The sequence below is a fragment of the Thamnophis sirtalis genome, unplaced genomic scaffold, assembly GCF_051295495.1.
Source record: "Thamnophis sirtalis isolate CommonGarterSnake01/CBP01778 unplaced genomic scaffold, rThaSir2_p1.2 scaffold_1, whole genome shotgun sequence".
NCBI lineage: Eukaryota > Metazoa > Chordata > Lepidosauria > Squamata > Natricidae > Thamnophis > Thamnophis sirtalis.
Genome location: NW_028261381.1, coordinates 116,689,748 through 116,816,585, shown reverse-complemented (window position 1 = coordinate 116,816,585; position 126,838 = coordinate 116,689,748). Strand labels below are relative to the sequence as shown.

At 36.7% G+C, this 126,838-nt stretch overlaps 4 protein-coding genes and 1 long non-coding RNA gene across 11 annotated transcripts in view; 3 read left to right on the top strand and 2 right to left on the bottom strand.

Annotated features, from left to right (window-relative positions):
• Window positions 1-8,047: 8,047 nt before the first annotated feature.
• On the bottom strand, window positions 8,048-14,322 carry LOC148049707 (uncharacterized). Of its 2 annotated transcripts, none has more exons than XR_015697704.1 (4): window positions 14,240-14,322; window positions 11,960-12,066; window positions 11,220-11,335; window positions 8,048-8,652 (listed from the first exon to the last, which is right to left on the bottom strand). It is a non-coding gene; the product is annotated as an uncharacterized LOC148049707 (long non-coding RNA). The 2 variants fall into 2 exon arrangements; XR_015697705.1 differs by having other exon boundaries at window positions 11,235-11,335.
• Window positions 14,323-14,332: 10 nt separating this feature from the next.
• On the top strand, window positions 14,333-27,297 carry ARHGAP11A (Rho GTPase activating protein 11A). Of its 4 annotated transcripts, none has more exons than XM_014066389.2 (12): window positions 14,333-14,553; window positions 17,001-17,068; window positions 17,567-17,663; window positions 17,899-18,152; window positions 18,732-18,892; window positions 18,975-19,121; window positions 19,246-19,320; window positions 20,243-20,410; window positions 21,475-21,610; window positions 22,415-22,520; window positions 23,437-23,563; window positions 24,717-27,297. In XM_014066389.2, the coding sequence occupies exons 1-12, from the start codon at window positions 14,428-14,430 to the stop codon at window positions 26,081-26,083; spliced, it is 2,832 nt and encodes a 943-aa protein (XP_013921864.2). In that variant the 5' UTR covers window positions 14,333-14,427; the 3' UTR covers window positions 26,084-27,297. The 4 variants fall into 4 exon arrangements, with proteins under 4 accessions (XP_013921864.2, XP_087579174.1, XP_087579178.1 ...); XM_087723048.1 differs by having other exon boundaries at window positions 14,333-14,565; XM_014067893.2 differs by lacking the exon at window positions 14,333-14,553 and adding an exon at window positions 14,811-14,833 and having other exon boundaries at window positions 24,717-27,296.
• Window positions 23,437-43,016, top strand: SCG5 (secretogranin V). Of its 2 annotated transcripts, none has more exons than XM_087723074.1 (6): window positions 23,437-23,563; window positions 30,560-30,799; window positions 35,648-35,797; window positions 36,719-36,831; window positions 41,325-41,378; window positions 42,362-43,016. In XM_087723074.1, exons 2-6 carry the CDS (start codon window positions 30,574-30,576, stop codon window positions 42,464-42,466), a joined length of 648 nt encoding a protein of 215 aa, XP_087579200.1. In that variant the 5' UTR covers window positions 23,437-23,563; window positions 30,560-30,573; the 3' UTR covers window positions 42,467-43,016. The 2 variants fall into 2 exon arrangements, with proteins under 2 accessions (XP_087579200.1, XP_087579194.1); XM_087723068.1 differs by lacking the exon at window positions 23,437-23,563 and adding an exon at window positions 29,007-29,238.
• Window positions 43,017-58,126: 15,110 nt separating this feature from the next.
• GREM1 (gremlin 1, DAN family BMP antagonist) lies at window positions 58,127-69,684 on the top strand. The gene is made up of 2 exons (XM_014053052.2): window positions 58,127-58,183; window positions 65,790-69,684. Exon 2 carries the CDS (start codon window positions 65,791-65,793, stop codon window positions 66,337-66,339), a length of 549 nt encoding a protein of 182 aa, XP_013908527.2. The 5' UTR covers window positions 58,127-58,183; window position 65,790; the 3' UTR covers window positions 66,340-69,684.
• A 22,262-nt stretch (window positions 69,685-91,946) lies between these two features.
• FMN1 (formin 1) overlaps window positions 91,947-126,838 on the bottom strand; it is a 130,108-nt gene continuing 95,216 nt past the window's right edge. For both annotated transcript variants that reach the window (XM_014063373.2, XM_014064124.2), the window contains 5 exons: window positions 112,395-112,487; window positions 103,982-104,033; window positions 102,689-102,838; window positions 94,075-94,159; window positions 91,947-92,985 (listed from right to left, as the gene is read on the bottom strand). In XM_014063373.2, the coding sequence (XP_013918848.2) occupies window positions 92,941-92,985; window positions 94,075-94,159; window positions 102,689-102,838; window positions 103,982-104,033; window positions 112,395-112,487 (425 nt within the window). In that variant the 3' untranslated portion in view covers window positions 91,947-92,940. The remainder of the gene's footprint in view (window positions 92,986-94,074; window positions 94,160-102,688; window positions 102,839-103,981; window positions 104,034-112,394; window positions 112,488-126,838) is intronic.

Here is a 126,838-nt window from a genome sequence, read left to right as displayed (position 1 = left end):
GATGCTTTCAAAGCCTGCTGCTGAGAGATCCTGATTAGGAAGTCTCTGAGATAAAAAATAGTTTAAAAAAAGGCAAACCCTTAACAAACAGGCTAAATTTGTTTTATTCAGTCTTAAAAGACAAGCATTTTTTATGAATTTGAGACAGCGTCTACAACTTTCTAGTAGTACTGTAATCTTTGGACACTTACTTCTTTTTTAAATACAAGGTTTAAATATCTACAAATATTTTGTTGATTTTTTAAAGAAAACTTATCAGTGTCTTTTATAGGATTTGCCCAAGTAATTTTTATGGCGACCATACAGAAGTGGTTTAAGTAATATCTTCTAATAAGGAAATTATTTATTTATCTTATAATAACTGAAATATAATGAGTTCTTTTATATTTATTTGCTTTTAGTTGGATTCTGTTAGGGTGAGTCAGATTTAAAATTTACACCACCAGAATTTACATTCTATTTCCCTTTCACAGTGATATCTTACATTCCCAAATCTGCACAGGTTAGTGCCAAATACACATCTTAATATAAGCAGTCCTTGTCTTACATCATCTTCTTTTACGAACCCCATAATTCCTTGCTGGGTGGAGTCTGGACAACTGAATGGAGCTAGCAGAATGTTTAATGGCCGGATGCCCTTCCTGATGCCGTTGCAGACTTTTGTTCAGCAGATATATTCTCATTGTGCACACAGAGAAAAATATCTGTCTCTTCCTAGAATTGTACTCATAGCTTGTGAGATGAGAGCTCCATCTCTAGGCTACTGCACCACTCCTAGTCCTTGTCTTACCACAACACCAAATTTCTGTTGCTAAGCAAGGCAGTTGTTAAGTGAGTTGTGCCTCTTTTTACAACCTTTTTTGCCACAGTTGTTAAGTGAATCACTTCAGTGAAGTGAATCATGTGGTTATGAAGCAGATTTAGCTTTTCCCACTAAGTTTTCTTGTGGGAAACTGGCTGTGAAGGTTACAGGTGGTAATCACATGACCTCAGGACAGTTGTTGGAAGAAAAAATCCAGGTCCAAGCTGGGAATAAAATGGATGCTGATTGGAAATAAAGTTGGTTTTTTGATGAACAGAATCACTAACAGCATGTGATCGGGGACAGCTGACAAAATGGAGTTGAGAATGGATGGATTTTCTACCTTTTGGGTCCCTATGGGGTCATGTAGGGGTCATGGCTTGCTCTATAGGCAAAAGGGAAAATGCAAATCCTAGGTGTTTCTCTGAGTTAATCTTGTCAACCTTTGACTTGTTCCTTATCTTTAATCAATGTATTTTTTTTTTCAGTAGGAAATTGTAATCAGCTATTGTTGGGGAATGATTTACTACTGTTTCCCAGTGGTCTTACTTTAGCTTACAAAATAATTTAGCTGACTTTAATAGTTTGTTTGTTTTTTGCAATAACATTCTGTATTAACCTTCCATTGTAATATACGTGTAAATTTTAGACTTTGAAGTCTAAGATATCTCAAGCGCAATAGGCTAGAAGAGCTAATCTATCTATATATTTTGGTCATTCCAATGTATCTACCATAACCCTCAAAAAGTTGGAAATTGGATTGCAATTGTCCAGGACTATCATTGGTAAGCCTGTTATGATGCCAACTTAAAACGTAGTAAAATTTGATTAATAACAATGATAAGATCTGAAAGGATTTTTCAAGATATAGTCTAAAGACATTTAGATATGCTTAGCAGCTTAGACTGGAGATAACAAAGTAGAATCTTTGCTGGGGATCTTTGTTTGTTTAAAAAGGAGATTTTATATCATTTCATCAATTTCCTAAAAAGCAGTTCATCAGATTTAAAAAAAAAACTTTGAAAGTCATTGTGAATGAGAGAAAATTTCTTTCTTGAGGGCTAAAGAAATGGAAAAAAATCTTTGTTCTGTGCATGAACTAATCACATGTACATGCCAGGTAAAGATGAAACAGAAAAAAGTATATGCATATATGTATCTATTTTCTGGGTTTATATCTTGCACCCTTAGAATGAGGACAGAATGTATATACTGTATGTGTGCCACATAATTGTTCTTCATATATAGTTTAAAAAAATTATAAACAACCATCCAATTAAAAGAATACTTATGAAAGCACAAAGGAGTTGGGGGTTCATTTTCTACAAGAGAAATTCTTGTAAGAATAATGTACCACACACATTAAAATTCACATCTCACCATTTTTCTTCTGCAGTGACTCATGCACTTAATGTTTTAACAATTTTCTGGTTGCTAGGGTACATGTAATCAGGGTGACATGTAAAGTTCCTGTTAAAAAGAATTTTAGGTTTTCAAATGAAAGGAACAAAGCTTCACATTTATTACCTTCATAAATACCTTCTCTTAGTGTTTAATTATGTAAAATAGCTTGACATTTTAAAAAAATGTTCAAGAAAAATCAGTTTTTAGATTGTGCAAACTCCATCTGATAACTTGTATACATTTTCTATTTTTGACATTGATCTTCCAGCATTTCTCATGTGTGATATGTACATTTGTTCCCCTGGTTTTCCAAAAATTGTGTTGGGGTGGGGATTTTGAGTATAGGGCATAAGAGGCTATTTCTTGCTTTCAAAATGTGGCTACCTCAATAGGTGATTGAGAGAAGGCCTAAATTAAACAATTTTCTATAAGAGAGAATCAAACAGGTATTCTTGGCCTCATACTGGATTGGTAAATTGAATCTAGTATGTAAATTGCAATGTTGAAAAAGCTAAAAAAGTTAGAATTTTCATATTGGCAGTTTTTTTCTACCTTCCAGTTCTCACAATATATTCTCTATATTCTATCTACCTCCATCAGACAATGGGCTAACAAGTGTACAGAACAAAGGCCTTCATACTGTATTAGTACATGGTTTCTGGATGCTTTACCTAGAAACATGCACACTGCTCTTTAAGGACATTTCACTGATACATAAAAATGTCTTGTTTTTAAGAGCTTATGGTCTTACAAAGACAAACAACCATCTTAAGTATGAGGGGAAAATCAGAAATGCATACTGAAATAATATTAGGCCAACAAATAAAGTTTACAAACCAACTGCAATCTTTCAGTTCCCATGGAACTTTTTATTAGGTAAGAATAAGCAGAGCGGAGGCAGAGTGTGCTTGAATTTAGATGGTATTTATGTCAAGTCCTTGTCCTAGATTGTATACTGGAGAAATATTCAAGCATTTCTCAGGGAAGTGAAGATAGGTTGTTTTCAAAGCTACATCAGATAACCTGGAAATGACAATGTTAGGAGAAATATGGTGGATGGCTCAATTATTTGTATGATTATCAGAGATGGACAAAGCTTCTTTCTTTCTCTTCCCTTCTCTTTTAGATAACGGGATAGGAAAAAACATAGAAATCACAGGAAAACAGAATCTGCAATTGATTGCAGAATGGCTGGGTTCACCCATTTGCTAAACACAATATAGTTTTCTGTTTGGGTTTTAAAAATGTCTGAATCAAGCCATGGTTTATGGCTTATAAACATGTATAAACAAATTCATTACAGTACTTTTGATAAAGTATTCATCATTGAAAACATTTAAATATTTCTATCAGAGATACTGTAGTTGCAATATCCAATTGGGATTAAAATATTGGAAGGGACCTTGAAGGTCTTCTAGTCCAACCCCCTGCTTAGGCAGGAAACCCTACATCACTGCAGACTAATGGATATCCAACATGTTCTTAAAAACGTCCAGTGTTGGACCATTCACAACTTCTGGAGGCAAGTTGTTCTACTGATTAATTGTTATAAGTAATTTCTCCTTAGTTCTAGGTTGCTTCTTTCCTTGATTAGTTTCCACCCATTGCTTCTTGTTCTACCCTCAGGTGCTTTGGAGAATAGTTTGACTCCCTCTTTTTTGTGGCAGCCCCTGAGATATCGGAACACTGCTATCATGTCACCCCCAGTCCTTCTTTTCATTAAACTAGACTATATCCAGTTCCTGCAACCGTTCTTCATATGTTTTAGCCTCCAGTCCCCTAATCATCTTTGTTGCTCTTCTCTGTACTCTTTCTAGAGTCTCAACATCTTTTTTACATTGTGGTGACCAAAACTGGATACAGTATTCCAAGTGTGGTCTTACCAAGGCCTTATAAAATGGTATTAACACTTAATGTGATCTTGATTCTATCCTTCTGTTTATGCAGCCTAGAACTGTGTTGGCTTTTTTGGCAGCTGCTGCACGCTGCTGGCTTATATTTAAGTGATTGTCCACTAGGACCCCAAAATCCCTCTCACAGTTATTACTATTGAGCCAGGTATCACTTATACTATACCTGTGCATTTGGTGGTTCTTGCCTAAATGTAGAACCTTGATTTTTCACATTGAATTTCATTTTGCTTGATAGTGCCGAATGTTCAAGTCTGTCAAGATTTTTCTGTATCTTAAGCCTATCTTCTGGAGTGTTGGCTATTTCTGCCAGCTTGGCGTCATCTGCAAATTTGATGAGTTCCTCATTTATCCCTTCATCCAAATCATTGATGAAGATGTTGAAGAGTACTGGGCCTAAAACAGAGCCTTGGGGTACTTCACTGCATACTACCCTCCATGTAGATGCAGTTCCATTGAGGACTACAGGTTAAGTGCAGTTGGTTAGCCAGTTACGGCAGTTACATCTGCTGGTGATGCTGTCTAACCCACATTTTTCTACTTTATCTAGTAGTAGGTTATGGTCTACTTTATCAAACGCCTTATTGAAGTCCAAGTAATTATATCGACAGTATTCCTCTGGTCCACTAATTTTGTCACTTTGTCGAAGAATGCAATAAGATTAGTCTGGCATGATCTGTTGTTGACAAACCCATGTTGGTTTTTCGTTATTACTTTGTTTGCTTCTAGGTGTTCGCTGATTCGTTGCTTTGATTATCTTGACTAACTAGTCTCCATATTCACCAATTCCATGATTCTGTTAGTCTTCTGTAAGATGAATTTGTAAGAATCCATCAGGTTAAAGATGGCAAGGCTAAAGGAATCTTGAAAAGATAATAACATTGTTGCTTTATGTAAGCAAATATTACTTAATTAATTTGTTAAATAGTAAATGGTTTATTGAGTTTTCAAATATCTTCTTTCTCTTAGGTGCTTAAAATATGGCTACCATTATTAGTGATAATGTAATCCTCTCATAGCACAATGTTACAAAATATATTTTGTATAAACTAGCAAGTTTAAAAGGATTAAAAATTAATTGCAGTTAAAAAAAAAACCATTCATGCATAGAACATATGTCAGCATATTCTGGGGAGACCAAGGATATGTATCAGTATTAGATATCTTTCAAGTCCATTAATCTGAGACTGTTTTAGCCCATAGAAAACAATAAATTCACACTGGAAGCTAAAGATTATTCAATTTAGCTAATAAGTCATAGCACAGAATGTTATTTTTAGTAAACTTAGATAAATATGTTTTGAAAACACAAGCAATTATGTGAAAACTATTTCCAGAAACAGTTATGTTATATAGATATTTTGTACAATCTAACTCAGCAGGAAAAAAATAAGTAAACTTTAGTTAGGTGTGATTTGGATTTACTTCTGAATTTGGGCTAAATATTTCTTCCTTTCCATACAATTATTTTGGTGCACATTTAGGATAAGGATGTTTATCTGGCACTGAATTCAATGGAATTGTGTGTGAATAAACATATAATAATAGTAATATTATAGATCTATGTACTCTGAGGTAGATATATTTATGATGTTATGTTTTATGTTATGTGTTGTTATATGTTATGTTACCGTTTCCATGAAAATAAGACCTATCCCCCAAATAAGCCCTATGTCAGCCCAGGAGGCCATCTTTCTCTTTGGATCTTCAGCGCTGCCACACTTAATGCATAGGCCTAATGTGGGAAACTGGGAGTGGGTAGAGCTAGATCATTTATCGTTCGTTCGTTTGTTGGTTTTGTATGCCGCCCACTCCTGAAGGACTCCGGGCGGCTCACAATAAAACAGGGGAGGGGATAAATAAGACAATACAAACAATATTAAAATGCACAACAGTCACAATTGAAGCAGGGCTGGATACTTCAACAGCCCCCAGCCTGCCGGAGCAGCCAGGACTTAGTAGCTTTGCGGAAGGCCGGGAGGGTAGTAAGGGTCCGGATCACCACAGGGAGCTCGTTCCAGAGGGCTGGAGCAGCAACAGAGAAGGCTCTCCCCGGGGGGTCACCAGCCGACATTGGCTGGCAGATGAAACCCAGAGAAGGCCGAGCCTGTGATAGCCAAAATAACATTTTTTTCTCTGGGAGTCAAGGATGTTCAGCCTGCACTTGAAGAGCCATGACTGGGAAACATTTCCAGTTGGGACGGTGTATTGATTGGACCATGTGATGGACTTGTGGGTGCAGGGGAAGGGACTTTGATTTTACTTTGGGTGGAGAAAATCTGGGGTGCTTTCAGATTTGGGTTTTCCCACATGTGCCAATATGACATTACTAATAAAATGGAACTTTGAGGAACTGTTGACCTTGGACTCTTATTTGGTTGGGGGTGTTACTTGGAACCCTGACACCCTAGCATGTTTTATGTGTGCGCCTAATATAAGTCTACCCCTGAAATAAGCCCTACTTAAGAGCCTGCGCAGCTGGCTGCCCGCCCATTCCATCTGGTTGTTTGTGGTGTCATGGGGTGAGTTGTGGGGCTGCCCTATGTATCCTGCATTGGCTTACCTCGGTCCCTGCAGCCGGGCCATCCATGCCCCAACACCTGCCTCGCAGTGGCAGCACCAATAGCCATATGCAGCAGGAACCTATGTGGCCACTGGCCCACTTCTGCTTGCTCATGGCCGCCATGGAGCAGGAGGCTGAGTGATGTGTTGGTGCCACGGCCACAAGGCAGATATCGGGGGTTGAATGGCATGGCTGCGGTGGCCCTGAGGTAAGCGGGTATGGTGCACATGGGGCAGGTCCATCCCCCACTTGCCTCATGGCCATGGCACCGGTGCATCGCTCAGCCTCCTAAAATAGAATTTTCTTACCCAGAGAAATAGATGTACTTGATACAACTTGTAATTGTTGTCCTGTGTGTTCAGCATTTCCCTTACTATGAGACTGAATGAAATGCTGCATCCTACTATCAGCAGAACAGAATGTTTCCCACTGGAGGAAGGCAGGAGGAAGAGGAGTGTATGTATGTCTTTCTCCCTACTGCTCTTTTTTTCCCTTGAAGCAGGCAGTGTGAGGTGTTGCAGGAGAAGGCAAGACTTTGCCCCAGCATAAGTTTTCACTGGTTTGCATTCCACTTATGGATGCAATTCTTTCATTCCTTTAGACTGGGTTAATAATATATTTGTGAGTCAAGGAGGGACAAATTGTACACCAGCTACAGATTGCATGTGTTTAATGTTTACTCTTATTGCAAGATGCATCACCAACTGGAAAAAAAGGGAGTAAAGAGCAGATGTATAAAAAAAAAATAGAACGAAACTCTGCCTTTCAGATGCCAGATTCTTGGATTGTATGACAAATGTTACAGTATCTTCTGACAGTGAACTTTGGTGTGCTTTTTATGGAAAGACCAGCATATCCCCACCTAGATTTCTTCAGCAGCACCATTAAATCAAATAGGATTTATGTTTCAAAAAGATATGGAGCTGGATAGACATTCCACATTATATCATGAACAAAGGAGTAATTTAGATATCAGGCTAATCATCTGCTCAGGGAAGGAATCTGGTTCAAGATCTAAACGGAAAAGCTCTATCCATACAATTTTTTGACCTAGCTATTGATTACCAGTATTGACAACGGATCAGTCTCTTTTTGTGAATATCCTTTTATCTAACTTTTTCTTAAGCATCTCCTATCACTTTAGGGAAGCTTATTAATAAATATAGAAGAGTCTGCATAAAGAAAGAAAACTAACAAGAAATGGACTTTATACTTTCTGCATTCAGAAGATCCTCAAAGTAATATTTAGCTGAAGCTTAGGTTCATCTTACCAACAGGAGGGAGGTTTCAATCAAGGCTACAATCTCAGCATGGTTATCAGGCAAAGTTTTATTGATACATATTGATACATTTACATTACACATACTGTACTGTAAATTCAAACAAATAAAGATTCCTTAAACAGAAACTGAAAGTACATGATCAAATATGTAGAACAGATACATTCCTGCACTATTTATGGGACACTCATTTAAACAAGGAAACCTGGTTTTGTTACATATTTTTAAAATATGATAAAAAATCAGTTGACTGAAAATCTAAATTATAAAGATATACAATGTATTTTCAGGTTGACCTTCTGATAAGTGATACTGTAAATGTACTCTTATGGCCCATTATGCCTGAATGGTTATGAAGTTACCCAACCTTCCACTGTTAAAGCAGTTATTTCATTCTCATGCCAATTAGCTATATTAATAATTGCTCAAACTGTGAGGGAACTGATGACAACATTTCAGGTTTATTATAACATCATGCAAAAAACAAGTGACTCACAGAAAATGCTGCATGAAGGTAGTCGGAATTCAATTAAGTGATTTATTACAGGTTATTTCCATATCAATCCAATTTTCAAATGTTTTTCTTTTCCGATTCTCTATCTTTTCCATTTGTTAGCTGTATGTTTGTTGCAGATGGTAGGAATTAGTTTAGGTTTACAAGCCTCTGACATGCCACAAATTCCAATTCTCACTCTAAAACAAAAAAACAAAAAAAATATTTTTTAATTTTTTAAAAAATGAGATTGAATTTACAGATAGTTCTTTTTTTAACATAATTGACAGAAATGTTTTTTTTTTCAGGTATTCTGTTTTCCGATCAAAAATAAGAAACAGCCAAGAGCTGGCAACTAGTTGTCCCCCAACTAGAAGGGAGACAGTCTACCTGAAATGTGTTGGGATCACAGGTGTTGCACCAACAGAACCTTTTTAAAAGACCTGTAGCATTTGCCTTTCAGTGGTTCATGGTTTCTGAACAGGAAACAAATTTTAGATGTAGTGGTTTCTTCAGCTTGCCATACTAATACAGAGACCTGCTTTCACTCTGTCAAGTAGCAGCAAAACCACCATCCTTGAAGAGGACATGCAACTGCAACCATCACATGACGCCTTGTGCATCTTCAAAGCCTTGTTTAGCTGAGCTCTTGCAAAAAACACAACTGAAAGTGAAAAAAAATTAAAGCCAAACAAAACAGAGTAGTAGTTTAGTTAAAATTATGATTGGCAAAGAGGTTAGGAGTGTTTCTGCACTGGATGTTTTAAGGAACTATAATCAAATTGAAGACACTGGGGTTTTCATAATGGCTCAGTGACTGATTGTGAGATTCTTGAGAAATGTCAAGATCAGCTTAGAAGGATTAACAAGAAGAATTACATGTATGCATATGCAACTACAGAAAATCTTGTGAAATTTATAGATCAGATCCTGAAGTCCTGTTCAATACAGAGGGACATTTATGAAAAATGATATGCAGGATTATGCTGTACATTTTACAAATTCACTTGCTTTAAATACTTGCTTTCTACAATAAGAATTTATTGTGAAAGTTGGCAGAATTAATCACTCTTAGAGGCTAATATATGAATTGTATGTTCTAAATTTTATTTTTATGACAGCTGAAGGGAACAGGGCAGGAACACACAAAATCAATGACACATTTTCAGGCAATTATTTCAGTTAGCTATAGTGTAGAGACATAACAGAAATATTTACTCTATTATCAGTCGGTCCATGACAGTATATATACAAATAATTCTTTGAACTCATAGTCTTAGAATAGCAGAGTTAGGGAGGCCACTGAGAATAAATATCTGTTCAATTTAGGAATGGAATTCAAATTAAATAATTCACAATGGGTAGCTGACCAGCCTCCATATGAACATATTTAGTAGATATGAAAATATTCAGTATAGCAAAGAGACACCTATCACAGCTTTGACTAAATGGTTCAACTAGTGAACTATTATTGTTAAAAGTTTTGTTCTACCATTTGGTCAGAATCTGCTCTCCTATTGCTGTTATTTTGTGTCTTCTACTTTGAGATGATAATAAAAAGATATAACTATTGTATCCCACTCCTGCAGCATTTTTCAAACTTGGCAACAAGATGTGTGCACTTGAACTCCCAGAATTTCTTAGCTAGAGTGTTGACTCTTGGCTACTACCTGCACAAGTTTTTGACAGGTTTTTTTGGCAAGACCTGCAGAACTGGTTTGGCATTGCCTCCTTCTTAGCACTGAGAATGACTGGCCCAAGATCCCCCAGCTGGCTTTGTACCTAACAGGAGACATAAAAAGGCTGGTTTCTAGCCTGATGCCTTAACCACTACACCAAACTGGCTCTCTAAAATTTCCTACCTATAAAAAAACAGAAAAAAGCAATGGCACATCAGGCCCTAAGAGTTCAAAGACAAACTGCATGATAAACCCAACCCATTGAAAGTTGTATAGCTTTCATTTTGATAATGATGATGATAGTTATTACAGTTAGTCAGCCAGAGGTTTAGACTGCATTGGGCATTTTTATCTGCCTATCAAGTCCTTCATAAGGACCTAAGATAGACTGTTTTTTATGGTGTTAAAGGTATCACTGAGCCATGGTGGCGCAGTGGTTATTCAGTATTGCAGGCTAAGTCTGCTGATTGCCAGAAGTTCAATCCAAATTGACGGTTGACTCAGCCTAACATCCTTCTGAGGTTGGTAAAATGAAGACCGAGATTGTTGGGGGCAATATGATGTGTCTGTAAATTGCTTAGAGGGGGCTGTAAAGCACTATGAAGCAGTATACAAGTCTTAAGTGCTATTGCTATCACTGCACGATGCAAACAGTTCTAAATAAAGCTGAAGTGATGTTTTGGGATTGCACCCAAGGAGTCTATTAGTTTTTGTGTTATCTTTGCTTTCTTTTGACACAGTCATTTGATTTATATTTGCAGATCTGATTTTTTCCAGGTCTTTTTCTACTATTGTATTGTCTCCAGGTATTTTTTGATCTGTATTATTGACAATTGTTAAATTTGAGGTCCCATATGGTTTGTCTGTTTGAATTCTAAAGACCCAGAGCCCTTTATTGTCTTCATTTTCTATTACTTTGTCTATTTTGTGGTGCTGCTAGTCCTTACTTGCAAAAAAAATGTGGACGTCATGTGTGCTTTGAGGAATATGAAAGCTATGCCAGATGTTCAATCACATTGGACAGTTCTCATCAGATGAATAATATCTCTCCCATAAAACACATAATGAGACGTTTACAGAAACCATACCAGATTGGTCATCACCTGGGTCAACAAGTATCATGTCAGGTTTTGGAGCTCTTGGACATGTAGTGACAAATAAGATACAGGACTCAGAACTGTTTGCTAGTAACCAGGGCCAGCAGCTGCAAGATTATGGGAATAAAAGTTATTAATCTGTTACAACTATATGAAGATTGTAAACAAAAAAATGAAAGCAAGATAGTACCATAGTAATCTAAAAACATCTGCAACATCACTTGAACAGTGCTATAATCCTTCCTTTCTTTTTCTTTTTCTTGTTTCTTTCTTCCTTTCCTTTCTTACAATCTATCAAACAACAGCATTTGCCTATCCTTAGGAAGGTTTCAATAGCTGGACAAAAAAGCCAAATCCATTATAAACATCTAGTTAACTGTGTGACCAATCATAATATTAAGCCTCCAAAGAGAATCTGTTCATCTTATAAGATCTTGGAGAGAGCTTGACAAAGATCTCATTGCTAAAGAAATTCTATCTATAGAAACTATGTAATAGGGCCTTCGATATACTTTTTGTCGTCTTGTTTTTATTATTTGATTTTTTAGAAAATAAGACACGTATATAAATACAGTTTTTCAAACAACCTTAAAAGCTACATGCTCTATTGGATTCTTCACCAGACTTTCTGTAGGAATTAACTTATGAATACATTATTTTAAATCTTGTTTTTATATTAAAAGTCTGAAAGTTTTCATCAGGAAAATATCTTGAAATTTTAATACGTGTACCTGGCGACTGAAGTAGAACAATGGTGTAACATAATTTCTTAACAATGTAATTTGAGCATTCCTTTGTTCTTATCATAATACACAGCTCACTCATCTTTCCACATCAGCTGAAAGAAAAGAATTCAAACTTCTTGGTTCTTTGATGAAGAGGGATTTAAATTAAAACCACTTTGAATAGAGATTTCAGAATAGGTAGAGATCACCAACAGAGAACTTAATTCAGAACTGATACCACAATAACTGAATTAAATTAAATTAAAAGAAGGCAAAGAATCTTTAGCAATTATCTGATTATTTCAACATCTATAGGTTTGTAAAATTAAAATATATTCTTCCAAGAAACTTACAAGTACAAGTAATGCTTGACTTAAACCATTCATTTAATAACTGTTTGAAATTACAATAGCATTGAAAAAAGTGTCTTATGACTGGTTTTCACATTTATGACCATTACAGCATTTCCTGGTCACAAAATCAAAATTCAGGTGCTTGGCAACAGGCATGTATTTATGACACTTGCACTGTCCTAGGTCATGTGGTCACCATTTGTAACCTTCCCAATGACGTCTGACAAGGAAAGACACAGGGGAAGCCAGATTTGCTTAATGATCACACAATTCACTTAACAACTACAGTGATTCACTTAAGAACTATAGCAAAAAAGTTTGTAAAATAAAGCAACCATCTCACTTAGCAGCATAAATTTGGGGCTCAATTGTAACAAGACTACTTGTAACAATCTACACACATAAATATATATTTAAAAAATAAAATAAATTTATATTGTGAAATACAATGTAACATAATAACAACCAAGATTGTGTATATTGTATTGTTGGTGACAGAAGGAACTTCCAGTGTCTCACACAAGAGCTCCCCCTTCTGTTATATATCTCATTTTACAATATTGTAAACAGAAATGATCTAAAATGCTGTTAGTGATGAAGCAATTTTAGATTATTGAAGAAATTTGAAATCAATCTTTCCTTCTTTTTCCACAGAAAGAAGGGGTTTTGGGTTTATTCAAAACTTTGCACTCATTCTAGTTTTATTTATTCTTTAAGGACAAGTTGTCTCAAGAAAGCTACTTGAACATACTAATATTTATTTATTGTATGGCTTGGCTGCCAAAAGTTGCTATTTCATTTTTTCACATAATTGTACTATTCAGGGTACACCACAAGCTGAGCAGGTTTTACCACAATTTATTAAAAATCATAATACTTCTACGCTATTGGCATATGAAATAAAATGTCAAGTATTGAATCTCTTGGCCTTTGATTGTAAATTCCATTAAATTAATGGAACTGCAAAATGATTAGCAGGATAATCAACATTTCGCTTTCCACGGCAAAAAAAAACCAAACACCTTATTGAATTACCTTGAGCCTTGATAAAATACTAAATGAAGTCATTGGTTTTCCTTCATAATAGTCCTAAATCTTATCCCTCAAAGGATACTCTATGATAAGCTTAGCATATTACGCCTAACCAGCTTTCCCAGTCTGCACACCAAGCTTTTAGGTTTGTTGTGTTGTGTGACCACAGCCAACCATGGCTTAGCTAACAAACCATGGTCTTTTGTTCTGTTTCATTAGATGAAATAGCACAGGTCTTAAAAGTTTTTGTTATGTTGCTCATAAAACTCAGGCACCCAGTTGGAATGGAGTTGAATTAACAGAATAACAGAGTTGGGAGGGACCTTGGAGGTCTTCTAGTCCAACCCCCTGCTTAGGCAGGAAATCCTACACCACTTCAAGACAAATGGTTATCCAATATCTTCTTAAAAACGTCCAGTGGTTGGAAAGAGCTCAGTCGTCGAATTTTAGAGAGAAACACCGAATAACTTTGCCAAGTAACTCCCCCCCCCCCAATATATGAACCACAAGAGCTGCACCTCAGAAAAAGCGAAACCAGCTTGAACCTGCTATTAAAACCTTTTTTTAACCATTGCTAAAGGGAGTCACGACGGGTTGCATCTGTCCATAGAGCCATCAGAAAGACTCGAATCGAAAGTCAAAACTTTCAAAAAGACAAATAGTCATTCTTCGGTTTAGTGCATCTACGTTTTATTTTTAAACGCGAGGACCGTTAGGTGCCTACAGCTATCGCCTGAACGTTTTGCTTATTTATTATTTCTCTTACACTTTCTAAATCACCTAATCCCACAGACTCGGGGGGAAAACGCGAAAGGCTCCACGGATAACTACATCGTTACCAGCACCTCCCCAATCCTTCTCACGAAATGACGGGCTTTCGACGCGACCTGCCTTTATTTACCTCGGTGACCGTTGAGGGCGCCCAAGGGGTCCTGAGAGTTCGAAGACAGAAGCCACCCAATCAGATAGCAGGGCTGGGCAGGCGCTCTGTTTGAGTACGTGATTGACGGCCTGCGCCCAGAGGACGGGCGGCTTGAGGAGATGACGGCCGAGTGGTGAGGAGAACAGCGGCGGTTCAGAAAGGCGGCTATGGATGGTCCCGGAAAAAGACTGGCCCAGCTGGCCGTGCAGCAGCAGCTCCGAGCCGCCTACGGGATCAAGTTGAAGAATCGCACCGGGAAGAGGAAAGCGTCCAGGTCGACGGTCGCGGGAGGGGTGAGTCGGAAGGTACTGGGGAAAAGGGGGGCGTTCCGCCATCAGGCGCCCTTTTGGACTTTCGTGAAGGCGCTGGCGAAGCCGTGGGAGTTGCGATGACCCGAGGCGTCAGCGTCTGATGGAAGTTAGGCAGCTGCCCTTCTTGCAGCTGGTTTGGGCTTCCCTTCCGCTCGAAGGTGCTTCCTCAGTTGTTCCCGAGGACCCAGACAAAAGGACTTGAGAAGACGGACTGTGTAAATACAGGAAGTCCTCAACTTACGACCACAATGGAGTCCAAAATGTATGTTGCTAAGGGAGAAATTTGTTAAGTGAATTTTGCCCCATTTGACGACTTTTCTTGCTCCATTTGTTAAGTGAATTACTGCAGTTACTAAATTAGTAACACCGTTGTTAAGTGAAACTGGCTTCCTCATTGAGTTTGCTTAACAGAAGGTAGCAAAAGGGGATCACATGATCCCTAAACTGCAAATGTCATAAATGTGAATCAGTTGTTATTCCGAATGTTATTCATGTGGCCAATGGTTATAAGTGTGAAAAATGATCATGTCACTTTTTTCAGTGCCATTGTAACTTCGAATGGTCACAAAGTCAACTGTTGTAAGTCAAGGACTACCTGTACAACTTTGGGTGGGAATACAGTAGCTATCTGCAAACAATAGTCATTTGCTATCATATATCTCTGTTAGCAAACAAGGTCTGCTATGGTGGCAAGGTAGACCTGAGGGCAGGACAAAAAGTAACGGGTGAAAGAATTTTAAAGAGAGATTCTGGAACTGAGGAGAAATTTCCTGACAGAACAATTAATCAGGACAGTTTAATTCCAGAAGTTGTGGGTGCTCCATCACTGGAGGTTTTCAAGAAGCGACTGGACAGCTATTTGTCAAAATGGAATAGGGTCTCCTTGAGGGTTGGACTAGAAGACCTTCAAGATTGACTTCCAATCCGATTCTGTGTTGTATGGATTAACCAATAAAAATAATGTGATTAATAAATGCTACTTTGATTTTGAAAATAGGAATATGGAAATGTCTATGGAGATTGTCCAGGTCATGATTGTCCCAAAGGTGCTTTTTCAAGAGGCAACCAGAAAGTCCAGTTGCCTCTTGAAAAAGCACCTTTGGAAATAAGGAAAAGTCTGTTGGTCTGTGTCATTACTATTTATAGAGCCATCAGACTCGAATCAAAAATCAAAGCTTTCAAAAATACAAATAGTCATTCTTCAGTTTAGTGTAACTACATTTTTACTATCATTACTGATTATATTTCTGATCTGATACTGATATTTAGCTCTCGAAACAATTTGATCTATTTAGAACTTAAGATGCGGGGAGTAAAACTACTTGCAGTTTTCTTTGCTTGAGCAATCTTTTCCTCTAACTCACTGATTCTATAAAATAATTTTATTAAAACTACCTGTGAAAGGATACAGTGTGAGATTGTAGGTTGCAATGATTTAGGATTTAACATGCATAAAAATCAAGTAATGACTTTATTATTTATTTGATTTATTTGCCACCTACAGTATCTCATTTCAAACTTACTTGGGGCAGCTTGCATCATTAAAAGCATTAAAACCATAAAACCATAAAAGATAAATATTTCTAAAAGGATAAAAATAGTCTTGCTAAGATACTTACCTATATGCTAATGGCTCAAAAGAAAACATCTTGATTTAATTACAAATGTACTTTGCTAGATTCCCCACCCCTCTCTCCAAATAAGCATAATTGAATTGATCCTGTTTTCTCTGCTGTGTAACTGTTTTAAATTCTAGATAATAAATTTATATTTTTGGTAGACTCTTAAAATAGAGAAAATTTAAAAGAAGCATTAAAAGATAGATATAATACATTGTGATTTTAATAGTAGAGAAAGAAGTTGATTGTTACATCTCCTTGGGATAAAGATACAATGCATATATATTGTATCTTAGAACTATAAGGGAAAGCAAACAGGCAAGTGGTTACTTATTCTTGCATGAGTAAGCAAGTATATCTATGCTTAAAAAGAGCACAATCTGATTAGATAAATGCTATTTATAGTTTATTATTCTGGTTAACATACCATTGGGTAACTTCAGCTGATGAAATAAGCTGTTATCCTAAACCTATATCACACAGATAGAATTCAAGAAGCTACTGCTACAATACAAATTATATAGAAGACTTTCATACGAAGTTTTTAGATGGTTGTTTTTTTTCAGTTTTAGGTATTTTGTACATGTTAATAAAGTGAGTAATTAAATTATTAACTTTGGAATGATTGTCTAGCGACTAATCTAGAATAAGGGACTTGTAAACTACAACTTATTTTTTTTTGTTTGCTAATATATCTACATTTAAAAAAGAGATAAATGGATTTATACCAAAAGCCTTTTTAGATTTTAGTTCATTTTGTTAGTGAAGCATATTTTTCTACATTATTAAATGATATGTTTTATTTTTCAGGGGAAAGTATTTGGAATATTTCTTCAAGAATTACCTCAAGTTGTATGTGAATATGGAAATATACCTTGGTAAGTTACAATTTGACTATAACTAGAGTCTTCACAAATATGGCAAATTTATGTTACATCATATATAAATTAGGTTTAAGTTTTGGTAAAAATATAACAGTCAATAATCAGCTCTGTAATGCAATAAGCAGAAGACATAAGGACTCTTTGTTTTAATGAGGTGACAATTTATTTGTTTCTAGCATTACAGTGCAATAATAGAAGGGTGAGAGAAAACAGTAGATATTCAGGGTAAAAGTAACCATATATTTTTATTTTTGCAAAGCTGCTAGTGGCAGAATAAAGGAAGCTGCCCTTCGTCCAGAATTAAACAGTGAATATTTTATATATCTCATCCTATTAACTATAATATTTACCAATCTGAATATAGTCAAATTAAGACCAAGACTGCAAAAGCTAAATTCAAGTGTTCTCTCTCTCTCTCTCCCTCCCTCCCTCCCTCCCCCTTCCTCCCCTCTCTCTTTCTCTCTCTGTCCCCCTTCCCCCCTGTCTCATCAGCTTTTTAGTTGAGGCTTGTCAATACTTGGAAGAACATATTCAAATAGAGGGACTGTTCAGAAAATCTGGATCAGTTGTTCGCTTAAAAACTTTAAAGGTACAGCACTTCCCCATTCTGTTTTATTTTTAACAATGTTGATATGTTGACACTGATGTGCTTAATATTGCTGCATCCTCTTTCCACAAATTTATACCAAAACCAAAATATGTTGTCTATGTGTAGGTACCTTGAATTACTCAGTAGATTTGAGCTTAATTCCAGATCTCCATTGCCATTTATCAAAGTATGCTGTTTTCTCCATTGATAATCTTTATTTTCTTACCATTCTTAGAATAAAGTGGATAAAGGTGAAAATTGCCTATCCAGTGCACTACCATGTGATGTTGCAGGACTTCTGAAGCAGTTCTTCAGAGAATTGCCTGAGCCAATCCTTCCATATAACCTGCAAGAAGCTCTTATTAAGGCCCAGAAGTTAGACAGCGAGGAGCGGAATTCTGCTACACTGCTCATCTCCTGTCTTGTAAATGAGGGAATAATTGAAACTCTCAGATATTTCTTCCAGTTTCTCAAAAAAGTGTCTCTGAGGTAATCTGCAGATTTCATGTATATTTTGGGTTTGATATGCCCTCTGTTATATGCCTGCAGTGGAACTGTAGAAGATATGAGGACCAGGTGGAGGTTTAGAGTATTTTCTGCTTTTGAATTGGAATATTTTTGATGCCTTAAACTAATCTAGTTGTATTATGTATATATGTATTTTAACATTTATTTTTAGTAAGCAATTTTGTTCAAAATACATCATATTCATAAGATATCACAGTTTAACTATTTCTAGGCAATTCAAAAGAAACATTAGGAAGAAAATTTCTTTTTCTTTTGGAGCATGTAGTTAGAAAGAAATCATAAATGACTCAGTCATGCTCTGATTATAATAATATTTCATTCTAAAATTTCTCGTTGAAACAATTTAAACTTTGAGATTTGCACCAGGGTGTATGTAGCTCCCCCAAGAGTTGTAAACCCTATCTGGGGAGATCTTATTTTCAGAGAAACAGGGTAGTTTGTAATTAAGAACTCTTCAGTATCAATGCTAATTTAGCATTTTGAACAATGAATATTAAACAAACATGAAATCTAAAACACTTCTATTTTTTTATCGCATAGATCTGCTGACAACAAGATGGATAGTTGTAATCTAGCACTAGTTTTTGCTCCAAATCTCTTGCAATCAAGTGAAATTGAAAAAATATCTGTACACACAGAGAAGAAAGTCCGCTTGCAGGCTGGAGTTGTGCAGACATTGATTGATCATGCAGAAAAAATAGGTAAAGTGATGATGATCAGTATTATAACATTAGAACATCATTTAGTCCTTTTTTAAAAAAAAATAATTATATCTTTTTTCAGGACAAATACCAAAGTTTATCCTGGAAAAAATACCATCCATACTTAGCACTGATGATTCTGCCTCTACACCTGTGCTCCATGATGATCAAGAAAGCGAAATTGAAACTCCTTCCGAATACTTGAGAAGGAGACGGCAGAGCATAGGAGGTAATAAGTAAATTGCTTCTGCAATTTTTTTTAAACTCAAGTTTTAAAGATGCAAATGTTTATCAAGGGCTAAATAGGAAAAGATATTAAACATTAAAATAGCTTGATGTATCTTCAATTTCAGATATTGTTAGTGGAGCTCTGAATAAACTTAAATCTAACAGAACACCCTCCACTACTCCTCAGAGAGACCAATGTGGTAGGTATCGTGCATTTGCATGAAGCCCTTCATGTCAGTAAGGCTTGAACATGTTAATATTACAGTACTGGAATAGTATATGGTAGATTACAGTGTAAGCAAGTCAGTAATACTTCTTTTTATCCTTACATATACTATTCCATTGAGCTGAGTTTTACACTTAAGACATGACCTGCTTATTTTGCTGCATTTTAAAGCTTAGTGCCATTTTGTACTTTGCCACCATAACAACTAAAAGGATATTTCAGCTGTTATTTCAGTTTGCATACATGCTCCAAAAGCATTTTACTTATATTGCTAACAAGAAATCCTTCTTTTGTCTTACATTGCATGGCTTTGTTCTAATATGTGGTGGTGGTGGGAATAAACATGGTAATTGTTGCAAACGGTATGGAAAGAAACAAAAATATTTTTTTTGACCATGCAGTGCTCAATCTTATGTATGTGATGTAGTGGTTAATGTGTTGGACTAGGACTAGGGAGATGCAGGTTCAAGTCACTTTTATCCATGGAAACTCATTCAAATGACATGACTCAGTCAATCTCGCTCAGTCCAACATATCACACAGGGTTGCTGTTGTGCAATTAAATGGAGATGTTCATGTAGGCCAACTTGAGCTCTTGGAAAAAGGGAATATAAACATGTAATTAAATAAACATTACAAAACATGGTAATAATATGTGCAAGGGGCTCCAGTTTTTCACAAGTTCCTTTTTTTTTTAGAGTGAGGACAAAATCCCCCCCCTCCAAAAAAATTTTTTTTTTCCAGTTTCTCCTTTTCATTGCTCTTCACATTGCTAATTGTAGGATGAAACAAATAATTTCTATTTGCAATTGTGGTGCACATACAATTAATAATCTATATTTTGTATGTTTTGCCATATTAAATATTTGACTGCACAAATATTTTTTTCTTTATAGTCTTTTCATCAATGACTCCAGTGATGGTTACTCCAAATTTTAAGCGTAAATATCCTGCTGATTCCTGTCAACGCTTATCTAGCAAGAAAAGGCGATCTGTTGGACATAGCATGGGTCCTGAAATGCTACCAAATACCCTTTTTAACATTAGCTTAACACCTGGATCAGGTAGAGTAAAAATATTCAACAATGTTCTCTGGGTGTTCAAATTCCTATCTTTGCACTCTTCCTTATTACAGACAACAATTCAGAAATATTGTGTACAAACAATACTACCATGACATTTTCTTTATTTCTTGCATTGCTTAATAGCATTTACATAGCTCTGAAAGTATTTCACATGCCGTAAGAGTAATTTAACAACTAAATGACAGTTTGATGTAGTATAACTGAGTAGACATTCACTAAACTACCTACAGCTAAAAATTCTGGGAAAGATTTCATTGTTAGAAAAGAAAAAAAATTCAAGTAATTTTGAAAGTCTTGAATTTTTGAAGACTAATTTGAATTCTTAATATGCTATTTCTAGCACAAATTCCTAAATGTGTTTGAAGAAGTCATCAATAATTGAATTGACCATGAAGATAATCATAGATGACATATTCCATAATATACTACAACCTTTCGGGACTGTTGGTGGGGTATAAATAAACAAATATAGTACTACCCCGGTGAAGATAATCATAGATGACATATTCCATAATATACTACAACCTTTCGGGACTGTTGGTGGGGTATAAATAAACAAATATAGTACTACCCCGGTGGTACAAAGAGAAAGGGGCTTAAATAGAACAGCTACAAGCGTTCTGAGCCATTGCCCAACTTTCTTTGCCACAGGAATGAATTGTAAGAATTTTTCAGGATTCTTTTTCTCTGCAATCCCCAGCCACATCCTGTCCATTTTTTAAACATGGTCTTTCTTTTATTCACACCATATTTGGTCCAGTTCTGTTTTTTTGTTGGAGGTAGACATTCTTTTCTTACATTCGGATAAGTTGGCAATAATAAAAATGAAAACTATTAATGTTTTACTAAAATCTGTGGAGTGGTTGTTTTTAAAATATTGTTTAAAGAATAGATTCCTGGGCCAGATAATTTTTTTGTTTGACTAAGCAGATTATGAAAGAACATGATTGTAGTTTATTTCCCTAAGACATTTTTATGCATAAAAATTCTATTCATAAGAAGAATGATTTTAAAATAAGCTGTTATTTTTGTACATCCTATAGCTCCATTTGTAGGTAGCCCTTTTGCGTCTCTGGATACATCTCAAGCTTCATTATCTACCTCAGCTACTTGTGAGAAGTCTCTCTCTAATATAAGAAGTCGAAGGAGCAAAAGGATTGCCAATAAAAAAGTACAAAGGTATGTTTGTTAAAATAGGCACTTCTGGCAAAGAAGGTATAATAATATACTTCTTGTTATATTTAAATGTGTTAATATTTTATAATCTGAACAGTATTAAATACAATGACCAAGTCAAATCTTATGGCCTTTGGTTTTTTGAAAGCTGCTTGATCCATGTTATTTTACTGTAGTAAAATATTTCTCTTTGAATATACATACCTTTTATCCTTTATTATTTTGATAACATTTCATTATTAATTATTATGAATAATGAATAGATAAAATAAAGATATTTAGAAATATTTAACTCTCCTCAGTTTTAGTATTTGTTTCAGTTACATGAAATATCTAGGAATTAATTGAAAGTTCATTATTTATCATATAAACAAATAATATCAGTTCTGTAGTTGACACTAATGTTCTATTATATACTTAGGAATGGACCTCCCATAATCTACTCTCAGTAGATTTTTTTTTCATTTTTGTTACTATTTTCTTCTTTTATAACTAGATTATTCTTAAATATTTACTTTCCTTTTAAATTAGCTGATTTTAGAATATCAGTTTTATTTATTTTTATCCTACCTACAGACAGGTAGTCCTTCCTCCTATTTTCCCCACAGCAACAATCCTATAATGTGCATTGGACGGAGAAAGAAAAAGTAACTAGCCTAAAACTATCTAGCCAGCTTTCATACCTAAAGTGGGATTAGAACTCATAATATCTTTGTTTCTAGGCCAGTACTTTAACCACTATACCATACTGGTTCTCATCAGTAGTTTAGAACAGCATTCAGTAAACTTATCTCTCTTTCCTTTCAGAGTTGAATCTGGAAAAACAGGTTGTTTTTCTCCTAAAATCAGCCGGAAAGAAGTGGTACGCAGATCATTACGATTAAAGTTCATTCTTGGAAGAAGCAACAGACAGGTATCATATAGCTATATATAAAACCATGCTTCACTCTTTAATGGAAATAGTAGCTTCTATAAACTCCATGCAACTAATATTCACAGATACATACACACAAAACAATTCATTACAGCTGGTTATGATTGGAAGTTGAAGAGGAAAATAGAGCAGTTTGATTTCTCTGAAGCTCACTTTTGTAATTTTAGGCTAGTAACAGTCTTTTGCAGAATATTCTTGTTGTCTATGGAGATTCAATCATCCAGGTCATGGTTGTCCCAAAGGTGCTTTTTTTCAAGAGGCAACTGGACTTTTTGTTTTTTTCTTTGAAGACGTTTCACTTTGAAGAAACTTCTTGGATGAGAAGTGAAACATCTTCAGAGAAAAACCAGAAAGTCCAGTTGCCTCTTGAAAAAAAGTACACATGGGACAATATTCTTATTGGTTTATTATTTGTAATAAAGATTGAAGGGTAATTCAATCTGTTGTGTGATACAGGATGTGTGGTAAATAGTCTAAAAATCTGAAGGGTTGCTTACTGACATTATCTCCATGAAGATGTTTGCTATTTTTCTGATTTAAACTTACCTGTTCTTAATTGTTAGCATTTACCATTTACCAATTTACTCTTGCTTTTAATCCTCTTCCTTGTTATCCTCTTATTAATGGCCATTGCCTGCTAGTCCATTCTCTCTTAAGATGTTTGCTGTTTTTCTGATTTAAACTTACCTGTTCTTAATTGTTAGCATTTACCATTTACCAATTTAGTCTTGCTTTTAATCCTCTTCCCTTGTCCTCTTTTTATTAATGGTCACTGCCTGCTAGTCCATTCTCTCTTATGGTGTGTTTCCTGTTAGAAATCTCAGGTGCTCTCTATGTTTATGAGAATGTAGAAGAATACAAGAAGCATTGTATCAAACTTTTATTTTATTTTAAGAATACTGCAGTGGAGCATGAAGATAACCACAGAGCTGAAAACATTGGTCACCGACTTGCTGGTCATCAAGATAAAGAAAATGGAGTCGAAACTATGAAAACGGCAACATTGTTAAGCCCATGTGTTGGTAAGTCTATAATTAACGGGTAAATACAATGAAACCTTAATATAGCAAACCTTTTTCAGTAGCAATAGTATTGTGTTGCACTACATTATGGTTTAGGGTGAAATGTTATTTAAATGTTTATTGCATTTTACATTCTATTTCTATTGCAACCAAGTACTTTCCAGATTCTTGGGACTTCAGCAACATAACTGATGCAGGGTGTTTTAGGGCTGTAGCTAATTATACTATTAATTCTTGATCTAAACTACATTGTTTTATAAACTCTATTTGATTGAAAATTAGGTTAAAAATCCACATAATAAAAGACCATGCTGACCTTTAAGGTTAATCATCCCTGCTACATGTCAACGTTCCAACAATTATAGATTGGGCAGTATCTCACAGAATTAACATACATTTCTACACTATGATGACCACTATACTTCTTTTTCTCTTTGCTGCCAGTTTTCTGCAGTGTTTGACTATCTTGTGGGCTCTTTGAATTTAAGAAAGTCAGTCACTGTTAGAACTGAGAGGTCAGTTTAAGTCCAGATGTATCTGGTTTCTCAAAAATCTGTACTATTGTGTCCTGTGTTTCCATACTGGCAGCAGTAGCATGTTATTGGTTACTGTCCCTTTTCCAAATGAGACTAATGCATTTTCCAAATAGACTAATACAATTGGACATATGTACAGATTTGCACTTCAGAATACAAGTGATTGCTTTTGATCATGTATTGAGATATAAAGTAACCAGAAATTATTTTCCTAATATGTTCCTATTTGACACTTTTAAATATACATTCTAAATATATAGAATGATTCTGTGGAGATTGTTTCATTTTCCAAACATTAAGATTTTTGTTACTTCCTACATAATTCATATATGGCACTAAAATTAACATGGGAGAAGTACAATGTGTACCCAAGTTAAGAAAAGACCAGAATGGCATGACTATTGCATTTATATGCTCTTTTAAGGCTAGTCCACTAATGGCTTTTTTTATTCTTAGTAACCCTATTGGACCAGTGAAGTTATAACAATGATATTACATGGTACTATAGTATAAAAGCAGAGTTTTGATATATGTTAAATGGAATTATAGTATTAATGTTCATTTGATGTGTACAATTTTGATTTTGCTGATTTTTTTTAAAGTGTCTATTTTTTAAGGTTTGAAAAACTTCAGCAAGTCAGAAGAAAATTTACAAACACCAAGCCATCATACTGCAGCAAACTATCGAATGTCTTGGATTGGTCCTGCAACCACAGACTCTCAGGACACCAGAATTTCATTAATGGGATGTCCTGAAACAGAAATCTCTTCTTCTGAAACTGCTCCTGCCAATAGAAAGCCATTAGTTATTCCCACTGAGCCCATGTTCTCAAGTAATGAATGTGATAGCAGTAAACAAAAAATATCTTTTTGTGAGGATGAAAATAATTCAACTGAACACATGCTAATGAGAATTAAGAAAGCATTTTCTGAATCTGGAAGCAACCTTCATGATTTATATGAAACGGAGCCTTCAACATCAAATTTACTAAAATTAAAGAACAATTCCTTCAAAAAAACAGATAAGAAAGTAGATGTTAAGGAGAAACCTCAGGTTGCAAAATCAGTCACAAAATCGAATACCATTGATCAGGTCAATGCTATTAATGGACTCTTCCAAAATAATAAGAGTGATCATTCAATCCATATTTTAAATCAAAGTGATGGATTAGAAGAAGTAGACCAGTTGATTACATCTCATGTTATTCAAATAAATAATGTAAATAATGTGCAGAAGAAGATGGTGGAATCAAATAAGCCATTTATCTGTCCAAAAAAGGAATCTAAATACTGTAATACAAAGAAAGAGATCTCTTTCTCAGAAGGTGGAGATAAAAATGACCAACTGTTTCTTCAAACGGAATCCTATGACAAATCTAAATCTTCCCCTTCAGCAAAAGTGGCTGAGCATATACATTGGTTCAACAAACTTTCATTAAACGAACCACATTCTGCAACCAGAAGTAAGCCAGTGCTTAAATTTCAACGTACCCCAGTCCGTCAATCTGTAAGGAGAATAAATTCCCTCTTGGAAACTCATAAACAGTCAGTCACTTGTAAACGAGCTGGTGATGGTTGCACTTCTCTTGCTAAATCAGTGAGCTATGAAACTGCATTGTCTTCCTGTGCAGTAACTACAGACCATTCACTGACAAATTCATTACCTTCTAAACAGACATGCAAAGAAAACCATGATCAATTGGCTCTCTTTCCCAAATCCTATCCTCATTTGATATATTCATCAGAGCAAACCGTCAAAGAAACATTTAATAATAATTCCAAATCTGTCCTTGAGGACTTAACTAACCATGAAGCACCAAAAACTGTTGTTAAAACAAGCACAAGCTTAAATGCTTCAGTGGGTACACCTGATAAATATGTTCTCAGGAAAATGGCAGGAACAAAATCTCGATATAGAGGATCACCAAAAAACCCAATCCGCACAGCAAAACTTCTTCCTATTGTCAAGCCTGTTGATTTATAATGGTTAATCCCAGCCATATTTATGTGCGCTTATATCTAAGCTTGTAAATATAGAACTGAAAGTGTTGGATCCAGAATCGGTTCCTCATGGAAGAAGACTTTATTCACAGATTTCACTGGTGAAAGCTGTTGGTATCATTTTTCCTCCCCCTGAAGTCACTTATGCTTCCCCAGATCTTCACAGGAGTGAGGAATTCTCCAGAACAGTAAAACAAATGCTGCTGTGTTGTGCGGTGGGGTGAGGGTGAAGGGGGAAAACATTCTGAGTGGAACTCCACTCAGACAATATTCCTGCTAGCAAAACAGCTAAATCCAACATTTATTTTTCTTTAAATTGTCTTAAGTGTGTCTCTTTCTTGAATTTATTTGGAACTGAAACTTGAAGTTCTGTTGAGTGAATGAAGCTTGAATAGGTTCTGCTGAGTAGCATTTATTTCAAGAGGCCTAATTTTGGTACTTGTTTTTATGTTTTACCAAATGTTATGGATGAGAACCTGGAAGGGCTGTTAACTGTAACTTAACTCACAGATAAACAGTTAAAGGATTGGTTTCTAGAAAACAAAAAGATTAATACTACATTTACAAACTACTTAATTTGGGGATTAAGTTTCACAAATGTGCCATGCTTTTTGTAATATTTGGTTATCCAAAAGGCTTGTATTTGTAAAATTTATTTCTGGGATTGGTAATTTAGTTCCTCTATGACAACAGCACATGTACTTTATCCATTCTTTGGACAGGTACACTTTTTGTAGACTCAATGAATGGTGTCTCAGTAAAATGTTAGGTAAATGTATCAAATCATCACATGTTCTACAATTGGAGTAGAGATTTATTGAGAATTCTAGCACAGCAAATGGAAGAATGTTCCACAGCTGCTAAATGGATGTTATTTTATGTTCTATACTTGGGAGGAAGGGGGCTAAAAGGTAGTGAAAGAACTTGCTAGTTCTTTTTTATGACTGTACTATAATATAGGATATTGTATAATTCATAAAAAGCTATGTGGTTGAGATACATTGTATAAAGCCATATTGTTTAGATGCCCAGCATTTTGATCAAGTTGCCCTTTTGAAATGATTCATAATTGTTGTCTACTATATATAAATTATTTAAATTTGAAATAGAGTTTTAGTATAGTTTAGGGAGAAGAATGCTAAAAACTCTTACCTCTGAAATAAAAAAGCTTAATTTTTTTCTATATTGTATATGTTGTATTTAGATTTTTTTTACACATCTATATATATACTGCCTTCATGAAAAGCTGTTTACATCCAATTAATATCTATGGAGAGTCTCAGTCATCCAGGTCATGGTTGTCCCAAAGGTGCTTTTTCAAGAGGCAACTGGACTTTCTTGCTTTTCTTTGAAGATGTTTTGCTTCTCATCCAAGAGGGTGGAGGAGCATTTCAGCAGTTTCAAGAAGGCTCCACACCTATTTGTACTACTCAGATGACCCGAGATACAGATATACTTCCAAAATGGCCTCAACAACTCTCTAAAATAATGTAAATAACCACTGTATGCAAGAAATATAAATCCTTCCATTCCCCACCATCCAGTCAGAGCTGAAGAAACTTCTTGGATGAGAAGTGAAATGTCTTCAAAGAAAAACCAAGAAAGTCCAGTTGCCTCTTGAAAAACACCTTTGGGACAATTCTGACCTGGATGACTGAGAATCTCCATAGACATGGTTTTTCACACTGATAAAGTTATCATTAACAAAACACAAGAGTTCTGTTTCATGCACCATTGTAACCCACCCTTTTTTTATCCTGGTGCATTGTTGAATAAACCTACAAATTGTTGAATTCATGCAACATACTAAGCCAAAAGCAAGTCACACTTAGTTGATGACTTAGTTGATGAACAAATCATGTGGTAGGGATTTAAAAGCTTTAACCCTATTCAGGAAATGCATTTGGCTCTCTTGAAGCTCTGTACTTAACTTTGGAAAACACATTAGTTATAATGAACAAACACTGGCTGGAAGGTATGAAATCCTTTATTTTGAACTGAAATACAATATATTGATACTGAGTCAGATACTGAATGTAAACGATACTGTGGGTCTTATTATAATAAGGGTCTTATTTTTTGACCCCAAAATAAGTATTTGGCCTTATTTTGGGGGATGTCTTATTTTTGAGGTGCAGGAGGCGGCAAACATGGTTACCTCATGGCTGCTACTGTGTAACAATATTTTCAGGGAGGGCTTATTTTAGTGCATGAGCTCAAAAGCCCAATTGGACTTATCTGGGGGACGTCTTATTTTCGGGGAAATGGTACTTTTTTCTTTTATATCTGAAAGAGGATATACATTATTTAACCCTACAGCATTCTAAGGAGAATGAAAATTTGTATCATTTTCAGCATATAGTTAGATACAGAGGAGTCTAACCTTAATAGCATCAAAGAGCTCATATTTTTGAATCCTATGTGGCTATTAGTTATAGCTAGCCACTGTGGCTAATGCTGGAAACTAAAAACCACACTTCTGAAAGACACCAAGATTGTGGAATGCTACAGTACAGTGCAGAACTGCAGCTATAATAATGAGTGGGATTGAAGGGATCCATGTTGAAATCTCATTGGATTAACAAATCATATTTCAGCAAGATATTCTTAGAAGAATTAACAAACTAATATTAACGAATGTGAGACTGGAAAGAAAATATATTTGCTCAACCATCCTCAGTTTATGATGGCAATTCTAGCATAACACATTTACACTATTGGCAGGAGAATGTTGGCATTTGCTGACTTACTTGAAATTAATTTATATAAATGAATTTATATCTATCCATCTATCTGGAAGGATCAGCTCCAGAGATATTAGCAAAAAAAAAATCAAAGCCGGCTTGGGCATCTTTTTGAGGGCCTTCCCTGCAGCCTGGGGTAATGGGAGGCGAAAAACCCAGCTGTCGGGTTGCGATCTACCTCCGGGAATCCTGGCAACGGTTCACACGCGCCACGGACGGAAGAAAAAACACAGCAAGGACGGGAGGGGGGGTTGATAGAAGAGGAAAAGCTGTGACCACGGAGCTCTTCCAACACGCGCGTTCAGCCGCTGCTTCTCGTTTGGCGTCGTGCCTGGGCAAGCAAGCCGCATTCGGGCCAGAAGAGCGCAGCCATCGCGCTCACCGGATCCAAACGGTGAGTGCGACGCGCGACGGTTTTTGACATCCCCAAGGGATGGGATGCCCGGGCGGCCCAGAGAGAGAGAGGGAGAGAGAGAGAGGGAAGGGCTGAGGGGGATGGCGGGCTAAGGTTTTCTATGGGGCTTCTGCGCTGGAAAGAGGGCGCCGGGGGCTGGCTGTTCTTTACTCTTTATCGTTCTCAATTTTATGGCGACATCTTTTTAAAATCTCTGGTGCAGGTCAAACAATACAGTTCTGAGAGGAGTTAAATAGAAAGGCGAGGGGGAGGAATCATCACACCGACCTTAGCCTCCTAGCCGATTCCTGAAATTATCTGTATATTTGAAGAAATATAGCAAGAGAAGATATGCATCTGAAAATCAGTTGTTAGAAAGAGTAAAATCACCAGAAATCCTGTCTCAATGAGTAAAATGAGTATTAGTGAATATTTCCACAACTGCCTCTCTTTCTGTCACACACAACCTCCCCCTCCCCCTTTATGATGATAATGGTGCATATGCCGGGCTTCATAGGACATGACTTTTCCCAGCATGCATCGTGAAGAAGCCGAATTGAAGGTTTGATTGCGAACCTTTAGCAGCACAAGGCTGACATCAGCTTCATTTGTTGGATTTTCTCTGATTAATCACTGCTGCCATTTAGAGGAATCTCGTTTGAGGCAACCAAACAGAGCCTTCCGCCTCCAGGAAACAAATCCAAATGGGGGCAGAAAGGCAAAGAGAGGATTATATTTAATTGATGCGGTGAATGTGATAGGCTGCCAGCCCCTTGACGTATTTGGCAAGCTGTTTCCTAGCCTTCCCAAATTAAGTGAACAGCACAGTTTGGAACAGAGGGAGCGCCATAATATTTCATTGGAAAGTGACTGATGCTTAGAAACAAACCAGGACCAAAATTTGAGATCCTGTTAACCTGCAAAGGAGCAGACCAAAGTTTAAGGTCCCAGCCTCTTCTTTGCATTTGCTAAAGCCTCCCAGAACCACAAAATTGACAATTAAATAAAGAAAACCTGGATAGAATTCAGTGAATATACTGAGGCTTCCTCATAAAGCCTCTGAGGAGTTGAATGTGAGTTTTCAAATTGATTTTTTTTTACCAGGCCATTATTTATCTCCTGGTCCATGTGGAAATGGATAACAATGAACTTGATGTTTTATATTTGTGGTAATGTTGGCTTAAAATTCCCTTTGTATATTCTTCTATAGCGCCCTTTCCCCAAGGCCTGCTCCATTGGACCAGAGCATAATTCAGGTGTTGGGGGAAAGGAGGGACATGGCATTTCATTATTCATTGAGTTCCTTGTTGTCTTGGCATAGGTTACAGAATATAGATGGGTATCGCCATGACTTCAACCTTGCTCTTCAGCCTGTCCCTTCTGCTGGCCTGCAGCATGGCTCTGACTTTCAGTCACAGTGCTAGGAGCCCAGACAGAGTTTCTGAAGCTGACATCCAAAGACTTCTGCATGGTGTGATGGAACAGTTGGGCATTGCAAGACCCAGAGTGGAATATCCAGCCCATCAAGCAATGAATCTCATAGGCCCACAAAATATTGAAGGTAAACATTTATTTTGCTGAATTAATGAAATTATTATTTTAAAAACAATATTGATATTCTATCCTAATTTTCCTCAAACATATGACGCCACAGATTTGTTGGACTACAGCTTCCAGAATTCTCAGCCAGCCTAGGAATATCTTTATAGCTTTTATAGTACCTCATATTTTATCTACAAGGGAATTACAGAAAACCCTTTCCCAGTCTGGTGGTTTCCAAATTCATTGGACAAAAGTGCCCATTATTCCAAGAAAGTAAAGCCGACAAACCTGGTGGCTGGGAATTATAGAATATAAAATAACACTATAGCAATAGCAGTTAGACTTATATACCGCTTCATAGGGCTTTCAGCCCTCTCTAAGCAGTTTACAGAGTCAGCATATCGCCCCCCCCCCCAGTCTGGGTCCTCATTTCACCCACCTCGGAAGGATGGAAGGCTGAGTCAACCTTGAGCCGGTGAGATTAGAACCGCTGAACTGCAGATAACAGTCAGCTGAAGTGGCCTGCAGTACTGCACCCTAACCACTGCGCCACACTACAATATGTACAGCATTATAAGGCAAAAAATATATAAAATAAAAGGACCATGTCAACCAGTCCAAATAAAAAAAAGTTATTTAAAATGCCCAGATAATGTAATATATGTTTTAGCAGTCAAAATGTAATGCAAGGTTATATACTATAGTGGCACCAGTTGTGAGCAAGTCACTTCACCAGCAGAGCATTGTGATATAGAAATGATGCTCCCACTTCTGAGGGGGGGGGGAAGAGAGATATGGATATATCTGTCTATCGATGATCGACAGACAGACAGACAGACAGACAGACAGACAGACACCTGCACTGCTACATTCTGTAATCTCATGCCTAGATTTAGAGGGATTTTAGAAACTCAAGGTTCACTTTAAAATTAATCTAGCACAGTAATCAGGGACTCTGATTTTGACCATGGGTCAAAATATATAGAGCTGAGTGAGTGTTTGAATTATCCAAGGTCAAAATCAGACTCCCTGATTACATCCCAGATTATTTTTTTAAAGGGAACCTTGAGTTTCTAAAATCCACCTAAATGTATTCAGGCATGTTGAATAGAAGTTTTAAAAATATATATTCTAACAGGCTTTCTGGATAAATCCTCTGTTGTTCTTTGTTTCAACATTAGGTGGCTATTGAGTATTGGACGTACAAACTAGAAACCTGCTTAAAACTGTATTTTATACATTTTAATCAGAAGATGGCGCACTGCCTCTTAAGAATTGGGTGGAAGCCAAATGGTTTTATAAGTGTGTAATAGAATAACATCTAAGTTGTTTGCAGTACAAATCATTCTATGTTAACAGCAATTTATCTGCTACTAACATGGTTTCTTTGGAAGATTTTCTTTTCTTTCAAGAAAAAAATAAATAAGCCTATTAGAGATGTCTGTGGCTCTACTTCATATTTATATTGCTATGTAAAGTCATTCAAGGTCATTTAGGGATACATAACCATTGGTATAAATTGAAACTGGGGGATTGTTAAAATTAAGTGTAAATGTTGAAATGAATTCTTGTACAAGCCTATCTAGAAATAATCTGTAATAATTCTCAGTAAGATTTGTTCCCTATAAGGCTGTATTACATTGTAATATTTAATAAGAATGCCCCAGATATGCTTTTTCAAAAGGCAACTGGGCTTTCTATATAGTACAGTATTATAATTCTGATAATATATTGGTTTGATGATGATTACCTGATAGTTCTACAACCTCTCCTGGGAAGGAACCCATGAGATTCATTGATTCTTCATGTCAATATTGTTTCTATTTTATTTTGTATTATTTCAGCATTTAAAAAGACCATTTGGAAAATATGCTATTCTAAACTAAAATATTCATGAAAGGAGTGTCCAATTTCTTTACTTCAGGAGTATAAAAAGAGAGAGAGAAAATTTCAGCAACTCATCCTATATGTGATACATTTAAGATAAAAATTGACTATTCAGATATATTGTCACAAAGAACTTAAAGTTGGGTATTGCTGATCAAGCATTTGAATGAGTATTAAATAATCAGATCTGATACATTTTTACCTGAAGGCTGTTAAAATTAAACTCTGAGAATATATAAAACACATTCTAAAGTCCAGCCCCAAGCAACATGGATTTATTTTTCATTGCCTTTCCTTTTTTTAGTTCTGTAACTTTCCACCATTTACATCATTTACAGAGCTTGCCAGTCTGAAATGTTTGCTACAAGAACAAAATTTCCAAAACAAATTGCTTAAGAAATAAGAATAGATATTTGATATATAGCGTCTGAGTTCCTTTTATCATATAAGGCAGTCTTCTCAACCTTTGCAATCCTGTGAGTCTCTCACTCTATGATTAAAAGCAATTATGGTACTTCATCACATTTATAGTTGGGCAAGGAAGAACTGTACTGTTTATTTTTCAATAATTCAATTTTAATCTCTGCATCACAGGCATTTTCAATCATTGAAATACCAAAGCTGTCCCCAGTGGGCTTGCTAGGCAAAAGGAAGCAGGTTTTGGAAGTGATTCCCTGCTGGCTTTGCTTTCTGTTTTGTCTTGCATAACCATGACCCTAAAATTTTGGCAATCCTGGGTGTTCATAACCCACATTTTCCAAATCCTTAAAATTTATAACAAAGTAGCACTCTGTCACACATATCAATGCATCACTAGCTTCACACATCTTTGGAGAATCATTTCCATCAATTGTATATATTTTGGAGAAACCTTGGGGAAAATAAATCTTCCAGGACTAAGTCAGAAAAATGGATGAAGTGCGTGGTGATTCCATTTACCAAGTTGACATAGATAGCGGGGACAGAGGTGGGGTGCAAGAGAGATATTGTGACAACTTTATAGCTAATCACTTCCAGCAAGTTTAGCAACTGCTGCTGTACACAGTTTTGCAGCATGTACTAGTCAATAAGACTAGAGAATCTATGGGTGACTAAGGCTGAAATAAAGATTTTCAGAATAAACTCTTGGTGCATTAGATTGTTACTCCCCTATTCTTTCTCAGCCACTATTTCCTAATTTATCGAGTGGGCAATTGTTCCATATTGTGATAGCAAGTGTCCCATTCCACCCTGTATTATTATGATTCTGGATTTGCAAGGTTCCAGTAAACCTAATATCAGAAATGCAGTTCAAGAAGGAATGGGGTGTTTGAATTACTGTCTGCAAGAAAGCCGTCAGAGCCTGCTTCTGCCATTCTTCTTCTCACAAGATAAACAGTTCATGATGTTTTGTGAACATGATTTGCACAATCCGTAGAGGTATTCAGATTTTTTTTTTTACTGTCTTCTGGTAAAAAGAGAGGCACTGAGATGATGACTTCTGGGATCTTGAACTGAAAGCAGCTAGAAAAAAAGTGTTATTCACAGAAATGTTGGCAAACATTTAAAACTTTTAAGTAAGGGAGGTTCAAAAGTAATGTTAAAAAGTATTACTTCACAGAAAGAATAGTGGAAGCTTGGAACCAACTTCCAGAGGAGGTGGTAAGTCACTCATCAATGACTTGGGATAAATACATGTCTATCATCCATAACAAATTTAAAAAATACATTAAAATAAGATAAAAATAATAAAATATTAAATAAAATTAAAAAGTAAATAAAAACAAACAAAAACTGATTAATGTAACACAGGTAATTTTTTAAAAAATAATTCTTTCTTCCATTTTGGAATTTATTTAGAGACAAGTCTGCATTACAGACTCATACTTGCTTAATTATGTGTATAGTCATATGAAAAAATAAGTACAGCCATTAAAATTTGACTTTTTCAACATATTTCAATGGAGATATTTAATGTTCATTTCAACAATATTGATATTCAGTAATACTACACCGCCATAGACAGATCCAATGTGCAGTCTGAGGGTCCTGCTAGACTCATGATTTCTCCTCAATGAGCAGATGACAGTCAAGGCTAATGAATAAAGTGGACAGATATTTGTGACAAGACAGTGAATGTCTTATACCTGTAATTGCATGTCAATATAATAGAGTAAAAATGATTTTCATGATATGAGGTGAGAACAAATCTGCTCTGCTACACTCAATTTCTACTAGACACTCTGTATTCTGAACACTGGGTGCTTTATAGTGGCTAGTGCACATTTTTAAAATTGCAAGGAAAAAAACTGTTTCTATCCTGCCCTCTCTCTATGTGATAGAATAATGTAAGATTGTCTACTAAGTCTCTCAGACAATTGACCTGGGCACTTTCTTGGCATTTTTATTTTATTTATTTTATTTTATGCCTTAAAGTCAATGTTGATTCCTAGTAACTACTTGGATTAGTCCTTGCAGGCTTCTTGGCAAGATTTGTGGAAATGGTTTATCATTGCCTCCTTCTGAAAGTAACACGCAGCTGGCTTTCTACTTAAGGTGGAACTAAAGCTCACCAATTTCCAGCCTGATGCCTTAATAACAACACCAAACTGGGTCTTTGCACCGAACTTGTTCTTGGCAAATTGGTACACAAAGAGGGTGCATTTTTAATGATACACTAAAGCTTGTCTGTAAGCACCTCTTCATTGGTTAATCATGAGTTGAATTATTAAAATAGGAGAAAAAGGTAGCCAACCTAACCCAAATGCCTGACTAATTCAGTATCTGAATTAGTCAGATATTTTTTAAAACTGTCTTATTGATGTTAAGAAGAAGCAGAGTTTTTGTGACCCATTTAAGTGATCTCCATCGAAATCAAGAAATGAACATAGCTTTGATTTAGATGTTTAATCAAACTCATGAAAAATATTATAATTTTTTTTCAAACTCATGAAAAAGATTGTAATTTGTGTCTGTGTGTGTGCAATTCTGTGTTTATTAGGTGGTGCCCATGAAGGTTTGCAGCATTTGGGTCCTTATGGAAATATTCCAAACATTGTTGCTGAGTTGACAGGTGATAATATACCAAAGGATTTTAGTGAAGATCAGGGATATCCAGATCCTCCAAATCCTTGCCCAATTGGAAAAACAGGTAAGTTGTATGAACTCCCTACTGGATTTGATGTAGTTTTATACTGAGGAATCAGATCTAAATTATACTATAAAATAATCCACCACCACCCCCGAAAAACTACGCACACAGTAACACAGATTAAAAAATCCAAATTGTTATTTCATTACTAAGATGCATTTGTTGAAATACTAGTTTTTTATAAGAAAGCATCGATCAATGGGGATAGGTACAAAGAAAGGCTAAGAAATTATACTTACAAAATGTAATTATATAATTAATACATTTAAGTATTAAATCAAATCTAGTTCTAGTTTATCTGTGGGATTGATTTTCTGGTCTAGTCTATATAATCAGACTTATGAGGCATGGTAATAAGATTGGTAATAAGATTGAATTACCTTTCAATCTTGAGCGCATATTTATCCAATAAGCAAATTTTGATTTTCTGAACTAAAGGCAATCATCTGAATCATTTCTTAAGACTTAAATAACTGCATTATCACATATGCTTACAATAATTACACCCAATATGCACATAAATATTCTGGATATTGGTTAGAAATATCTAAATTCTCAATATAGGTTGCAATCAACCACACAACAAAATGTTAAAGATTTATGCAGCCTAGAAATGTCTATAAGTATAAATATAAAGATACATTACTGGATTAATATCCAAGCATCTGTTTATTGTTCTTTTTAACCCCTCCTATGATCCTACAGAAACAAATTAATTTTACTTTGTATCTGCTCCAAAGAACTGTGGAAATTGTTTAACCATCCCAAGAGTCCTGTTTTGAAGAAGAAAAGTGTATTTTTTTTCATCTCCCATACTTTTCAAATAAAATTAATTGCATATGTTCCTGGTATATATTTTTTAAACAAACAAATAAATTTTAAACATGCCAACTGCTCAGGTTTTTCCAAAATGTTTTGTAGTTGATGACGGATGTCTTGAAAACACACCCGACACAGCGGAGTTCAGCAAAGACTATCAACTTCATCAGCATCTTTTTGATCCAGAACATGACTACCCGAGCTTAAGTAAATGGGTATGTAAATCAGATTTATTTTTATAAACCTATAACTAAGTTCTCAATCAGTTAAATGCTCTGTTATTTAATTATTAATACAAATATTTCTTTGCCCATGTATTTTAATAAATGTTCTCTGAAGGATCTTATTTATGAAAAAAAAAATACCCTAAACTTTAATTTATATACAGTATAAGGATGTGTATGTAAACAACATTATTACAAAAAAATAAAGAAATAGCATTGCAAGGATTATCTATCTCTCTTATGGTCAAATGCAGAGGTTGAGAATATTTCTTCCACTTCAAAGTCCAAGATAATGATGCAACAAATACAACTGATTCCACTTTCTGTTTACATCGACAGATTCTTACATGATTCCTAAGCATTTCAGGCAGTCAACGAAATTTCCCTCTTTTTTGTATTGTGCTTGATTAATGTTGCAATCTTTGGTAAATGTACCAGATGTTTAACTCAAACGATTCATTTTTGCCAACTCAAATAATTCATTCTTGTACTACTACTTTGAGAACTATAAAGCACTTGCTTGTGACCACAAATATATTGCTGGGATTTAAAGCATTTCCCGTCAGAATCCCTTGAATTTCACTTGGATACTGTAATTGTTAGACATATACTTAACTTTATGACTGAAATAAATGGGCTGAACTTCCTTAATCTTGATTGTATTGCTCATTACCTATGGCATTTATTTACTATCTAACAATCTAAAGAATTTAGGCAATGTCTAATAAAGAAATGTAAAAATAATTTAAGAAGCGAAATAAAATATAAGATAATATGCATACAATTTGTACTCAACAGCAGCATAAACATAGTAATGAAATGAAACTCACAGTAATCTCAGAATTGAAGGGCATTTACTAGTTCATTTAGTCTGAGGATTTCCAAACCGTACATGTGCTGTTAAAATTACTTTTATAAATGAAAACTCTTTACCTGGAATTGAAAATACTTCAACTATTACAACAGGCAAACCCTTTTCATAATACAGTCACTAAGACAAAAAAATTACTCTCTTGAAAGTTCCATTTAGTGGGAGTAATTGAAAAAGTCTTGAAGATTTTAAACTTTGAAGGATTGTGTATGTATTAAGTATGAGTCTTTTAAGCTATAGAAGACTTTAAAAATGGAAACAACAGTTTCATTTAGGCTTTTAAATGCAGTTGGTAAGGTGTTTGACTGTCCCATCTTAATTCATAATGTTGCGGCCATGTTTAGAAGTTGACCTGTTTTTTTTAAAAAAACAAGCATATTGCAATAATCTCAATGACATCTAGCATAGGTAAGTTCAAAGTTACCAGCCAAAGTTAATACAAGGAATTTTAAGACATTGTAGTCATTTAAACCTCTAATAATAACAGTGGATGAATGAACTCCTGCAACTTGGCTTTCTGGTAGTGGAATAGGTAGAATCTATTTATCAACTACCAGCCTTATCTCTATCTATATGGACAAAGACTCCTTTGTTCATTCTTATCTATTCTGTTCTTGCATCCAAACTGGTTTTCCATCAGATACAGACAGACCAGATTTTGGATGATTTTACAAAGCACATTAATTCTAAATAAAATCACCCAAATCCTTTTGAAAGCAAATTATAGTATTTTGTTTTTATAACAATGTACACAAAAAAGGGAAAATTTAAGGCTGTTTATATATCAGTGTGTAAGGGTCCTGTTCCAGAATATTAAATTAAGAGTTAACAGAGTTAGTTACAGTTACAGAATATTCTGTTTAATGCAAAAAGTTATTTTGGAGCAGTTACTCTATTTTCAACATAAAAAACATTGATGCTGATATCATGGGATGTATTTAACAGTATTATTTGTATGTGAGGGCTTGTAAATGAATAAATGTACATGCTCCAGATTTTAGAGAAATTTGACATTGGAATTGTTTCTTTAAAGTTATCATCATCAAATAATGTACCAACTTACTTTGAAAGCAGCTTGAATTCAGGCGGTATTGTTTTCTTTCTGCCTGTTTATGCCTGTTATTATACTTCATAGATCTAAATTACAATCTAGAAGTGTGTCTGAATATAAACTAAATGTGCAAAACACAAATAGTTTTGGTGCTTCAATATTGGTTCTGTTGATGCTCTTTGATACTATTTTATGTCCAAAGTAGATGTAATAACACTAATGTGCATGCAGTAAGAAGTAGTTCAAAATCTGTGTGTGTTGAATGTATACTTTTGAAGTCACCCTGTGGACATCTGTTCATTCTTTAAAAACCTGCTTCTTGTTTGTGTATATTTTAGGGTTGAAGTTGTGATGTGCTTGGCTCTTCCTAAAACCAAGCCCTGTGATGTAGAAAATGCTATTAATTCCTCTTTGGTAGAGATGGGATCAAAAGATGGTAGACATTTTACCAGAAACCAGAATGCTTTCCTTGCAGAACATCTGGGACAAGCCATATTTTCAGATTTACCTTTACTGCAGGAGTGAGATCTTAGTTCAGATTATCTGAACTCTGTTGCTGCCTGCTCTTATATTTGCATTAGTTATGGTCTTAACATATACCCCCAAAATATCAAATATTTCTTTAACCAAAACAATTGAACAAAGTGGGGGGCGGGGTGGTGGTGGTGATTAGCTCTTAGTCTGCTTTTAAATTAATTGCAGTGTACCTTTAAAAATGTCTAAAAACTTATCTTTGTAAAGGAGATTTAGGTAAAACAATGTTAATAAAAATTATAAATAAAACACCACTTCTCAGAGGAAATAAAACACATGTCTCCTATTGTGTTTTGCATAGTTAAATTGATTTTTCCCTAAGTGAGTTTGCACAAATTATTGCAGCCAAGAATGTCTCTTTGGCCAGCTTCATCCCCATTTCCTTGTCTATTTGGCACAGTAGAGATGAAATAGTTGAGGTCAAACAAAAGCTACATCTTGTGAACTTGGACTTAAATTAATATGAGAAGCACCAGCAGATTATGTTAGGCAGAAATCACTTTAGCTTGTTGCAGTATTTGTTTCTCAGAAATCCTTACTTCATTCAGGAATTACTGTTTTGTAACTCTCCTTATTACATTTCACCATGTATCATTATGCTTTTTAAAAACACAGTTGTTCCTCCTAAACTTTTGTTCCTTTAACTTTTTCTTTTTGGGGTCCACATTATAATTCCAGTGGAAATCAAATCTGTGGAGCATGTGTCTGACATTCCAGCCTGCACTTGAGCTTGCAACATTTATGAAATACAGCAGTGTGTGGGATTAGTTATAAAGGTTGGAGTTGAAAGTCATAGCCATCTTCTCTTGTTATTGTGAAGCTCTTCTCTCCCCCCCCCCCAAAAAAAATCAAATTTAGTTTCATTATATTAAAATAATTTTAAATCAGTTTATTTCTGAAAAGGAAGATCAGGGTCTTTTTAAAAAGAAGAAAGTATTTATAACAGTAACATCAATTAAAAATAGAAGGTGGCAAGGGAAGCAATTGAAATAGTAATAAGGAACATATTTAAATCACAACTTAAGGGAAACATCCATATGACTACAATAGAACTTCTCTTTTCTTTCTTCCTTTCTCCCCTTCCAAGTAGTCCAATGGACAGCATGAAAAGGGAGAATCTCTTCCAGCTGTGATAGTCTTTCTGATAGTCTTTCTGCTTAAGGACAGACATAGTTAGATACGACCCAAATGTAGACTTCATAAAATAGGCAGTTGTGTCTGAGTATGGCAAGTCTGGTCTTGCCATTTTAATGGCATCCATATACTAAATATCAATATCTATCCAATACATTGTTGCTTTCTCTGACTGATAAATGGTTTCCAAGGCCTTGGATATATGATCAGACTTCCCATCAGGCAGTGTGGAGCAGTGCCTGAGATGGTGAAAGATGGGTCATGAGCAATAGTGGTGGCTTTCTAACTTTTCCTTTTAGGCTCTGTAGCTGGATTCTTCCATTGAAAAGAGAGGTCCATACAAATGGCAATCTGCTGTGGACCACAGGTGTGATGCAGGGCGTGCAAAAAACTATTTTGCATAATATGTGGTCTATCCTGGTTTAGATATGATGCATACTAAACTAATCTATGTTCATCAGTCTGTAGATGTGATCTGGGGGAAAGTCCCCATCTTGCACTTGTCTCTGACAGCAAATAACAGGATGGGCTCAAATGCCCTTTACTGAAAAGGATCTCATTCATGCAAAATCTTTTTTTTTTACTATGCTTGATATTTTTCCATCTTACTCCTATCTTATTGAGACAGCTAAAATTAAAACCATCATATAACCCATATATTCCTATTCTTGTAATAGCTGATGACACTGAAGATCCCAGAAGAATAGCAAATATTTTATTAATAGCTGTAGTAATCCAACTGTTTTCTTGTGGTTTATCTTTTCAACAACATGGCATTCTCTACCAAAATGCTTTCCAAAATATTCACATGATAATATTTAGATGGCACAAAGTCTTGCTTGAAAAGAGGTTATAAATTTGATCCACACTTTGTATTCTTTTATTGTTTTACAGAACAAGAATTTACTCTTTGAGAAAATGAAGGGTGAATCGAAAAGAAAGAAAAGGGTAATTTTCAGAACACAACTTGTTTTCATTTACTACCTTAATGTATAATCAGTCAAGAATGCAAATAAAATCAGATTGTTGAGATAGTTACAAATAGCATATACAGTAAAACCTGGACTTAGTCCTTATTTCCAGAAAACAGCTGTAGTAAGAGAGACAGTTCTTCATGCTAAAGTAGCATTTCTCAGTACACTCGTTGCCATTCCAATGTGTGTATTTTTTAAAAATGAAAATTAAGTGCAACCCTTCTATTTTTCCAGGTTTATCTCTAGACCATGTATGTAGAATTTAACTTGCTACTTATTTTGTTAGCATTAAAATGGGTAAATTTATGGAAGACAGTTCTATCGAAGTCTACTGCTATTGAGGATACAGTATTAACTCTAGGTTACCATTGTGCCATCTTCTTTTTTGTAGCACCCTTGACACATTTGGATGGCCCTGTGAAAAACAAAATGCTGGACTAAAATTATCTTTGGCCTGATTGATAAAATAAAATATACTCCCCCCTCCCAATCAGAAATGTAAATACAGTTGTACATACAGTTTAAATCAGGGGTGTCAAACTCATGTTGTCACGGCGTCGTCACATGATGTATCGTGACTTCCCTCCTTCTCTAAATCAGGCATGGGTGTGGCCAGCGCGTGACACATCTGGGCTGCGGGCTGCGAGTTTGACAGCCCTGATTTTAGATCATCATACAAACATTGTCCTAGAATGTAGAACAGTAAGATCATTCACTTTTATAATCCTTATTTCCACTTCCTTCTTTCTCTTGCTTTTGCTTCAGTAAATTAAGACCTGCTCCATTAATTGAATAGAAGTCCTGCCCCATTTACGGAGTTTTGAAGAAGAAAACATTATGCTACAATTTTAAATACAAGAGCAAACACTCATCCATTCCATGTACTGTGGAAGACGCTAGGTTGTTTACTTGCATTATTTGTCATTCCTAAGTGTTTTAAAATATTTCATCTTTCAGAATGTAAATCCATATCTTCAAGGACAAAGATTGGACAACGTTGTGGCAAAGAAATCTGTTCCACATTTTTCAGATGAAGAAAAAGACAGAGCAGAAACTGAATGAAGATTCATAAATGGCTTGAGTACTAATGATATAAAAAGTGATTCAAATATTCATAGTAGTTGCATGTTTATTAACTATGAAAATCTTTCTGGAAAGCAGTTGGATTTATAGTATTTATAATATTTCTTTTTCTGCATCTACACCAAACTGGTTTCTTTCAGATGTTTGGGGCAATGATTCATGGAATTATTGAGATGCCCATGAGAATTATAATCCAATATATCTGCCTTTAGATTTGGGTGGCTGTCCCAAGTATACAACTACTGGATTTTGCTTCTTGTTAAGTTATAACAACATAATCACCAACATAACCATGTCTTGCTTTGAATCTGACTTTAAGCTTTAATACATTTTAATCATTGTGACTTAAACTGGTGTTAAGAAATGAGTCTTTAAAAAGTTGAAAACATTGAAAAAAATTTCAGTTGTTGAGTACTATAAGTGATATAAAAGATTGCTGTTTGGGAACAATTATTTCACCTCTTTCTGTTTGTAAATAATAACATAATGCATAATAAATATCTAGGCACTTGCTATTATTGAAAGTCAACATTGTCTGTTTTCATTAAATTCCATGTTTCAGACAATTACCAATCAAATGGTTTGGTCCAATTATAGGAAAATTATATATGTTATTTCTAAAGACATGCATGTGATTAAGCTTTTTACCCAGAAGGCAAGATGGTTACACACTCAGCTACAAGGAAATGCTGTCTCACCTAAGTGCACAGAGCTACCCCATTAATTATCTGTTTTTGAATAATGAATTATAACCCATATGCCTCCCATATCTAGATTGAAAAAGTGCATAAATACAGAAAACACTAGCTAACTGCTGCCACATTGATTGTCTGAATTTCTGCAGTTCAAATATGGCAAACCTAATCAGGTAAACTGATATAAAATAAGACATTATTTTAATATTTACTTTCTACCCTATTCAAACAGAATGTTTCTGTTCTACAAACAAAGAGAAGGAATATCTTTGTCATAAGACAGATTTAAGGATATCTAGGTAGTCAGCCAGAATGATATGTAGTAGTCCTCGACTTACAACAGTTTGTTTAACTTACCATTTGAAGTTACATCACTGAAAAAAGTGGCCTATGTCCATTTTTCACACTTATGACTGTTTCAGCATCCCCATGGTCACGTGATGAAAATTGAGATTCTTGGCAACAGGCTCATGTTTATTATGAATACAGAGTCCCAGGGTCATTTGATCACCTTTTTGCAACCTTCTGTGGCAAGCAAACCCAAATGGTGAAGCCAGATTCACTTAACAACTATGCTACTAACTTAACAACTGCAATGATTCATTTAACAATGATGACAAGAAAAGTTGCAAAATGGGGCAAAACTCATGTAACAAATACCTCACTTAGTGATACAAACACTGGACTCAATTGTGGTCGTAAGCTGAATACTACTTGTACATGATCTTGTTATGATATACATGATCTTGTTACTGATTTTGTGGATTTCTCTCTCTCAAAACTACATAGTACACATTTTAGATCCCTGAAACATTTCTCTTGTTTAAGAGAAAAAAAAGAGATATCCTGTTCATTATTGTGTCTTTTCAGAAAGACCCTGTCTGCAATTTTATCTATTTCTATTTCTAATTTTATCTAATTTTATCCAGTTACAGCTATCATGGGCATTGAAAAAAATACCATCATCTCTAGATCAGAAGAAAATGATTGCCAGGTTTGCTTATTTGGTATTCAGCTTCCTTCATAAACTACATGTACTACCATTATTAAGTATTTAAAGCCAGCAAAATATCCACCCCATAACACTGTAATCGTCCTGGTTTCCGCAAAGTAGCTCCTGAATCACTGAGGAGACACCCTTCCCCTATTTCCTCTCAGCAGAGGCAGCACATTCTTTTATTCTGTCTTTCAAATGAAGGAAGTCAATTTATTACTGGGCTTTAAGTTCTGGGAGAGAAGGCAGAATCAGCAAATCAGGGGTGAAATGCTGCCGGTTCTGACCGGTTCACTAGCAAAAAATGCTAAGGTTCGCCCAAACCGGTAGTAAAAAAAAAAAGCTTTAAAAAGTGGGGGGAAAGTTTCCATGACACTCAGCTGTGCCGCACAATTATGGGAATCTTTTGTTTCACTTTTTAAAGCACTTTTTACTACCTATTCACTGGAATAGTAAAAAAAATGCTTTAAAAAGTGTGAAAAAAAGGTTCGGACGATTGATCAGCTCACAGCTGATCCGGGCGATTGTCAGAACCCTTTCCCCCCCCCCTTTTAAAGCATTTTTTTCCTGCCGGTTCAGGCAAATAGATAGGAAAAAATGCTTTAAAAGTGAAAAAAAATGGCCATGCCCTCCCAGTCACATGACCCACCACCACCAAGCCATGCCTACAGAACCAGTGGGGGAAAAAATTTAGTTTTTGCCACTGCAGCAAATATCTGCTATGCTAGAATTTCACAGATACCAAACAGATTCAACTTTAATTGGCAGAGAAAAACTATAGGAACATCCTTTCCACAGGAGTGAACAGCACTTTGGGTAACAATACAGTGTCTAACATGATGAATTATCCCGATTCTCTCCATGTTGACTAATTTTGTGACCGGCTGATGATGCTTTTGGTATCCAGGGTTACAATATTTTTAGTAAATCATGGCCTGAAATGAGACAAAGTTTGTATGAAGACAGTAAATCAGACTGGAGTTGCAAGACGACTTCAACAATGCTATCAATAACAGCAGCACACCAAATTTATAAATAAAGAAATAAATATGAAACAAATGAAGATGATGAATATCAAGTAGTGATGCTTGATGGAACTCTTAGTTAAGGTCGGTGGTACTAAAAATACCCAGGCACTCTACATCACAAGCCATGCCTGGAAGCTATCTTACCATCTCTGATTCCACAGGATGTAATAAAAACACTAGATCATATTCTATTCAGTTTAGTATTCACCCCTTCCAAAATTAGTAGAGGTAAATGGGAGAGCCTTGATGGTTAGAATTTTCTGTTTTGAAGCAATTTCCTTTTGCAAGCATTGACTTCTTAATTGTTTAACCAAAGAACCATCCTCTTCCTTTCTTCTCCCTACGCTTGGTATTCTACTTTTATTACTTCATGGTTTTTAACTAACTGCTTGTGGATTGACTATGTTTTTCCAAAATTGTGTCAGTGCTTCATAAGAAGTTCAGTTTGCTTTAGGTCACTGTAAATAATTTTGGCTTCATGGCTATCCCTCTATTTTGTAAAAGTTATGGAAAATAGCTCCAAGGCCTGATTCTCTGAGACGGATAATATTGAATGGTAGTGACAGAGGAATAGATGGCAAATGTAGGGTAGTGTCTAAGCATGAAAAGCTTTGTTGCAACATGTTTAATTCTTTCCCTCTTTATTCCCAAATCACTTTTGAACTTTGGTGTTGGAAAAGATGCAAAAAGGTTGAAGCATGGTATATTTAACACCACTACAGAGATTTCTAAATTGTTTATAAATGTCTGTTTACTTTGTCTGAATTTCCAGAAAATATTTTGTTGTATCAGAATTATATCCCATTTTTATTATTGTATAACTAATGCAAGGCTCAATCATGCATAATACCTCTTTCTCCTCCTATTTTCCCAACAACAATTCTGTGAGATGGATTGAGCTGAGAGAGAAGGACTGGCCCAAAGTCACTCAGCCAGCTTTCATACCTAGGGCGGGACTAGAATTCACAAGTCACCTGGTTTCTAGGCCAGCACCTTGACCACTTTACCAAACAGGCTATGCCAGTCAGAAGACAAATTTCAAAATACACATTAACATAATAACCTAACTCAGAGTTCACAGAAATGTGCAAGCTTTCAAGATCCTTAGGCCTCTTCACTCGGCAAGAAATTATTACTGCAAGTTCTATGAAAAATGATTAAAAGAACTAGGCATCTTTAGTCTAAAAGAAGTCTAAGGAAATGCACGATAGCTGTCTTTAAATATTGCAGGGCTCTCACAAGGAAAATAGTATGGATTTAATTTTACACAGGTGGTCCTCAGCTTATTAGCACAATTGAGCATAACATTTCTGTTGCTAAGCGGAACATTTGTTAAGGGAATTTGCTCCATTGTCACAGTTGTTATGTGAATCATTGCAGTTGTTAAATTAGTGACATGGTTAAGTGAACCTGCCTTCCCCATTGACTTTGTTTGTGAGAAAATCACAAAAGGGGATCACATGACACTGCAACCATCATAACTATGAGTCAGTTGCCAAGGGTCTGAATTTTTTTCACATGGCCACGGGGGTGTCGCAATGGATGAAAGTGTGAAAAATGGTCATAAGTCACTTTTTCCAGTGCCATTGTAACTTTGAATGGTCAGTAAATGAACTGTTGTAAGTCGAGAACTACCTTTAGTGCTCAAACGTAAGACAAAAAGCAATGGGTATAAGCTTTAGAGAGAGAGATTTAAACCTGAACTAAGAAGGAATATCCTGACTGTGAAAGCAATTAAGGAATGGAACAAGAAGTTTCCTGGAGTAATGTGGTTCTATCACTGGAGATTTCCAGACAAAGATTTCTCTGGCATGGTCTTGAGTATTCCTGCTTTGGGCAGAATTAGAAGACCTCCAAGGTTCCTCCCAACTTTATGATTTTATGAAAACAATCACATACTGTACATACATACCAGTGGTGGGATTCAAATAATTTACCAACCAGTTCTCTGCCCTAATGACCAGCTGGGTAGGCAGGGCTCGGTGGTCATGTGATCATGTGGGCGTGGCCAAGTCAATGTCACTCAGGTCAATGGGCTCTTCGCCTTAGCTGTTACAATGTAATAAGGGTTAAGGGGAGAGGCAGTTTCTGTAAGCGGGGCAATAAAGATTAGGCTAGAAACAACACCAGAATGTTTCCTTCCTGCCTTCCTTACAGGAGTAGCCCTGTAAAGTGGGGAAAAAAACAAAAGATTTCTTCCAACAACCGGTTCTCCCAACTGCTTAGAAAGTTACCAACCGGTTCTCCCGAATAGGTGCGAACTGGCTGAATCCCACCACTGATATATACATACAGAGAGACAGACAGACCTACAGACAAACAGAAACAAAACACACTATTACACAAACAGATATCCAACCTATATATATATATATATATAATATACAGGGTTTTTCTTAAACAACATTTTAACAGCTTTTAAAATAAAATTGTACTTATTTGTAGTAGAATACTCTATTTAAAAAAATCAACTGGAGCCAAGTAAGTAAAGTTATATGTTCACATTATCCTGTTGATGTTGCAATTACATCAGCTTGTTGAAAAAAAATTAAGTTAACCAACAATTCGGTTGTTTGTGAAGAATTAAACAAAATTGGCTTTGAGCAGGTCAATCTTGCAAAAAGGGGAGGATTCATTCTTGATGTGGATGTGGTTGAGGAGGAAAATACAAGAACTAATTGAATTTTAAAATATTATAGAAGGGACACGGAATAAAAATATCTTACAGTTGCCCTCAGCTAAAGGGAAGCCAAACATGACATAATTGTTTTAAACAGAAAAACTTGAAAAGAAACAAAATTGGCTGTGGACTTGTGGTAAAATTATATATAATTTTATGGTCATAAAACATACTGTATATATGTTTTCGTAGATTTTCATGGGTGTAGGTATGCTGGTCTTGTTGTATTTGGGTCTTTTGCCATGTAAGATTGAGATTGTCTTGGGAAGAGTTTGAGTAACAAGACCAGCATACACACACACACACACACACACACACACACACACACACACACACGTATATACGACAATGTTTCGGCAAGGTTATGGCAACGTTTCTTCGAGGTTCCACTCGCCATCTTCAGACTGGTGTTTCCGGCTTCGTGCTTGTACGAGTAAAGCTCGAAGCCGAAAACACCAGCCTAAAGATGGTAAGTGGGACCTCGGCGAAATGTTGCCAAGACAATCTCAATCTTACACAGGAAAAGACCCGAATACCACAAGACCAGCATACCTACACCCGTGAATATATATATATATATGTGTGTGTGTGTGTGTGTGTGTGTGTGTGTGTGTTTGTGTTTGTGCTTTTATTTTATTTTTTTTATTTGTGCTGATAAATAAATAAAGGGAGACTAGTATAGATCTATTTCAAGCTATTTAGCTCTCATCAGCTAGCCATACCCTTACTGGGATTTGAATATATATATATATATATATATATATATATATATATATATATATATATATATATATATATATATATATATATATATATATATATATATATATATATATATATATATATATATATATATATATATATATATATATATAGAGAGAGAGAGAGAGAGAGAGAGAGAGAGAGAGAGAGAGAGAGAGAGAGAGAGAGAGAGAGAGATAGGGAGAGATACACATGCGTGCGCGCACACACACGCACACACACACACACACATATATATATATATTCTAGACAACTTCCTCACACATCTCAACAGCCTACACCCCAAAGTACAATTCACTATGGAAATAGAAGCAAACAACCAACTTCCCTTTCTGAACGTCCTAATCTACAAAAAAAACCAATGGCTCACTAGGACACACCATCTACTGGAAAAAAACATATACCAACCACTACTTAAAGGCACAATCTCATCACCACCCTGCACAGATCAACTCTGTAGCCAAGACCCTCTTCTCCAGAACCAAAAGCCTAGCCAACAAAGACCACCTGAAAACTGAATTACACACTCTCACAAACTTATTAATCTCCAACGGATTCCAAAGAAAAACAATTACCAACCTAATCCAAAGGGAAACTCCCCCACAAAACCGAGACACAGAACAGGACAATGGCATCGCCCTCATCCCTTACATCAAAGGCACCACAGATAAAATCAGCAAAATTCTCCACAAACACAATATCAAGACAGCCTTCAACATTGACCAAACCATAGGCAACATTTTAAGAAACCCCAAAGACAAAATCCAGCTAGAAACCAAGGAATCTACGAAATACCATGCAAAACCTACCCTGCAACATACATAGGACAAACGAACAGGAGAATAAATGTACACATCACAGAACACAAGAACGCAGTAAGAAAAAAAGAACTTCCTCCCTTTTCCAGCACCTTAAAGCTACAGGACATGAAATTAATTTTGAAGGGACCAGGTTAATCTCCAAAACTGAACACTTCAACAAGAGAATAATTATGGAAGCTATAGAAATAGAGAAACACCCCCACAACAGGAATAAACGTGGCAATACCTCCCGCCTACCAGACATCTGGAAACCAACCCTACTCAACAAACGAGCCCCACCCACCACCCAGGCTGTTACAACACGAAACAACAATGGACACACAGCAAAGATGGCAAGTGAGACCTCGCTGAAACGTTGCCAAGACAATCTCAATCTTACATGGGAAAAGACCCGAATACAACAAGACCAGCATACCTACACCCATGAAAATCTACAAACACACACACACACACACACACACACACACGAATACTACTGAAAGATATTTCTGCTTATTATGCAATTTGTATTTTTCTACAGTATTAACTTTATAAGCACTTGCATATCAAATTCTTATCATAGATGATTTTATCAGCAACAAACACTTTTGAAGTAGGCTGAATTTGAATCAGACAAGATGAAAATTATGTTCTTTCAATATATTAAGATTCATTTATTGAGTATTGCTGTAACTCTCAAAATTTCTCAAAGAGCACCAATATCAGAGCAGGAAGTAATGAAGAATATTGATTCATCCATTCCAGATCAGCAAATGACAATTACAGTATATATGATTTTTATAAAACTGAAATTGCATACCAATGCTTTAGAATTAATATTATTCACTGTTCTAATTACATTTTTCAGCAGTACCAAAGCCAGTGAATAAACTGGTCTTGCTTTCTTGTAGTTCAGCCACATTAAAGAGTTCCATGTATTAAAAACTGGTTTACACATTTCAAAACCACCTTGAATTAACATTAAGATTTTCTACAAGCCAGCCATGGCTATCCTGCAATTCTAATTTCTGTGCTATATTAAAACAACATGATGATTTAATCCAGGAGTAGTCAACCTTTTTATACCTACCGTCCACTTTTGTATCTCTGTTAGTAGTAAAATTTTCTAACCGCTCACCGGTTCCACAGTAATGGTGATTTATAAAGTAGACAAGTAACTTTACTTTATAAAATTTATAAAGTAGAGTTACAGCAAACCCCTACCGCCCACCATGAAAGCTGGAACGCCCACTAGTCGGTGGTAGGGACCAGGTTGACTACCATTGATTTAATCCATTGTCCTTTATAGAATATCTTCTTCATGAAATATTATGTGGAAAGATGACCTGAACTAAGCTTATCCCAAATCTAAATCCTGCAGTACAACCTGGAACCATTTCTTCAGTCCAGAAATCCAAAGTAAAACATAACCAGAAGATGTCTGTTCAGTTTCTTCATCAAGATATCCATCGAAAGGAAGCCCTCCCCTAATTCGAGCCGAAGTGGCGCAGTGGTTAGAGGGCAGTACTGCTGGCTACTTCAGCTGACTTCTAGCTGCAGTTCAGCAGTTTGAATCTCACCAGCTCAAGATTGACTCAACCTTCCATCCTTCCGAGGTGGGTAAAATGAAGACCCAGATTGTTGGGGGCCATAGGGTGACTCTGTAAACTGCTTAGAGAGGGCTGTAAAAGCACTATGAATGGTATATACATAAGTCTTATTGCTATTCTCTTAGTTATCTCAATATTGAGTTGGGGACTGAGAATTGCAGTGGTTCTGCTCCTTTCTCAGTTGGTGGATTCAATCAAGGGTAATGGAAAAGGAGATGTGATCTCAGGTCTCTGCTTTTTGAGGTTCCATTAAGAGCCAGAACCTTCTCCATGCTTTTTAACATATGCATGAAGCCACTGACAGAAGTCATTTAGAAATTTGGTGTGCAGTAGTATTGGTATGATAGACAGGCTAGGTATTACTCAAAGCATATTGATAACCGGAGGTATGTGTCAGTGGTGGGTTGCAGGCAGTATGCCCCGGTACGGGTGTACTGGTGCCTGCCGGGAGCACCGGGTACCGTTCGTATGGTGCTCCGGAGGTCCCACCCACCCGCCCTCCTTACCTTTATTTGAGCTCTTCTGCGCTTCTGCGCACAGAGCATACGGTGCCTGCGCGATGCTCTGCAGAGCAGCTGGAGCATCGCGGAGGCATCACAGGAAGTAAGGATGCATGCACGCACTGTGCACGCATGTTGCGCACATTCATGTGGATGCCGGGCCCCGTAGCACCATACCCGGTGCAACGGGATCTGGAACCCACCCCTGGTATGTTTCCATCCACTCTATGGTGTAGTGAGCAAGAAAAATCTTGTTTTCTCATTTCCAATCAATTTCTTTAACCCTTTGAACTTAATTTTAGTCGTGGCATCACTAGCCAATCTTTTGTCATCTGCAGATTTGAAAAGAATTCCTCTCTTTATCCAACCTGTAAAGATGAGATCCAATAAAAGTTTACAACTCAGCCTCTACAAATCAGATTGTTATATCCTTAGTTCATAATGGTTTACTGCAAACTATGTTTGTTAAGCTTTGTAACAAATGAAAAGTCTTAGTATTTAGATTAGTTAATAGGGACAGAAGAAATTACAAAGAAAGGAAAATACACAACTAGGGCTCAACAGAAAAATCATTACAGGTACCCAAAAGTAGGTGATAAAAATTGTAGACCTGTGCCAAACCTTTGCTTTCCAGATGTGTTGGAGTCAGTGAATATTTTCAATACATACTAATTTTGCTAATCTTCAAAATCTACATTCGACAATGTATACTGTCACATTTGCCATTTGATTGCTTACCACAGTTAGTATCAGCAATGTTACTATACAGAATGTGTGGCAATGAGTAGGACTACTTTGAGGAAGACCAGATGGAACTGAAAAAATTTGCGATGTTGTATTAGGTTACAACAAAATTGGGATTGCTTGGACAACCATAATTATAGCAAATATTGTAGCAACAAAGAATTTTAAAAAGTTAATGGGATTTGCATTGTTGATGCTTGATTGGTCTACAGAAATGGAAAATTCCCAGAATATATTGTTAGTTGAGGATACAACAAAATTTTATTGACATATTTAAACTGCCATTGCTTGGCCCACTAAATCTCTGTCAAAGTAAATATACCAGAAGTATGGAGAAGACTCATCTGAGTTCAGCTTGCATTTCTCACTAGTGGCTGTACACACCTGCACACTCACCCACACACCAATGGTATGTACAGGTAGTCCACGACCTATGACCACAATTGAGCCCGAAATTTATGTTGCTAAATGAGACATTTGTTAAGGGAATTTTGCCCCAGTTTACAACCTTTCTTGCCACTGTTGTTAAGTGAATAACTGCAGTTATACAATACAATACAATAGCAGAGTTGGAAGGGACCTTGGAGGTCTTCTAGTCCAACCCCCTGCCTAGGCAGGAAACCCTATACTGTTCCAGACAAATGGCTATCCAACATCTTCTTAAAGACTTCCAGTGTTGGGGCATTCACAACTCCTGGAAGCAAGCTGTTCCATTGATTAATTGTTCTAACTGTCAGGAAATTTCTCCTCAGTTCTAAGTTGCTTCTTTCCTTGATTAGTTTCCACCCTTATTCTACACTCAGGTGCTTTGGAGAATAGTTTGACTCCCTCTTCTTTGTGGCAACCCCTGAGATATTGGAACACTACTATCATGTCTCAATGTTCCAATATCTTAATGAAAAGTCCTTCTTTTCATTAAACTAGACATACCCAGTTTCTTCAACCGTTCTTCATATATTTTAGTCTCCAATCCCCTAATCATCTTTGTTGCTCTTCTATTCACTCTTTCTAGAGTCTCCACATCTTTTCTACATCATGGCAACCAAAAGCTGTTAAATTAGTTGCATAGTTGTTAAGTGGAATCTGGCTTCCCCATTGACTTTTTTGGTCAGAAGGTCACAAAAGATGATCACATGACCCCAGACACTGCAACTGTCATAAATATATGTCAGTTGCCAATCAATTCAGTTTTGACCACATGACCATGGGGATGCTGCAAGAGTCATAAGTATGAAAAACAGTCATAAGTCTCTTTTTTCACTGCTGTTTTACTTCAAATGGTCATTAAATGAACTGTTGTTAAGTCAAGGACTATCTGTATATACGTTTTTGTATTTGCCATCTCAACCTGTTTTTATATTCGTCTGCCAACCTTCCAAGGATTCTCTATTGGATTCATTGAGCGCATTCATCCCTCTTTTCTATTGTCTTCCCATTCTTTTATTTTCCTTCATATTTCCTGCATATTTGTTCTTTTCGCCCAACATCAGAGGTGGGTTGCTCCCGGTTTGGCCGAACTGATAGCGGAATTCAGGCCTGGGTCGCAGAACCAGCAGCAACCCAGGCCTGCCACGCCCCTGAACCGGTTCCCTCGCCACTGCTGGGCTGCCGCCATTTTGGTTTTTCATGACTGTGCATGCGCAGTTCACTGTAAATTGTTCTGCGCATGTGCAAAGAACAATTTACATTGAACAGTGCACGTGCGCACAGCATGTGGGTTGCAAACCAGCAGCAATCCACCCCTGCCCAATACCCACTCACACCACATGCCTAGGAAGTTTCTGATTTTTGAGCATTGCCTTACAGGAGAAAATTGTCTTTAATTTGTCCATGAATAATTGATGGCTTCTTCTTGCATTTCCTGATAGTCTTAGATTGAAACCATCCTTCAATCCATAATTCAACATGTGTGTATCACCTTTTCTCAGGTCCTAGCTTCCACAACTCAGTTATTACTACTTTAATTTTTCTGATTATTGTCATAGACATAACCTTGATTTTCACAAATTGTCTAAGGATCTTTCCCCATTTGCCCTTAATTAGGAGTGTTTGAGGATGTGGTCAAACAAGTCAAGATGCTAATTTCAATGGTGCAAACATTGTTCCCCAGCCTGGAGTGCTGCATGCGCCAAGGGCCCACCTTCTGTCCTCCTGGCTATATTATTAACAGGCCTGATGTCTTGCTTTGTATGTATTAGAATCAGACATTTAAACATTTTTTTAGCATTTTAATGGTTTTTACTGTTCTTATTATTTTAAAATGTTTTTAGGGTTTTAATTGTAGCGTATGTTTCTGAACCGTGAGCCACCCAGAGTCATTGGCTGAGATGGACAGCTATAGAAATCCAATAAATTAATTAATAAAAATCAATCAAAGCTCTGCCTCTTTCTGCTGTGTGTCATGCAGAACAGGCAGAGCTTGATTTTATTGTTCAAATTGACCACACATTTTTACCATTTTTTTGACCCCACCTTGTGGACTTCCATGGCTCTAAGCACAAACTAGCCCTGTCACTTCTTTCTTCTCCCTTGTGTCCTTACGAGACTGCCTTCATCTCATTCCTGAGCCATGACTGAGGAAGACAAATTATCCTTACTGGCAGTGACGTGCGGTGAGGTTTATGGCTGGTGAAGCACTGACACAGGGGTTTCAATTTTTTTTAGGCTTGTGGACTTCAACTCCCAGAATTCCACAGCCAGGCATGCTCAGTTCCGATTTAAAGCGACAGCATTTTTTATCCTTTGCGAAATAAGTTTTCCTTCATTCTTTTTTTTCTCCCTCCCCCTCCTTCCTCCCTCTCTCCCTCCCTCCCCCTCTCTCAAACAGACACACGCACACAGAGAAGTTGGATTCCTGTCTCACTCACTCACTCACTCTCAAACAAACACAAACACAGAAGTTGGATTGGATATATTTTCCAATGGCTTGAAAGCAGCTCCTCTGCCATACCCCACCCCCATTCCCCTGCTGCCTTCCGATCCGAGCCTTTGATTGCAGGTGGAGCCACATTGCCTTTTCAAACTTGTAATCAGTGAAGCTGGGCTTATATACTTTTATCCAGGTGTGTGTGTGTGTTTAAAAAGGCAATGTGGCTCTGCATACAATCAAACTTTTTGAATTCCTCCCCCCTCCCCACAGACAGACCTTTTTCAGCTGTTTCAGAGAGAATTTCAACTCTGCTCTTGCCTGCCATCATGAAAAGAAAAAAAATGTAAAAGGAAAAGGGCATGAGCTCTGAGGTCAGACTGAGCTAGTTGCTCCCAGAGTACTCTAAAAAGCCTCTAAAAAACGCCCTCTACAGGAGGCAGGAGAACCACGTGCCTCATTTACATAAGGAATTTTTTGGCTTTTAACCCTTGCTCATAAAGTCAGACTAAATGAGGCAACTTGTTCTCCTGCCGCTCCCTGTAGAGGGCACTTTTTTAGAGGCTTTTCTACACAGTTAAGCACTAAGCAGAGACATCCACTGTGACTCTGGCAGCAACTAGCTCAGCCTTTTTCCTTTTACATTTTCTTTTCTTTTCATGATGACAATGGTGACGCCCTGCCTCACCTGACTGCACGTCCCTGCTTACTGGTATTGTTGTTAAAATAGTTTTCATCTTAAACTGGTAGCATCCCATAAGAATGTAAAATCTACCCATTATATTGGAGGTAAGGTCAGATAGCCAGTAGTTAATGAGATCACCACTAATTTACCATTTCACACTCTTCCAGTCCTTGGTTGGTATTATCTGCCACCAACTGGATGCTACTGCACTAAAGAGCCGATGTCAGGGACTTATCAAAACTGTATCATGATGCAGGCAGTGGTACAATAAATGCTAAATTCTAAAGTACTTTCTGGTTTAATGCAAGACTGAAACAATAAAGCCCCTACTGTCCCCCAAGCAGTATGGAAGAATCTGCAGGGTGGAATTTGTCACCATTATAAATGGAGAGGAATGCTAAGTAAGAGTGATGCTTGTAACTCAATTTTGTCTGGGATTCTGATTTCCTTAAAAAAAAACTTTATTCAGATTAGGTTATGACTGAATGGAGAATTGGAGGAGGAAAGGCAAATGAGACTAGGATTATGAAGAGAGTCCTGCAGACTCATCTCACTTGTTACAGCTTCCCCCATGGTTGGGAGATATTTTCCCATTGCTGGTGACAGGAGACTCAACCCATCACTTCATCAATCTATATGCCACATACAACTTCTATCCCATATCATTCAAATACATAGCCTATCACATTTTGCAACATGCAAAACCAGTATATCAGCACATCTATGCATCAGCACAGACACAGCTGAGGCAGAAGAGGAAACAGCATCAAGGAGAATGATATACTTTTCTGCCAACTTAAAAATGGGGAGATTAAGCATTTTAACTCAATAATAGAATACGGTCAAAATCTGGCAATCCCTTCCTAGGATTAACTTCTTTATTTCTCCAGCACACCATCCATCTCGAGTAAAACAACCCTACCTACTGCTTTACCATCAACTGTAAGTTCTCTAAGCATCGCTTTTGTCTTCCTACTATTTAAAAGTAATCCAAAGTTTTCACATTTAATTTTTCTTTTTATAATCAGCTCTTCTAAATCATCCTTACCTTTAGAATGTCTTCACCAGAAGCTCCTATATCCACAACTCTCTTGCCCATGAGGTTAAGATGGTGTCTTCTCAAGATATGGGCACTACACTTGGTCCATTTACACTTCTATAGAAAACGTTTAGTTCAGATTTTCTTCCTCTCCCTTCTTCTTTCTTTCCATCTTACTTTCACAAGTATAATGGGACGTCTAAAATTGTTGCAGTCAAATCTTAGATCTCCCACCAAGCTATTATTTATACCTACCTCAAATCTAGGCTGCATGATACTAGATCTATAAATTGATTGACACTAGAACTGTAATGGCTGATGGGGTATCTAGAACTATAAATTAATTTCTAAATATGGGTAGATCTGTTCCATGAGAGCCAGCTTTGGTTAGTGGTTAAGGCATCAATCTAGAAACCAGGGGACCCATTTTAGGCCAGCTGGATGACCTTGGGCCAGTCACTCTCTCTCAGCCCCAGGAAGGAGGCACTGGCAAATTACTTCTGAATTCTTGCCAAGAAAACTACAGGGACTTGTCCAGTTAAGGAACTAACAAAAAATGTATTATGCAACTTTAAAAACCCACCACGGCTTCAGGAATTTTACAGGATGGATACCGGCAAGGATCCTGTTTTGATACTTATTCCAAGATTATAGTTCATAGCTAGAAGTCTGGGGTTGGAAATCTTGCTTTTGATAATTCACAATGCCCTCTTACAGTGCTCCTTGTCGTGAGGATGTGAATACATGCATTCTTTCCACAACGTTACACAATAAGAATTAAGCACTGGAAACAAGGCTGCAGCGCTACTAAAAACAACAACAGGGAACTGCTCCTGGCCACGTGTCCATCCACAATTTTGTAAGAGACTCGAACTGGAAACGACAGAGCCAGCTCATGAGCAATCCTCACAATTCTTCACAAAATCAGGGCTAGGATGGAAGAAAACCGGGGTTTTCACGTGCTTCCTCTTCCATCCCGTGTGTAGGACCTGCATGTATTGTCTCCGTCTGCGGGGAAAGGTTCTTACTCCAGCTCTCGCTCTGCGTGTGAATAGTAGGGAATTGCTAGGCGTGAGGGTTTTTTTGGGTGGGGGGGAGCGCGAATTTTGGCGGCGGCTACGGCTGGAAGCGGTTAGGGGGAGGATTGAGAGGCCTCAGCCAATGACACGGAGGGCCGCTCTCAGCTGGCAGGCATTTAAATGGCAGCTAGCGCGCCGCGTTCCCAAATCCGAGGCAGAAGCCCGAGCGCCTTACGCGGGAAGAGCAGCGGCGAAGCTTCGGTCGCCGTCGCAGGTGAGGCATAGCGGGCAGGGCCGAGGGGAGGAGAAGGGGCGACGCTCCACGTCGTAAAGCAGGAAAGAACAAGGCTTAAGCGGCGCTTTCTAGAGGAGGGCAGCCGAGCTCCGTGGCGCTACTCCCGAGACGTGGTGCCGAGCGTTGTTTTCGAAGGCTTGGGGAACAAACGCGGGGGGGAATCCAGCCGCCTCCTTGCCAGGAGGAACCTCTGAGTAACACCCAGAGTTCAACGGGATTTGTTTTCAGAGTGGAGGGGTGTGCGTGGTGGGTGTTAGGACTTTTTAGCGTCATTGGTGGCGCGGGACAGACTGGCCGAACTCGGGGATCGGGGCTTTGCTACTCGTGGTAACCGGAGGTTTACCCAGGGGTAAAAGAGGAGGTTCTTGTTTTCTTGACTGCTGGGTGGGAGCTTTCAAACGGAGACCCGTGCACGTGAAGTACTCGGGAGAAAAGCCTTGCTGGGGAGGGGTGTTATCCTAGGGTAGAGCCACCGGGGTTAATCAAGGTAGATAATACGCTTCTGTGATTGTTGACTAAGGGCTATACAAGCTCAGCAACTCAGTGCGTTGCAGGCGGTCTCTGGCAGAGACCTTCCCCGTGGTGTGTAAATGGGGACGATCGCCTCGATCTCCCAATTTTGGGGCCCCTTCGGTCAGGGACAGAGAGACAGCAGCCAGCATCCCTCCCCTCCCCGGATCAAGCTTGGCTTCCGAGTCCGCGCGTCTCGCCCTTCTGCCTGCCGGGTTACGAGGAGGACGCAACGCCCGGGTAAACGCTGCCCCGAGTAAATCCTGCGATTGGTTTGAAATGTGGCGTCTTCCGCGTCTCAAAGGAGGTTCATGTCTGCCGCGCTGGCACTTGAATTAATAAAGCGGCACCTTAATTATGTAAATTACCTCACATTGTTTACACCCGAGTAGCAATTGCGGCCGAGTCGCCGTGGCGAGGATGGGAGTAAAAGTTGTCTGGAAGACGGCGGTGGAGTGGCTAAGTGGAGCACAAGTGGGAAGATTGGAGCAAAATATCTCCAAATGGGCCCCTTGCGGTGTTTTGCAAGCCGAAAGGCTGATTTCCAATCATAAGGCTCAGGGAGCAGCCGTCGTGGATAGTTGCGTAAAACTTTCCTGCCACGGACCATTTGCAACCGTGACAACCCCTTAACTTCGCTAGGTAAGAGTTCCCACGACGCCACGGAGAGCGAGGAGCGTCTGCTTTTGACGCCGGTTAGCCAACGATAAGCTGTCGTTTGTGCAGATCTGGGGGGAATTGGATAGATTTCAGCGGCCCAGCACAGTAGCGCTTCCACAGAAAAGACGGAGGGAGAAACATTCAGGCAGGAACTATCGCTTTTGCGGACACAAGGAGTAAGCTACACCCGCAAGCTGGTCTCTGATTTTCTAGGGAGGTTTCTAGGATAAGCTATGCAAGTGGGTTAAAAGAAAGCAATGGCCTCCCGCCCAGATTCAGTTACCTCTTTAAAAAAAAAAACTTTAGAAAGTTTTAATTACAGCCATAGAAGATAAAACAGAAAAAGAAATAGAATAAGAGGTGCAAAATAAATAAAGAGAACCTCTACTCCAAGAAAGAATTCCCACCCTTATCACAAATATAAGCAATTTCATCATCTTTTCACCTCATAATTAACAGATGTAAAGCTAATTCACCCCGCAACAGTGTCCTTTAACAAATAGGAAAATCTGATAAGTAATGTGTTCTCCCATCCAGGTGTCTGCAAAAAGTCCATACAGAGCCCTAAAATAACAATATTTAACAAATATAAAATGTGTCATTCCATATATCAACTCACTATTCGCAAAACCATGTTTGGAAGGCATAAAGTGGTCCCAGTATACTAGTATGAACAAAGACTAAAACTTAACAATTACTCCTTTAAAGAGAACAAGCTCTCAAAAACCTCTTACATTGAGGAAGGACAATTAGGTACAAAGGCTACCAGATTAGAATACATAAAGTAACTACAGGAAGGATGGTTAAATGTCATGTTAACTGTAAGCAAATTCAATACACAACATTTTCCCAGTCCAGTTGTCAACAAGGCCACAGAGAACCACCCAAAATAACATTTTACCCCATCTCTTCTCCCCCCTTCTTTTCTTGATGTTTCATCTTACTCTCTTCATTTTACTAAAGTTGCTAAACAAAGAGAAGTGAAGCAAAGATTTAGTCTACCATGCTGCCATCATCTGATCTTCTGGCTTTCTGACCCCCTCCAAATGTTTGGTAAACCTAGAAAACTCATGTCAGCACCTTTTTTTTTAAAAAAAAAATCACTCTTAACAAGGGTTACTAGGGTTACTTTACTGTGGAAAGGCTCAGAGGATTTTGTGTTGCTTTATCCACTCTGATATAGCACAGACGATAGAATCCCACATGGATCGAAATGATTAGTGTGTTTTGATTAAGATTTCTTTGGCGAAGATCAGATAGATGTGTAACATATTTTAGACAGAAGTTAGAATAGAAGCACTAACAGCCTTCTTTATGGAGACACTCTCTTAGACCCAGGTTTAAATCCAAGGCTTCTCTGGAAAACACTTTCAAATTAGTTTAAAATCAAGACTCAAGAGGATGTTAATGCATTAGAACATTGAATCAAACTAAGCAAGAGGAATTTCAGCAGAGACAAATGTGAAGTGTTACTTTTGGCTGGGAAGAATTTAGCATGGAGGGGGACCATATTAAGCCACAGTATAGGCAAAAAGGAGTTGAGTGTCTTGGTGGATCACAAGCTAAATACAAATTAATAGCAGGATGTGGCTGAATGAAAAAGCAAATGCAATCCTATAGTTTAGATCAAGAGAAGACATTGTTAATCTACCTCTGATCACCATAGTTTTTAGACAGTGAAAACCAGGGGTGTGTCCAAATAAGTAAACATATCCAACACCTTCAAACATTCCTGATTTTTTTTCTTTCCAAGCCCTTTATTATCTTGCCTAGTCTTCTTTGGACACATCCCTGGTTTTCTCTGTCTAAAAACTATGGTGATCAGAGGTAGAGTAACCATGTCTTTAAAAGATGGAAGGTAGAGTAACTTGCTTTAAAAGATGGAAGACTAGATGAGATAATAAAGGGATTGGAAAGAAAAAAATGATATATTTTCTCAACCTCCCCAAACCATCCCTGTAAGGTATTGTCCCACAGCAGAAGAGAAAAGTCAAGTTGATAGTTTATAATTTCTAAGTTCATGTTTATAATTTAATTTGAAATTTTAAAAAACCTTTGCTCTTGGTAGAATGTTATTGTTTCAGTAGATTTATTTTAAAGCTTCAAAGAAACATCCGTCTTTATGCTAAGAAAAGTATTGTAAACTCTTTTCTTAGGACAACATAGTCTGCCCTCTCCTCATTTGCAAGACAGATCTGTGATTGAGATTTGCAATTCAGTTTATATTGAGTCTCTCTGTAAAAGGATGAAGGCATTAGCAACCACTTGTTCGGGTCCTTCTCTCTGGCTCTTTAACTAGAAAGGGAAAATTAAAAGAAGGAGCAAGACTGCAGGCATACAAGGTTAGTACTGTACTGTGACCTGAGAACTTGCAATTGTGATTATGCCAGTAGGGCATTATCATTGTGTTTGCTTTGTATCTCAGGATGCTGTTGCTAGTTTAATAATAGATTTAGAGATGTGTTTAATTTTTACTGTGCTGAATTTATTATTTTTAGGCTTTTCAATATTCAGTTATTCATAATTAATTTCTAATGCTTGTAAATCCTTATTTATTCATTTGCATTCTACTCTTGTATTCTATTTCTTTTCTTCTTCCTGTTGATATATTTTCTCTAAAATGTCTTGGAGGAACGGAGAGAGATATCACTGATTTTGTGCCCTCTGACTTCAATATCACATTTTTTTAAAAATCTCAAGCAAAATAAAAGATGTAATATCACTGCATTTCTTGGCAAATCTGTAACCTTCACTGATGAAAATAAACTCAATTGTATCCTATCTGTGAATAATCCAGGTCGTCAGGCTAGAATAGAAGCAAAGCTGAACTGGAAGGATTCATTTTTTGGCCAAAAGTAAATTATTGGATATTATATCCAAAATACAATCTTTCCTATTCTCAGTGTAAATCTATCATGGTCTGCAAGACTAAGCTTCATATTAAAGACTGATTCAAGTAGAGATGATGAATAACAACATAAAATATTGGCATAAATCTAATGGGGGTGAATAGGGAGGTGGCTCCAGGGTGAGGCTATGACAGCAGGTGTGAAGTCAGATTGTTGTTGCCCAATCAACTGTAGGTCTGTTGGAAGTGGAGGGGAAATTATGCCTTTGGCTTCGTTTTGATTTCTGGTGACTTCACCTGCAGTTTCCTTGGCAGCATTTTTCCAAAGTGGCTTGCCAATTCTTTCTAACTAAAGCCAAAAGAAATGACTAGATTAACCAACTGGCTTTGTGGCTAACGCAAGACTAGAACTTAGCTTTCTGGTCTTTAATCAATTATCTGAATTATCTGAAACTACCCCAAACTAGCTTTCAACAGTTAATGTTGATTGATGATTATATGTCATCAAGTCATTATTGACTTTCCACATAGATAGACTTTCTCCATGATGACCTGTCCCAAATTTGGTCTCTTGGATCTACTAATAGTACACTTCTCCCTGCTGTAACTCAGTTTATCCACCTTGGTGCTTGTTATCGTCTTCTATTTCTCTACCACTTTCTCTAGTATTAGAATCTTCTTCAGAGAGCTAGGACTTCACATAATGTGTCCAAAAAGAGGGTCTGTCTGTTTGTCTGTCTGTCTGTCTGTAAAGGACCCAGATTGTTGGGGGCAATATGCTGACTCTATAAATCTCTTAGTAAAGCACTGTGAAGCAGTATATAAATCTTAAGTGTTATTGCTAAAGCCCGTATAACTTACTGGAGAAGTTAATTTAATGTAATTGGAATTCCATTGACTACTTCATCTGAAGTCTCATGCTTATTCTGGATCTTAGAACTGGCCAAATTCTGGGGAACTGGAAATGTGGTATTAAAGCCATCGGGAACTTTGGGGCTTGTCGGATACCTTGGGGTTTAAATAAATCCCTGATTATTTCCATTCATGCTAAATCATATCTGTGTCCTCAGTTTTATTTCCTAGATCTTTCTCTTTCTACAGAGAATTTCTTTATACAGTAATGTTAGTTTTTTGTTTATCTCACTCTTGTCTCTTTTTTCTTGTCATTTTTCGTTCTGTCCTTTTGGAATCAGAGTTTATGCTTCTTTGTTTAACATGATCATGCCATAAATAAATGCGAACTGCTTTTTACTAAAGAAAGATCACCTGGCTTGGGGTTTGATGTCATATGAATCAGGTCAGGATTGTAGAAAGCTACCAGTTGAAATCCCCCCCTTTTTAAATTGGGGGTTTACTACAGTGCACATGAGCATGAGATTCAAATGCTGAGGATTTAACATTAGTTGCCAATTATAATTTAGGAGTACGGCAGTTGCCAAAGCCTACATGTAGACTTTTTTTGGCTCATGTTGATCTGAGAAAACAAAAGTTTTGAAATTTCTAAAATAAAATTAAGTAATAACATCCTAAAAGAAACATGTAAAGTAATAGGAAAATTATGGCCTAGCCTGACTGGAGGCCAAGAAATGCAAAATGTGACAGTATTACAATAAACATTAATTTTACCCTTTGGTTTAGATTCTTAAATATTTTGTGTTCAGAAACCGTATTGCATTTTAACTAGAAGTTAAACTCTATTTTATTGCAGCAATATTTTTCTTAAATTAATGACCTGAACTTGTTTTGTGTAAATGAGCTTTGTTCACAGGCAACTCATCTTCAAGTGAGGCTTGATGAGCACATTTTGGTTTTTCTTCTGCATTTTCCTAGGGAGAAAATGTTCCAATATTTAAGGAAATGTGTTAGCAAATATATAATCTTTGAAATATTTTCCCCCCTTTCTCAGATTCCCAACAGATCTAAACAATGTATATGTGGAAAGGTTAAATCATTTTGCATTCTCATAGAATCCTAATCTGAGCAGTACCAGTAGATAGAGGGGCCACAATTTTTTGCAGTGAGAGCAAAAACATACCAAAATTCTAACCCTGTTTTGTCCATTTTCCCCCCTCCACAACTCCATACTGCAAATTGGAAAAGAAAAAAAATTGTAATCAACTAGAAGTTGTATTAATGGTCTATGCAGTCTGGCTCTCAATTTCTCTAAAAATTCAAGTAGAAAAATAGGGACCACCTTTGGGGGGAAGGTAATAGCATTCCATGTGCCTTTGGCATTTAATCATCCTGGCCACATGACCACGGAGTCATCTTCGGACAGCGCTGGATCTTCAGCTTTGAAACGGAGATGAGCACCATCCCCTAGAGTCAGGAAGGACTAGCACTTATGTTCGAGGGGAACCTTTACCTTTTAGTATTACTTTTGTTTTTGTTTAACTAACTTTTCTGAAAATCAAGTTTCTATGGTTTTTTTGAAATCCATTCTCTTCAGCCACAAAACCCTTATCGTGATCCTATCTTTGAGACTAGCAATTAAGTGTGTTGAGTGATAATTATGGTACTGCAAACCCATTTTATGGAGCCTGAATCTAGATATGTAGTGGGAAAAATGGGTTCACCGACAAAAGGGCACCCGACAAAAGCGCGCCCAATGAAACCACGGTGACAAAACTGCGAGTTCTAAACCGTGCCGATGAATGAGCGCTGAAGCGTACCGACAACAGCGCGCCGACAGAAGCGCACTCTAAACCTAATCCTAACCCTAAACCTGACCCTGACCCTAACACTTACCTTAACTTAAATCATGCTTCTGTTGGTGCATTGATGACATCACAGTTTTCGTGCCGTGGTTTTGTTGGCGCGTTTTTGTCATGCGCGCATTTGTCGGGTCACGGGAAAAATGATGGGGATGACATTTCCTTTGCAGAGCTTTCAAGAAATGAAAGAAATTTAAAAATCTCATGGAGGATCTTAGTGTGAAAGCACCGAACTTCGTTTAAAGTATTTTCGTGAAATATTTGAACTTATTTGTTTTCTTTGGTGTTACCCGGGTTCTATTTACATTTTTAAATGTAAATAAAGGACCTGGCAAATAAAATAACCTTGGTTGGAACACTTAATGTAACCGAGGAGCCGAGGTGGCACAGTGGTTAGGGTGCAGTACTGCAGGCCACTTCAGCTGACTGTTATCTGCAGTTCAGCGGTTCTAATCTCACCATCTCAAGGTTGACTCAGCCTTCCATCCTTCCGAGGTGGGTGAAATGAGGACCCAGACTGTGGGGGCGATATGCTGACTCTGTAAACCGCTTAGAGAGGGCTGAAAGCCCTATGAAGCAGTATATAAGTCTAACTGCTATTGCTATTGCTACTTATTTGCCACAGTCCATTCATGTAAGCATTCAACATTTGCACCACTGACTTGACTCAAATAATAAAGTCCAGTATATTAACTTGATGCTATTGTTATTGTTAGTAAGCATAGTATAAATAGATTAAGTTTCAGTCCAGTTTCTGAATTTTTCTTGCGCAGAAAATCTTTTTTGCAGCATTGATATACTTTTTGATTGGTAGAAAACAACCTGATAATAATATTCCTTTTTGTATTCTTAGAATGGCTCGCACAATTTCTGCTGTTGGAGTCCTCCTTTTGTTCAGTCTTCTGCTGCCCTCAGCAGAGGGCAGCAAGAGGAATCGTGGATCACAAGGAACCATCCCTTCTCCTGACAAAGCCCAGCCCAATGACTCCGAACAGACCCAGCAGCCGCCCCCGCCATCAGGCTCCAGACCCCGGGGGAAGGAGAAGGCCAAATCTACTGAAGAGGTGCTGGAATCAAGCCAAGAGGCATTGCATGTCACGGAACGAAAGTATCTGAAAAGGGATTGGTGCAAAACGCAGCCGCTGAAGCAAATAATCCAAGAGGAAGGCTGCAGAAGCCAAACCATCATTAATAGATTCTGTTATGGCCAGTGCAATTCATTCTATATCCCAAGGCATATCCATAGGGAAGAAGGTTCCTTCCAATCATGTTCATTCTGCAAACCAAAAAAATTCACCACCATGGTGGTTACCTTGTCTTGTCCAGAAATGCAGCCTCCAATCAAGAAAAAGAGGATCACACGAGTGAAAGAATGCCGCTGTATATCCATAGACTTGGACTAGGAGGGATCATGGAGGATAGTCTGCTCACCAATGCATTTCCTCCTTCAAACCAGGCATCTTAACCTCTTTAGGTCTGTCCAAATGGGACATGAATCAAAGAGAATTGAAACGAAGAGTATGTGTTACTCCTCTGTAGGTGTGAACTTCAGCTTTGAAAATCATTTGGAGTGTACCCTAGGCTTAGATACACTAATTGCTCCCGCCCTGGGATTCTGCACTTGAATCTGTGCCATTGACTCTCACGATCATCAGTAGCAGTATCTGTCGTAGATTTGGAGGCATTTTTCACATTTAGTTATGTTCCGAGGAAAACGTGGAAAGGAATTAAGTTAATTGCAGTGAATGCCATTGTGATGGAGAAGGAATCTTGCATGTTATCACCTTCATTTGGACATTAAGTAGCCACTTCTAGAGCTAAGAAGGAAAGACAAACAGGGAAGGCAGAAAAATCAATGAAAGAACGAAAAATGATGTATACACTACCCCCTTGAATATCTTGAATATTATTTCTGATTGCATTTCTCAAGCCAACAGCATCCTTCAATACTGTAAATATTCGTCTATAAACCCATCTGCTGATAATCTGACCCTTGAATGTTTTGCTTGGACATCAACCCATTTTTCAAGCTATCATCTCCCATTGAAGGTGTCTGCTTCTTGCATACCATAATTGTTGTGGTTGTCTAACCTTCCTCTACTATAGAAGTATAGAAAGGAGGGATAAAGTTTTTTCTCCTTTTTACTTGCTTTCTTAAGTGATCTGATTATATGGAGGAGAAAGCCATCAGACAACCCCATTGCGCAAGCTGAAGTGGCACTAGCTGGGCCTGAAATATTCTTGCTACTCACTAAAATACCATGAAAAGTGTCTCACTCATGGCTAAACTGACACTTGAAATTTTGATTTGTTTTAATTTTCACAGTTGGGTTACCCATGGGTGGCACTTTTTATGACATTTTGCTTAAATATTTGAGACCCTGCTTATTTGCAGATGGGCTTATATAGGGATATACATACAAGTACTTAAAAAATTTGGAAGGGAAAACTTATCAACAGTACCTGTAGGTAAGTCCATCCATGGATAAACCAACCCAAATTTTGAGGGTTAATTGGCACCTAAAATTTTTAGCTTCTCCATGAGTATATATGGTAATATTAACTCTTAATTGCACAGTTACTCTTTTTAAAGTCAACTTGTCTAATACGTATGTTGACAATTATTATAAGTGCGTATATGCATCTTTTACAAAGCCACACAATGCCCCACATAGTCAACTCATACAGAAAGTGAAGCATTGCAATAGCCGTTTTAAAATCCAAATATCACAGTTTTATAATTTTTAGGGAAGATCCTAAATAACCTCATTGATGCTTCCCAATTTTTCTTCAATCTGTCATGAGTGGAATATGGAAGAAGTTAATGTATAGTTTTGAATGTGAATCTGGCTAAAGAAGTGCTTCTTCCATGCTGTAATCATGACAGATGCATAATCTTACTAGAGAATTCCATTTTCAGACAGTCAGATTCCTGCCATTACACGTAGCTGTTGGTCACTTAAGACAAAAGGGATGACAGAATATACCCACTATATATTTTTGCACTTTTTCTGAAAGTTGTGAAGGTTAGGATTAGCTAGACCAGTGTTTTTCAATACTTAGCAACCTTACGATTCAACTTTAACTCTCAGAATTCCCCCAGCCAGCATGACCTTAATTGCATGATATTAATTGTGGTTGAATATATACAGAATGTGACTCTCAGTGAGACTTGTGTGACATTCAGGTAGCCAGTTTTCTTTACATGTGTAGCTGGCAGCTGGAAAGCATAATATCCATGAAGTTGCACTAGGGAAGAGAATCTGCCTTGCCTCTTCCATGGAGTGTATCTCCAAAGCTGACTGGCATTCTCCTAAAGTGGTGTTAATGCTATATCTTTTAATTACTATAATGCTGATAGTCTAGTAGATATAGCAAAGTTATGGATCACCTAATGATGCCAGCTTCTGTGGAATATTGCTGCTTCCTTACAGACAAGAAGATAGCCTTAAGCAGTGTTGCTGTGTGTATGTGTATGTCCAGTCTGGTATCTGATGTAGTCTTCTGGGCTGAAATATTTGTTGACGAAGAAGTGGTGTTAGAAGAGCTGCAGAAAAAAGCATTCCCAACTAATTGGGAATTTATGTGGGAATCAAATGGATTGTAGATTCAACCTGATCTTTATGCCTAGTTGCATTTTTTTATGTGGAAAAGAGAAGCAAGAATGTGCTCCAAGACTGGAAGAAACTTGTGAGTTTGTTAAAACAGTGACAATTATGTGGCTGCATAGAAGGCACCAGGTGACATCTGCCTTGTTAAACTGTTGAATCAATGGTCTATAATCTGTCATATTTTAATCATTATCTGGTACAGTGTCTTTTTTGTTTCTCCCCAGCATTACGGTGAATGATACTTATTATAATGTTATAGCATAACCACATATATATCTATATTCCGGAAACACAGACATTATCAGGAAGCCACCAAATACCACCTCATTAAACACAGATTTAAAAATGACTTGTTTTTAGAAGCCACAGCAATCACACAGTTAATTTTTTAATGCAATAATAATTTACAGAACAGCTGCAGGTACAGACCTTCTGCATTAGACACTTAAGCCACTAGGCCTATAACGAGATAATATCCACATTAGAATATCTGCCATGATAAAACACCATTGTCTCTACATCTAATCTTTTCAGCAAACTGCTTCCTGATCTCATAGGTACGAGTCTAATATGCCAGTTTATATTAGCACATTACAGTACATCATATCCCCAGACTTCATTTTTTGGTAGGTGATCGTTAAAATATGATATCTGAGCTACAAGAAATATTTTCCACTATGTGGATTGTGAAGTAGAAAGATATTTAATGGCATTGCCATGTCTGTAGGATATGAGTGTTGCTTAATTCAGAGCATGTTTTAGACAACTTCCCTTTCCCTTTTGAACTGTTGGAAGCTTGTGCTGATCCTTGCATTTCTTCCAGCATTTGTTACAAAGGACACAAAGCAATTCAGCATTCTGGATAGGGCCATTTTGAAGTAAGATTTGCCAAGAATATGAGATCCTAATACAAAGGTCCTTCCTGACTCTCTGTACAAATAGCAGTTTTCAAACAAACATAAATTCTATAAAGAACCTTTAATAATGTTTATTCTTAAGTAAAACCATTGTACAAAAATCAATTTGTTGTACATAGAATTTAAAATACAACCTTAGATATTTAAATGTGACTTTAAGCCGATACTACTCCTTGTAGAATTTCACAATGCAAATGTTGGTTTTAAAAATAAACTTCTGTGTTATAAACGAATGAGTACTTGGACATAACTTATCTGCGTGAGCATGCATGTGCATGCAGCTCAACTTGTGCAAGTCATGGGGTGGTAGTGGGCTATGGCCCAGAGGTTGGGGACTCCTGGATTTATGTAATGCTTCAAAGTTCTTTTCTTCTAACTCTGCTTTAAATATGGATGGCCTGGAACAGCGGTGAATTCACATTTTGTTACCATCAGTTTTCTGCACGTGCAGCTGCTTCGCAGGGACATGCACCCCTTCCACACATGTGCCCGGCCTCAAAACATGCCTAAATAAGACGGCATAGAGCTGGGGCAGGTGGGTACCGCTGATTTTTGCTACTGGTTTGGGTGGACTGGTCTGGACCAGCTGAATACCCCCTCTGGCCTGGAACTTCATTTCCAAGACAACAGAAGTTTCATATCCTGAACTGAACTGTTTTTCCTGAAAGTAGAATCAAATTTCTTACTCAAAAGTGTGGCTGACTATTTGGAGTGAAGCTATAAATTATCCATAGGAAGGGGAAAGGGAGAATTTGCTCCAAAGAGTCAGTAGGTTAGTAAATAGGAGTATAGGTCTGGGACCTGAGAGGCCCCCTTATTCATGTCCTTAGTTGATGATGGATTTCAATAGGTGACTTTTATCCTCATTATTTTGTAGCCCACTCTCTTAACCCTAATTATGTTAAGGTTAAAATGAAGAGTGACCCATTCATGCTGCCTTAGTTGCTTTGAAGAACTGCAGGGATATATATTGTGGGAAATAATTAACCTTAACTGTAACTCTAGTTCTGCCTACTTTCTTTCTGTAGAATTATAAAAAGAAAAACCAAATGTAAATCTTTGATTTCTCGAAGAGTGTTATCTATTCCTTACCTTAAAAGTTAAGAGTATCTCACATGATTTCATGTGGAAAGCATGAACAGAGATTCAGCCAGTATCTATCACTTTTTTGCTGAGATTGTAAGCCAGCGTTCAGCTTACACAGAGCTATCCTATTGATCCCATATAATCTTTCCTGCTCTTGGCTTGTTACGGAAAATGTTTTAATCAATATTTTCTTCTTTAGATTTGAAAGACTGGTTGTGTTTACCTTATTCTTGAATTAACCTATTTTCTGGCTTTACATGGCATATGGAGACAACTAAAAAAGTTGGTTCAACCCAATAAGCTAAGCTATAAAAAGCCAAAGTAAGAATAACACCAAGTTTTGTATTAGGCCTGATCTGAAAACAGTCAATGCAGTTTTAAAACAGATGAAAACAGTCAATGCAGTTTTAAAAGATCTAACGTATATCATTTTAAAAGAGGCTACATATATACATTTATATGTCCAGGATTTTTCCATGAATATGGGCATATTGGTCAAAGTGTCCATCCCAACAGAGTATATACTAATATAGGGTCTGTTTGACAGATAATGGTTATTTCAGCAGGCCTAGCACTCAGGCACATTGACTGCAGTTGAGTTTCACCCATTTGTTACCCAAGTGTACAGTCTATCTAATCAAAGCCATAGAGGCTTGGTTCATTTTCATAAGAGCCCATAATTATTCATCTTTATAGTTCAAATAGTTGGCTCAGCCATACAGAGACAATCTTAATTTTCTCTTTTGTGAGCAGTTACTTTTCTTCAACCCATCTGTTCCCAAATCCAACAGCTATGGACATTCATACCAATACCATTTGAAATCTGGTTAGTTTGATCTGATGACTAAGATTGAGTGACTTTTATAAGGCTTCATATAAGCCTAAGTGGAATGCTTAGCTGAGTTTTGATACTGGTGTCTGTATTGTTGCAACTATTTCTTGATGTTGCTTTTGTTGTTTTTCCCATGATATTAGAACCAATTTTTTAATGGCATGTCTTTTCTTACATAATCATAAGAAGATGTGAAAGACAAATACATTGACATAAAAGAGAGTGATTTGATTAAGTCAAAGAGAAACATTTCTAAGCGGCAATATGGTTTGGCTCTTTTATCTTTTGTGTGATACAGATGTCTCAACATTTGGGGATGAATCAGATGGAGCAGAACATGTGTAGGAGATTCTAACACGAACACTTTTATTTGTTTCTTAAGTTATAAGTCAAATGTTAACGGTGCTGGGCCAAGGAGCAAAATGGCAAACAGATGCAGTTGGTAGGTATTGTGCCTACAATTCTATTAGAAGATACTTATATAAGATGAAAATAAGAGGAAGAGTCCGATGCTTTCTCCTGCAACATGTTCAGAGCCCTGCCTCTCACTGCTGACATGCTAAAGCCAGCTTTAAATAAATAAATAATGCATAAGTACACGCACAGAGATCTTTGACACAGCAACATTTCAATGGTGAAAGGAAGTGGCCACAGTATGCAGCGGTGGTCCAAGTGCTACCTAAACTGCATCACCTTCATTTCATTGCATAAAGGATAACCAAACCCTTTTTCTGTCAAGCATGAAGAATGGTTCACACATAGACATTGCTTATTTTTATGGATGTATTAATATACAGGGAGTGTTATTCATTGTACTCAAAATACAGTATGGTGGAGCAGCAAAGTCTTCAAGAGAGGAAACTGTTCCAACTCAAGATCAAGGGCATATTTTGCAAAGCAGATCTCAGGCATTGTAACTAACATCTCAAACTATTAGGGTTAAGTAATTATTGGAGATAACACTTTTAGGGGAAACCTGAAGCAACGGCTAGCGAGGCTATATAGTAGTGGTCTCCTTTACAAATAAATAGCCTTATCTAGTGCAAAACAGCTTATAGAAATAGCAATTCAATATGTTTCAATCAGGGGTATTTGTAAGGCTGTGGATAGCATGATAATAGCAGGCATGAACATTGGCTTGGAGTCCCACCCCTTCTTAATTTGCATCATACTATAAGGGTGGAGCTTCAGTTGCCATGGTTGTCTGCACCATCTTGAATTTGTACAACACACAAGACTACATAATGATAGACTAGTATTTCAGTGTATTTTGCGCACACAGCCATTCATCCATGAGTAAAAAGGTTTAGAAGAGTTTGATTATTTTCAACACTCATAATGTGACTACAAATTCTGTTGTCCTTAAAAGCAAAGATATAATTCCCTATAGCAACAAGTACAAGGGACGTGGTGGCTCAGCGGCTAAGATGCTGACCTTGTCGATCAGAAGGTCGGCAGTTCAGCGGTTCGAATCCCTACCGCTGTGTAATGGAGTGAGCTCCTGTTACTTGTCCCAGCTTCTGCCAACCTAGCAGTTTGAAAGCATGTAAAAATGCAAGTAGAAAAATAGGGACCACCTTTGGTGGGAAGGTAACAGTGTTCCGTGTGCCTTTGGTGTTTAGTCATGCCGGCCACATGACCATGGAGACTTCTTCGGACAGCGCTGGCTCTTCAGCTTTGAAACGGAGATAAGCACTGCCTCCTAGAGTCTGGAATGACTAGCACATATGTGCGAGGGGAACCTTTACCTTATAGCAACTATTCATATAGGTAAAAAAAAAATTAAATGATTCCAATGCGTTTACTAAACAATAAAGTAAATTATTTTAAGTTAAAAAATTAAAAAGGCCAAGATCTCATGAGGAAAAAAAAGGACTGCAAGTATCGGCTCTCTCAGATTTTAGTCATTTTAAATCTTTTTATAAAAGTATTCACAAGTATATTGCTGACTCACATCACAAAGGAATCAGCAACAAATAGAATTAGCACCACAATAGGAAGAACTTTGGCTAGTTTTAGGGGTTTTTTAAAATGCACAACTACAGTTTCTGATGTTCATGGAACTTCCTCATTTTGGTTATATGTTGATTACTTATATGCTTAACCTGGAAACTTTGTTTTATAAGTTTGCGCAATAGAAAGATGAATGTAAGGGGATTTATAAGGTTAAAACTAAGTGAGTTTAACTTGTCATCTAAATATAGTCACAAGCTTTGTCACTGTCAGATCTTTGAAGGTAGACCAGGTTAGAAAACAGACGCCATGAAGAATACTGGATAAAAATAGCATTTTTATTGATGATGATTATAATAACAACAGAATCTTAACAACATGATGACATTTCTCTTTCCCTCTCTCTTAAAGACAGTCAAAGCAGGGCTATCCTGAATTTCTTCCTTGCATTCTCCTGTTTTTCAGAAGAAAGTTCATTTTTCCTATCAGAGTTGTATATCTTTTCAAGGCTATCTCTGTCCCCTTCTACAATTGCAAATCTGACCATACCTTTGTATTTTTTATTTTCCAAATACTAAGTTCAGTTAATTCTAAATATGGGAATAGACATTCCTCTTTTAAGGGACATCCCTTCACCACAAGATATGGCATCATTTTGACAGGTGCTAATAAATAAATTGCCTCAGCCAATCTATGACAAATATAGCAACTGCATCAAAACTGGCCATTATGAGAACAAAGGAACCTCACTGATTTTCTTCAGGAGATTTCTGACTCGGCTTTATGATCCAAGTTGTATTCAGTGTGGTCACTATCTGATGGGTCTGTTCTGTAAAGATCCTAGCAGAAACTTTCTTTCTTTTTCAACAATACTTGTCTCTTCAGCTGTCCTTCTTGAAGGACCTCTTTTGCAAAACAAGTTTCAAGGTTCTCACACAATGATCGACTGAGAGCAATATGTTAATTCAAGTGCTCGCCACACAATTGTATTCTAAAAGTGTTTTTTCTGACATGTAACTCAGAGGTTTATCAGGTCCACAGAACAGGGTACACAAAGATTCCAAGATTGTAACAGAGGTTTTCAACACAGCAACAACAAAAGATACAATGGACTAATGTGATCCTGATATTTATAATGCAATCCAGTACATAATATTTGGAAATAAGTCCCTGTGGTGTTCAATAAGCCAATTCAATATTAATCACACTATAGTCTTGATTAACCAGTTTGTGCAGTGGTTAATACACGAGAGTAGGAACTGGAAGACTCTGAGTTCCAGTCCCACCTTAGGCCCGAAGCTAGCTGGGTGAGTTTGATCTTAACCCTAGGATAAGGTGACCAGACATCCCGATTTCAGCGGGACGGTCACACTTTATAACAATTTGCCCCGTGTCCCGGGCCATTTTAAAAAAGTCCCGATTTTCTGGTTTCATGTTGAAAGCCCAGTGGATTTGCTTAAGAAATCCTAACCAGGGCAAGACAAAAGACACCCTGTCTAACCTCTCTCTCTATCTCAGTACTTTCATTGAAGATATTAAAACTTTAAAGCAAGAAAACGGACCCCCTGCCCCTTTTACCTCATTTTATAAGAAAAAAATGACCAAGTACCATAGAGCTCCAGGAAATGCTTGGCTAGAGGGGCCGCGAGTGTTACTTCCTGGATTTTCCGGAGGGGAGGGGCACGGAGGTTGGAGGTTGGCTCGTGTGGAAGAAAAAATGGTGGCAGAGTTTCTTTGAAAAATATTTCCCTGACTAATTTCACCATTTTAATTTGATCAGTTCTTTGTATTAACATCTACATCATTCTGGATTGACTTGTGCCTGCTGGTAAGTGAACTGGGTTTTTTTCTTTTCTTTTTTAATGTATTTTAAAATAATATTTTATTTATTGTGCATAGGATTTTTTAAAATAGCTTTATTCTGTGTGGATTCTTTTTTTAAATTGTCTTAGACTATTTAAAAAAAGATTCTATCCAAAATACAAAATACCAGCTGCAGTTATTCACTTAAGAACTGTGGCAAGAAAGGTGGTATAGTGACCAAAGTTACAATGGCATTGAAAAAAGTGACTGATGACCATTTTTCACACTTAGCGACCATTTTCACACTTAGCGACCATTTTCACACTTAGCAACCGTTGCAGCATCCTGATGGTCACGTGATCAAAATGTTGATGTTTGGCAAGAGTTACAATTTATATTTGTAAATTGTAGTTATGTTGAAATTAAAAAGAGCCAAGGTGGCGCAGTGGTTAAATGCAGCACTGCAGGCTACTGCTAGATCAGCAGGTCAGCGGTTCAAATCTCACCGGCTCAGGGTTGACTCAGCCTTCCATCCTTCCGAGGTGGGTAAAATGAGGACCCAGATTGTTGGGGGCAATATGCTGACTCTCTGTAAACCGCTTAGAGAGGCCTGAAAGGCCTATGAAGCGGTATATAAGTCTACTGCTATTGCTATAAAAAAAAAAATTACAATACTACTTTTGCGTTTATGAAAAATTTTGTTGCTCCGTATAAAATTTTTAATCAAGACCCCCCACCCCACCCCAGTCAAAGGTGTCCCTCTTTACCAATCTGAAAATCTGATCACCTTACCCTAGGAAGGAAGCAATGGCAAACCACTTCTGAAAAATCTTGCAAAGAAAACTTCAGGGACTTGTTCAGGCAGTTTCCAAGAATCCGACATGATTGTACAAGACAAAAAAATAGCCTTAACTACTTACAAAGCTCACTCCTCCACATTCACTTCTATAGTAATCTAAATACCTATTGAGACTGAAAAGTTTTCAAAGGCCCTTCAAAAATCCAAACAACAGATTAAGTATCTGTCTTCAAGTTTTAATGATTCATTTTCAGTTGAGATGTAGGGAAAGGTTACAGAATTAAAGCTGCTAAAGAATCCATCTGTCGCCATCTGTCTCTATGATGGAGAAACTTGGCAGTTGGATTGCAAGATGGCAACAGTAGATGATTGCATCTAATTTTCTGCAGTGGAGCAGATGCCAGATGTTTCTTCTTCTTTGATCTTAATCACACTTTAGGTTGCAGACAATAAGATTGGTTTAAAATTTATTGTCTCTTTGATTTCCACATTTTGGTGCTTTTAAGGAGAGATTTCTAAATGTTGACAAGTGAAGTGGCATCAACGTGTCAAGTAATTAATCTCTTTTGTAAAAAGGTCTTAATTAGAACCTATTTATGTTTCCATGCAACATGAGTTCTTGTTCAGGCAATCATAAATTTGCTTCATATAATGAAGTCTCATTGTGTTGCTTATCGTAATATTTTAAGCATCTGTAGCACAGCTTCTGGTAAACCTTTCATGTTACCTTAAAGCTATTGGAAACTATAGCTGTTATTAATCAAAAGAAGCAGGAATTAAAAGATGCATTGATTCTATTCTTTCAGCTGCTGTTTTGTTTTTAAATTGAAACAAATTTATATTTCTAGAGTATTATTCTTACAACTGATCTATGGCACAAAATTTCTATTGAACTTCTAGCAAATGAATATTAAAATATAAATATAAAATATTGTGAGTTCTATAAACTTCAATAACCCCAGTGCTTTAGAAGTTCATTGCAGTATATAGGACTTCTGGATCAGAAACAACAGAAATAAGATTACAAGTCTATACGTTTTGTAGGGCAATTTCCACAAGTGTTTATCCTACCTGTATGACATGGCTTATTCATAACCCATTATCTAATTTTTATGATGCTATCCGTCAATATTATGATTTCATTTTGTAATGTTGGCTTTCAGGCTCTACTATGTGCAATGTGTTTTGATATTTTAATATTATAGACCTCACTGCTAGTGGTTTCAAACTCTGACTGCACAGCTAAGTAGAAGAACAAAGTTTACCTGTCTGCCAGAGTAAAGTTGATTTTATATGACATTGACAATGAGATAGCATCGTTCAATGCATCTGAATGGATGAAGTCAATTTAGAGTATACATGGCAGATATGTAGTACCCCCAATTCAGCTTTCCAACTAATTGACTGAAAGGGCTATCTTATTTTTCTTAAAGGTAGATTTTCAAAAACCGAAACAACTTTCTGTGACTACCCCCTATCTTTGGAGATAAGGCTGGTAGTTACACCATTTACCTGGAAATAATCAATTAACGTTTGACAGCCTAAATGTATGAAGGTCCCTGAAACTGAAATACAGGATGAATTTTTTTTAAGTAAATGGATTCCTCCAAAATCCCTGTGTAATACCTCATTAGTTGGGGCTCACATCAAACTTTAGTCCACTGTGGCAAGAATAGGGCTGACCCTGGAAGGAAGTGAAGCTGAAGTTTAAATAAGGACATGTTTGGAGAAAATATCAGTCACCTGAAACCCACCCTCATACCCTTTCATTTAGATCTGGATGTTGCTCCTTGAGGCAAGAGGTCAGCATGTCCGTCATGGGTAGGCGACACCGTCTGCTCTTCTCAGTTGGTCAGCGATGTTATTTTCTTAAGAAGCAGGATGTTATTCCTAGAGGTCTGCCACTCAGCAAGGTCAACAGTAATATTTTATGGTTAATGTTTATTATTAATTTTGGCTGTGGCCTTTCCTTTAAGCATTTGTATGGTGTCAACCTGAACTGCTGTGGGTCAGAACTTGACAAGGTTATGACATGAACCATGCATTCACTTTTCTTTCCCAAACATACACTAGCAAAACAATGCACATGGGAACTGGGAAACCCTATATTAACTTATACCGTAACGTCTACATCCTGAAAAAATAAAAGCAGAACTAGGAGTCTTTTTGTTTTTAAGCAGATCTGTTTTCAGGTGGAGAGTCTTTTTTACCATAGCTGTAACCAAATGACAAAATATACTGGGATTGAGCAAAATCACCCTTCTAAATAAGTGAGTGTAGAATTACATTCTGTTACAGAGACAAAGGATGCTTCCAGATGAGGATTTAGTGCAAAATGATTATATCGTTCATAGACTTTTACTGCTGCTGGTGGATTGGATGGTTGCCCCTCATTTAGATCCCTGTGTTTGTTTTCATATCAGAGAAAATGGTTAAGGGAAAAATAGAATACTGAAGGATGCATTTTAATTGGAATTGCCTGCCTGGAAAAGTAGGTTTGAGGCAGAACTTCTAGAAAAACCCCTCCTCTTGCAGTAATCTCCATAGTTGTTAAACACCATGAAAGCTGCCTTAATAGATGAATTTCAAAATTGTGATTCATAAATTTTAAGACATTTTTGGAAATAGCTATATTTTCCATCAAAAACTAAACTTTAGCCAAAGAATTCCTTCAAAGAATGAAAACGATTTATGTTGGAGTGAAAAACATCAAGGGAATCACTAACTACACTGAAAGCAGAATTTTAGTAACTGTTGAGAAATGCTAGATGATGATTTCATTTTGTATGCCAAAAAAAGCCAATGCAGTCCTAGCTGCATTAACAGTGGGATAGAATTAAAATCATGTGAAGTGTTGATACCACTTTACAATGCCTTGGAAAGATCTTACTCTGAATACTGCAACCAGTCTTGGTTGACATGAGAAAAAAAAGGTGTTGAGACTCTAGAAAGAGTACGGAAAAGAGCAACAAAGATGATCAGGGGACTGGAGGTTAAAACATAAAGAACAGTTGCTAGAATTGGGTATGTCTTTAATGAAAAGAAGGATTGAGGGAGACACAATAGAAGTTTTCTAATCTCTCAAGAGCTGCCATAAAGAAGAGGGGGTCAACCTATTCTCCAAAGCACCTGAAGGCAGGACAAGAAGCAATGGATGGAAACTAACCAAGGACAGAACCAACTTAGGAGTAAGAAAAAAAATTCCTGACACTTAGAACAATTATTCAGTGGAACAACTTGTTTCCAGAGTTGTAGGTGCTCAAACACTGGAAGTTTTTAAGAAGAGATTTGACAATCATGAAATGGTATAGGGCAGGGGTGTCAAAACTGGCAGCCCTTGGGCCAGGTGTCATGTACAGGTAACACCCACCCCAATGCCATGAAGGGAAAAAGATCATGATACATCAAGTGACAGCAACGTGATGTTGCAAGTTTGACACCTGTGGTATAGGGTTTGCTGCCTAAGTAGGGAGTTGGACTAGAAGATCTCCAAGGTCTCTTTCAACGCTGATATTCTGTTAAACATAAAATTTATTTATTGTACTTTTATTGTTTATTTCTATTGTTTTATTCTTTGTTATTATGTTTACATTTTTATTACCTTTTTCTGTTTTATTGTTGCCCAGAGTGGCACCATGGGTAATAAATGTAACAAACAAATAAATAAAATTACAGTAATATGTCCACTTGAGAAATAAAAGCAAATGCAATGAAATGCAATATAACACCAAATAACACTTACATAGATCCAAAATGAGAAATACACATTACATAAGACATGAAGCATCAATTGTGAACAAGTCCTAGTGGACAACCATTTAAATATGAGCCAGCAGTGTGCAGCAGCTGCAAAAAAAGCCAACACAATTCTAGGCTGCATAAACAGAGGGATAGAATCAAGATCACATGAAGTGTTAATACCACTTTATAATGCCTTGGTAAGGCCACACTTGGAATACTGCATTCAGTTTTGGTCACCACGATGTAGAAAAGATGTGGAGACTCTGGAAAGAGTGCAGAGAAGAGCAACAAAGATGATTAGGGGACTGGAGACTAAAACATATGAAGAACGGTTGCAGGAACTGGGTATGTCTAGTTTAATAGAAAGAAGGACTGGGGAGACATGATAGCAGTGTTCCAATATCTCAGGGGTTGCCACAAAGAAGAGGGAGTCAAACTATTTCCCAAGGCACATGAGGGTAGAACAAGAAACAATGGGTGGAAACTAATCAAGGAGAGAAGCAACTTAGAACTGAGGAGAAATTTCCTGACAGAACAGTTAAATAGTGGAACAACTTGCCTCCAGAAGTTGTGAATGCCCCAACACTGGAAATCTTTAAGAAAATGTTGGATAGCCATTTGTCTGAAACAGTATAGGGTTTCCTGCCTAGGCAGGGGGTTGGACTAGAAGACCTCCAAGGTCCCTTCCAACTCTGCTATTGTATTGTATTGTAACAGACATACACCAGAAGAATTTGGTATTCATTAAATAAACTTTAATTTTAATAAAGTTATATTTCCAAATACTTAAGAAACTAGTACATTATTAAAGCCAACATAGCACAATCTAGTCAACTTCTTTTTAACATGATAATGGCAATTAGATAAGGAATATCATTCAATAAGATAGGGAGAACACTTATTCTGCTTTTTTAAATATGTCACTCCATCATACTTGCATCAATTAATTAAGTACTTATAATACCTTATAATAATAATCTCATAATGATAGCCAGTAATAGGTAGCAAATATATAGATTTGTGGATCAGGCACCATCAGTTGATAAGTCCTAGAAAACCTTTTTGTATTATTTCTTCTGTGCTTCCACATTCAAATTTGTGGTAAATTTGTGGGAAAGCTTTTGAATACCAGAGGAATGAATGAATTTATACAACATGAAACATCCCTAAAATCCTGTTATCCATTAGCTAATAGAAACATGGCACTGGTTTTAAGAAAATATTTATATGCCTTATTACTTTAACAATAAATATTCTTAATATCATTATGGAGATTTTTTTCTAAGTGTCCACAGCACATAATTATTTCACTAAATTTGTGGCTAAGTTCTGATATACGCTACTGACTTTTTGTCTCATGTGATATTACTATAATTTCAGATATTTTTTCAATATTGAGTAAGGGCCTGCTTTCTAGATTTCAACATTTTCTAAGCACTGACAAACTCAAGAAACCTTAAAAATAGGCCTCAAGAGAGCAATTTGCATGAAACCAAACTTGAAAGAATGGAACTTTATTTAACCTCAAGTATCTAAATTCTACTTTTGAATGACCAGTTCAGGTCCTCATCAGACATTAGACACAATAACAACCTTTCCCCCCAATTCTTTCCACACACTGGTTGTCCAAGGTGATGGAAAGAAAAAAAGAAGCTACTAGGCCATTTTCTACTTAGCTATTTTCCCACTCAAAAATAAGCTGCTATAATGTGATCTACTGTAGCTGTTCTGTTCAAATAAAAATTAAAAGCTATATGTAAATCTAAATTACGAGCCTATCATGGTCAATATAGGATTAAAATGTTGGCCCAACTCTTGTAGGATCCAAACAGGTTCTTATGACTTCTGAACAGCCCATAGTACTTTCCACAACTTGATGTCTTTGATCATGGAGGTCAGAAACTGATAGTTGTAATATGAGAGAACAGTATTATGATAAATCTGCCTATAGGAAAATGCAGAAGATTGAGAACTCTTTCCCAGAGTGCATATCTTTGTTCAGGAACACAATTAGCCTGAGTCAAGAGCAGGGTTTGTTAAAAGAGTGGGTTATTCTTTGCTGGGGGTAGGCTATGGTAAAACTTTGGGGTTGGGACAACATCCTTGACATATGACCTTATAGCACTCTTGGGATTCTCATGCAGTTCTTTGACTTAGAACTAGGTTAGAAGGCAAACAGAAATGAATTTCTATTCTAAATTATGCTATTCATTCATATCCCAACAGATATTTCAAATAACAATTGTTTATTGGACATTGTTATTCCCTACAGGGGAACTATCAATATTTTCCTGAACTTCTTAGTGTTTCTGTGGTTTCCATACAAGATGCAGATTGAGAAGAGTTGCTTATGAGATTTTATTGAAGCAGTACAGAGGACAGAGTTATTGGATGCCAAATAAGAGGATGTTTTAATGCTGGATATTTTGATGTATTTTACTGATGTTGTTTACTGTTGTTTACAGTTGTTTACTGAAGCAAACCCATCCTCCTTTGCTTGCCAATGACTTTCATGCCTCAATTGACTACATCTTCTTTTTATATCTCGTACTTTTTCTCCTCTCCAAATGGATTAGGGTTTGGCTACTGATCAATGGTTGACAGTTACTTCTGTGATTGTATATATCCCCGCTATAATCACAACAAAGATACTGCACCAATTGATGATAACTCTGGCAGACAAAACTAACATGAAATGTTAACATAGTGGTTGGGAAAAAAAGGGAACAAGACCTGAAATTCATTTGCGTTATTATCAAATTACAAAAGACTTGATAAAATTAACTTTATCGCAAAATATTGTATCCAGTGTTGACCAGAAAATATATATAAAAGTCTCATTCCTTCAATAACAAATGCAAGTGGCATCACTGAATTAAATAGGGCTACTGTTAATACACCTGGATTTTCTGCTTCATTTGAACAAACCATACTGAAAGCTTGTGACTACACTACTAACTATATGTAGTAGGAACCAGTGATGTAGCAGTTTACAGAACACCAATTCATCTGTTGTTTCAGGATCCAATTTATTTTTTGTTTGTTTATTTATTCATGCATCAGGGCTGACTCCTGATGATTGTCTAGACTTCGTAATTTCCTAGGAAAGGTTTTTGGAAATAGATTGCTATTGTCTAGTTCCTAGGGCTAAGGGATAGTGATTGGCCTAGGTCAGTCAGCTAGCTTTGTGCCTAAGGTGTGACTAAAACTCACAGTTCCTGGGTTTCTAAGATACCTTAACCACTGTACCAAATTGGTTCTGATAATTTATTAAAACCATGTTTTATAGGATTTTTACAAAGGACTAAATATCTGATGAGAATCATGGTTATTCAGAACAATGGAAAAAAACTCCACTAAGTACTTGAATAGATCACATCACAAAGAAAAAAAATGAAAGTTTTATTTCTTTACTCATCATATCTATGTTTCATAAAGCCACATGTTTATATGATTTCATTATGGTCTTAGACCAGACTCCATAAATAAACACATTCTTATCAAAACTGTAAGAATTGGGAAATGATTCTATGAAATTTTAAAATGTTATTTATGTAAATATTTGCTCTCTTTCATGGAGCAAACTTTTTAAAATTATAAAATCCATACTCTACAGGCTTCAAATCAAGAACTCAGTAACACAAGCGGCAACAGAGATTGAGTGAGAAACAGATAAACAGAATACTACTAGTTTGATCATTATAGCAGCATAGTAAGAATAGATGTCAAAATTTAATATAAAATGTAATGCTTGACAAAGATTTTGAAGGAAACAGGAACAATAATATAGCAATGGCAGTTCCAGACATTGGAAAGATAAAATCATTTGATGAAATATAAGATCTTTAGATAGCTGAAAGCTGAAGAACAATATGAATAAGTATCACAAATGCATAAAGATTTAGATGCATAAAGATGGGAAAACGGATTATCCTATACAATTGTCTCTACAAAATAATTATATAGTGGTACCTTGGTACTCAGCTGCTTTGAAACTCATTGAATTTTGTACTCAACACATTTTGATATGAAAATTTTGAGTCGGTACTTATAGTTTGTTTGGTATTTTATGCATAAGCTAGACTTGTCGGTGTGGTCTGCCTTATGACTCGCTACATTATTCTATATAGGAAAAATTTTGTTTGGTAGTCATCATTTTTGGTACTCATCATGCCTCCTGGAACCAATTAACAATGAGTACTGAGGTACCACTGTATATATAAACAGATCCACCAGCTAATCCCAGATAAATCATGCATGATTTGTTTGGATTCCAATCTACAGGCATATTTGAAAAGAAAATGTGCAATCTTCTTTAGCACTCATAATTTTCCAAGATCAGACATATTGTTTTGGGACTGACAAGGGTTAAATAAAATAATGTTGAAAATAGAGAGTATCACTTAAATCAGGCTTCACAGTTGTTGCATTTGTATAGTAGTGCTTTTTGAAATATGTGGCCTGCTAAAGAGTTAGATGGTTTTGGATTATTTTCATGGACTAATATGGCTAGGATTTTTTTTTTATTTGTCAAAAAATGAAATGGATACTATGGAGAAACTTTATTATAGCCATAATTTTCAAGCATACTGACAAAAATATCAGAATGCAGCTTAATACTGTATGTCTTTGATAAGCCTTCACAGTCAGTAAAAAAACAGAATAATAATCTGCCATTTTTATTGAACAATTCAACTCCACTTTGTGTAGCTCTTTCATGATCTTGGTGACAGCACAACTGGACACAAATACCACCCATGGACTGCTTGTGAGCCTAACTGGACACAAATACCACCCATGGACTGCTTGTGAGCCTACACTACATGTTCATTTCATAGTCTTGGTGGAAGAGTATTTTTATTGTGCTGTGCTGCTGCCCTAGTTTCATATGGAGGTGTCCTTGGATAAAGTCACAATTGTTTTTAGGCAGTGTCAATATACAGTAGCACAAATGAAAGGCCCTTCCACGGAGAAGCTGAAAGGGTAATGCACAGTGGTGGGTTTCAAAATTTTTTAGAACCTCTTCTGTAGGTGTGGCCTACTTTGTGGGAGTGGCTTGCCAGCCATGTGACTGAGCGGGAGTGGCTTGGCAGTCATGTGACTGAGTGGACGTGGCCAATTTGTAAAATGTGGTGAAACTCACTTAACAACGCTCTTGCCTAGCAACCAAAATGTTGGCTCAGAAACTCTGGCATTTGAAGTATGCAAGTCTTAAAGCTGTCAAGTTACAAGACCCTTGCACCCCTAACTCTTTAGAAAAAAAAACCCAGGGGTGTTCAAACTTGACAGCTTTAAGACTTTAAGGTTTACATAGGATTCTTAGAGGTGGGGGGGGATTGGTGAGCCAGCCAATCAGTGAGCGGCAGGCAGGGCAAGCGTGGTGCGGACGCTATAGAAGAGATTAGAGCAGACAGAAACCCACCCCTGGTCATGCAGAGTCAAGAAGCTGGCATAAGCCACAGATAGCAAGCAGAGTGACTCCTTCTATCACTACAAATTGCTTTGAAGAAGGTGGCAAGAATTGCCCACACAAGTACTTTATAGGGATAACCTAACCTATTAAAAACATTTCATCAATGAATAAAGACCATCTGGCATTTTCCAATTCGATAAAATAACAAAGTCAAAAGTGTATATACAAACAAAACCTTCACACACACACACACACACATATCAAACTTTGGTCTGTAGCAACCATGGATATGAGAAACTATAATATTTGCATACTGCCATATATAAAATCAGTGCTTGTAGCCCCATAACTTGCATTTACAGAACAGAATCATATATTCTGCAGTAACTTACAATACAATAGCAGAGTTGGAAGGGACGTTGGAGGTCTTCTAATCCAACCCCCTGCCTAGGCAGGAAACCCTAACTTGACATTTATAATCATTCTTATTATCCATGTGGCATCAAGAAATAGATTACTTTTCTTGTCCTGAATAATATACTTAAATATTAGAATACAGATATGCAGGCTAGGCCAAGGCGCTACCAGTTATTAATGTATATCATTCAGATCCATTCCCAGGGCTTAAGTCAGAAAACTTTAAATAAACAAAACATCCCAGAAATGTGCTGTAGTGTAAATGGCCTTAGGACAAAAGATTTTCTAAGACACATCACAATTATCAGAACCTATGGCACACATGCCACAGGTGGCACACAGAGCCCTCTGCGGGCATGTCACCCCAGCTCAGCTCCACCGTACAAGCACACACACCTCCCCCCAGCCAGCTGGTTTTTGGGTCACTGCTGCACATGCGCAGGGAGCATGTGGGGTGCCTGCATGCATGGGGCGGGGCATATGGGAGGGGTCGCACACGCATTGCATTATGGGTGCACGCCAGAGGTGGGTTCCTACCTGATCGCACCTATTCAGTAGAACCGGTTCGTCAAATCTACCAAACCGGTTAGAAGAGGTTCCACCAGTGGACCCGGAAAGCAGGCCACACCTACAGAAGAGGTTCCAAAAAATTTTGAAACACACCACTGGTCCTTGGATATGATTATTCTACACTATAATGCTCATATTTATAAAACTGAGTGCCTCTGTGAAAGGTAAGGATGACTACTGCATTTGTGGTGCAATCAGAACATTGCGTGTGCTGAAGTTGTTTTAACGCAAACCAAAGATGCCTTTTAAAAAACAAGTTTACATCATATTCTTATGCATGCCAGTACTGTGTGTGAGGTAATTTAAGGTGGTTCTGAAAAGTGTTTTCGGCATCTTCATATCCTGTCACATGGGCGGCAAGCCACTCCCATCTGGTCACATGGGCGACAAGCCACTCCCACAAAGGAGGCCACACCCACAGAGTAGGTTCGAACAATTTTTGAAACCCACCACTGGTGCGCGCACACACTTTTGGTACACAACGACAAAAAGGTTAGCCATCACTGTGCTATAGAAATCTCTGAGGCTCAATTTCAGTGAAGTAAGGAGTCACATCTATCCCAAAGGTGCTTTTTCAAAAGGCAACTGGACTTTGTTTTTCTTTGAGAAGTTTCACTTCTCATCCAGCTGAAGAAACTTCTTGGATAAGAAGTGAAATGTCTTCAAGGAAAAACAAAGTCAAGTTGTCTTTTGAAAAAGCACCTCTGGGACAACCATTATTTGGATGACTGAGAATGTCCACAGAGTCACATTTATTGTCTTCCCCAGATCTGTAATGTGCTGCAATGGCTAGAGAATGCTTCTGAAAATGGAAAGCAATGTGGTTGAAATCCCAGCAGTTCAGCAACAAGCTTTAAAACAATGAAGACAAAAGATTTTCCAAACACAAACACTTAAATTTGTCACTCCAGATGAAGATTAAAAAAAGATTCATATAAAGAGAGCATCAACATTTGGAAGAAAATGTCCTGTCTTCTAATACACATGCCAGAGGACTAGAGCACAACTAAGCACAACTAAGTGTCAATTTTGTAACTAGGTCTGTTTTTTTTGGAGGAGGGAGTTAATAAAATTGGTTTTGAGGCCATCATTCGCAAGTCTAGAGAAAGCACTAGATCAGACAGGATTATAAACTTTGGCCCAGTTTTTGAATCTGGGAAGGAGGGGGAAAAAGACACCTTAACTCTTGAAGAAAAACTTACAATTTTAAGATATCCATTTCATTCAAGAGCTGCAAAGTGGGACTAGGATAAATCATGTCACCAGAAGAACTGGGCATTTTGGCAGCTTGTTCCTAATGGTTTTTTTGTGTGTGTGCTTATTTATCTCTGTTAGATCTTGAAAAGCTTATGCTAATTTTAATTAATTAATTTTAATTAAGAGTTAATTTTTCATTGAAAACCTGTAGAAAATCCTGTTTATAGGGACATAATCTTGAAAAATTTTGGGGCTGCCCATAGGGTTTAAAAAAAAATCTTTTATGCAGCATAGCAATGTATGAAAATCGATTTGCATTAATTTGGTAGTGGCAAAAAAATGGGGCAGATTCGCTTCCTGTTTCTGTACCAGTCATAGTTGATAGAAAATATACAGTAGTTCAGATAACACCTAAAGGATTATGTTTCTTTGTACCAGCCCTATCAATCTTAAATGATCTGTAGATTGTGCTTAATTGATAAGGATGATTTAAGTCAAAATATGTTTTAATATTTAAAAGACAACAAACAAGTAAGTCAACAAACAAAATGAGCTTCATGAGCATCAGGAAATAAATACATGTCATCTCACAAGAGGACTATACTTGATAAACTAAATCTTTTAAAGTTATAAGGACCAGACAGGAACTGGAGAATTCTAACAAGGTTTCCAACACTTTTAACACTGTATCAAATGTGGCAGTTTGAAAGGAAATATTTATTTTACTTTAATATTATTCAATGTTTATGACCGCCCATTTCATCTAAGCATCTCAGGGCAGCTTTTCAACAGGTTAAAATAATCCAATAAAAAACAAGTGAAAAACCAACATACTATATCAATGTATAAAAACTACCCATAATTATTTTAAAACAGAAAATGTTTAATTCACCATACATCAACTCAACACAGCCACTGTAAAAGTTCCCTACCATTACCAGACCATCCAGGCATGGCATAAGAACCATGTTTTCAGGCTTTCCTAAAGACTGAGAGTGTAAGGGCCAATCTAAGGTTTGGGGAGGGAATGATGTTCCACAGGGCATTACCATGGCAGAAAAGCCCTGGCACCCTACCAGATGATATTCTTTCATAAATGGCATCCATAACATCCATCACTTATTAAATTGCATTCAAGCAATTTGCTATCAGTTTAAATAGAAGTTATAGCCCCACGATTAATGGCAATGATGTCTGTGTGTATGATTTGCATTGTAATTTTATGGAAACCCACTTATAGCCTTTTATTTTTGTGATATACTGCTTCAAAGAAGTCAGAACCAGTCACACTTGGGTGTTAACCTGTGCGAGCATTTATCATATATGTGCTTAATTGAATCTATAGCTAGTGAATGCCCGGAGGCTGTGGGAGTCCGAGTGGGGAGGAACCAGCTCAGGCTCTATCCTGACAAGACCTGTTGGCTGATGGCATTTTTATCACTTGGATCTGGAGATGCTCCCCTTTAGTTCTAAGTCGAGTTGCACTACCTCCTTCAGGATTGATGTGTACTTTGTGGGTTAAGGAATAGGCGGCAGCTGCAATATTTTATACTTCAATATACTAGGAATAAGTACAGATTCAAGTGTCACCACTTGTACCTGTATTTGCCTTAGGAGGTGCTTAAAGTATCTACTTATGTTCTAGTCATCTTGACTGGTCTACTGCAATGAATTCTACATGGATTTGTTTTTGTAGGCTACATGGAGCTACAGCTAGTCCAGAATGCAGAGGCATGGGTTATTGTGGGTGTTTTGTTATGCCCCAAAAATATCTTTTCCTGGAGCTGCATAGATTTCATTGGGAATGAAATTTAAACCATGCTTATCCTCCATAAAGTCCTTCATGGCATAGGCTCAAGTTACTTGCCCATCCTATATGGTTCAGCAAAGTTGGCATTCTCAAGTTCTATTGATTAAGCAATGCCACCTGAAAAGTCAAGGGACTGGTGCATCTCTTCCATAGTGTATATTCTCTGGAATGATGTTCTCTCTGAGATCCATAAAGCCTCACCCTACTTTATTTGGATGAGCCTTAAAATCTGGTTCTTTTCCTAGCCCTTGAACTACAGTGGTGGGCAGGCTCCTTGTTGGCTATCTGATTTATGAGATGGAGATTGGTTTTCTCTGTTTCTATAGATAGAACATGGACCAGAGTTGTCATAAGGTCAGTGGTTTATAAATGTAACAAAAAAATTCCTCTCCCTGCCATAATAACATAAATATGAAAACAGAAATGTTGTCAGTAAAGGGGCAGAGAATCTCTGGAACAATAGGTTGGCTGGTAGAATGAGGAAAGCAATCTACTTTCCAGTAGAGACAGCTTTGACAGGAAGATTAAATCGAGAATCAAGTTATTATTTAAAAAATAATTACATTCTTAAACACTTTATTTCCACAATAACTTTAAATTTAAAAATACTTAGTAAATATAAAGAAATCAAAGTTATATTTCATGATTGGTTTTTGTTTTTACTCTGTTCTCTAATTGTCAGCATATTTATACTTCTATATTTACTGAATGACTGATTTGTACCACCAATGGCTTTTGATATATTATTTCCAAACTCTATAAACACATAGTGCTACGTATCATTCATCCAGCTATAAACTGAGATTCTTTGAAGTATATCATGGCAATTTGAGCCAACCAGGACAAAGAAATTCATGTATACATTAGTAGAAAAATAAAAACCCAAATAGCATGTGTAGATATTGGATTCACTTGGTGATCTTATCTGATCCAAATATTCCCTCCACTGGGTAAAAATTTATATTTTCTGGATAAGGATATTCCTTTTCTACAAAATAGATTTCTACTTCTGTTTTTCCTATTCCAACAACTTGGTTGAAACATGGAAAATGATACATATAACATCATCTTTCTTTTTTCTTCTGTATTGACATTGACATAGTGCAGATTATGATAACATGTCTTCCAGTTTGCAAAATAAATAGATTCATTTTAAAATATTACAAAATAACATTAAGTGGGATTTTATCTATTGCAAAATATAAACAGAGTTTGGTGTTCTTTTTGTCATATTAATCTTTTAACTGAAAATGGTGAGTTGCCATATATTTGCAAGGTAAAGAGTAATGATACTGAATTATACTAAATAAAATTTAATTAACCAGAAAGTCTCTTTCTCTCTCTATCTCAGCATAAATTACCATGTTTTTGCTATTTCTTGCTTGAGTGTTTAAAGGTCCTGTAACAAAGCAACCATTGCCCACTTCTAATTTTGGAATTTGAATGGGATTGTCTCATTGTGAGTCTAAAATTTGCAACCGATAGACTCAGAAGCATTTTTTTACTTATGGAAAGTTGTCAAATCTTAGAAGCAAAAGATTTGACATTGTATATGACAAATAACACAGTTTGTGAAGCTGGGAATTTATTGCGGTATATTACGTACGTAACTACTTGATAGTTTAGTGAACTTTCACAATACTAAAAATCTGTATTACATTTTACACAAACCATTTTAATTTTCTCAATTTATTGTATCGGTTTCCGTTCATGACAGGGAAAAATACGTCATGTTTCTATCTAAGAGAAAAATAATATTTTGCTGTTCACTATTAACATCAACAATAGTTCTTTTTGTGAACTGTTTAACTATGTTTTCTACAAATGTTATATTCCAATAGCAATCATTATATACACTTTAGAGCCCTTTTCCTTAATTGTGCAAAGATAAAAAAGAAGTTACATATTGCATATTTGAAATTTTCTTTACAGTTTAATAAGACATATTGAATAACCATGCATTCACTTAACCCAAGTCTTTATTTATCATGCAGGCGATTCTTTTATATATTTTTTGCTGTTCATCATACCCTCTTTGGCTTCATCATAATTCAAGACAAAATACACTTTTCTTTTCTTTTTAAGAGATGGGACATTTTGAGGAACAAAAAGTGCTTCTTTGTGCTTCTGATCATGCAAAGCATTTCGAAAAAAGGCAGATGCTATGAGGACCCAGATTGTTAAGGGCAATATGCTGACTCCATAAACCACTTAGAGAGGGCTGTAAAGCACTGTGAAGCGGTATATAAGTCTAAGTGCTATTGCTATGGGGATGAAATACCAACAGTCTTTCTTCAATTCCCTGTAGTACAAGAGCTGGAAAACCACGCCACTCAGATTCAGTGGCACATCTTTCTTTGAGACAAGAAAGAGAAATATTTTTCTTTCTACCTCTAGACCACAGAACCCTGATTATAGACCCTCAGAGTCACCTTTTTGGTGAGATGCATGGCATATAAATTGAATAAATAAATAAATAAATAAAATTACCAACTTCTGAGTCCACATTTTCTTCACCTGCTGAGTCAACAACTTTGGCCTATGCTTCATTGCTTTTTAACATTATGCTATTTTAACCTAATTATTATTACAACCCCTCCTTGTTAGTGGCTACTTTGATTAGTGACAATCTATAAATAAGACAATAGTAATAAATTAATAAATATCACTTTTTAGTTTAAGCCCAAATATCCATAATGGACAACAGCACATGTGGGTGTGAGAGTAATGGTGGCATTGCTGCTGCACAGCAAAATTTACCTAAATGAGGTTGCAGCACCCAGCAATCTTTGCAATCTCTTTCTCTGTCATGTGGTTTGCTTTGTGACCATTTAGCTTCTGATGTAAGACATGAATTGCAGTTTAATTTTATTATTTATTCATTTCAATTATAATTTTAATTCTAAGCTGCCCTTCATACAAGTTGTTACAGCATGAAAAATTGGAGATCAATGCTGTCTTTTTTCTTAATCTAGGCAATGATACACACACATACACACACACACAATAAGTAGAAAATATGTTTGTATATAAGTGTGCACTCTGTTCCAGACACATGCATACTCACAGAATTATGTAGAAATATCTAAACATTGGTTATATCAAAATCTTAAATCATTAAAGAATATAGGCTTTCCTTTAAATTAATTACAAATAATGGAAACAGTTTTTACACAGTATCCTCTTAAATGATTATAAATAATGTATTGTTGAAGACTGCTATCTGACCTTCATCTAGATATGCACGTCTTCATTTTACCATTAAAATAGGAACAAAACTCAAAACATTAGTCGATACAAGTGCAGCATATATTTTGATATTAATTCTCTCTCCTATATGCAAAAAATGTATTTCTATTCCTATGCATAGATTGAGCTTCTTATAAAAATAATTATGATAAAATATAGAAGATAAACTTAATCCTTTGAACACCATAAAAATAATTTTAAGCAGACACCAATTCAGCAAATCTTCAATAGACTTATATTAGCCATCCCATACATCTGTTGCAGATGATATAAAGCTATTTATTTCCCTGCCTAAAATCCAGATTTGCTCTTCCATACTAGTGCACTTTGCATAGAGACATTCTTCGCTTTTAAGAAAACCATTTGGTTTCAACCATACAAGAAACAGTTACTGGGGAACCCTTCCTAAGTCCCATGTAAACAAACTTCTTAGCATTCCCTTGCTTGTATAAACCAAGGGATTGAAAAATCTTTGGTGGATTGTCGGAAGAAAAAAGCAACACAGAACTTCATCTAAAATAAGGTGCTCCCGAAGAGAAGGAGCAACATGTAACACCATCAAGGTCACACTCTCATTGGTTTTTGTTTCATTTTGGGGTTCTTCTTTCAGTTGGGTGTCACCCCGGCTTCTTTCTGACGTAGTCTTTCTTTCTGTTGTTTAAGAGAAAAGGAGTTTATTATCATTCTTTGCTTTAGTTTTCCATCTGTTTTCAAACTGCAGAGAGTATATGGTTTAGGCCAAAAGAATGGAGCAATTTGAAACCAGAGTAGACATAAGCTTCCCCCTCCCTCCATTTTCTCCAGAAAATTAATTCCTGAAGTGCCACACTAAGACAGGAAGGATATGTTTTTAAAGCAAATATATGTCAAAAAGACTGTACATTTCGTCAACAGTGTATATCTGTAAAAATTACAAATATGAAAAAAACACAGACATTTAAAAGTTGTAGAAGTAAAAAGTAAAGGCATGATTTGAAGCCAGCTACTTGTAGGGATTTACCCTTTCCTTCAAAAATGAGTATTTTATACAGTCCATGTGGTGAACCGTATGATATTTTAACTGTAGACCAGACCCAATACAAACTTGATAGCCATACATTATCATATACTATTTCAGATAATTTATATTAAATTAATTAATAGCAAACTCTCTTTTGATTTCATATAGCTGCTCAACATCAGATTGTCCCTCAAATAAATAGTCATATCTTTGTTACTAAATTGGACTCAATTCCCTCTAGCTTGCTGGTATCTGTATACATGCAGCAAAAGAATTTTCCGTCTGTCTACATAAAAAGAGACAGTAGCCAATACTGGACCAAATCCAGCAATTCAGAACTTGTTCTTAAATAAATTAAAATGACAAATTTAGAGGACCTCTTACAGGAATGTGGTATTAACTATCTTTTCAATCTATGGTGTCATATTAATATTTCAGAAATGGAAAATATCTTGAAAGGCAAAAACAATGCCAAGAATTATTTAATGCAACAGGAAAGGATCCCCATGCTCAATTAACATTCAGATTAATATTTTATACAGAGACACGTTGAGTTAAAATCTACAATGATTTTGTAAGCTGGCTCCAAGATATAATGCCACTGCAGGAGGAAGCCTTTAGGACACCTATCCTAAAACTGAAAATATGAACTTGTTTTTTAGTAGATTAACTCCATAAGAATTAACAGCTCTATTTAAAAGAGAACCAGAAACCAGAATCACAATAAGAATGTAACATACCAGACTGGCAGTTGGATTTATTTTCCTAGTTTCCACTTTTTTTTCTGAAGTTAACTTGCTCACTGATTGCTGAGCCATTCGGAGTCTAAAACAGGATATAAGCAAGTATTATTAGAGCTTTAAAAATGATATATGTTCACCATATAAAAGTTGTTCTCCTAAACAACTACATTTTATTCTTTATAAAGCACACACACAAAATCTACACCACCCTCTCTTATCTGACAAATTTGGAAAAATTATTGACTACAATTTTTAGAACTGGTATAGGACCTGACTTATTCTACATTCACTACCAGTGAGAGTTTACCTAACAAAATGCCTTTTACTGAGATAATCATTGATCCAACCCCTTAATCATATTAGCACTGATTGGAAGCAAGTTTCCCAGAGCTTTTCCAACCCAACCTGAAGATACTATGAAATGAATTTGGGGTGTTTAATTGCAAAGCATATGTTCGATTACTGAACCACAATCCTTCCCTTGCAAGAAAGCACCTATCAGGCCAGTATGACCTTCATCAGGGTCATTGTGATACAGTACCAATTCCAATTCAGCATTAGAGTGGTCAATACCTGGAATGCACTACCTGGCTCTGTTGTTCCAAACTCCCATAATTTTAACCTAAGACTGTCTACTGTTGATCTTACCCCTTCCTAAGAGATCTGTAAGGGGCGTGCATAAGCACACTAGCGTGCCTACTGTCCCTGTTCTACTGTTTCCATTTATTTGTACCCATTACTGTGTTCATATTTAAGTTTATACTTATACCTGTTATCTTTTACATGTTTTACAAACTAAATAAAATAAATAAATACATCTCAGTTTCTACTATATATTAAATTGTTATACATTGGCTCTCTTGCTCTTAATTCATAGATTGTTCTTGATCTCTAATGATCATTTTGATGGTGTTTCAGGAGCAAGGGGTTCACATTACGAACAAACAAACAAAAAATTGCTATGCATTCCTACTTGCTGGCTCACTGTAATTTTCAAACTGTAATTTTTATCTAACACTGGAATGTCTTGTTGGACAGAGTTGAATATAAAGAAAATTTCATCCATGGAATTTAGCGGCAAAACCTAACAGCTTAATAACTATTTTGGTTCAGTCAGTAGGACTATAATATACAATACAGTTAGTTGGATTACTGGTTAGTGGCACAGAAGCTGCAATAATCTGGACTAGCTCAATTGTTTCTAAGTGACATTTAAAGTAACCCCATCAAAGTATTGTTTTATTACAAAATGCTATCAGTCAATGGCCCAAGGTTCAAGGTTTATTACACTTGTATGCCGCCCTATTTCCGGAGGGACTCAGGGTGGCTAACAAACCGAAGGGGAAGGGAATAATACAGACAAAAAGCAATAAAAACAGACAATCAAAATACGGAAACAATTTAAAAGCAGTCAACAGCCACACAATTCGAGTGGGGATGGGAACTCATTAGCCCCAGGCCTGTTGGAACAGCCAGGTTTTGACGGCTTTGCGGAAAGCCTGAAGGGTGGTGAGGGTCCGGATCTCCACGGGGAGATCGTTCCAGAGGGCTGGAGCAGCCACAGAGAAGGCCCTCCTCTGGGTGGTCGACAATCGGCATTGGCCGGCAGATGGAATTCGGAGGAGGCCTAGTCTGTGGGATCTGATAGGTCTTAGGGAGGTAATTGGCAGCAGGCGGTCTCTCAAGTACCCAGGTCCAATACCATGAAGGGCTTTATAAGTGACGACTAGCACCTTGAAGACCAATAGGCAGCCAGTGCAGCTCGCGGAGGATAGGTGTAACGTGGGTGTACCGAGGTGCACCCACAATCGCTTGCGCGGCTGCATTCTGGACAAGCTGGAGTCTCCGAATGCTCTTCAAGGGCTGCCCCATGTAGAGCGCATTGCAGTAGTCCAGTCTTGAGGTCACAAGGGCGTGAGTGACTGTTGCAAGAGCCTCCCGGTTCAGGTAGGGATGCAATTGGTGCACCAGGCGAACCTGGGCAAATGCCCCCCTGGTCACAGCCGACAAATGATGTTCTAAAGTCAGCTGTGGGTCCAGGAGGACTCCCAAATTGCGAACCCTGTCTGAGGGGCGTATAATTTCACCCCCCAGCCTGAGAGATGGAATACATGGCCAATTGTTGGGAGGGAAAAACACAAGCCACTCGGTCTTGTCTGGATTGAGTGCAAGCTTGTTTGAGCCCAGCAGTTTACTTCAAAAATTTCAGTTACTGTGAAATATGGAAACAAGAATGGCAATGCCAGTTTGATACTAATTCAAAAAAGAACAGAATTGCCTCCTTAATGGCTCATGTATCCTAGAAAATAATGGAAAGATGAGAATTTTCTATGGTAAAACAAACAAGCAAACACTTTTCTATAAAAAAATTAAGCACTAAAACTTTCAGTCAAAATTGTTAATATTATTATCTAATTGATTGTGGCGAGAGGCATTTTTAAAATCTAAATGTTTTTATAGTAGATCAAATATCAAACACGTACATAGTCCCTCACACTTACTATCCAATTCAAGATCGTTACAAAAGTGCATATTTTGTAATAACAAACATATAAGATAGTTCACGTGTTAACAATATTAACCAGTTTTAAAATATATTTTTGCTGTTGGTAGTATAAAGTTTTCCCCTTTTCAAGAATACATAAGTGTTGTGTCAGGGCTGAGGATGGAAAAATGTTGCTTACTTAACCCCATGACCTCCTTTTCATTCAAAGGATCAAGGGAGAAAAGGATAGGAATTAAGTCATGAAGTGATTTGATACCAAAAGACTGATTTGGTATCAAATCCAGTAGAATGGACATTATATAACCAGCTGCTACCATAATATGTTCTCAAAACATATTAAATTCCTTATGATTAACATAATTTGGGGTATTTATCAAAAACGTTCCAACTATACTAATAAAGGAGAATTTTTGTAACTTGGGGTTGACATGAAGGATCCTTGTTGCTCTCTGAGCTTGTTTGTTTTCTTGCAGACATTTCATTATCCAAACTAGGTAACATCATCATCAGTGCTACTTAGGAGTGTTGTTTAGTGTCAGTTTATATTCTAGTAGCTTGCCTGTCAGTGTTGGTGGAGATGATCTTAGAGATTCTTTGACTGGGCTGTTTGCTATTGCCTTCTTTGGCGGTTTCTTGATTGGGGTATTGTTTACTTGATTGTTGGTCTGATGTTAGTTAACCTTGGAGTTAATCTATGCTAATCTGGGGTGCTGATTGCTGGTGATTGCTTTTTGTTTCCTTTTGGGGTGGGTGCTAGTCAGGGGTGGGTTCCGGATTCTTTTACTGCTGGTTTGCTCAGGGATGCACTTCTGGTATGAGCACTTGATGCGCGCTATACTCGCATACACAGTAGTAAAAAAATGCTTCTGCGCATGCATAGAAACAAAACCAAGATGGTGCCACAATAGAATCAGTTTGGATGCGTGGGCAGCCGAGTTACTACCTACTTGGCCGAACCAGTAGGAACCCACCTGTAACTACCGTCCAGTTTCCAACCTCCCCTTCGTTGGGAAGGTTGTTGAGAAAGTGGTGGCCTCTCAGCTCCGGCGGTCCTTGGATGAAACCGATTATCTGGATTCCTTTCAGTCTGGATTCAGGCCTGGATACAGCACGGAAACTGCTTTGGTCGCACTGATTGATGATCTCTGGAGAGCCAGGGATGGGGGCCATGCCTCCATCCTAGTGCTCCTTGACCTCTCGGCGGCCTTCGATACCATCGACCATGGTATCCTTCTGCGGCGGTTGCGTGAGGTGGGAGTGGGAGGCACCGTTCTTTGGTGGTTCTCCTCCTACCTCTCAGACAGGTCGCAGTCGGTGTTGGTCAGAGGGCAGAGGTCGTCCCCTAGGCCCCTTAAGTATGGGGTGCCGCAGGGTTCGGTCCTGTCCCCCCTCCTGTTTAACATCTACATGAAGCCACTGGGTGAGATCATTCGTCGGCACGGGATAAAATACCATCAATATGCGGACGATACACAGCTGTATCTGTCCGCCCCGTGCCAACTCAGTGAAGCGGTTGAAGTGATGTGTCAGTGTCTGGAGGCTGCCAGGGTCTGGATGGGTGTGAACAAGCTTGCACTCAATCCCGACAAGACCGAGTGGCTTGTGTTTTTCCCTCCCAAAGATTGGCCTTGTATTCCATCTCTCAGGCTGGGGGGTGAAATTATACGCCCCTCAGACAGGGTTCGCAATTTGGGAGTCCTCCTGGACCCACAGCTGACTTTAGAGCATCATCTGTCGGCTGTGACCAGGGGGACATTTGCCCAGGTTTCCCTGGTGCACCAATTGCATCCCTACCTGAACCGGGAGGCCCTCAGAACAGTCACTCACGCCCTTGTGACCTCAAGACTGGACTACTGTAATGCGCTCTACATGGGGCAGCCCTTGAAGAGCATTCGGAGACTTCAGCTTGTACAGAATGCAGCCGCGCGAGCGATTGTGGGTGCACCTCGGTACACCCACGTTACACCTATCCTCCGCGAGCTGCACTGGCTGCCTGTTGGACTCCGGACGCGCTTCAAGGTGCTAGTCATTACTTTTAAAGCCCTACATGGTATCGGACCTGGGTACTTGAGAGACCGCCTCCTGCCAATTACCTCCCTACGACCAATTAGATCCCACAGATTAGGCCTCCTCCGAATACCATCAGCTAGCCAATGTAGACTGTCGACCCCTCGGGGGAGGGCCTTCTCTGTGGCTGCTCCAGCCCTCTGGAACGATCTCCCCGTGGAGATTCAGACCTTCACCACCCTTCAGACTTTCCGCAAAGCCGTCAAGACCTGGCTGTTCCGGCAGGCCTGGGGCTGATGAGTTCCCAGCCCCACTTGAATTGTTGTGATTGTTGTGTAGCTTTTAATCTGTTTTTTGTATCTTGTTTTTGTCTTGTTTGTTTTTTGTATCTCCCCCTTCCCCACTTGTTTGTTAGCCGCCCTGAGTCCCTCGGGAATAGGGCGGCATACAAGTATAATAAACATAACATAACATAACCTCTGGTGATTGTCTCTAGATGTTGTTAATGTCTATATGTCTATTGATGGCTGATTTGACACTCAACAGGTTCCAACAATAATTGAGAGCTAGTTTTGTGGTTAAGGCATCAGATTAGAAAACAGGAGACTGACAGTTATAATCTCATCTACAATATGAAGCTAAATTGAGTGACTTTGGGCCAATCATCTTCTTCCTGTCCTAGGAAAGAAGCAATGGCAAAGTACTTCTGAAAAACCTGGCCAAGAAAACTGCAGGGATTGTCCCTGAGAATGAGATAGGACTGAAAAGGAAGAAAAAATAACTGTAATATCCTTTGTTAAAAGTTTTTAAGAGAGTTCTTAGCTTTTTCAAGCTATGTTGTTCAATAGATATAGAAATAGTTAATTTTTATTTGTGTCAAGTTATATTCAGTATGTGAGTCTGTGTGCAATTACTATTGAAAATTAATATACATAAATATTGTTTTAGGCTGAGTTCACGCATAACATCAAACCATGATTTGTCACCATGGGAATAAATTTATAGAGAATAAAGTAAGTATAACAGAAATAAGTCTGTTATAATTACAAATAATTTTGTAATTCCATATTTTATACAATCAATTGCAAACCATGATTACAGAATAATCTAGATTAGTGTTTTTCAACCTGACAATTTAAGATGGGGTGGGCTTCCGTTCCCAGAATTCCCCAGCCAGTTACTATCCAGTTGAAATCCATCCATTTTAAAGTTTCCAAGTTTGAGAAACACTGGACTAGATTGTTACAGGTACTATATAGAGGAATTAATATTTACTCTTCAAGAAGAAAATATCACCTGCTTGAATATGATATTTTAGAATTTTCTTTGACATTCATAGGGTAATATGAATGGCATATGCTTTATTTCTAAGCAATGTGTTGTCCCTGGAACAATTTTGCCCATGGCAGAAGGTTTGGTAAAAAGAATTGAATAAAGTTTTTTTTTAATGTAATGGTACTGCCTCTTTTCTGATAACCCCTGCCTCTCATTAGTTTGTTGGAATTAGTTTTCTCTAGACCATGGGGAGAGGGGAATAATTTTTTCTCCATTTTGGCAGACTGAAACTTTAATACTTTTCTATCTTAAAAGAAAAAATCTACGTGTAAAGAATAGAAAACCATGACACTGAATTCACTGTTTCTCTTTGTGTGTGTGTGTGTGTGTGTGTGTGTGTGTGTGTGTGTGTGTGTGTATGTATGTATGTATGTATGTATGTATGTATATTTAAGACGTATGGACTTCAATTCCCAGAAGTCATGATTCTGGGAGTTGAAATGCACCCAACTTAAACTTGCTGAGGTTGCAAAACACTGGAGTGTTTCAAGAGAAGAACAACACAGATGGAGTTTCCTAATTAATTCCCAATTAATCCAACTGAACCACACTGTTTATATTAGTATCCTTTCCAAAAATCAATATCTGTTACTGATCTTGAAAGGAAGGCCTGATAAGGATTTGCTTGTGTTTTTCCTGACTTGCCCTTGTTCTTCATGTGGCTGCTGGTGGCAGTGATGAAATCTTTGTGTGCCATTTCAAGGGCAAATTGCAAGCAGCTTCTATTATGGCTAATTTCAAGTCTAGGAGGACTTCCCCTTCCCTGACATTTTCTTTCTGAGCAGAAAAAACTGATTGCTGCTTAAGATTGCTGCTTGCGATGAAAGACACCAGTGACCCACAATGTTTGCACATCTCCTTGTATAAAAAGTATAGCAATTTACTAAATTATCCACATCTGCATCTAATTTAAAATGGCTGCTTAAGCAAATGTATGCTTCTAATGTTGGACAATTAACATTGTTATTATGTTGAATGCTAGCTACCTATGTGGCAAGTTGTTCATTTAAGGCTCAAGAATAGTAATGTAGTCTTTGCTTGTTTAATATAAGGAACACCCCCCCCCCTCCACACACATACCTTAAATGTTTTGAGTAATTGCTAGCCTCCATCCAGCTTTTCACCAAATGTTACATGAAGAAGGGGGTGCTTGCCTGCAAAATTTGTGTTCATTCCCAGTAAGCTACTATATTTCCCTACATTGTATTTCTGTGGAACATAATCCCATAATATTTTGCTTTCCATTTTTCCCTATTTTAAAATAGAAGCTGGTGTCTCTTTAACAATAGAATCTGTTGGGTTTGGCAACAAATACATCTAAATAAATATTCAAGAATGTTAGCACTGAACTCAACATTACCATTTTATAGTTTTCACTCAGATATTTTACGTATGTGCTTCAAAAGTTGTTTACAAATAATATAATTTATCAGGGAGCATGAGTGTGACTATACAACTATACAACAATATACAACAAAGGTTTTCGTTTTTTTCAGGCAACACCTTTAAAAAAAATCCCACTACCCCTTATCAAGAGTCAAAGTGCAAATGATAGAAAATTGGCTGAGTTAAATGAACTTTTTTTTAAAAAATGTGTGTTATTCTCTCATAGAACCACAATAAATTCTTGCAAAACCCATGGGGTTCCATAGAACATAATTTTTTTAAAGGAAGGAAGGAAGGGAGGGAGGAGGGAAGGAAGGAAGGAAGGAAGAAAGGAAGGCTATACATACCAGAAAGTTACAAATGGGACCTACTCCAAAATAATATAATGTGGAGTGGTCCAGAAATACAAATTTCTAGCCATGTCTTCTTCTAGAATATTTATTCCCTTTCCCTTTCCTAGAACTAAGCATGCCCAGCCATCATTAGGCTGGGTTCAGGATGAGGAAGTATTCTACTTCTGCAAACTTTCAAATCACTCCCAGCCTGTTTGTTGATGAATGAGCATGGGGTTAATTTAGCCGAATAAGAAGTGAGAGTCATAAACGTAAATTTAATAGGAGGGGGAAATAAAATGAAATGTAGCAAGATCACTGGGCTAGAAAACACTTAATATTATAATATGTAATTTAAAATGTGTTATGTTTTTAACATAAATTTGTTACAACATGAAAGAATATAGTACAGTAATGAAATCATTAAATAATCATCCCAATCTTTTCTTCCCCCCTTTAAACCTTCAAACAGTTCAAATCTTAACCCCCAAAAATGGTTTTAACTAAAAACTAATAAAATCAGGAAACGATGGGACATGCCACGGCATGGAGTTTGATCTCCACAGCTGGATACCAAGAAACAATGCTGTAAATTCAGTACAGGATTTTGACACTGTGCTAAATGGGGTCTGAATCCCACAGGCTTCTCTTTGATGCAAGTGTGGACATATTAACGTCACTTTTGTTTGTCAGTGCTGTCTGCAACACCAATATTGCCTCACTTAAAGTTGTCCAACATGAAAATGCAAAGAGAAGCAATCTGTTCCAAATTAGCACAGCTCCTCTTTCATTTCACTAGCTAGCAATTGGAAGGGGTTAAGAAAGTGTAATTTATCAGATTATATGTGTTTATCTTTTTGTGGGGACAGCATCCCTTTGGTCAATTTTCCTAGGCACCCTGAGGGAATAATCTTTCCTTGAGGTCCATTTGATCTCAAAGAAAACAATGACGCCTGAGAAATACAGGAGTATAATTTGTTGAGTTTGAAAAAGAACAGCTCCCCAGACTTCTAAAATGGTATTAATGGCTTTATTAGAACCTTACCTTTCTTTGGAAATGTTTTTGTTCTCCCGTTTCCAAATAGTCTTAAACTCACTGCAGAATTCATACCAAACCATGAAAACATAATTCGGTGTGGTCTCCTTTTCACCAGATTTTGGCTTTATTCCATAGTATTTCACCATTTCTTCAAAACTGGAAGATGTAGAGGGAGAAAAGATGGACAGCATATAAACTCATTGGGGAAATTCAATGGAAAATTTGCTGGCATAGATTTCTGACTAGAAATTCCAAGCTACCAATAAAAAAAAAATCAGGTACAAGTAGAAACTGTACCATAAATAAAGACCAAATGCAATATAATATGAGTTTTTATTGCATCAGCTAAGTGAATTCAGTTGACAGATGTCCACATAGGCAATAGAAACAGAAAAAGCAAAAAAAGCAAAGTGGTAAGTAAGATTTGAGAAAGAATCACATTTTAAAAACAGTTGTTTAACGAAAAGGCACTGAATTGTATCATTGTACATTCCCCTAATAAATCTCTAAATAATAGGCTATTAAGTCATGGCGACCTCTTCCTAGCTGAAGGTTTTCACGCATTAATATCCTGAAAATACATCATTTGACCCAGAGCTAGCAGAATATAGTACTACTGGAATTACAATCTTGTTGTCAGGTTCCAAAGATACAAACAATCCCACATCCAAATCAAATTCAGGCTTCACACTTGTGGTGAATATTCCTAGGACTATTTTCACCTCCCACGTACTGTCTGCTTCTCCATTTGTATCTTCCAAGCAAGTTGGAACACCTTATTGCTTAAGGACAATTTAAAGGTTAAATTGGGGGCATTGAGATCTAGAATTAAATTTCTTATATTGAAGAAGGACGTGGCTGGTAAAACTATGCATATGTAAAGCTTCAATAGACATTTTGCAAGGTTTTTGAATTTTGACCTGAAAGAAGACTATACAATATTTTTAAATGCTCTGTGGGACAAATAGTAAGCTTATTATTTAGTTCTGTTCCTTGACTACTATTTTCTTCAAGGAAGTGGCAAAATACTCTTCATGTTTTTAACCAAACAACCTTTCTTTCATATGAAAAGACAGCTGTCACAGGAAAGCTACAACTTTTGCTTTAACTCAGTCCTGTTGGATTTCTCTGTGTACTGTATATATTTTCATCTATAATTTAATCTCCCAAAAAGTTTTAACTTTTATGAAAATGCTGCAAAGAGTAACATGCATTTGAAGAAAGAATCCCAATCCTAATCTTATTTAAAGGTATTTTTGAATTTATAATGTACAGAGTTAAGAAAACTGGACAACTTACCACTTTTGTGCATTGTCCAGGTGACTTTTCTCTTCTTTATGTTCTTCTATGGCTGCAAAAACATTTAAAAATAATTTTAGAAATCTGAATATATGCTACATTTCAAGAGTTTTATAATTTCACACCACTCATAGAAAAAGGAATATTTATAATATTAAAATATGAATTGTGAATTAAGAAATTATGTTATCCTTGTAAATGTTATAAGGAAAAGTACTGACACCTTAAAATATACCAGAAATACAGAGGCTGGTGTAATTGGCTAAACACTTTTAGTATATGCTGTTGTTACGATGATGAAGGGACTATTTGTGAGGAGATGTGGAATAGAGCAATAACAAAACACTTAAATTTATTGTGTTATAAAGATACTTTATTTACAGTGAAGGTATGCACAATTCACAATGATTTTGGTCTCCTTGAAGCTAATAGACTCCATATGTTGTCCAGTTAATGGCTTTTTTAATCCATGAAGGACATATCCGACAAGACATATTTGTCTATATTTGTAGCTGTATCCCAGAATTCCTGTACCTCAGGGTTTATAGCTCAAATTGTAAACAACCAAGCTCAGAGAGCACCAAGAAACTCTAAAGGAAAAATATTTAGATGTTCAGAACCAAAGTTATCATACAAAGATATTTCAGATCCTGACGATAAAGATTACTTACACTTCTGTCTAGACTTCATTTACTCAAAAACTGTGGTTTCCTATCCATTCTGATTCCCAACATACAGATATATCCTGGCAACTTTTTTGTGAAATTATAATGAAACATTTCCTATCAGGTGGCCAGACATGATACTGATAGTGCTACATAGCTGAATTTCACAAAATAAAAGGCATGTAAACCTTATATATGACAACCCTTCCTGTGTTTCCAAGGTTACTATGGACTAAATCTATAAGTCTATACTGATGACAAATTCTATAAAGCTTAGTTGTGAGAACCAGTGGCAGTTTGCAGGTATAGAATCCATTTAATCCAATTATAATAGGATTAAACCATAATTTAAAAAAATGCTCTGTATACAAAAGAATCCTATTTCCAATAGCTTCAAATGGTCTCTAATATATAGAAAATGATAAAATCAGGCTTAAGAAACTCTTATAAAGATAAAATGTATTGTGACTAATTTTGTTTTAATTTTATGTGCCATTCAGTATTCCTTTACTAGAAAGCCATATAAATATGCTTAATAAATGAATAAATAAAAGTAAGTTTAATAGAGTATAAATTGCTGAAATACCGTACAAAGATATCTTATGTAGGGTCAGAATTACAAGATTGTTTTCCTTTTGCACTGCAATCCCTCTTTTAACCTGATTAGATGTCATCCCTTTGAGGTAGACCAGACTTGAAAACCAAAATTGTGAAGACCAAAACTGCTTTATAGTATTTTATGTTTCTCTCCTCCCTGTCTTTATCTATTAGAGTATAGGGGGCAGAGTTGCGGTATGTTAAAATATTTACAGATCCAGTTAATTTCATACCTTTTGTCCTCACCTGCCATCATTTTCACAATTTACACATGAAGAAACAAAGGAAGAAATATAAATTGTACATTATTTTAATTACAGGGCGAAGATCAGAATTTTATTTAAAATGTTGTAAAAGAGGCACAAAAACCGAAAGCACAGATTTCTCAAGTTTCCATTCTTATTTCATCTGAATTAGGCGCTAGGGAAACTAAGCAAAATATTTTACAAATATTCTGTCTGTTATAAATCTTAATAATGCTATTTTTATTTGTTTAATACTACACATAATCTGTTTTCAACCCAGATTAGTTTGGTCTATTTAGCAAACATATGGAAGTAAACTGCTTTTAAATTATGTATAAATATTTTTGTACAAGAGCTTGCAAATCATAAAGTGTTACTTGTCCTACGCTTGAGATATTTTGGAAAATATCTTGACATTTTTCAACTACATGATGCATGAAAGTTCAAATGCACTTAACAGTAACCCAAAAATACTGCTTATATTTATACATTCCATCCACAGAACAAATTCAATTGTTTATTATCAGAGGTAATACAAGGAAACCAAAAAATTATGTTCTGTTTAAAAATGGATAATGTTGCCTATAAATTTGTCAAAATTGTGTTGAAGGTCAGTTTACTAGGCAATTATAGCAATGAAGCCAGCTAAGTCAGTTATTATATATTCATTTTTCTTGGATATATTTGTATATTAACAGAAAGAAAGCTTTTCAAAGAGTTTGTTTTTTTATATAGTCAAGAAATGGAACATATTTTAAATTGTGTTTCAGTCCATATCCTCTTTTAAAATATAATACAAAAATAAATTGAGACCAATGATACTATATGTCTCAAAATTCAGTATTTTTCTTGGAAACAACTCCAAAAAATACTTTTTCCCCAAATATGATTTTCCTGCATTCACATTATTAATCAATAATTATACTCCAACTGTGGTTAAACATGGTAACTTTTAAAACATAGCATTATTTAACATAACAAGAAAGAATATTTTTCATTTGCTTGTATTCCAAGGAAAACAGAAAGAGTAATCTTTCTGAGATTGCTAAATACAGGCAAACTATTTAAGAAACTGGAAAATTGGTTTTAATCCCTTTTAAACAGAATATGTATGAAACCAATCTGTTCAGCTTTTCAAAAAAAATAAATCAGACAGACTACACTTTTCCCTATAAAAATGAAAGATTTTTTTTTAATGGAGGCAGTGGGGGGGGGTTAGTGTGCTCAGAAGTATGATGAATTAGGTTAATAAGAATAGGAAACAGGCCTTCTCTAAAACAAGAAATTGTTACACATACCAAGCAAATAATACAGAGTATTATTTGGGTAATACAGAGTTGCAAAAATTGATAACTGTACATGAACCTAACTTTAAAAAAAGCTTCTGGTTATTTGAGCTGCTTTAGTAAATAAAAAAATCCACAGCATTACTTCCTCCTGTGGGATGCTTAGAATGATTTATGAAGCTGAGGTTATATTTTATACACTGAACTTAGTAAAGATTGATTTCATTCAATCAGGTAAAACTTTAGGAATATAATATGCACAGCCACCTCTTGCACTTAAGATATAGTTTTCTATCGTGCTGAAATGGAGAACGGATTAAAGAATTCTTTTCATTGGGATATTTTCTTTTTACAAATAAACATTTCAGGCAATTGGGAGCATAGGTTCATTTTAAAGGCACAACAGGAAAATGGCAAAATTGAAATTAATATTCTATGGATTTGTGGAGACTTTTTCACACTGTGAATTGCTTCATCTCATTTGATTATTCTTTTATTATCTTTCTGTTGCTACTAATGAATTATTCTGCCACATAGTCTTTTAGATCAGAATTGTAGAGTTTGGGACAGATAGTAGAGCAAGTAAGTTGTAAGAAGAAATATATATGTGTTTTATATGGGACACATCTGTTTATTTGCACAAAACCATTAAAAATAACAGGAATTAAAATATAATAATATAGTAAAATATTTTTTAGAATTTAAAAACTAAAGGGTATCTTTGACAGCTTCCCATTTTATAATTTAATATTTTAAAAAGAACAGGAGAAGGAACAACATCTACCAGTATGTACAGTCTAGGGTTAGAAAAGTATTGTAGTAGTAGGTTTTGGTTCCATAAAATTGTCAAACTTGAAATTCTAATCTGCATACAAAATTAGACTATGGCAAATGTTGCTCCTATTGGTTAGTTCTATATATAAATACCGAAGCAATAAATGTATTCATAAACAAGGAGGGTAAATAATACAATCTCACTCAAAAGATAGATACTTCTTAATCCCAATATGATTGCATCATTCTCATATGAGGAAAACTCCCAAATGTAGTGGTCATGAAGACTCAATAATTTGAAGCTGAGATGGACATTATTTGGAGTTGGTTGGAATCACTTCCCTAAATTGGTTTGAATAGAGCAGTGTCTAAATAAAAGTAATTAAATTAAAATAATTAATTAGATTTAGTTACATTATGCTTCACTCTTCTCCAAGCTGAAGGAAAATTCTACTTGTTTATCCAATACAGTATATCTGATGGGAGTCAGAATGGGAAAGGTTGGTTTAACTTTTCCCTTTTAATACATTTTTGATCCTGTGTTTACATTTTTCATTTATGTTGCTAATCTGTTTAATCATAAACATGTGCAAGAAATATCTGAAACTTGTCATTTCCCCCAGCTTTTGGTTGAGATGGGTCTCATCCTCTTACAGAATTATATCTGTTTGAGGAATTGTCTTTTTCAGACATATAGAGAGTGTGCTTTTTACTTTTTCTAAATCCATAATTAATGAATTAAGTAAATAATAAATATAAGTAAAATAATGCATTTTTCACTGCTAAGGAAAACATCTTGTTGCCTGCTTTTACTTTGTTTTATATTTTCTTGCTTCTCTACCACTAAGAGCGTTCATCACCTTCTTTTATCATTTTAAACGGTATGCTTTATTTTGAAATCTAGGTGGAACTGTCAGGCATGCCTCCTTCAATATCCAAGAAAGAAAAACCTCAACTCCATTTGAATAGAGATGAAATACTTTTACTATATATGAAGTGAAAGCAGCAAAAAGGAAAGCAAGATCTGAGCCAGAAAGGCGGAAACATGTACATATCAAACGTTTACCCAGCACCCTCCTCCCAATTACTCAACCCAGTGTCCAATCTGCAACTCCCTAAGGTGTCATGTGGGGTGCATCTTCAAACAGCCTCATCAAGTTGGTATGCGAGACGGTTGGCCAAACATCAACCACCCGCATGCACAGAAGATGGTGAGAACAAGATTCTTCCAATACAATATAATTCCCTTCCCCAATACCATGCCCCCCTCCCCGTTTCTAGGGCAGCCGATAGCAAGTAAGCGTAGCAGAGGCTGACATGCTTGCTCATCTACACAAACCTAAATTGTCATGAATACACTTATGCATTAACTTTATCTTATAATATACCATAATACTAAAAACTATAGATGAAATTTTCTGTAAATCTAAACAGTTTGAATTTGAGATCTCAACTGGCCAGCAACCAATGAACAAGAACATTTTGGTTCATGTATAAATAGTTTTCAACAAGGAGGCTTATAAATGCAAAAATCATATCGAGTAGTCTTTCTTTGGATAGTATAAACAGTATTGTAAGTGTTGGTTTTCTATATACTTTCCAACACTTAAGGAGAACCATAGACTTGGATCTGCATACAAATATTATGTTAAAATTATGTTGACTTTAAGAAAATTCAATAAAGCCTATTAATCTGGAATAGAATTATATACATTATCACAAATAATTCTGAGGTAACTTGGGATCATTTCTATTCCTCAAAATAATTCTAAATTTACTTGAAGAAACTTACGTGTTAATTTCAAAGCAAACAGAAGATACAGTCTGCTGTTTTAAAGTGGAACATCCAACCTATATTACTCACTGCATTCTTGTTACTTATGTATACATTTTCTATAGATTGCATTTAGGCCTTTTATGTATATTGATTTATAGTGAGCTTTTGCTTCCAATAGCAACTGCTTGAGCATACAAACATTCTTCAAAAAAGAAAACATCTGTATTATCACATCTAAATAAGAGTTGTGATATTCCAGGATAATTCTTCTATCTCTGGCACTTCTAATATTTTTTCCAGTTGCCTGCAGCTGTTGTAATTCATGGGTATGGAAAGACAGAGAAAATGCCTATGTATGAAGCAATGAAAATCATGAACACAATAAATGTTTGGTTATCATTGGAATTCTGAAAACAAGGAAATTATGTTTTTTTTTTAAAAACCTACTGTTTGTCTCACTAAAAACACAGACCATAGATGAAAAATATAATGTACCATGAAGCATATTCCTGACGATTCCAAATGACTATTTCATTTTGTTTTTAACACTAATGAAAAATATTCTCTAACTGAAACAGTAATGTAGCATATCAATGCATTGCTTGACAGTTATCCAGGAGTTTCTTCCCAGACCATTCCTTTAAAAAAATAAAAACAGCTGCCCTTGATATACCAGCTTTTTCTGCTTTTTCTGTAACAAATCACTTAAAGTTCTTTTTATATGGGAGTGATATTGAATATTATGTACAAAAGAGGTCTTAGTGTATCAAGAGACTGAAAAATAAATCTTCAGTAACATGAAAAATACAAACCATTTATAAGCCAATGCAGTGCTTAAAAGGAAAAGCAGTGCTTTTCCAACATTTACAAACCTAGAAAGCTGATAAAAGTGCAATTTTGGTTTTATACTTTTTTTTAAAAGAATGTGGTCTTTACCATCAAAATATGTGGCACTTCTAAATGTGAAAACCTGTAATTTCCCTTAAATTCCATTCAATAATTCTGTGCCACACTTTTGCTTTGTTTATTGTTTATTATATTTTTATTCTGCTCAATAGCCAGATTATTTGGGGACATTGCTATTTTGCTGATGAACAGTTCTGTAGTCTCAAAGGTTTGCATTCAGCTTGATGACCTGTGAGTTGCCCTAAGAAAGTTACAGCGTAATATATACTATTTTTCATGTTGGAATGGGAGAAGGGTTGGTTGAAATGTTCTGCTTTTACTTTCTCCTCCATAATCATCATTATTATTGTTACTGAAGAGTAATTTAGCTTCTATATCTTGATTAATTTCAATTTTTTTAAAAAAAATTACATTTGGGGAGTGGTAAGAGGTAAAAAATAAGTGGCTTGAATCCCACCCAATGGAAAATTATTAAATTAAAAATGTATCTATTTTTCCATTCTGCAATTTGATATCCAATAGTATCTGAAACAATATTGTCATGGTTAATCAAGAAATAGTAAAATCAAAATGATAGTATTTACAGATTTCTAAGTTGAATGAAGAAAATTCCCAAGAGAGTATATATTGGCAAGTTAAACATGCAAAAGCATGTAATTATGCATACCATAATTATATAATGGTATAACCCTAAGCATGCATTTTTAGAATGAAATTGCACTGCTTTTCAAAGGAGATAGTTCCAGTATTGTACTGTAAAACATTTTCTACAATTACCAGGGAATCTGCTGAAAGAATGATACCCCTGCAGAAAAGTACAGTCTATAGAGATTAACCACACATAAATCACTCTTGGTAAATACAGTTGGTCAACCACTCATTTTTAACTAACCATTTTACATTGTATCTAAGTGTACCAGATAATTTCCACACACTAAATATAATACTTCTGGTTTAATTTTCACTTATTCCTGAAGACCTGCAATCTAACCAACCAAACATTTCTAAAAAGTGAAATGAGCGCTCTCTCCCTCTCCCTCCGTCTTTCCTATACACACACACACACACACACACACACACACCAGAAACAAGAGAAAGATGGATGGTTATATAGAGATCAAGGTTTAGATATAGGTTAAAATAATCAAACCTATCCATTCAGTGGGATGGTAAGCAGCAGAACTTTGAAATGATAGAGTTATCAGAAATGAACTTCAATGATAGAGTTAAACAAAAATGAGGACTTCCTCCAAGGACCCAATAGAGGGTTGTTAAGCATGCAGAAGAATCTTTCTGTGGGAAATGAAGAACAACCAAAATATGGCCTAATGTGGGTCCCATATTCTATTTGAAAAGGCGATTCATGTGAAAAAAAAGTGGCGGGCGGGGGGAACAGAGACATTTTCTCCTGCCAAAAGGAGCGGCTTCTAGCTTTTTCCCTAGATTGATCAATGGATCAATGGATTTGCAGTGGGAAACCTATTATTGCTACTGAGTTTATGAGGAAGCTTAGTACATGTATTACACTTCTTTTTAGAAACTATTAGTAGAGAAAAAGTCTGTATTGGTATATAGTGGTATAGTTGCTTAGTAACAATCTTATTGTACATTAACTTAGAAATACTGTAAATCTTAGTCAAGGCAGTGAGATCTTCTGTGTAAATATATTTAGCATTATATAAAATTATAAAGAATACTATGTTACCCATATAAAACCATATTAATAAATTACTGTTTTAATATATTAATACTAGTATATTGTGGCCAGCATATAAAGACAATTATTATCTAATGCCAGTGACAATAGACACACTCAAAAAGTGAAAGAAACAAAGGTGAAAGTAGAATGTTTCCAAGAAGTGAAAATATAAATCCTACATCATAAAGGATTTGAAGATAGGAAATGGAGGTAAGTAACGAGGATATGGAATCTACTTTAAACTGACTGAAGTTGAAGAATTATGTTTGGAATGCCCCAGAACCAAGTGAAGACAAACTAAAAGTAAATGATGTAATTTCTGAAACCAGCTGAAAATGTTTTTTCACCTATATAAAGAAATGTGAACCACATTCTGCATAAATCTGAACCCATAATTAAAAGCAGATTTGCATTGAAATATATCACGAATGGGAACATGCTTAAACAGGTTGAAAAGTACGTACCTTCACAGAAAAAATCTTCAAACTTATCCTTAAAGGGCTGAAGGTGTTCTTCAGATGATTCTCTGAAAACAACTTTCATTTGTTTTTCACAACCTACAAGAATAAACTTAGTGTTAAACAACAAAACACAAAATCTCTAATAAAGACTAATATTCAAATATTCTCAAACAACAGTTTAAATCCAACTAATAGGAATAAATACCTACCAGAACTGTAACATACTTGATGAAAAGAATTTCTAAATTAAGAAAAAGAACTGGCTTAAATGTCCAGTCATTTAGGTAATTCATTATGGAACGAATTTGTAATAAAATGATTTAACGTATCTTTATGAAAAACAATTTCCTACATATAAACAGTCTTGCATTGTTTAGCTTCACTATCACCAACGGGCTTCCTTCCATGAAACAGAAATTTCTAGTATGAACGATTCCCAAATTAGCCTTCACTACTCACATTCATTGGAATCACTGTAAGAGAAAATAAGGCGTCCACCACATTTTGTAAAGTGCCGAGTTTCAGGAGGCAGTTTAGGAAAATAGTACAAATGATTTGAACAATAAAGAGAAAGTATTCTGATGCATTTGAGAAGTACAATTATATTGTTTCACTGATTATCAAAAGCTTGGCTGCAACCCAGCACACACGTAAGTACTTTATCAACTCAGTTCTGCTTGCTTCTGACTAAATAACATCAGTAGTTCCTTTCATTAATCTGTATATTATAAAATTATATATCTTTTTATGTTTTTATTACTTTAGTTGAATAAGAAATCAAAACAAATGACTTACTCACATGCAAAAATGTAAACATTTTCATTATGCACAGAAAATAAACACTACAAATAGACTTTGGCTGTTTTGGGGATGATTTGTGTAATCCAATTAATTCAATTCGCTTTAAAGCATGTGAAATGTATCTAAAGACTAATATCAGACACTTGCTCTTGGCTTTATAGGTAGTAACATAAGAAAGAATAGTAACAACTTCATTAACACCTTTATATTTGAGTAACTTAATACTGTATATTTATACATATGATTTTCAATGAACATTTCTCCATGTACATTGCTACCTATAATTTTGTAAGGGAATAGTACAGCTCGGAACTATTTTGAAAAAGCACAGGATATGCCCAGTTTTATGGATTAAAATATCTGATGTCTTCCTAGTAGATGTTCACCCCATATTTTTGATACATTTTAAAAACACAAATCTATGTTCTAGAGCAGTGTTTTTTAACCTTTTTTGTGCAAAGGCACACTTTTTTCATGAAAAAAATCACGAGGCACACCACCATTAAAAAATGTTAAAAAAATTTAACTCTGTGCCTATATTGACTATATATAAAGTGTTTTTCCCACGGCACACCTTACACTATGTCACGGCACACTAGTGTGCCGCGGCACAGTGGTTGAAAAACACTGTTCTAGAGGTATATCTGAAAGAAAGACTGAGGTTCTCAGTACTTTTAATTTTATTTTGGGGTGTTACTTGACCCATTAATGCTCTAAACCGAGGGCAGGTATTAGGGTGTAAAGGCTCCTTCCTTTTGTCATTTTTACTTTCTGTGTTCTCCTTATAGCTAGGAGACCTGGCCCAATTTCTGACATACTGCAGTGTCACTATTATAGGCACTGGGCTGGGTAATAGTGGCATTCACTCAGGAAATCACTAGTGTTCCACCACTTCAAAGGGAAAAAAATATTGTACATCAAAGCTAGACTGCTTCTGTGTCTACATAATCTTGATACAAGTTAAAATCCTCATTGGTATATGAATCAACAATATAAAGAAACTGGAATCATCAATTATGGCAGCAGTGACAATCTGGAGAATTTGACAGTGAGATAATTTTAGAAAATAAAAAGAATAATGGTTTTATTGAAAATGAAATTTCTAATGACTTCATGTGTCCGCTGCATATATAAGCTGTGCAGAAAGAATGGGGGAAAATTAAATTTCTTAATTTGTGAGAAAATAGGATATACTTCTGAATTTAAAAAAATGTTTTTACCCATCTTACTTGGGTAGAAATCCACAGTGCAACATTTAGTTCTATAACTAAATGAAATACTATTTTTTTTAAAAAAATCCTGATCTATTTTCTTAGCTTTAAAAGTTTTTTAATATGTCACACACAGCCTAATCCTAGTCACATTAATTTAGAAGCACATAGCACTGATTTCAATGTATGTAAGGTGAAGAATTTAGCATTTTTAATGCATTAATTCATTAAATATATACACTGTCATATATGATCAAATTTTGGTTACAAAATTTTTGAAAATTCAATAATATCAACTAAAACATCAAAGACGCAATTTTAAAAAATCATAACTAGTATTTTAAATGTTGGCTATTAGACATTTATGTCACATGTAATATTAACAGATTATATTTATGACAAAGGCTGCGCAACAGGGCAGCAAGAGATCAAGCATTACATTCTGAGTCAAGACTGTAGTCTTGAGTCTTTTCGCTAGGTCATAATTCATCCGTTTCTGAATTAGTGTTAAAGGAAAGTTCCACAGTCTTTCTGCAAAGGAATAAAATAACCCTGGAGATCGTAACTGGCATTTGGAAGAAAATACCATCTGCCAAAAAAGTAGCTCACCCATGCAATTGTTCTTCTATTCCTGATCCTCTGTTATTATGTGAAGGAAAAGCATTATTTCATATACATATTATAATTGAAATGTACACTGGGAAGTTAAATCTATAATTAGAACTTGCCTAGAGAAAATTATGCTTAGATTTTGGATGGAAGTGCAAATGTGAAATATAACTGTTATTTTTCAAAATTTGGGTATATGAACTTCCTTACTGTCCACAAATGTGGTTTTGATTTTCTGTGCTCTCTCAATGAACCAAAGTTTTATTTTGTTTTCCTGGCATTGATATTTCTGGAAATAAAGAATGATTGTCTCTAACTCTAGCACAGCTAGGATTACTAGAACAAACTAAGGAGGACATGGACAATTGAAAAGGAGGACAAATGGCAGAAAAGAAGACACTGTTAAATTTCTGGGCATCTGTGAGGAAAATTACAACCCACAAAATATGTTCTTAAGAGGACAGGTATATGAAATATCTTTTTCCAGCACCAGCCTGTTTTTCAATTTCAATACTTTTAGAACAAATCTTTATTTTCCAAAATATATGCTGGTAATAATATAGAATTGATGATGCCAAGCTTTGCAAATTTCAACATAGAAATGTATGAATCATGTGATTTATAGATTATAGGGATCACAGATTTGAAGGGATTGAATTGAAGACAAATGCTGGATTCAGGAAATAAATAATGTAAATCTACACAGCAGATGAGGCACTGAAAGAAAATGGCCAGTTTCAACGACTAGTATTGTTAAAATAGTCTGAAAAACAACAATAACATAGTAAGTTGTCAAAAAGACAGTCAATGTACTGTATAGATTTAAGGCTATGCCTGCTGGAGAGAGGATATAGGACAAGAAAAAGACACGTCCCCCTTTTGCTGGGCTTCTAGTAAGTCTAAGCACATCACTGAACTCCCACTTGAACCAGCAAATTAATGGAAAGGCAGGATATAAATCCACAAATAAAGAAGCAAAACAAGAATTAATAGTATTTATTCCATTATTTATTCCATTCCGTCTATACCACCCAGAGGTCATTTGGCAGCTAACCCAATAAATGTTAAGATCATAAGATCTTAGAACTTAGATCTGGTGGATATTTATATCAGGAAATCCTTGTAAGCAAGGAGCATGGGAAGTTTGAAAGGTAACAGACATAGAAGCGTGGCCCAGTCTCACCTGCCTAACTCAAATTTCTGTTGTGAGACAGAAAGCAAAAATTTAGCAAATGCAAGATATACACATGTTCAGTGTAAAGAAGCATGCTGGAGCTTGTTCAAGTCAGTTTTATGGAGGAGTTGCTGTTTTGTTTAAACAGCAGATAAGGATGGTTTCTAAAGGAGACTGGATTCTTAAAAAAAATCTTAAATCAGACACAAAGTTACTTCCTCAGCTAACTCTTAAAGAGCTCTGGAAAAAAACAGTTTCTGTTAATGACTCTTCATGCTTCTGCCAGTCTTCTCTCTGGATAATAAAATATACAACTGTAAACAGACATATCTCATGCTGTGACCACACTGGAATGATAGCAAAGGAATGACAGCTAAGGACAGAAATAAGGATTAACAATCCAACTTGGAGATGCAACATATCTTTGGGAAGATTCAAATTACTTTAACAGAAAAACCCTGGAATAAGCCAGCTGTAATTACTAGAGCCAAGGGAAAGCAGCAAGGAATGCTGGACAGCTAACAATGGAACAAAAATATAAAAAAAGGAAGTTGAAATGCTTGGCATCCTGAGGTTGGTTGTTATTATTTACTTAACATAAAAATATTAGTACAAAATGCAAAAAAATGATATTGTCTGCCAATTTTAATCTCCCTTAAAACTCATCCCATAGGGCATGATCTAATATAAATTAGCCTGATAATATATTGATTTTTGGATTGACATGAGATTGTGGAGACCCAGGTAACCTTGGTCCAGTTATTTTTCTTGAGCTCAACCTGTCTCACAACATTTCTCCTACGAGATAAGTGAAGGAGATTCATTTGTATCCCTCCTATCTCAGAGGAAATGAAAAATATAAAACCAATGACTAAATCAGTTTAGATCTTGGTGAGGACAATTTGCTGGAAGTTGAAGTGATTCCTCTATTTATGAACTGCAGGATTCAGTAACTGCATTAAATTGGCTATCCTACATTTCAGAAAATGGCCACTGACTTTGGTTTGGTCTTCTCTATGCATCTCATATTTCCTATTTTTTTAAAAAAAATAATAAACTCTGAATTTCAACGCTGTTTGAAATGAAACCTGTTAACCAAGATTTAGCTTAATCAAGATATTCTCTGGGAGTTTTTTTTAAACATAAGAGAGGCTTTATATATAAAAAGTAAATATTACATATACATTATCAGCTACAAGAAATGTAAAAATGAATGTTAGCATCATGAGAAGCTTCTTTAGTTAATCATTTGCTGTTACATTTTAAAGTACACTATCTGGATATACTGTATTTTCACTGCATCAGATCTAAAATTAGCATAAAATATTTCATATCCAAAATGACAGTGGAATATAGCAAGAAATATTATTTAAAATGTCACAGTGGGTGTACGCTAGATATGCATTATAGTTTCCATGGCAATGACCAGAATTTAATAGTAAAATAGGAAAATGTAATTTGATTAGCGTTTTGCCACTCCCAGAAGATTTAATGCATTATTGCACCCAACTCGTTTTTTTAAAAAACCCACCAAGTAAAATGATTACAAAGTGGCATTTATTTCCTTAATGCTTGTGAACAATAATCTTTCAAAGCTCCACAGACCCCTGTAAATCTGTCCAGAGCTCCATTACATGTAAGCAACCCTTCATGTAAGTAGCACTGTGCTGTCAATCAGAGAGGAGCTGGCATTTTTAGGCATTATTTTAAAACAAAATGTAAAACTAGAAATAGTTCAGGATTGATAAGGATGAGTTGTTGAACAAATACTAGGACCTACCACTAGCACTTACAGGAATCATCCCGACCAAGCCAAGTAACCGCATAGACCCTTGAAACTGTCACTGATATAATCCTTCATGAGTTATGTTCCAGTGAAGACTGCAAGGAGCCATTCTCTCTATGTGTCTCCTGATGTCTGCTTAGAACTCAGCAGGTATGTCATCACTCAGGGCTGCTAAAAGTCTGCTTTTTTAATATTCCATTTGAAACCCATGCCATTTCAAAGAAAGCTTTAGGATTTAAAATCTCATTTTAAAGTAAGAGAACATGGAAAAAATATTTTAAAGGAAAAACCTTGTGATAATTGATTGAATAAACTCTTGTTAAAAAACTTTTTAAAAGGGTACATAGTGCTCTTTCCTCTCCCTACTCTGTTCTCTTATAAGGGAAGTGTATATATTATATTAACAAAGGCATCTCTAATAATGGTTTGGCTAGAAACTACATTTTAGTTTGGGCAATGATTCTGAAGGAAAATAATGAAATGGACCAATCCTAACAACCTATCCAAGTACTTGGTTATCTAATTATATGAAAGGCACTTCCATTTATATCCATAATTGACTTTGTACCAATGTTGAGACTTGGCCAGTTTAAATGCAAGATATTTTATTTTGGGGCGGGGGAACTGGGGAATAAAGAATCACAAAAAGGTATTGAACGTTTTGTATTCTGATTTCAGGATTCACCAGCAGAGCACATGGGCTCATGTCTTGCAGCTCTTAGCTGACTCCGGCCTTGAGAAAGGCAAGGCACCAAAACAAGACAACGGCCAATTGTGGAACCATTAATTACTGGAAGCTTCCTTCCCTCACTTCTTTTATTCAGTACTATCTGATAACCTGGCATTGCCCAGGTATTTATTTATAGGGGGCAAATGTAATTTCTAATGTTGGATTTTCCCTCTTACCAGAGGGAGCCCCCTTGTGGAGTACTGTGAAGACATTACCATGGCAACTCCACTGCACTGCACTGCACAGTAGAAGCAATTTTATGGCAGTACAGTAAAAGTCATTTTAAGGCACAACAGGCTGTATCTTAATAGAACACACACCCCAAGGGGTTTTCTTACCCTCCCCCCATATTTGTTTCCAGAGAGTAAGTCATCTGTGTACCAAGTTTAGTTGAAATTGCTCAAGGAGTTCCAGAGTTATGCTGGAACATACACATACACAGCCATTTATATACGTTTTCCCGACAATAAGACATGTCCTGAAAATAAGGCCATGCGAGATTTTCAGGGTGGGCAAAAATATAAACCCTCCCCTGAAAATAAGCCCTAGTGAAGGGGTGGGTTTAGCCAGAACGGGGGCAGCCCTTCCCTTCCCTGGTCACCTCAGGGCTTCTTGGCCCCTTAATCGAATCAGATGATTCCCAGGTGCTGCTCAGGCCTCTGCTTCTAGCAAACGCCGGTCAATTGCGGTTGCAAAAGAAGCCGGAGGCCAAGCAACACAACCCAAATGCCTCATGCCCTCCTTACCTAATGGTGACAGTCACAGCAGGCAATTCCATCCATGGAACAGGAAAGGAAGGCATGGAAATCAATACAGGAACATCAGAAGAAGCCCTGCGAGGAGACACCACTGCTGATGTGCAGGAAATCCCCCCCCCACCTGCAAATTGTCCTTTCAAAGTGGAGTTTCACCAGGATGAAGGCGACACAAACACTACCTTTAGCCACCTCTGCGACATTGTGGTCGCAGGCAAGCAGGTGGTGGGACAGAGAGGGTGGGATTGGTGGGCTTGCTGCTTCCTGCACCTGAAATATAATAAGACCTCCCCAAAAATAAGGCCAACCCCTTATTTGGAGGCTCAAACTTTCTTATTTTCGGGGAAACACGGTGTGTGTGTGTGTGTGTGTGTGTGTGTGTGTGTGTATGTATAAGTGTTATGTCAAAGCACCTGGTACCCCAAATATGGGAGGGAGCATACTGCTTCCCTTTTGTCTTTCAGCTCCACCCTAGGAGCCTTCCATATTTGGGCATACCAGGGCTTTGACATAACATTTACTTATTTCCTTGGCTCAGCTGATAAGGGAGGAGAGCTTGTGGCTTAGTGGCTAATACAACTGCCTAATATGTAAAAACAGCCCAGGTTCAAATCCCAGTAAGGGTATGCTAGCTGATGAAAGCTAAATAGCTTGAAATAGATTCATACTAGTCTCCCTTTATTTATTTATCAGCACAATGCAATACACACACACACACACACACACACACACACGATTTAGCAAAGGTGAAGCAGATTTATTTTACAAATAATCTGGAATGATGTGGCAGGCGAGCAGAACCAAAAATTGGTTGAAGCAAGTGGCAAATGGAACCAAAGCCAAAATAAATAGAGTTCAATCTCTTTTCCTTCTTTTTTACATGTCTCCTCTTCTTGAAATCCCCTTCTAGTATTTCTCAACCTTAACAAGTTTAAAATGTGTGCTGACTGGAAAATTCTGAGAGTTGAAATCTACACACCTTAAAGCCGGTGAGTCTGAAAAACACTAGCTTCTTTTCTTTCTCCCACCTGCATTTGAAGAGCAAGGAACAACTTGCTTTTCTTTGAATTGATCACTTTCAGTGTGATTTTCAAATGGGGATAAAATGAGGCTGAGATCCAAGGGCTATAGTTTAACTAATTTAGGGTTATATTCTTTCTCTCTCTCTCTTCTTTATGTTTCTTATCCTCCCCACCCATCTTGCAGATTTAACTTTTAGAAATATAAAGCTAGATAAATCTCAGAAAATCTGGGGTAAAACTGTAAATAAAACTATGTAATTATTGCTTTCATTCTATAGCTATTTAGTCTTTTTTTTTAAGTACTCTTATAGAGGGACACGCTACCCCTGACACAGGGGGGTGTTTCAAAATATTTTAGAACCTATTCTGTAGATGTGACCTGTTTTGTTGGAGTGGCTTGGCAGTCATGTGACCGGGTAGGCGTGGCTTGGCGGTCGTGTAACTAGGTGGGCATGGCCAACTTGGAAAATGTGGTGAAACTCACTTAACAATGCTCTTGCTTAGCAACCAAAATTTTGGGCTCAATTGTGGTTATAAGTTCTCTTTCTTTTTCTTTCTTTCTTTCTTTCTTTCTTTCTTTCTTTCTTTCTTTCTTTCTTTCTTTCCTTTTGTCTCTCCCATTTTCTTTCTTTCTCTTTCTCTCTCTTTCTCTCTCACTATCCCTCCCACCCTCCCTTCCTTTCTTGTGCGTATCTCCCTTCCTTCCTTCCTTCCTTCCTTCCTTCCTTCCTTCCTTCCTTCCTTCCTTCCTTCCTTCCCCTTTCTTTCTCTCTTCCTCTCTCTCTCTCTCCCCCACACACACATGTTCCAATTATTTTCGTAGATATATTCTATGAACTAAATCCTACGATCACAACATTCTGTGTCCTACAAGCCAATTCACAGAGCTCCCAATTCAGCTTCTTTACTGCTCTGGGGGTTAACCGAATATGGTTAGTTGTCCTGTTATCTCTTGGCCTTGGTTCCTGCCTTTTTAGCAGAGCAGCAGAGAAGGCTAATTTCAAACGGCTTTTTTTCCTTTTGCCAAAGCCAGATTTCTCTGCTGCTCAGTGGGTGACTTGGTGGGTGTCTGAAGGTGTTGTCTGAAGGCATGCATGTCATGCACACACACAGACACACTGTGCTTGCCGCATTGCAAGGCACATGTGTAAGGGGGACTGGATCAGCTGGGAGGCTGGCAAAAAAGAACCCTCTGTTTCTCCATTGCCATGGCTTGCAGAGGAAAGGAGGCGAGGATGATGGCCACCATCATTGCTGGGGCCTGCTGGATGCAGCCCTGCCTACTCTGATTAGCTGGGTGGCTGGCCAGGAAAGTGGTGAGGGGGCGAGCCGCGGCAGCTGAGAAATCATCATCCCTGCTTCCTTCCTTTGCGAGCCACAGCAGCTGAGAAACAGAGGCTTCTTTTTTGCCAGCCTCCCAGCAGATCCAGTCCCCCTTACATATGCGGTGTGTGTGTGACAGCCACCTCATTTCCAAGGGGGGGGGGAATTCATGCAGGGGGGGGAAAACCATTGGAAACAAGATGGCTGTCAAAGAAAGGAGCAGCAGCACGCGCTACATGGGCTTGTCCAACAGCTGAAGAAGGAATAAGAGGTGAGGATTCAGCTGCTGTGAGAAGCCCAGGTGGCACGCGCTTCCTTGTCTTTGACAGCCGCCTCATTTCCAACAGGGGAGGAAATCTATGTAGAGGGAGGAAAAATGCATGGATCCCCCCCCCAAATTGGAAATGAGGCAACTGTCAAAGAGAAGGGACCAGCGTGCACCATGTGGACTTATCCAACAGCCAAAGAAAGAATAGGAGGGGAGGATTCAGCTGTTGTGAGAAGCCCACGTGGCGCACGTTCCCTTCTCTTTGATAGCTGTCTCATTTCCAATGGGGGGAGAAATCCATGCAGAGGGAGGAAAAACGCACAGATTCCCTCCCATTGGAAACGAGGTGGCTGTCAAAGAGAAGGGAGTGTGTACCACATGGGCTTGTCCAACAGCTGAATTCTTGCCTTCTGTTCCTTCTTCAGCTGTTGGACAAGCACAGGTGGCGCGCGCTGCTCCCTTCTGACAGCCACCTCCTTTCCAATGGGGGTGGGAATCCATGCAGAGAGAGGAAAAACACAGGGATTTCTTCCCCACCACCACTGGAAGCGGCTGTCAAAGAAAAGGGAGTGTACAGCACGTGGGCTTCTCCTAATCCTCCATTCGGCAAAGAAAATGGATGGGCGGGGCAAGCCTGGTGCGGACAGGCAGGGCAAGCGAGCGGTGACTGGGAGGGTGGAGTAAGCAGGGGGGGCAGGCCAGAGGAGGAAGCATTTCAGTACGGGGCCTCCAGAAGATCAGGTATGGGAAGGCATGCTAAATTTCACCAACCGGTATGCCCGTAGCAGTGCGTACTGGCTGAAACCCACCCCTGCCATGACATTAAGCTTTTTAATATCAACCCTATGTTATTACAGTGTGAAGCTTCAGAAAATAAATCAAAGTAAAAATAAATAAAACAAACAAAGTAAGAACTTTTCACACAGTTAAATATTTAGTAACTCATCTAACACACTGGACAGTATTTTGGCTTTAAAACTATTGTTTGGATTTAGCAAATGTGGCCAAGCATTTGAAAATAGGGGAAATGAAAAATGTAATCATTCTAAGCTGAAATACCAGTAAAGAGCTCTTTGCTTAAGTAATTCATGTTAGGCCTTCCATTAACTGGAAAAAAAATCCTTACTCATGTGCTAGCCTTATTAGAGGTGATGTTTTCATCATTCTTTTGGGCTTATTCCATTTTCCCTTACTTCACTATTACTTTTCCCATCTGTATTTCTCCACTAATGTAATATTAGAAACAGGCTTAGGAGAGGGTCTCCTTGAGCCATTCTGTGAATTGTCTTTCTCCAAGTCCAGTCTTCCTTTTCAACAGGGGCAAAGAAGGGCAATGAGAATGATCAGGGGAGTACATTTCAAGAAGAGAGAAAGTTTTGTAAATGTTTTCCCTTGAGAAGAGAAAACTAATAGGACCTTCCCAATGCCTGAAAGGATGCACAAAATAGTTCAAGATGTATTTTATGTCACTCAAGACAGAATAATGGATGAATCTTCGCACATGTTAACAAATTTTAAAATCACTCCATAAAGCAAACAAATCCACATTTTACTATTTATCCAGTTTCACTATTTACATATGCAGTCTCGTTATTTTTAACATATTTCCACAGGTTTTTATTACTTCTTTTTCAGCATTTTTCATGGGCATTAAGATTTATCGCACTTCTATACTACATCTCCTCCTTCTTACTTTATGTCTATCCATTCCTTTATGTTTACTGTATGTTCCGTCCATTCTGTTGGTCTATCTTCTAATATTGTTTTTATATAGGAAAACATTCCTTCTCTTCCTGCAAGCATTTTGCTTTTTTTCTAATTGTTATTACTTTGATGTCCATTCCTATCCAAGACCTACTCTTGATGCTGCTAAGAAATGGCCAGTCATACATGTAGGACTTCTTACCATTTCAGTTTTTTATTATAAACATGAAACTTACTATACTATAGACCTTTGAGTTACCAATTGTTCTTTCATTTAATTTGTTAATTCATGCTTCTTTCTATTTTTTCTCTCTTTAATTTCAACTCTCAATACCTATCCTGGCTTTAGTCAATTGATGACTTCCAAATATATATATATATTTGTAAGATAGGGAAAGGATATTGCTAGGGTAGTGCTAATGGTAAGGACTGTACCAGTCAGTTTGAGCTTACTTTGGGTCAATGTGAGACAAGAACACCCAAAATCCAGTTTTGGTAAAAACAGTTCTTTAACCTATAGACTAATTTATAATGCAGAGTGTTGCCTACATTTCAATAAGCAAAATATATATGGTTGCACTGACAGATTGAATATTTTAATTTTTTAAACTGATTATCTTTTAAAAAAGCTTGGCTATATCTCTTCAAAGGGATGAAATTGCCAGTAGTTCCATTTTTGTTTGAACTTGTGTTTCTGTGGTATCTAGAAATTGGTGGCAAGAGTTCATTTGAATTTTAGCTTTTACTTTACTTAATTCTAACTTACTTAAAAGCTACATTTTTAACATTTTGAATACAACTGAAGCTTGACTTTAACAAAGGGCTGTCATAAATTCTGTGCGTGCATATCTGATGGGAAAAATATATTAGGTGAAATAACTTTTCAATTCAAATAGAAAGAAATCACATCTTTTAAAATTTTTATTCAGGTCATGGATATTTGCTTTTTCTGATGAGGGAAACTATCTTTGTATTAACAGATCAATACCTTAAAATGTATATAAATATTTCCAATTACAACTAAGAATAGTTTCCAATTTTTAATTATTCTGCAATGTCTAAAATTTTGAAACAAATATAACAAATAATAAATTAATGTGATGGTAAAGCTCTTAAATATTATCAAAAGTAATTTAAGGATATGGTTAACCAAACTGATAATTCCAGCATGTGTAACATCTGTAATATAAACAGTTAAACTTAATATGGTCCATCTAAAGTATATAGGAAATTTTGTGCTTTCTGGATAGCTGGATGTAACCTTCTCTGAAGACAATTTTTTGTAAATGACATCTGTTTCAGTTTTAGGTTTTTACTAGTATTTTGCCAACAGCCACAGCTTTTTTAATGGTTGCCAGAAACTACATAGATTCATCAGATATTTTGTACAGATGCTAAAACAATATCCTCTTTAATTAAAACATTTCACATGGTACTGTGTCTAATAATGTACAAAAATAGTTTTTTGAAGGAAAAATGCTCTTTGTTTACTGTAAATTCCACTTTTTACCTTTGGTGGAAAATAAGGTGGAATTTTGAGTTCATGGAGAAGAGATATATTATGCCTTTTTTGGGCTATGTAGGACTGAGCAGAATTGGTAATAAATGCATCCCTACAGCAGTTCAAATTATGACATGATAAATTCAAGAATTCAAATTTAGAGTAAAATAAGTATCTTCTTTTGAACAAAATTGCATTTAGCAATTCATGCATATAACCATCCCTGTAGGAATATTTCTGTATTCTTGCTTGTATTCTTTATTACCCTGTGTAAAGCTCATAATTGGACACAGGAAAACATAATTTTAGTATAGTAATTCCTTTTGTAAACCAGATTCTAGTATTAACTCTGACTGAGCTGTAAAACAAGAGAATATTTTGTTTTGTTTTATTTTTTATTATTTTATGTTATTTTATGTTATTTTATTTTTCTGTTTCAGGGCGGCTCTGGCAGCTTACAAAATTAAAAGCTATAAAACCATAACACATACAGTAAATATTTCTAAAAGCAATGACATTTCAATCAGGAAAAAATTGTAAATAAAATATGCAATTACAATTGAATTTTGTACAGGATTGAGTGGAATAGAAGTGTATATAGATGGAATTATATCCCACTTTCTAAGAAACACTTGGCAAAGCCAGTCACTGTTTCTCCTCCTTCAAATAGGAAGGTCTCTAATTGTTGTTTCCTTGCCAGTGGAAGAATTTCTTCTATTCAAAATGATCACTAATGTTCATGAATATTCTCTGCTTATAATGTCTTTAAATAGGTTAAAGATAGAACAAGAATTGGGAAAATAAAAACGTTAACATTATTCTGTGCTAGTTTCAAGCAGAGTTATAGCACAACATACCATATTTTTTGGAGTATAAGATGCTCCGAAGTATAAGACGCACCTAGATTTTGGGGAGGAAAACAAGGGGAAAATATTTGCCTCTGCCTCCCAGCAATTTGCCTTGTGGAACAAACAGCAAGTTTCACTTTCAATTTCTCCCGATCATCAGCTGTTTCAGGCTGCAGGGATTGCTATAGCTTATTGAAGCCTCCGTAAACCCCCGTTTGCTGCAAAGAGGTAAATTGCTGGGAGGCAGAAGCCAAAGGGTTGGGGCCGGTGGGTGGGTGGGGCTACATTCAATGTATAAGACACACCCAAATTTTCACCCTCTTTTAGAGGGAAAAAAGTGCGTTTTATACTCTGAAAAATACGGTACTTCATTTTTTTGTGGAGCATTCTGTGTTGTTTCTGCAGAAGGAGTTTTTATATATCATATTGTTAAGTTCCCATTTTTAATTAGCATTTGTCCAGTTATTTGAAATAATAAACTGAAAGCTCTTCTTCCACTTTATTCTTCTACATTTTACCAGATAATTCTGACTAAATTAGAATGATCGTTAGACATTAACACCTTTTTTTTTTAAAAAAAAAATCATTTTTAGGATGAACCCTAGACAAAATTAATTCCCAGCAATATTTGTTTCATCATGAATCTCCCACAAATCCACTTTAGCAAAATTTCCAAATTTATTCCCATCTGGCAAAATTCTACTTCTCTTTTGCC

Coding starts and splice junctions, on each gene's coding strand:
- SCG5 (XM_087723074.1), top strand. CDS start 30,574: ATGGGTATCGCCATGACTTCAACCTTGCTCTTCAGCCTGTCCCTTCTG. Junction 30,800..35,647: donor AGGCCCACAAAATATTGAAG/GTAAACATTTAT, acceptor TGTGTTTATTAG/GTGGTGCCCATGAAGGTTTG. Junction 36,832..41,324: donor ACCCGAGCTTAAGTAAATGG/GTATGTAAATCA, acceptor ATTGTTTTACAG/AACAAGAATTTACTCTTTGA.
- GREM1 (XM_014053052.2), top strand. CDS start 65,791: ATGGCTCGCACAATTTCTGCTGTTGGAGTCCTCCTTTTGTTCAGTCTT.
- ARHGAP11A (XM_087723048.1), top strand. CDS start 14,428: ATGGATGGTCCCGGAAAAAGACTGGCCCAGCTGGCCGTGCAGCAGCAG. Junction 14,566..17,000: donor CGGGAGGGGTGAGTCGGAAG/GTACTGGGGAAA, acceptor TTTATTTTTCAG/GGGAAAGTATTTGGAATATT. Junction 17,664..17,898: donor TTCGCTTAAAAACTTTAAAG/GTACAGCACTTC, acceptor TACCATTCTTAG/AATAAAGTGGATAAAGGTGA.